The following is a 121,896-nucleotide window of genomic DNA, read 5'->3' as shown; positions in this document are numbered from 1 at the left end:
ACGTGCACGTGTCATCCCGGCACCAGGAACTCGGAGGCAGGAGGATCGACCAGAGTTCCAGATTAGCCTGGACTACAGTATTACAGTGCACCTGCAGAGGGCCGGGGTCGAGCTGCAGCGCCCACCGGGTAGCTCACAACCATCTCTAGTTCTAGGGGATCTGACCCCTTCTTCGCAGCGATTCCCAGGCTAGCCCGGTCTCCAGACCAAAGACAGCAGCAGGTATCTTCAGAGGCTTCCGGAGCGCAGGAGAAGCAGTGGCCGCCACTGCCTTGGGCCCCGGGCACTCGCTTCTCCTTTATTCAACCGATGAGCACCGAGGACGGGGCAACCGGGGCTCAGGGAGCGGAGGTGCACGGTCCCCGCGCACCAGCCTGCGCCCCGAGACGCCCCCGCCAGCAGCTCGGGCACAGCCAGCCCTGCGGCCGGGCGGCTGGGACGTCGGCGCCGCGCATGCGCACCGCCAGGCAGCGGTTGGGGCGGGGCCAAGTTCGCGAGCCCCGGCCCTCAAGGCGGTTGAAGTCCCGCCCATACGCGCAGGCGCACGGCGAGTTCTGGCCTCCCGCTCGGCTTCTAGTGCCCGGGCGCGGTTGGCTGCTTTCCGGGGGGAGCGCGCGCGACTGCGCCGGCGTCGGGCTCGCGCACGCGCACCTGTGCCGGCGTCGGGCTCGCGCACGCGCACCGCGGCAGCGGCGGCAGCGGCGGCGGTTCCTGTCCGGGGGCCTGAGAGCGGCGGTGGGCTTTGAGGCGAGCGGCTGCGCGGAGGGGCACGGCGGCGGCGGCGACTCAGCGCTTGGAGCCGGCGGCTCGGCTCTGCTCTCGGAGGCCGGCTCGGAGTCTTCCCGGCTCGAGGAGCGGCGGCGGCGGCTGCTCCGGGTTACGGCCTAGGCCTAGACGAAGCCTCGGGCTCGAGTGCGGCGAGGCGCCGACGAAGGGCGCGGCCCGGGCGGCAGGATGAGCGTGGAGGCGTACGGCCCCAGCTCGCAGACGCTCACCTTCTTGGACACCGAGGAAGCCGAGCTGCTCGGCGCCGACACCCAGGGTTCCGAGTTCGAGTTCACCGACTTCACCCTCCCCAGCCAGACGCAGACGCCCCCCGGCGGCCCCGGAGGCGCGGGAGGCCCGGGCGGAGCGGGCGCAGGCGGCGCGGCGGGCCAGCTCGACGCGCAAGTGAGCGGAGCGGCGCATGGCGGCGCCGGAAGCCGGGCGGGCGGGCGGGCAGGCGGGCGGGCTCGGGAGCTGCGGTGCCAGGTCTCGGTTAACCTGCCCCAGGGCCAGTTAACAAGCCCCGGGTGTCTGCTTCACACTCCGGCTCCCTAAAGTCCCTGCTAACTGGCCCTAGATCCCCACTCTGGATACCTGTTTAGCTGCCCAGGTACCCTCCACCTGCCTCGAGTCCTTGGAGCCTGCCCTAGATCTTTGGTGCCATACCCTGGTTCCTGTTTGCTTCTCCTTCCCTCGATCTCTGCTTCCACCCTCAGCTGCTTGTCCTAACTACCCATCCCAGGTCCCGGCTACCTGCCAGTCCCTGCCGCCCGCTCTAGTTTCTTGGTGCTCTGGCCCAGCCACCTGCCATCTCCTCTGATTCCTCACCTCTGTCCCAGCCACCTGCCCTGTTTCCTCCACCCATCCCGGCTGGGCAGTGACCTGCAAAAATGTCCTTCTTCCTATAGCGCGGGATCTGCTCTGGCCCAAGCCTCAAGCCGGAGCTGCCCTCACTCCGCTTTTGGGTGTGTCTGTGGTAACCTACCTGTCTCTCAGGCCTGAGGTGACCTGGCCACAGTTGCTATCCTTTGGGCCCAAAGTGCCCTCCGGGGTCACCTCTTTAGCCAGTCCAGCCACCCCATCCCACCCTCTGGCCTTTTCCACCCACCACCCCTCCAGTCAGGCTACTCCAGTTCAAGTTTGGGGGTCCCTGGAGCAGAGCAGAGCCAGGGTTTTGGCGCCTCTGGTGGAAGCAGCGCACTCGGTGGCTGGTTGGGGTGGCTAGAGAGGCGGTTGCCGGTTTGTTTTTCCTCTTCGGTTTGCCTGTTGCTGAAACCAGTGTTATGTAACTCCCAGGCTCTGCTTGGAAAAGTTGGGTTTGAGTTTTGCTCCTCAGAGGCATCGACAGTGGGTATCACATGGGTGACTGTGCCTCTGGGAGGGGCTTTTGTTTTGAATGACAGGTGGCATAGGCATTTCAGCTTGGGCTGGGAACTGGCCACCACCTCATCAGATGGCTCTCACTATGGCTGGCTTGGTGTTGGGCACCTCTCAGCTTTGTTTTCCTGTATTCTCAGGGAGGAGCTACAGGCTGGAGCCACAGGTGTCCCTGTGCTTGGGCCTAGGGAGACACCGCGAGTTCTCATCAGTGATCTCAGACCTTGTTGTTGGGGGAGGGCCTTTGAGCTGGCTGGTTGAGTCATGCCTGTGGGTAGACCACCCACTTGGGCTCATTTTCAGCCCTAATAGAAGGAGAGGGTTGACTCAGCCCCACAGCGGCGTGTGCATTGGAACAGGTGTATGTTGTTTCTCACTGTTTACCTGCGGTGTGGGGAGGTGGGGAGAGAACAGGTGGCCTAGAGGAGTGAGGGGGCCCTGAGGCCAGGCCTCCTGTCATTCCCCCGCTGGGTGGCAGGGTAGATGGACCTTCCTTTCAGCCTCATCTGTCTGGAGAGGGGAGATCTGTGTGGGGTCACCCACCATGCCGCAGGCTGTGATGGCGCAGCTGGAAGACCAGGAGTGGGAGGCCTGCCTCATCTCCAGGTCTTTGAGCTGCCGCTGAAGTGCAGCCGCTGAAGTGCAGCCGCTGAAGTGCAGCAGCAGACTGGTGCCTGTGCTCACATGGATGTGCCCGCTCTGCCCGTTGAAACTGGAGATTGAGCCATGAGCTTCCACCCACCTGTGGCCTCTCTCAACATCAAATCGGTGTCTGGGAAGGGAGGGAGCGAGCGCCTTTCCTCTCGGTTTAGGAGGCCCTGCATCTGTGGACAGAAAGTGAACAGAACTGGAAAGTGGAGAAAGTCCTCCCTTGCACACCCAGTGGCCTTCGCCACCAGAAACATTGCTTTATTTTCCCTTACTCATCTTTCAGGGTGGGTTTGGGGCTTTGGGCAGGGGCTTCTAGGAGGCTGGGCCGCCCACCCAGTAGGTTGAGCTTTTCCTGTTGGTCCACTGGTGGTTCTCCCCGGCTTTACTGAAGCAGGGTCACGGACCCTTTCTGTTGCTGTGTAGATGGCATGGTGTGGTTGTCCCGTGTCTGTCATTTTTGTGGCTTATTCCTTTGGAGTGCAGACTGAACCCGGGCCCTGTCTGTGCCGGGCAGACACTCAACTGTTGTTCACCAGCTCTGCCTGGCTCTTCACTGCTCTCCTGACCTCAGAGTGCATCCATGTGCTGGCATGTGCTGTGTCCTTTTTGTGACTGAGTGACTTCGCTGCACAGACCCATCCCTGCTGACTTCTGCTGAGGCTTAGCACCTGTGGGAGGTGTTCTGGGGAGGAGCTTGTCCTGGAGGGCCATGTCCCCACTGCTGCAGGGCTTGCAGGGCTGCTGCCCAGTATATGGCTCCGTATGCTGGCCCGGTGGGGAGTTGACTGAAGTCTAGAGGTAGAGGACTGTTGGGCCAATGTTAGAGAACCCCATTTTCTGTGTGAAAGGCCCTAGTGTTGGACAGAACCCTGCAGGTCCAGATGAAATGGGCTGGCACTGTCCTGCAGAGTCTCTGAGATAGGCCAGGCTTCTTCTTTTCTGGTTCTTGACCCATCCAGGTCCTTCTTTCCTCTGTGAGGACCAAAGGTAATTTCAGGTATCTGTCGTTTGTCTGCTGGCTTGTGGGGAAGACTCCTGGGCTGCTCACCTCCTGAGCAGCACTGTCTATCGCCTTTCTTTCTCACAGTGAAATCTGGTGGGAACAGGGCCAGTGGAGGGTCAGGGGTGTGGGCACCTGTCCGCATAAGGACTAGCATGGAGGAGCTGCCGGAGGAGGGTGAGTGGGCTGCGCTGCTGTTGTTGTGATGTGGTGGGTCTTTGGGGACCTGTCCCCACTGTCGCATTAGCACACAGACCTTCCGTCCTAAGTGAAAGGGTGAACATGAAAATGCTAGGAGACAGATGCCACTGTTCCCTGGGGGTGACCTGGGGTTAGTGGCTCCGGGTGCCACCCGCGGCTCTGGTGTGCTGCTGTGGCCCCTCCAGGGCCTACCACCTCCTGGTGAACCAGCAGGGTGCAGGTGTCTTGTCTACACGGGTCTGAGAGATGACAACGGGCAGAGAAAAGTGGCCTACAGGCCGCTGGCTCCATGTCCTCAGCTGTCCTTGAAGTGGGATCTGTTCAGGGAGGGACATCACTGTCTGGGGACAGTGCTGCTCCAGCTCTGGGACTCTTGCACTTCATCCAGGCCTGGTCACAGGACACAGGGCCAGCTTGCTTGTCCTCTTCTCAGGGACCTTCCGTCCTGCCCAGCTTCACCGTCCATGGTGGCTCTTTAGCCTAGTGGGCCACACCACACCTGCTGCTGCCAGGGCTAGACTTGAGTCAGCCTCCGCAGTGTCCCACTGTGGGGTGGGAACCTGTCACACTTGCTTCTTTACCTAGCTCTGTCTGTGGGGATGTGAGCAAAGCCAGACAGCCTCTTTGTGCCTCTGAGAGGGAGGCCCTTGGATGCAGGAGCCTGCTGCTGGGGCAGCAGTCTTAAGGGTCTGCAGCCACCGTGGCTCTCAGTGCTGTAGTTCTCCTCTAGAAGACACCTGCACCACAGTGCCCACCAGCCAGTAGTCACACGTGAGGCAGATGGGAGCCCTGAGGCCCTCGCCATGCTCCTGCCTGGGACTGGCACCCCCTCTGCACCTCAGGTGTTCTTTTGTGCACCACATGACCTCGGGACAGCCCGTGGCCTGGCTTCTACCCTCAGCCCCACGGCGCCTTCCTTCCCTCCTGTATGGAGGACTGACTGGTGGAGGATGGCCCGGCCAGCTGCTCATGGTGCCCACTCAGCACTGTGAGGATGGTGGCAGTCAGGGTGACCTGAGTGCTTGTGGAAGCCTTTGGGGGCACTGGCCTCTAAGTTGGGTGAGAGAGCATGGCCTAGAGGTGGTAGGGGCTGTGGGCACTTTGATCTATCTGCCCTTGGCAGAAGGTGAGGCAGGGGATGCCATGGCCGTGCTGTGTGCATGCCTCTGGACCGTGGACGTGGTCTGTGAATGACCGAGGAACCCTGTCCTTTGGTCGAGTGAGAGAAGAGGCCCCTAGAGTCTCGTGTGGATTGGTGGCCCACGGTGTGAAGTTTGGTAACTGAGGTGGATGTGTTATGGTCTGGGACAGTCTGCTCCAGCTCTGCCCAGCCTCGTCCTGGTGGGCAGCATGCCCGCAGCACTGGTGCTTCCTCAGGACTCAGGGTGCTTTGAGAGAGGTGTGCTGCTCCCCAGGGTGCCAGCCGCACCTGTCACCAGGACGGGCTCTTCTGCTACCTGTGTGGTCCCATCCTTGTGTGCCTGTGAGGGACAGGTGAGCTTATACCACACAGAATAAAGGTCAAAGGCCACAGGATGGAGAAGGGGGGCTTCTTGCTGAGCTGGACCCAGCCAGGTCACCCTCTTTGTAGGTCAAAATAGCTACGACTCAGCTTGGGTCCAAACTAAGGTTAAGGAAGTTGAGAGCTTCACAGGTCAGGAGCAGGCCCAGCTGGGTCTTGACCCAGACACTAACTGAGCCCTGTCCTGAGGCTGGAAAGGCCAGCTGGAGGGATGTGGCTGTTCTGGAGGTTTGGGGGAGGGGTACCCTGCCTATGTAGCTCCCACTCATCTCCCGCTTAGGGCCTGGAGGAACAAGAGATGACTCACTTTACATCCCAGCATTTGTGTTTTGGAGGGCAGGCATGGATTTGGCTAAGACTCTTGGGGCCTCCTGGAGGGCAGGCTCTCTTCAGGGGTGGGGCCTCTGCGAGGAGCGGGCCAGACAGCAGCCCTGGGGCCAGATAGGGATTCCAGGCTGCCCTGGCAGGGGCTGTGCACCTCGAGGCATTTAGCCGGATTAACTGAGGCTGAGGGCAGTATATGCCAACCAAGGTCCTGGGGCACCAGCCAGCAGACTTAAGTGGGGTGATGCCCATGAGACCTGCAGTACACCTCTAGTCTGAGGTCACAGCACCACACAGTGGAGACTTTCTACAAGTTTCTTCTGGAAGCAGAGTTCCCTTTCTGCACTGCTCTGATCCAAGGTCTGAGTTCTGTGTGTCCTGTAGGAATCAGTCTTCAGGAAGGTGACCCTTGTGGTTTAATTCACTTGACAGCTTCAGGGTGAGCCTAAGTGTTGTGTTAGAGCAGACTTTCCCCTGGAGCGCGGCCTGAGACACCCAGTGGTCCTGCCTGGGGCCTTGAGTTGGCTGGGGAGCCTGCGGCATGCCTTTGGGTCTGGTGAGGTGGCAATGTGCCCTGGACCTCCTCATGGGGCAAGGGCTTCAGCCCTGTGCTGGCCAAGCCTTATTGTGTTGCCTGCTGTGGGGTCTGGCCCTGCTCTGCGCCAGGTGCCATCCCTTGCTCTTAGCTCATTCTGTTGCTGTCTGGGGCCAGATGCACCTCTGAGAGTGTGAGATGCTTGTCCTCAACAATCACAGAATGTGTAGAGGTGGTCAGTCCGTTGCTAGGCTGTGCAGCGAGTCTGGAGTCTTCTTTTCAGCCTGGCCTTTGTGGGAGTGCTGGAGAATGTTCCTTGTATTTGTCTTGTATTGCCTCTCGGGATGACCAGGGCTTCCTGTCAGTAGCTTGCATGGGGACCTGAGCACAGTGCTGTTAGGACCTCGGTACCCTAGTGGTGTCCCACAACTGGTGTTCCACATGCAGAGAAGATAGTTCCCCCTTTCCTTTTGAACACTTTATTTTTGAGATAGGATCTCTGACTAGCAGGCTGGCCTTGGCCTTGAAGAGATCTGCTTCTCTCTGCTGCCTATACCACTACAGTTGGCCTGGAAAAGCTGTTTTTTTGACGTGAATCTGTGGCTGCCACGCAGCTCAGCAGTGTGTGCCCACCCAGAAGTCTCAGTGCTCCATCCATCCCAGCACCACTGGAGCAAGAAGACCCAGCGCCCCTGGGTCTGCAGATGTCATTAGACAGAGGCCGTGTGGGGCTGGGGAGAGGGCTCTGCAGCTGAGGGCACCGGCTGCTCTCCCGGCACTCGTGTGGCAGCTCACACCTGTCTGTGCCTCCAGGACCTGACACCCCACACAGACAAGCAAAAAAAAAAATCTAAAAAGCTGAGTCAGGACCACTGAGACACCACCCTCCTTCCCATCCCTGTGATGATGCAGCCCAGCCTCTGTGCACAGTGGGGACCATCTGTCAAATTTCCAGGCCAGGCACCACATGGGGTGGGGACTGGGGGCTGAGACACATGGGAAAGGGGACAGATTGCAACAGCTCATGCATGGTCACAACAGGCATCAGCTGCATGGTCACAGGGATGGTGGCTCAAGACCACCCTAGAATTCCATCTCAGCTCCGTTTGCATGGCTAGAGGACACCGTTCATGGCAGAGACAGGCAGAAATCGGAGCTCTTGTGCTCGTGGGGGGAATGGAAAATGATGTGACCTGGGGAGAATTGGTGGCTCCTCGGAGCAGCAGGTATGATGGTGTGTGGGCAGGAGAATTGAGACATAGCCTTGGACCCTGTAGTAGCCACAGTCACAGCGGTCAGGACAGACTCCTAGTCTTGCTTCACTGCTTTTCAGGCCTGTGCCACCACCAGAGTCACCCAGGGCCTGCCCCATTAGAGCTCAGGTCCCAGGGAGGCTCTGAGCTCTCTTCTGTGTTGAGGTGCAAGCCCCTGCCAAAGAGTGTGAGCAGATCTGTCGCCTGCCTGTGCTTCAGCACGGCCAGCCTCCCGGAAGCTGATGTGGCACTGGGTCACTCTGCTCTTCAGTTTTGCCAGCCTGGAGCTCAGAGACAGGTGACAATGAACTGCATGTTGTCTAGCATGGCTGGGTTTTGAGTAAGGTGAGGGTCCCAAGCTGGTGACTCACAGGACGTGGCTCAGGGAAGTGAGCCAGGCAGGTTCTGTAAGAGCCCCCACTTACAGGCGCTCCCTAGTATTCTAGCACACAAAGTTCTTACTGGCTGTGGCTCTGGAGAAGGGAGTGTTGAGTGGCCATCGTGGGACAGGCATGTCCCAGGGTGAGAATGCTACTGACATGCTCACTTAAAAGCAACCCTGACGGCCCGGCGGTGGTGGCGCACGCCTTTAATCCCAGCACTCGGGAGGCAGAGGCAGGTGGATCTCTGTGAGTTCAAGGCCAGCCTGGGCTACAGAGCGAGATCCAGGACAGCCAGGGCTACACAGAGAAATCCTGTCTCAAAAAAACAAAAACAAAAAAAAAAAAAAAAGCAGCCCTGATCCTGGAACCTGTGGTAATCCCGCCTCCACACCTGGCCTGCTCTGGGTTTTTGTCATGGTTTTAAAGGGTTTCTTTGTAATGACGTACATTATAAAGGGCCTGGGGCTGGAGAGAGCACTGGGAGAGCTGAGGAAGATGAGTCTAGAGGTTACTCTGGGTCCTCTTTGTCTAAGAATTCGTGTAGACTGCAGAGCACACTCGCACGCCTACCCCTGGAATTAGTATAGACTGCGGCCTGGCTGAGCACGCATGGACACATGCTCCGGCCATATAAGTGCATCTTGCCGGTGTTGGGAATGCCCCCGGGGTTCCTGGCCTCTCATGGGCACCTGTCTTTAGGGTCTGAGAAGTGACTCGTAAATATCTGCATGTGGCTTCATCCATAAGCATCAGCTGGGTGGGAGGTGTCTGAAGGTGGGAACCTGGTGCTGAACCACTTGACTGATGGGTTGATCAGGAGGTGTCTGTTTCTACCTCTTGGGTCTGAGTCCTGGTGCTTGGCCCGGTGGCTTTGCTACTTCTGGGCCTTTGGAGAGAGAGAGACAGAGAGAGACAGACAGACAGACAGACAGACAGGGACAGAGACAGAGACACCCAGCTGCCTGGCCACCTGGTGGCCAATTGCTGGGGAAAGGGGCTGGTGCTCTGGGGTGATGATGGAGCTATGCTCCCCTCAGGCCAGCCAAGGCAGCGCGGCCTCAGTGGTGGGATTTTAGTGCAGACGTCCTGTGCCGTGACCTGGAGGCCCTCCCTGGTGGTGTGGCCCTCTCCATAAGGCACAAACTGGGCATGGAAGTCTGGCTTCTGCCTTCATGCTACACAGCGATTCCCAGGGTGTGTGTCATGGGTTGGAAAGGTTCGTTTTCTTACTCCTGCGCACTTCAGCTGTGCCCTCCATGGCCCCCCCTCCATGGTGGGGTCAGACTCAGTGGGACACCGCGCTGTCAGCCAGCTCTGGCACCCTGGGGCTGCCTTGGTGACCCCTGTGTTCTGCTGTAGGTTGGACCAGAGGGCATCTTGCAGAATGGGGCTGTGGATGACAGTGTGGCCAAGACCAGCCAACTGCTGGCTGAGCTGAACTTTGAAGAAGATGAAGAAGACACATACTACACCAAGGACCTCCCAGTCCACGCCTGCAGGTAGGCCAGGAGGTGGCTCCAAAGTCTCTGCTGCTTGTCAGGACCCTGGGCTCAGTACCTGACACCCTGAATTCATTTAGCTCTGTGGGTTCCCCTGCACTACCCCTACTCCTTGGTTGTTAGGAGCTAGAGAGGAGCCACAGGGAACCTGAAGAGCCACTCTGAAAGGTGGGGCATGGACAGTTTGTGGGTCTACTACGGTTGTCAGCCCCATCAGAGGCACAAGAGGAATTAAGGCTTCAAGAGTTGGAATGTCTTTGCTGCATACACCCAGCTCAGCTTGTCCGTCCCGAGGCCAGAGCTGGTGTCTCCATTGGGGCGTTTGCAGCCACCTGCTGCCCTCTGCAGGACAAGTTTGGCCTCTCTGCTCCACAGACCTAGCACCTTCATTACCATGGCTTTCCTGATTGACAAGTGCTTTCCAGAGCCACAGGCAGGCTGAGCTGGGCGCCCTAGTCCTCCTTGCTACCACGTTAGACCAGGACCAGTGATAGCATGTTCTGGTTTGACGGTTCCTGCCCCTACCTGCCCAGCGCACAGCAGAGCTATGGAGAGTTATGGAAAACCGGTGATTTAGGGTGCATAGGGCACCTCAGCACCACCAGCCTCTGAGCTGGGCCTGGGGGTTCGCTGGGCACACAGTGCCTTCTGCCGAAGTCAGGTGTCTCCTGACCACAGCCTTGCTCCTAACCTGCAGGCCGAGGAGGGGGCCGGGGCCGCCTTGGCCTGTGCTGCCTGGTGTCTGCGTTGCCCTCGCTCTGCCCTGTTAGTCGAGGTGACTTTGTTACTTGACTTGCTGGGGTTGAGTTTGTGTTTAATGGAAACCAGAAGCTCTGTAAGAGGCAGGATTTATCCCAGAGGCTGTGGGCCAGCACTGACTGTGGGGTTTGGACTTTCCAGTTACTGTGGAATCCATGATCCTGCCTGCGTGGTTTACTGCAATACCAGCAAGAAGTGGTTCTGCAACGGCCGAGGAAATACTTCTGGCAGGTAGCTGACAGCCATGCATGTGTGTTTAATCAGTGGTGCTTGCGTGCTGGGAGCTAGGATGTGACGTTGGAGTGAGGCGTGGAGGGAAATGGCGCGGGTGAACCTGGGCTCCCCTCTGCCTGGGTAACTTGAAACAGATGGTGGCGTGTGAACGCCTCGGCATGTTTACCCTTGGTTGATTCTCTGGCTTGCTCATTATGCGAGGAGTTTGGCTTAATTTCGTTCTCGGTCTGCGCCTGTCTCTCGTGAGATGAGGCTGGCACGGCCTGCTTGTCCTCGTTCCTGGGAGGCCACGGGCATCCAGCTGGCCCACCTCACTTGATTGTCTTGGGCAAATGGTTCCAGACCCCAAGTCACATCGTTACATCCTGGTGCTGCTGCTGAACCCCACTTCGTGCTGGCTCTCCGCGATGGTGTCAGGGCCCCCCACTGCCAGCAGTGGTCTGTATCTCAGGACGCTTTTTAGAAAGAATGCCACAGGAAAAAAAAAAATAGTAGTATTTGAAAAAAAAAAAATTGAAAAAAAAAAGATTGGAGATTGGAAGATTGGAAGATTGAAGATTGAAGATTGAAGGTCTGCAGCAGGGTCAGGAGCAGTGAGGCAGGGGCCAGCGTTTTTAAACGGTCTCGGTCACCTTCAGGGGTCAGCACGTCCCATTCTCAGAAGGTTCTAGACAGCCGAAGTGCTGTTCAGTTGGCATCAGCTCCTTCCGTGCAGAAGAAGCAGTAGAGTAAAGCTCACCGTGGGCGGGAGGAAGGCCTGTCCTGGGTTGGGATGGGGAATTGGCCACTTGAGGCAAGGCATCCAGTGACCACTGTTTAGGAGGAGTCAGGCCTGCAAAGCTGGATGACCACCGGGGGACTGGTGAAGGCTGTCATGGGGTCAAGTTAGTGTCTCCTGTGACAGTCAGGAAGAGCTGGCAGAGCCCATGGGCCTCGGGTGAGGTGGCCAGGCTGACATGGCCACCCTTGAGGGAGGCTACGTCCTCCTACGCGGCAGCGTAGAAGCTGTGCCCCTCAGAGCAGCCTCTTGCTGCAGAGACTGCACGGGGGAGAAAGGCCTGGGGGGGGGGGCATGCGGGGCCCGCCTGCCCGGCTCTTAGAGGGGTAGTTAGGACCGTGAACTGGGGCTAAGAAAATGGGAGTGGGGGACGTGGCGGGGCTGTGTGAGAGACAGCGAACGGGTTCTGCAGGCAGTGGGGTGAGGCAGGCTGGGCTCCTGGGTGCGTAGGCCTGAGTGAGGGAAGACCAGGACCAGGACCAGGGCCTTCCACGGGCTGCAGACCTGGACGCGGCGGAGCCAGGCTTGGGTGTTGACTGCCAATGGTTTCCTGGTCCCAGCCACATTGTGAATCACCTGGTGAGGGCCAAGTGCAAGGAGGTGACGCTGCACAAGGACGGGCCGCTGGGCGAGACGGTGCTGGAGTGCTACAACTGCGGCTGCCGCAACGTCTTCCTGCTGGGCTTCATCCCTGCCAAGGCCGACTCGGTGGTGGTGCTGCTGTGCAGGTGAGCTGCCCACGGGCGGGGTGGGCGGGGCCCTGTGTGTATTCTGGTCAAACTGGAAAAATCCCAGCACTGGGGAGGCAGAGGCAGGAGGATCTTGAATTCAAGGCCAGCCTGGGCTACATAGAGGACAGCCAGGGCTACGTAGATGAGACACTGTCTCCAAACACCGAAAAAAGGAAGGAAGCAAGCAAGTCTGCTGTGAGCGGGGCCAGAGCCGAAGTGTGCGGCTGCTGCTGGCTGCGGGCTAGTCAGAGGTTCCTGGCCGGTCCCAACCCGCTCTCCTGCCTGCCCCACCCCTGCGCAGGCAGCCCTGTGCCAGCCAGAGCAGCCTGAAGGACATCAACTGGGACAGCTCCCAGTGGCAGCCCCTGATCCAGGACCGGTGCTTCCTGTCATGGCTGGTCAAGATTCCCTCGGAGCAGGAGCAGCTTCGGGCACGGCAGATCACGGCACAGCAGATCAACAAGCTGGAGGAGCTGTGGAAGGTGAGCCGTCCAGAGACAAGCACACAGCCAGCCGGACGCGGGGGGTCTTTGTATGCTGGCTGAAGGGGACAGAGCAGAGGGTCTGAGGAGTTGGTTTAGGTTGTCATGAGATTCCTGTTTCAGAGAGCACCTGTCCCTGTCTCAGGACGAGTCAGGCCTCCAGGTCAGGTATGGGGCTCTGGCCCCTGCCTTCCCTAGGCCCTGCTGGGAAGGGGGTCTGGCTTCAGGCTCTGACCTTGTTCACATCTTGTTAGGGATGTCAGTGGAGCACCCTTTGACCAGGAATCCTAAGTAGTGTGGGACAACAATGTTGTAAGCCCTGTCCAGCTTAGTCTCTCTGCACCTGGCGGTCAGGTTCCAGTTATCTTGGTGTGCCCAGATGGTGTCCTGTCTCAACAGTGGGGATTATTGAAGGCAGTGGCTCCCAGGGGAGGCAGGAGGGTGCAGGATGCAGGAGATGGACCCAGCTCACTGGAGGAAGTCCAGGACTCTGCGAGCCCTTGGTTGTGGGCCTGAGTGTTGTGCTGGGCCCGGGTGCTCTCTCCAGGTTTCCTGCGGTCAGAATGCTGTCAGGCATGCCCACAGCCATCGGGACAGTAGGTTTAAGCACAGGCTCACAGCACAGTGGCCACACTCTGCCCACGAGGGTTTGTGCCAAGAGGCCATGCAAGCCTCGGGTTCCTTCCGAGCTCTTGATCGCTGGCTGTGGGTTAAGCAGGGTGAGCACAGTGCTATTCTCGGCCATAGGAAAACCCTTCGGCTACCCTGGAGGACCTGGAGAAGCCAGGTGTGGATGAGGAGCCACAGCACGTGCTCTTGCGGTATGAGGATGCTTACCAGTACCAGAACATCTTCGGGCCCTTGGTCAAGCTAGAGGCTGACTACGACAAGAAGCTGAAGGAGTCACAGGTGACGTGGAGCGGCATGTGGGCTGGGTCTCTAGCAAAGCCTCTCCTGAGGGTTCGAACCTGGATGGAACCAGGCACGTAAACGGCGTTAGGCCGGGGCTCTGGGCATTTTGAAAGAAGGCCTAAAGTGTTTCTTGGTTTTAAAATCAGAGAGAACCCCTTGTGTCTGGTTAACAGCTTTGTCTGCAGCTCCAACAACATTTCTGGGAGGTGGGCCCCATGCCCCCGGCCCCCCAAGCACCTTCTCGGGTCTGCTGAGGCTTCTCTGCAAAACCTGCTGCTGGGACTGGCCTAGGCAGCGGGTGTCGGGGATCCTTGTTGCTTCTTTCCCAGATGTTGGCGTTCCTGGCTGTGGGTGCTGTGCACTGCACTCCAAAGGCTGCACAGCACAGCCATGCATGGCCTTCCTAGAGGCCCCTGCCTGTGGGAGCCCAGCCCGTGAGTGGGTGGAGGGCTAACCAGGCCCCTGTTTCTCGTATGTTCAGACTCAAGATAACATCACGGTCAGGTGGGACCTGGGCCTTAACAAGAAGAGAATCGCCTTCTTCACTTTGCCCAAGACTGACTCTGGTAATGAGGATTTAGTCATAATTTGGTTAAGAGGTGATTTTAAGTTTTAAAATATTTGTGACCATAAGTAGCATAAAATTCCTAGTCCCCGTATCATGTCCTTATGTGAACTCTGTATGGTGGAGGCCATGGCCCTCTGGAAATGCTAACTCTGCTGCTCCTTCCTGCAAGACATGCGGCTCATGCAGGGTGACGAGATCTGTCTGCGGTACAAAGGGGACCTAGCACCCCTGTGGAAGGGGATTGGCCACGTCATCAAGGTCCCTGACAGTATCCTTTGCCACATCAGTTGGGAGGACGGGTGCCATAACAGGACCCTGGCTGTTCTGTCCCTCCTGTCTTCCCTGTGGGCACATGCACACGTTGGCACCGTGTGTGTCTTGGCTGGGAGCTGCCCCGCCCCATCGCCTGCTGGTTGCCTGCTCGTGCACATGTCTGTGTGTAGTGGCCTGGGGTCGGACTACAGCAGTCCCCTTGGTGGACACCACTCAGGAAGCCCGTGGCCCTGTAGGGGGTAGCGGCTTTGAGCAGGAAGCAGACTTAACTCAGCGGCCAGATTACGGTGATGAGATTGCCATCGAGCTCCGCAGCAGCGTGGGCGCACCCGTGGAGGTGACCCACAACTTCCAGGTGGATTTCGTGTGGAAGTCGACCTCCTTTGATAGGTTCGTCTGCCTGTGCCCCAGGGTGCTGGGGCCATGGGGACCCCTCCACCTCCAGTCCCTGTGGCCCACATGGGTCCTACACCGGCTCTCCTTACAGGATGCAAAGTGCGCTGAAGACCTTCGCTGTGGACGAGACTTCTGTGTCAGGATACATCTACCATAAGCTGCTGGGCCACGAGGTGGAGGATGTGGTCATCAAGTGCCAGCTGCCAAAGCGGTTCACAGCTCAGGGGCTCCCCGACCTCAACCACTCTCAGGTGCCGCGGGGACCCTAGGGGCAGGGCCTGTCTGGGGAGCTGTAGTGATCACAGCTTTGCTGACGCAGCCTCCTTGTAGGTGTATGCTGTGAAGACCGTGCTGCAGAGACCACTCAGCCTCATCCAGGGCCCTCCAGGCACAGGCAAGACGGTGACGTCGGCCACTATTGTCTACCACCTTGCTCGGCAGGGTAACGGGTAGGTGCTCAACAGCCATGGCCGTGTGAGTGTGAGTGGCAGTGTACAGGTGCCCTGTGTGCCCCACAGCCCACAGGCCTGCCTCACATGCAGGAGAGGGTGCTGGCGCCTGGGTAGGGGTGGGAACCTTTGCTTGTTCTGCCTTGGCATGGCTGTGCATGCTGGCATCAGAGCTGTGCAGCTCTGCTGAGGGCCCTTGCTGAGCCTCCCTGGGCAACGCTGACGTTCCACTCCGCTCTCCCAGGCCTGTGCTGGTCTGCGCCCCAAGTAACATCGCTGTGGACCAGCTCACAGAGAAGATCCACCAGACAGGCCTGAAGGTCGTACGTCTCTGTGCCAAGAGCCGCGAGGCCATTGACTCCCCAGTGTCCTTCCTGGCTCTCCACAACCAGATCAGGAACATGGACAGGTGAGTGTCTGCTTCTGGGGCCTCCGTACAGGCTGCACTCTGCCACTGGCGCTGACTCTGCCATGTGTTCTGTAGCATGCCCGAGCTGCAGAAGCTGCAGCAGCTGAAGGACGAGACGGGTGAGCTGTCGTCTGCAGACGAGAAGCGGTACCGGGCGCTCAAGCGCACAGCGGAGAGAGAGCTGCTCATGGTGAGTGTGGTGCCAGCCCAGGGACGTGGGGCCTTTTCTGGGGGCAGGGGGGACGGGGGGACGGGGGGGGGGGGCTCGAGAGACTTGTCCGAGTCAGGAGCCTGGGAGCACTTGGAGGCCCACAGTCAGGGACACCCAGCTGCCACTTGTCAGCCTCCCAGTTCTGGCAAACCTGGCTTCCAAAACGGGAGTCTCAGCCTTGGGGTTCTACCAGCTCGGCACTGTCCTGGAGACTGTTGGCAGACACAGAGCTGGGGACTGTGCCCAGAAGGCTGTACCACCTTGAACCCCGGTGCTCTTCGTAGCCTGTGGTGCTGATGCTTGGGTGGCAGAAGGAACGGCTTGTCCAGTTGTTGGGGAACTGTGCATAGAAAGCCAGCCTGGGGCCGCGCAGCACAGACCCTGGCAGGAAGCGTGCACACAGGTGTGCCTACACACGTGCCCTTGCTGAGCGGGTGTAGAGCAGGGCACTCCAGGTCTCGTCCTAAGCCAACTGGCATGGTGAGGTAGACTGTGTCTGTGCCCTGATGCCCGTGCCTTCCCCAGAACGCAGATGTCATCTGCTGCACTTGTGTGGGTGCTGGTGACCCAAGACTGGCCAAGATGCAGTTCCGTTCCATCCTCATCGATGAGAGCACACAGGCCACCGAGCCTGAGTGCATGGTGCCCGTAGTCCTTGGGGCCAAGCAGGTGGGTACCTGCCACTCGAGGGGCCCCGTATGCATGCCCTGTAGTGGTGCTGGGTGATACAGGACCTGGAAGAGGTCTTTGAAGGGGGCTCAGCCCCGTGTGGTCCACTGGCGCCCACGCCTCCTGGTGTGCGGGCACAGTGAGCATTGGGCAGTTTTTCCCCCACCCAGGGGCACTCATAGTCTTGCTTTTAGATGGTGGAGGTGAACCTCTGTCCCTTGTGGGGGGCACTTAGGCTGCCTGGAGCCTGAGGTGTTGACTTGAGGGACTTCTTGCTACAGCTGATCCTCGTGGGTGACCACTGTCAGCTGGGACCAGTGGTGATGTGCAAGAAGGCAGCCAAGGCCGGACTGTCACAGTCGCTCTTTGAGCGCCTGGTGGTGCTGGGCATCCGGCCCATCCGCCTGCAGGTGCAGTACCGCATGCACCCCGCCCTCAGCGCCTTCCCGTCCAACATCTTCTACGAGGGCTCACTGCAGAATGGCGTCACTGCAGGTAACAGTTGGGCTGCGGCTTGGCCCCTCCCTAAGGCCGACTGTTCACCCCAGCACCTTGGGCACAGTGTTGCTGGGCCATGTGCTCTGAGTATGTGGTGGCTCCACAGTGGCCATGCTGGTCTGTAAATGGTCCCCCCCGTGGCTGTTACTTCACAGAGGCCCGGGACAGTCAGCCCCAGGCTGTGGCATCCCTGTGGTTAGAACTGAACTGCCCCGACAACAGCTGCCCAGCCCTTTCCTTTGGGGTAGTGGCTGAAGTGTCAACGAATCACGTGCTCAGGTGCCCAGAGGAGGGCGGGGTTTAGTTTGATACACAGTATGAGGAGACCTGGCAGGTGGCAATGCCCTCAAGGGTCATCACAGCATGACAGGGCAGGTGAGCTGTGTGAACCTGACTCCTGAGGTCAGAAGCTGGTCACCTGTCACCTGGAGTGCGGTTCTGGCCCTGCCCTGATACTCTCCGTGATGGTGACCCCTTCAGGGTCTTTGCAGTGGGAGGGCCCGGGGTGCTGGGTAGCGGACACAGCAGCCTGTGGCTTGCTGTGGTATCAGATGAGCCATAGTGACCCAGAAAGGCTTGGACACTGTGTCCACCCCGTCCTGCCCACCCCCAAGCTGCTTGGGAGTGGAAGCTGACTCCCTTGTGACCGGAACCTGTGACGGGAGGCTGGTGCAGAAAGCACCCTGGACCCAGGCGTCCTCCACTAAGTCGGACAGACAGTAAAGTGGAGCGGTTTGGCCACAAGGAAGAAAAGGCCGCTCTCTCGTTTTTTGCAGCGTAGAGTTATTTTTCATAAAATTTTATAACATCAGCCTGTGGTGGTGGTGCATGCATATCTTTAATCCCATCACTCGGGAAGCAGAGGCAGGCGGATCTCTGTGAGTTCAAGGCCAACCTGGGCTAGAGTGAGATCCAGGACAGCCAGGGCTACACAGAGAAACCCTGTCTCAAAAACAAACACATTCTAACATCTTGGCATGGTGGTTCACAGCTTTAATCCCAGCACTCAGGAAGCAGACAAAGACAGGACCTCTGTGACCTCTGTGAGGTCAAGGCCAGCCAGGGCTACCTAGTGAGATCCCATCTCAAACACACACACACACACACACACACACACACCCCTTCAGCAGTGGGTCTATTTCTCAGTCAGTGTGGATTTGAATGCCTGTGTTTGATGAACTCTGGACAGGGAAGGAGCTGCTCAGAGCTGCGCTGTGTGGCCTGGCATGTGGATTCCAGCAGCCAGAGGCGGGGATAGATGATGCCCCTGCTCTGCTGGCCAGGCTGTACCTGCTCTGCTGGCCTGTGTGGCTGCCCAGTGTGGGAGGGTCCCGGGTGGTTGCTGTTGCCTGCTGCTCTTAACCACTCGGGGACCACAGGTGAAATGCCGGGACAGGCCTGCACATCCCTCGCTAAGCTGTGCCGGGACAGACCCTGCCTGGTGGATCCACACCAGAGCTCCTGTGGTCCCATGGCCTGCCCCCACTAGGCTACTGTGCCTCCATGGGTGGCTGTTCGCCCCAGACCCCACTGACCACGCTGTGCTTCCTTGGTGCACTGGAGGCCCAGGGCAAGGGGCCCTCCAGGGCCAGCTTCCTTCACTAGTGATCGGCTGTGACACGTGTGACCCTCGGGAGGAAGCTTCCCAGAGTGGGATAAGCTGATGTGAGTGGATTTAGCATCTAGAGTGTGAGGATCCACACAGTGAGCAGCCTGAAAAAAACTAGAATGGTGGCAGCCAAGCAGGAGGGTGCAGTGTGGTACTCGGCCAGCGGCGGGTACCGACAGGCCCCGGTCTGAGGATGAGCAGAGGTTCCTGTCCACAGACACTCGATTGTGACATGTGCAGCTCCCTGGCCCCACAGTCCTGGGGGCTCTGGGTCCACGGAGGTGCTGTGGGCAGCCCCTAGGGGCCTGAGAGTGTGTCTCATGTTCCCCGGGGTGCCTTCGACAGTGCTGGCCCGGCCCCTTGGCGGCCCTGCTCTGTCCCAGGCCTGTCGGGCTCAGGAGCCCTGAGACTCACTGGCTCAGTGACCTCACTGCTCTCAGTGTGTGTGCACTTGGAGCCCCTGGGCCTTCTCAGCAGCGACGCTTCTGTCTTCCCTGACACAGCGGATCGTGTCAAGAAGGGCTTTGACTTCCAGTGGCCACAGCCTGACAAGCCCATGTTCTTCTACGTGACACAGGGCCAGGAGGAGATTGCCAGCTCGGGCACGTCCTACCTCAACAGGTGCGCAGCAGCGGCCCATGAGTGGGGCCGCCACGGCATCTCACTCCCTGGGCTGCGGTGCATGTCGCAGCATGTGAGGGGCCTCAGGAAAGGGCAGGGTGGGGGACTGTCATGCGGCCTCCAGTGCCGCCTGGGTCGCTGGAGATCTGTCGGGCTGGGGACAGGCTGTGGGGATCCTGTCACTGACAGCCAGATGTTCTCAGGACGGAGGCAGCCAACGTGGAGAAGATAACTACAAAGCTGCTGAAGGCGGGCGCCAAGCCTGACCAGATTGGCATCATCACACCGTACGAGGGCCAGCGCTCTTACCTGGTGCAGTACATGCAGTTCAGTGGCTCCCTGCACACCAAGCTCTACCAGGTACTCCCCAGGCCCTGCTCCTGACTTGAGCCTGTCAGAAGTGCCCCGAGGGCCAGGGCTGAGGGCAGCCTCCCTGGTGACCAGAGCTCACTCCTCGGGACCCACACAGTGGGAGAAGGGGACTGCTGTAAGGCCTCGGGTGCCACATGCATGCTGTGGGGTGTATGCAAGGGCACACACAAATAATGCATCTTAAATGTGCCTTGAAGTGGTGCGCAGTGAGGAGAGCACCTGACCACACATTGCTAGCCAGCATCGTGTTGAAGGCGCCTGATAGGCTGCAGGTTGGCTCCCTGAGCCACAGGAGGTGCATCCGAGTAGCTTCTGGACTGTGCTGAAGGCAGAAGGGGACAGCATGTGGTGGGGAGTCGTGCCTTCAGTGTCAGCACTCTGGAGGCACGAGTGGTGTCAGGACAGCCAGGGCCACACAGTAAGAGAGCGGTCCAGGATCAAACGGGCAGGACGGTGCCACCTGGGGGACATGGTACTTGCCCCCTAATGGAAGCTCAGCACAGTGTCCTGGGCATGTGGCAGATGTGGAGCTCTGGTGGTTTTGTGCTGGGGAGTACCAGCGCCCAGAGTTGGCATCATGCAGCCCACACGGTCTGAGCTTCCCTGTGATGGGCGTGTGGTGTCCCCGTCACTGGGCACTTGTAGCATCTGGCCGTGCTGGCCCCAGGGATGCAGCTGAAGGAGGGGCTGTGGCTTATGGGACACTGTCTCCTTCAGGAAGTGGAGATTGCCAGTGTGGACGCCTTCCAGGGCCGGGAGAAGGACTTCATTATCCTGTCCTGTGTGCGTGCCAACGAGCACCAGGGCATCGGGTTCCTGAATGACCCTCGGCGTCTCAATGTGGCCCTCACCAGAGCGAGGTAGGCATCTGCCCATTCCCACCTTCCACCCTCCAGCCCGTGACTAGAAGCTCCCCATGTCTGTCCTAGAAGGGCACTCAGACCTGACATGTCCCTGTGTCTGCCCCTGTCCAAGGGCTGGTCACTACGGCCTGCCTCGCTGGGTCAGGAGTACCGACACAACTCCATGACCCTACAGACGGCCCGCTGCAGACATTTGGAGACTGGCCGCCGCCTCTAATTGGTTTCGGTGGCTCGGCTTTTTAAGGTGCCACCTCACTTGTTGACCAGTGTTGTCTGGTTCTTGGCGACATTCAGGGCGCTGATCCTGGACACTGGAGCCTTGGGTGTGGCCCTGAGCTCTCGGCATGTCTGTCTGTCGCCCCGCAGATACGGCGTGATCATCGTGGGAAACCCGAAGGCGCTGTCGAAGCAGCCGCTGTGGAACCACCTGCTGAGCTACTATAAGGAGCAGAAGGCGCTGGTGGAGGGGCCGCTGAACAACCTGCGGGAGAGTCTCATGCAGTTCAGCAAGCCCCGCAAGCTCGTCAACACCGTCAACCCGGTGGGCAGCGGCAGGCCGGCCCAGGGCCGGGGAAGCTGGGAGTCCCAGCCCCTCCTTCTGTTGACTGACACATTCCTCGCTCTTGTGCCACCCTGCAGGGGGCCCGCTTCATGACGACAGCCATGTATGATGCCCGGGAGGCCATCATCCCTGGATCCGTCTATGACCGCAGCAGCCAGGGTGAGTCTTCCTGGCAACCACCAGTGTGTTGACCTTCCCACGTCTCAGTCTGGTCCTGTCACCCCATGGGTGGCCTCCCAGGCTCAGTTCTTGGCCTCCATCTGGAGCTTGCCCAGTGGGTCTTTGTGGCTTCCCCAGCCAGGCCCTGGGCCCCCTTCTAGGCATCCAGGGCTGCTGTGGCCTTTGCTAGTGGTTTGTACCCTGGTCCCTCCGGGCTGCCTGGGCCTCCTGACTACTGCTGCCCTTGTGTACCCCGAGGCAGGCCAGTGTCCACCGCAGCCAGGCTGGCCTCTGCTTTCTGGAAGCTTCTGAGTTGCCCAGAAAGCTCCCTCATGGCCAGAGCCTCACCTACCTTCCTGTCAATCCTTACCCTCTAAAGACATCCTGCGTGGCAGACTCCTGTTGGTCGGCCTCCTCCTGTTGGTCGGCCTCCTCCTGTTGGTCGGCCTGGCTGGCCCAGCAGCTAGTTCCCTGCAACATTGTCCGCTGGGGCCCCGCCTCTGACTCCAGGTGTCTTGCAGGCCGGCCCTCAAACATGTACTTCCAGACCCACGACCAGATTGGCATGATCAGCGCAGGTCCCAGCCACGTGGCCGCCATGAACATCCCCATTCCCTTCAACCTGGTCATGCCTCCCATGCCGCCACCGGGCTACTTTGGACAGGCCAACGGGCCGGCTGCTGGTGAGTGGTTTGTCATCACCGTCCTGGTCCTCATTGAACTCCAGGCTGAGGGGAGCCTGCAGTCTTCACTGCTGTCTTCCAGGCCGGGGCACCCCAAAAAGCAAGACTGGCCGTGGAGGCCGCCAGAAGAACCGCTTCGGGCTTCCTGGGCCCAGCCAGACCACCCTTCCCAACAGCCAGGCCAGCCAGGACGTGGCCTCGCAGCCCTTCTCGCAGGGGGCCCTCACGCAGGGCTACGTGTCCATGAGCCAGCCCTCCCAGATGAGCCAGCCCGGCCTCTCCCAGCCCGAACTGTCCCAGGTGGGCCCTCGGCCTGGCAGAGGGGGTGGGGGGCACACAGGAGGCCACCGCGGCGCCTCTCTGAAGGGTGGGGGACCCTGTCTGGACTGTCACTCGGCCACCAAGGCTGTGTCCACTGTGGGTTTGGTCCGTCCTTGGGGATCGGGGACTGGGCGGTGTCCCGGCTTGCTTACTCTGCCTTTGCCCTCCAGGACAGCTACCTCGGTGATGAGTTTAAGTCACAGATCGACGTGGCCCTCTCGCAAGACTCCACGTACCAGGGAGAGCGGGCATACCAGCACGGCGGGGTCACCGGGCTGTCCCAGTACTAGAAGGCAAGTGCCCAGTGGGCTCTGCACCGTCCACCCGGGTGCAGATGGAGGTGGGGTGCGGGGAGGCGCTGCTTCCGCTCGGCCCTGACCCCTCACCCTGTCCCTGTCACAGGTGGCGGCGGAAGCGCTAAGCTATGTGGCTTAGTCTATCAGCATCTTATTCTGGGTAATAAAAAATAAAAATAAATGGATACCTGTTTTCCACTGCTAAAACTGAAGCACCACTGTGTGAGCAGCCGAGGAGAGGAGAGAGGAGCGAGAGCGAGCGGAAGCGGCCAGGGAGGACGACGGAACGGAGCGCCGAGGAGCGGGCGCCCCCTGCGGGCGGCGAGAGGAGAGAGGCCCGCAGCGCTGCAAGGCCGGCCCGGCGCCGCGCCCGCCAGAGGGAGAGGCCTCGCCAGCACCGGCCCGCTGTGCTTTTTCTTTGTTTCTCGTGATTGAGGGGCTACGTTTTAGCAGGACGAACTTCGCGGCGTTTCTGTGCCCGAGCGGGCGGCCAGGAGCGTCATCGCGCGGTCCCAGCGCTGAGGGGTTTCATTTAAAGAAAACACGGTGTTTAGGGTTTTGGTTTTTTTTGTTGTTGCTTTTTGTTTTTTGTTTTGTTTTTTTTTTTTTCTCAAAGATTCTTTCAAAGGAGTATGGCAAGTACTTTGATCAGTTTGTCTCTAAGACCTTAGTGGTGGACCTGGGAGATGCAAGAAGCTTCCAGAGAGGCAACGCCGAGAAGCCTGAGCCCCGCAGCCTGGGATCATCGCCTGCACCGCGCGGCCAGAGGATTGGTTTGAATTGGAGCTTCAGAGGCCCCAGGCGGATCCTGAGCCTCCTGAGCCTGACCAATGCGTGACAGCCCACAGGTTCTTCCCCAGCGTGGGTGGAGGCCTCAGTGCTGGGCGCCCCGCCCCGGCCCCCCAACCTCTACCCCGCGGCGGCCACCCGACCCCTACCCAGGCACACCTGCGCCAACGCAATGGAACTTAATTTTTGGTCAAATTTGTTTTAAGCTTTTTGTCACCAATAAAACATGAACAAATGGTCCTTGCTTTCGCGTGGGGCTGTCCCTGCAAGGGTGTCCCGGGTGGTCAGCGGCAGCCACACTCATCCACCACCATGTCCTCGTAGTGTCGCAGCACCACATTATCACTGTTGTCGAAGAAGAGCACGGAGATGGGTGACAGGCGCGCGGGCACGCAGCAGGGCGGGCCTGCACCCGCCGTCGGGGCGGCCGCGTGCATGAGCGCCCGCAGGACGGCGTGGTTGAGGGCGGGGGGCCCGCCGGGTCCTGGCAGCGCTTCGGGCAGCGTGCACGCGCCCTGGCAGAAGTTGGCCAGGAAGCCACGCGGTGCGATCACCCAGCGATGCCAGCCCACCTCGCGGAAGCTCACGTGCAACCGTCGCGTGCGACACGTGCCCCCCGGACCACCGCCCACCCCAGGCTCGGTGTGGCGCCGCGACCGTGGCGGGGGACACAGGCGCGGGTCCAGCGTCACCAGCAGCAGCGAGGCCTCGGCCAGACGCGGGCAGGCGGTGGCGGCTCCACCGTGCAGCGCCAGCGCCAGGCGCAGCGTGCGCGGCACCGACGCGTTGGCGGCCACCGCGGCCCCCAGGAGGTCGGCGCGCAGTGGCAGCCCGGGTGGCACAGGCACACGCAGCAGCTCAGGCCCGGGATGCTCGGCCTCTGCCCACAGTGCCACGCTTAGCTCCCACCCGCGCGTGTCCTCGTTCGCAGCCTCCAGCCGCAACTCCAGACGCGCGCGTGTCGGGCGCTCCGCAGGCTCCACGCCAGACAGGTCGAAGGCGACGGTCCACTTGGGGCACGGTCCCGAGGTCCTGGCGGGCTCTAGGGGCCTGGACAACACACCTAGAAGGGTGAGGAGAGAGCGGACATGGCGCGGCGTCCCGGCAAATGGGCTGGGACGGGCCGAGGAGGGAGGGGGGCGCAGAGGCAGGAGCGCATCTGCGGGGCACTGCGGCCGGCCGGTGGGGGCAGGGCGCTAGATGCAAGGAAGAGGCGCTGTGGGGCGCCGTGCCTGCCCTGGGAGACCTGGGCAGACGGAGATGGGCCAGCCAGCACCTGGGCCCCGGAAAATGACCGACGGAAGGCATCAAAGGGTGTGAGGTGGTGGGGCTGGAGGCAGGGCTGAGGTTGGGTCTGGTCTTGGGAAGCCCCGGAACGTGTTCTTGAGTTCAGAGGACTAAAAGCAGTGTCCCAACTTGCTAGCAGGCTGGACTAGGCGCGCGGAGGACCCTCGGCCTCATGGGCCCTTGTCCCACCACAAACCCCTACTCACCGCTGTCCGGGATGTGGCGCACGATGTTTCCGGCGACCCCAAGTTCCTCCACGTGGCACGGTCGCAGAGGGTACCCCGCTCTGGCCTCTTGGGGGTCGCGGCGACGGAACAGGCGCCACATGACAGGAGGCACAGGCCGGAGCGTGGGGACGCCCTGGGGCGCTTCGTGCAGCCCTAGAGCCTGGAGCAGGGCGGAGGCGGGGTCCGAGGGTGCTGGTGCGCGGGCGGGGGGCGTTGAGGGGAGCAGGAGCAGGAGCAGAAAGAGGAGGTGGCCACCAGAATGGTGGCGGACAGGGAGCATTTTCCTCCCAGGCGGTGTCCAAGAGTCAGCGGGATCCACTGTGTCCGGGACCAGCAGGCTGGAGGCCACAGGTCCGGGGGGCTTTGAGGTCCTAGAGGGGGCGTGTCCGGGCCCCACTGATCTGGAGGGCAGGACTGGGCGGCGGCCCCAAGGTGGGTGGTCTCGAGTTGACCTGGAAGGCGGAGCTGCTGGCAGCCGGGGTCCCTGGGGAAGAGTGGCGTCCCCGGCGTCCTGGGGGCGAGGCCATGCCTCCAGAGGCGGGGCCAGGTCCCCAGGGGAGGGAGCCGACCTCCAGGAACTGGGTCGGGTCTCCGGGGGCGGGGCCAGTCTCCCAGGTAGGAAGGAGGAGTCCGGGAGGGCCGAGCTGAGGACGGGGACTCAGAAGAGCTTGTCCTTCACCAGCCCGTTCCTCAGCGGCTTCCTGGGGACCAGAAGTCGGGGCAGGTCAGTCTGGGAACCACACGCTTCCCTCCCCCTGCTGAACCTCGCCCTTCCCTGCTTCCACCTTGGCAGGGGCCAGGCAGGTAGAATCAGTCCGGCTCCCTCCCCGACTCCCACCCAGACCATGCCTGCTGTGGCTCCTGAGCCGCCCTACCCCCAAGCTCCCTCCAGAATATTCAGAGTCTCCACCAGTGCTGGGAATGGAAGGCAGACTTCGGCGACGCTGGGCAGTGCTGTACAGCCGAGCTGTACCCCAAAACTCCCCACTTAGAGGGAGCCTTAGACTTTCTCTTTTGACATAGGGGCCTCTCTGTGGCCCCCCAGCCTGGAACTCCCTTTGTAGAGCAGGTTGGCCGCAGACTCACCGAGATCCACCTGTCTCTGCCTCTGCTCCCCTCCCCCACCCCCGTGCTGGGATGATTAAAGGCGGCCCACCAAGCCAGGCGCTAGTTTCTGATTCATACGGTAAATTTCATTCTCTCTGACTCTGACCCCCTGATGGCCGACTGAGGGTTCCTCAAGAAGGGGCAGCCCAGCGGGTTCTGCCCCTCCCCTCCTGCCCCTCCCCTCCGGCCTTCAGCAGTCAGCCCCTGAGGGAAGGCACCCGAGTTGTGGCTGGCGGGGTGTGGCTAGTGTCCCCTCTCTGCAGTTGGTGTTCTTGGGCATACCGCGGACTTCCTCAAACGAGGCAGCGCAGGTCCTCGGGGATGCAGCTTTTGGAGCCCTGGTGCGGCATCTCCAAACATTTCTCTATGGAGCTCTGCAGCAAGGGGCCCTGCTTGGTTCCAGATTTGTCTGAGTCTCCCTACCCTCTGGAATGTTCTAGAAGCTTCCTCAATATGCCCTCCATGTCTTCACAGATCTCACGGCCCACATTAAAGGTACCACTTCAATCCAACACATCCCACATGAGACTCCCACTGGGCCCCGATGTCTCAGCACATGCAACCCTACCCTGAACCCCAACTACACAATCGGCAGTTTCAGCCATAAGCCTGAAGCTGATTGGTTCTCGTCTAACAAAGTGGCTGTTCCACTTTGGGCTCAGTCAGACCTCATCCTCTGGCTGAGCTCATAGCCCTGGGAGAGGCTTCACACACCAGTCCCAGGCCCCTCCATGTGGCGCTTGGAATGAGAGTGTGCCCCGTAGGCTCATTTGAACACGCATTTTAGGAGGAAGTATGTTCCTGGGAGTGGTCTTTGGGGTCTGTAGGCCTCATCCCATGTGAAGTATGTTCTCTATGCATACTGCTTGCGGGTTAGGATGTGAACCCCAGCTTTCTGCTCTGGCTACCATGGCGCTTGCTGACATCACTCCCGCCATGACGGACACTTAGGAAGCAACGAGTCTGTCAGGGCTGTAAATGAAATCTTTTGAACTATGGCTATGTGGCTTTGTGAGGGCTAAAGTTATGTCTTAAGTTGTAATTACTGTGCTCAAGAGATAAATAAAACAAACGCCTCTAGCCTGTGAGCCCCACTTGTCCAAGGACAGGTAACTTCCTGGAATGCTGGGTCTGCTCATGGAAGACAACAAGCCATGTGTTTTCACCTCAGCAAACAAGACTGGTTGCCCCAACTGCACAGGATGTGCTTGATCATACGGGCAGGAAGTACGTCAGGATGTAATCTTGCTCCCATTGGACAAGGGCAGGAAGTACAAATATGTAGCCTTGTGGGTTTCGCCTTTATAAGCATCTGATTAAAGTGATTTGTGGCCATTCTCTGGGAACCACCAGTATGGACCTGGCCAGTGTCCATCATCTTGGCCAGTACTGAATAAAATTTGCTTCAAATTTGGCCCCAAAGTTGTGATAGTGGTCTTATTCTTGCTCAGTGGGATTAGCGGTGTTTGGTCAGCTGTGACTGAGCCCAGCATCATGCTGTGAAGTCTTCCTGCAAGTGTTTCCTCAGGGTCACACACAAGCTGTGGTCCAGAGGGGCCACCTTCCTTGTGAGGTGTAAGACTCCTGTGTGGGACCAGTTTCAAGGCATGAAGGGGTCATGGAGAGCAGCTGAGGCTTGGCACTGTGAGAGGCCACAGATGAAGGCAGAGAGGCTGTCATGTTTGAGATTCGAGGGCCAGGGGAGCGCAGCAGCGGAGAGCAGCCAACGTGAGCTGAGACAATCCCAGAAGATCTTGAGTGAACCCCAGATGTGAGACACTGAGGTACAGATTTAATTGACACTTTGATCGTGTCTAGAGTAGGGAATGTTTAATTTGTTTTTAGTTTTACAGGAGCCACAATTAAGAAACTTTGGATAATTTATTTAATTTTATTTTATGTGCATTGGTGTGAGGGCACCAGATCCCCTGGAACTGGAGTCACAGACAGTTAGTTGTGAGCTGATATGTGGGTGCTGGGAATTGAACCCGAGTCTTCTGGAAGTCTCCAACCCCAGAGTGGTTGATTTTTTTTTTTCCTGAACTTTTAAGTGATGGAATTTTTGTTTGTTTTCTGAGACAGGGTCTTACTATATAGACTTATCAGACCTGGAACTCAATGTGTAGGTCAGGCTGGATTCAGACTCACAAAGATCTGCCTGCCTCTGCCTCTCAAGTGCTAGGATTAAAGTGTGTGCCACCATGCTTAGCAAGTGACGGGATTTCTAAAGACTGTGGGACTTGTAAAAGTTGGACTGTGTTTTATAGTGTAACATTAACATGGGATCTTGGGGAGAAAAATAAAGGAGAGGTTATGGTTTAATACTAATGTGTTCGTGCGTCAGGCTGACAAGGGGTCAACTGTACTAGTTTTTTATCGTTAACACAAACTGGGGTCATTGGGAAGAGAGAGAGAGCTTCAACAGAGAACAGAGGCCTCCAGCGGATTAACCTGAGGGCCAGTCTGTGGGGCATTTTCTGGATTAATGATTGATGCTCCGGAGAGCTCTCGGCCACTGTGAGTGGTTCCACCCCCTAAGGAGTGGTCCTGGTGCTGTAAGAAAGCAGGCTGAGTGAGCAATGGGGAGCAGGCCAGGGAGGTCTGCACTTCCTGCCTGACTTCTCTGTGCTCAGGGGGAGCGGTCATCAGGGCGACAGAAGAGACACCCAGTCTCTGCAGTTGAAGCTGTCCTGGGACTCAAGGGGATCCTCCTGCCTCAGCCTCCTGAGTGCTAGCATCAGTAGCAACTGGCCCAACTCCAAGAATTTAGGTTCGCGCCATGGTTAAGAGCACTGGCTGCTCTTCCAGAGGACCCAGGCTTGAGTCCCAGCACCCATTTGGCATCTCACAACTGTCTGTAACTCCAACTCCAGGGGATTGGGTGCCCTCTTCTCACCTCTGTGGGAGTCAGGTGTGCAGGTAGTGAACCGATACACAGGCAGAGAACTATCCATCCAAACAAAATAAATGCACAGATAATTTTTAAAAAGAACAACTTAGGGCCAGGGTCTAGAGAAGCAACTCTCAATCTGTGGGTCATGACTCCTTTGGGTTAAAAGACCCTTTCACAGGGGCCATATATCAGATATTTACTTTATGATTCATAACAGTAGCAAAGTTACAGTTATGAAGTAGCAACGAAAATAATTTTATGAGCCGGGCAGTGGTGACACACGCCTTTGATCCCAGCACTCAGGAGGCAAAGGCAGGCAGATATTTGTGAGTTCGAGGCCAGCCTGGTCTACAGAGCGAGAGCCAGGACAGACAGCCAAGACTGTTATATAAAGAAACCTTGTCTCTTAGGAAAAAAAAAAAAAAAGAAAGAAAATAATTTTATGGTTGGGGGTCACCACAACATGAGGAGCTGTATTAAAGATTCACAGCATCAGGAAGGGTGAGAACCACTGGAGAGGGATAGCTTAGTGATTAGTTAAGAGCATTGATTGCCCTTCCAAAGGACCTGGGTTCAGTTCCCAGCAACCACATTAAGGGTCACATCTATCTTTACCGCCTTCCAGGGGATCTAGCACCCTCTTCTGGCCTTCTTGGGCACTGCACACACATGGTTCACACACACACACACACACACACACACACACACACACACATATATGCAGGCAAAACACCCACACGTAAAATAACAATAATTAAAAAAGTTAAAAGCAAAACAAAAGAACTTAGGGCCAACACATGGCTCAGTGGGGAAAGGTGCTTGTAGCCAATCCTGATGACCTGAGGTCCATCCCTGGGACCCACATGTGGAAAGATAGACTTGATGTCACAAAGTTGTCCTCTGACCTCCACACTCCCACTGTGGCACATGCCCCGACCCCACCGTAAGAATAAATTATTAAAAAAAGATGTCCTCCTCCTCCATTCCTTAAAAAACAAAAATTATTAAATCCTATTTCTTCCTCATTCACCTCCTGCCTCATGGGGTCTGAGCTGACACCTCCACCATATCCCAGGGCTCGGCTGGTTTACACCTTCTGGAACCTTCTACAGCCTCCCACTCTCGCTCAATGTCCTCCACATTGTCTCAGGGGTGCCGCATGTCCTGAACCCTGCTTGTCTACCCAGCCGAGGGGCTGGTGAGGGCCCCAGAGGTCCACCGAGACTCCAGCATCATTCCAGCCTCTGCCTGGCTGCTGAGCCGACCCTGGACTCCCAGGCCAACAGGGCAGGTGGAGGAGGCCTAGCTCCCCCTGGGCTGCAGGTCACAGTCCCAACGCAAGCTCTTGGTCATTCCTGCCGCCCAGCTAGCAGCTCCCGGCCCTGGAAGGCCTATCACCACCCTATGACCACTTTCACCCCAGATGTTGCATCACCAGCTACATATCCACGCCTCTGCCTCAGGCAGTTTCTCTGTGGGTCCCTGCCTTCTCTGGGCCCACATCTGTTCCTAAAGGAAGGAGCCGGGGCCTGAGACCCAGCCTCACTCACTCAGCTTTGCAGGGCTTGGTGGTCTGAGCTTCCAAAGTGTCGTATTCCCTCAGGTCCTCCAGTTCACGCATCTGGCCAGTTAGCACCTTGGCAGCGAAAGCCACGATGTACTGTGGGAGGAGAAGGCCCCGGTGAGACCCCAGTGAGAAGGCCAGTCCCTTCCTGCCTGCGCGCGGCAGGCCCCGTGGGGCCGACTCACCAGGAACCAGTAGATGTTCATGACGGCGAGGAGCAGCAGGAGGACGTTGAAGAAGAAGTAGTACGGAATGTCGGGCACCGACCGCAGGCTGGTGTGGCAGGTGGCGTACAGAACCTTCAGCGGGAACCAGTAGAGGCGGAACCAGAACCTGGAGGAGGCCCGGGAAGGAAGGTCAGGCTCTCCTCTTGCACTCTCCTTCCCCGTCCGCCAACCCCGCCCTCGCTCCTGATTTATCTACCCGTCACTCATCCACCAGGATCCACTCGGTCTGACAGCCCCGCCCCTTCCCTGCTGGCACCCTTCCATTTCTCCCCAGGCCACACCCTCCTGGTCCCACCCACCCCACCAAGCATCAGCCCCTCTCCAGCCTGGCCTGGCCCTGGGCTGGACGCAATTCTAGGCCCCAATCTACCATCCTGCTAACCGGGCCCAACCACAGGCCTCACCCATGCATGTCTCCACCCCAGTCAGCCACACCCCTTCCTGGCCCTGCCCACAACCCAACAAGCCACGCCCCTCCTCCTGCCCGGCCCCACCCACCCGCTGAGCCACACCCCTCTGTCCGGGCCCCACCCACCCGCTGAGCCACACCCTCCTCCTGCCTGGCCCCACCCACCACAGCTGCCCCACCCCTCACCAGCAGAAGCAGAAGCTGAGGCAGCCCAGGTTGGCCACCAGCCCGTGCAAACGGTGGTAGGCGCCGCCCCTGGCCTTGAAGTAGATGTTGAGCTTGGTGAACTCCAGCTGCACATCGCTAACATCGTGCAGGAAGAACACGAGGAGGCCCACGTTGTGGTACCTGTGGGGTGGGGACAATCACACGGGGACTGCGGAGCCGGGCCATCCGCCCCGGCCACACGGTGGGCTTGTAGGACTGTGTGTGAGTGTGTGCCTGTGTGCAGAGCCTGCGGACCCCAGGCCGGGGCGTCGGATCCCCTGGAAGCATGAGCAGCCTGATGCAGGGCCGGGAACTGAACCCGGGTCGGCTGCGAGCGCAGCACGGACGCTGATGCTCGAAGGACGGCTCCGAGGTCAAGAGCCCTGGCTGCTCTTGCAGGAGACTCGAGTTCGGGTCTCAGCGCCCGCACGGTGGCTCACAACCACCCGTCACTCCAGCTCCAGAGCATCCCCTTCTGTACAAAGTGCCCACACACATAAAAACCTCGAAACCCAACAAGAACAGTTCAGATGCTGTTAACCCTGAGCCGTGGCTTCAGCTGCTGGTTACCGTGTGACCTGTCTCTACGTGGTGGAGGTCGGTGACCGGGTGCCCTGAGGGAGACTTGTGTCCTGGGGGGGGGAGGGCAGTTGTGCACCCTTTCTCTGCTCCCCTTTATTTCATTGAGTCGGGTCTCATGTTTATAGCTCTTGCTGGCCTGCAGCTCACAGAAATCCTCCTGCCTCAGCCTCTGGAGCCTAGCTTCGTTTCTATTCTGATAGAGATAGTGTCCTGCTGTAGCCCCCTGAGAAGGTGGGAACACGTGTGGGCTTTCGAACACCAGATCTGTTTCTGCATCTCCTGCTGTGTCTGGGTCAAGGGTGTCACACAGGGTCAGCAGGATGGCTCAGTGGGTAGAGGCACCCACCTCCCAGAACCCACATGGTAGGAGGAGAACCAGTTCCTGGAAGCTGTCCTCCCACCCCACACAAGGTGCGACACCCATGCCAGCCTTTGAAATCAATAAAGGTTAAAAAGGGGGGGGGGTCATGCAGCCATAGGCCCAAGGCAGGGGACAGTGGGTGAGGGGAGGGTCTCTGGGTCCTTCCCCAGGCCTCACACACCCCTGCTCCGTGACCCGTCCTTGCTCCGGCCCCACCCAGCCCCAGGCCTTTGCACATATCGCCTGCCCACTCTCCCGAGGACCTCACCGGAAGGCGTAGGAAGAGGCGATGAGGAGCAGCGTGACCACGTGGTGCACCAGCATGACCACAGAGTCCTTGCGCCAGGTGTCCATGTACACGGTGGCGTAGATGGCGTGGCAGTAGAAACTGCCCTGCAGCAGGTAGGCGGTGGCTATGTCCCAGGGCACCGCCATGCCCGACCTCCAGTCTGGGAAGAACCATGGTCACGGTCACGGTCAGGGCCTGTCCCCCGCCCGACACCTCCCAACACAGCCTCACAACATGTATCCTCTGTCTTGTTTTTTAAGATTGTTTATTTATGTGTGAATGGATGTGGGCACCTGCCTGTCTCGGGTCCCTGTGCAGGTCAGAGAACAATTTCTAGAAGTCAGTCTGCTCCTCCCACTCTGTGGTCCCAAGGATCAACCCAGGTCACCAGGCTTGGCCGCAAGCACCTTTATTGAGTCAGGGTCTCAGTAGGCCAGGCTCACCCCAAAATCTCTCTGTAGCAAATGACGACCTTGAACTCACCATCGGCCCCCATCCCGCTCCCTAAGTGCTGGGAGGCCCAGCATGGAGATGCCATGCCTGGTTAAAACCGACGGAACTGAGGGCCGCCTGCTTAAAACCGACGGAACTGAGGGCCGCCTGCTTCTGGGCAGGCTCCCCACCAACTCCTCCCCTGCTTCTGGGCAAGCTCCCCTCCACCAACACCCCTGCTTCTGGGCAAGCTCCCCACCAACCCCCCTGCTTCTGGGCAAGCTCCCCACCAACCCCCCTGCTTCTGGGCAAGCTCCCCACCAACCCCCCTGCTTCTGGGCAAGCTCCCCACCAACTCCCCAGCCCCATTCTGCTTGCTTGGTTTTTGTTTGCTTGTTTTGTTTTTGAGAGCCTCTTTCTTACGTTACCCAGGCTGGCCAGAGAACTCACAGCAATGCTCCTGCCTCACCTCCTCAGTGCTGAAATAACAAGTATGCACCATCATGCCTGGGCCCACCCTCCAGACGGATGGCCCCGGACATTTGCACAGGTAGGTCTCCCGTGGAGGACTCCACCCGACGCCTGTGTTCTCCCTCCAGCCTTCCCATGCCTCCAGGCATGTCTGTCCTCACTCAGACAGCCGTCTGTCCCCCAGGTGAGCCCCCACTGCCCACTGCCCCTCACTTGTGCTTCTTACACTCCCCTGCCTCCCGATGCTGAGTTCAAGGCTCCTCGATGCTCTTTCTCCCAAGTCTGACTCTGTCTAAGCCTCAGTGACGCCGTTTCCCCAGCTGCATCAGCCCCAGCTTAGAGGCAGCAGCCACTCAACGGAAAGCTAGAGGAACTTGTGGGCCGGTGAGGCGGCTCCTGGCAGAGATGCTGGCCACGAATGCCTGGCCACCCGATCTCCACCCCCAGAACCCACATAAAGGTGGGCAGAAGTAACCCCAGTTTTGTCCCCCGACCTCCACCCAGCATTCTGGAGGCTGAGGCAGGAGGATGCTTAGTTTGAGACCCTGTACAAAATCCCAAAGACCCAGCAGGAAGGCTTGGTGGGTAAAGGGCCTTGCCGCCAAGCCTGATGACCTGAGTTTGATCCCCAGGCCCCACGTGAGGAGGAGAGGACTGACCCCCAGAAGTTGTTCTCGGACCTCCACAGATGTGCAAACTGTGGCACGCGGGGGTCCCCTCCCACAATGAGAGAAAACAGACAGAAGAACCCTTCCCCATTCACACATTTCTCCTCATCCTCTAGCAAGCTACTGATCCTCACAGTGTGTCTATCTGCACTGCCCCACGTGGGCACGAGTCAGCCAGTCACCTCCAGGAAGGTCCGTGTCCTAGGCAGGAGCCCCCCCCCCCCCCCCCGCCTTGAACCGCCCAATGAATGGCGGTGGGCGTGGCTCAGGGGTGGAGCCCCCGCCTAGAACCGCCCAATGAATGGCGGTGGGCGTGGCTCAGGAGTAAAGAGTATTGTGCGGAATGGGGCAGTAGTGGTGCACGCCTTTAATCCCAGCACTGGGGAGGCAGAGCCAGGCGGATCTCTGTGAGTTCGAGGCCAGCCTGGTCTACAGAGTGAGTTCCAGGAGAGGCTCCAAAACTGCACAGAGAAACCCTGTCTCGAACCCCTCCCCCTCAAAAAACGTATATCGCCAGCCTAGAGCCCCCTGGTGAGGGGAGGGTGTGCTCATCTGCTGCACACTGTCTCACATGCAGGAACTGCTTTGCTTCCATCTCCAGGAAAAAAAAAAACACAAAAAACCCTGTGGGTGCTCAATAATGCGGAGCACTCTGGCTCAAACACGAATCTAATTCAGTCCTGGGCTGTCAGCTGCGCATGGCAGTGCACGCCTTTGATCCCAAAAAACAAAACAAAAACAAACAAACAAACAAAAGGAAACCATTGAGTTATCTACATGAACGACAGCTAACATCACTCCTTTTGAAATTCAAAACCGGTGTGGCTCATGGGAGTGGCGATACACACCTGGGTCCTAGCACTCGGGAAGCTGAGCAGTGGCATCCCCAATTTTAGGCCAGCCTGGGCTACATTGGAAAAAATGTGTGGTGCTTTCCACGTGGGGAAAGAAAGCTCTCAGCTGTGTCCCTGCCGGGGTCCTCTCACCCTGTCCCCCAGGGAAGCATACATCTCTGCAGCTCTGCCCTCATGAATCCTCATCCGATCCATCGCCTATGAAAGAGTTGAGTCTTCATGGCACTATCTTGTGATGCCCCAGGGCCTTTGCGCATGTCCCTGCAGCACCAAGTCTAGTAGGAGCCCTCTTCTGACCACCCCACTCCCAGGGTTCCATGGCTACCCTTTGTTGGGGCTGGCTTGATATCAAGACTTCCATAGCAGCATCTCATTAGGCTCATTCCAGAACTTGTGCGTGCGCACGCACACACACAACAGTGTACATGCCACAGTGTACAACTTTTTTGTTTGTTTTTAGAGACAGGGTTTCTCTGTGTAGTTTTGGAGCCTGTCCTGGGTCTCCCTCTGTAGACCAGGCTGGCCTCAAACTCACAGAGATCCGCCTGCTTCGGCCTCCCGAGTGCTGGGACTAAAGGTGTGCACCACCACTGCCCGGCCAAAGGACAACTTTTAAGAGTCAGTTCTCGCTTTCCATCATGTGGGCCCCAAGGACAGAACTCAGGTGCTCAGGCTTGGCTGCAAGCTCCCTTACCCGCTGAGCCCCCTTCCCGGCCCCCTTCCCGTTACTTTTAGTTCTTTATGCTGGTCCCGCAGGGTTCCTACCACGGAAGACGGAGGGCGGGTCGTGGAAGAAGGGGTAGCGGGTACCCAGGAGCAGGTAGGCACAATAGCTCCAACAGCCCAGGTAGAAGAGAAGCTTCCAGGCGCTCTCGGGTAACCTGGCAGCATCTCTGGGCTGCAGACGACACCGCTTGGCCAGGGGCTGTGGGGATACGGTGGGGAATGGTTATCACTGGGGAGCCCAGTGCTCCTCTGGGGGGAAAGCAAGGCCCAGGGACTGGCCAGGCTGGGTGGCATCATCTGGGGTAACCAGAGCCCATGTGTGCGGCCATGAAGGTCTAAACTTAGCACCCAGCTGTCCTGTGTGGCCTGGGGGAGGGAATGGGGGGGAGTGTCATGACACATGCAGGTTTAAAGCAACGGAGCCCAGGGAAGCCAGGTGGGGGGGAGGCTCAGGTTCTAGCAGGAAGTGAGGGTGTCTCGGGAAGGGAGGAAGGGGGAATGACTACTGAAGGAAAACACCTTGGGGGGAGGGAACTCGAAAACAGTGACTCCCCCACACTGGGAGGGAGAGCTGGGGACCAAAGGCTGTGATGTTGGAGAGAGAAGGGGGTGGTGTTAGAGGGAGCAGGTGGGCAAAGGTGAAAGGGGGTCATGTGATGGCGGGGGCAAGCTGATCTGGTGACAAGGAGACATCACAGGATAGTGTGCCCTGAGTTAGAAGATCAGTGTATGCCTATCATCCCAGCGCTTGGGAAGCTGAGGCAGGTGGATTGCCATAAATTTGACCAGCCTGGGCTTCAGAGTGAGACACTATCTCAAAAACTACAAAAAATGGGTTGGAATGGGCAGACTAGAGTCCGGGGAGGCTCCAGCACCCTGGGGCGGAGCTCCAGAGCTGTGGGCCAAGCCCAGCCCCCTTCCTACCAAGGCTGAGGGGGCCAGAGGAGCCCAGAGCACCCCAGCAGTTGTCATGGAGACAGCCAGAGCCCAGCTCCCGTAACCCCTAGCAACCAGGCTGCTGCCAAGTTGAGCTTGGGAATGGGGCAGCCCCTCCGCCTGTTTCCAGGGGAGGGGAGGGGTGGAAGTGGGTGGCGTCAGGCTGCCTCAAGGGCCTCCAGCATCCCAGCTGGGCACCGGGAGGGCGCGCTGGCCAAGGCAGATGGGGACCAGGGCTGCCCTCCTCACTCTTGCCTCCCCCTCTCTCCAGCAGTTGGGGGCTGTCGCTCCCTCCCGTGGGTGACAACAGACTGGGTGGGCTCTGGAGCTGGACAACACCCTATCTTGACCTAACAAGGAGCAGCCTCTTCCCATCAGCAGAGAAAGGCCCCTTTGTTGGCACAACGCTCTCTGTCCCCACACCCTCTGCTACTTCCAGTCAGATGGGGGCAGGATGTCCCTAGCTAGTCCCCTAGGGGGTATCCACCATGGTACTAGACCCGTTCCCCCAGGAGAGGTGAAGAATAGGGTCAGGTGCCAATGTCATCACTACCAGGGTCACTCTTCAGACCTGGGCGGTGGCCTCCTCAGTCTCCAGAAACAGAGCATTTTGACCATCGCCCCCTGGGGGCGGCAGAATCCAACCCTGAAGACACAGATAGGGTCATTCCCAAGGTTGAGCCCCTCGGTGTGGCCCTTGACACGCAGGTCTGTGCCATCCCTGATTCAGGGGTGGTGGGGACCCCAGACGAGGGACAGGACCTCGACTGCACAGACTTGGTGTAGACACAGCAGCTCCTGGTGATGCAGGGCGCAGATGACCTCTGTGCACCTCGAGGCCTCCTGGTGCAGGACCTGGACTCCCTGGTCCCCAGAAGGGTGCCCCGGTCGGCCCTCTGGTCCGCAACAGCCTAGAGGCCGTACCGAGCGGATCGCCCTAGATTCTATTGAAACTACCCAGGATAGGGTGTGGATCTAGTTTTCTTGTACCCACAACACCCCACGCCACATGGGACCCCCAATCTGTCATAGCGTCACCCCACTTCAGCCACACCCCCGCACCCACCCGGTCTTGTTGCAAAGACTCGGGATAGTCTCTGAGATCCCAACATCCTGGGCATCTCCAGCCCCGGCCCCCCTCCCCCACTTTCCATCGGCCACCACGGACATAGGGATACGTGAGCAGTGACCCCACTCACTCTCCCGCATGCAGTTCATAGGGGCCCCCAGGTCACACTGACCCGAAAGAGGCGCGCGGTGGCCGCCGAGCGCAGCGCGGTCCAGCCCAGAGCGCACAGCGCGGCCAGCAGCAGCTCGGGCGCAGCCAGGTGCGCGTGCTCCGCCAGGCCGCGGCGTGCCAATCCCCAGCCGCAGTCCCCGCAGCCCCGCGCCGCCGCCAGCGCCGAGGCCCAGCTTCGCTGCAACATCTGCGCATAGCTCGGCATGGGCTCTGGCGCCTCGAGCTCAGTGGTCGTCGCCGCAGCCGCCATGCCACCCGCTCGCCCGCTGTCCCGCTGCTGCCCGCACGCTTCCGAGCCGCTGCGCGCCCCCGCGTCACGCGCTGCAGCCAGGCCGGGGGCGCGCAGGCCCCCGCCAGAGCAAAACCGGGGGCGTGGTCGGCCCAGGCCCCGCCCCCAGAATGCCGGGCTCCACCCTTCCAGGCCTCCTCCGGTGCTGCTGTGAGACTAAGTGGTCCCGGAGCTCTGGGTGGTCCTTTGCTCAGTCTGCGACTACCCTGGGGCTCTTCTGCAGTCGAGATAGCTCAGCAGGTGTGAGGAGCCTTGGCATCAAATTAACGTCCTGAAGGTGAGGACAGACTGACGCTAGGAAATTATCCTCTCACCTCTACCTATGGCCCCATTCAAATAAATAAATGCAATGAGCCCAAAAAAAGAGATTCTGCCCATGCTTGGGTCTGGACCCACACCCTCTGTCCACTGGGCTCCGGGAATACACAGAGCCTGTTCCTGTGGTTCCAGCCAGCTCCGGAGCCTGTGTGTGCCACTTGGAGGATCACTGATGGCCTGGGAGGGTGCAGCCGTTAGGGAGGGAGTTACCTGGAGGAGGGCTGGGGACAGCCTGGAGGGAAAGCCACCAAGCCTAGCCTGGTCAGTTTCCTCTACTCTACTGATTCCTCCAGCCACAAGGCCTCCTGCACTGATCTTCCACCTGGCCATGGCCTCAGGCCCTTTTTGGTTTTTGAGACAGGGTCTCTGTGCAGCTGACAATGGTCTCGAACTCCTGCTTCTGCCTACTGAGTACCTGGAGGGCAGTTATGCACCACCATGTATAGTCCATCCACTGGCGGTGACAGAGCTCGGGCTCTGTGCATGCCAGGTAAGCCTTACTCCTCCAAAGGAGTCGGAACCCCAGCCTCATACATGTGCACACCATGTGTGTGCACTTGGCATGCGTGCCAAGTGCCTGAGTGTGGAGGCCAGAGGTAGATGTCCACTATCTCGTCCACCTCTACTTAGAAACGTTGATGGGTATGTGTGTGCGCGCGCATCTGTCACGCGTCTAGGTGCCCACGGGGTCTAGAAGGTGTGGAGTACCCTGGGGATGAAGTTCCAGGCTGTTGTGGGCTGGATGGACATAGTTGTTGGGATCAGAACTCCAGTCCTCTGCAAGAGCAGTGTGTGCTCTTAACCACCAACCCATCTCTCCAGCCCCCACTATTATTGTTTCAAAAGATTTAGTCCTAGGGCTGGGCACTGGTGGTGCACACCCTTAATCCCAGCACTTGGGAGGCAGATCTCTGTGAGTTCAAGGCCAGCCTGGTCTACAGAGCAAGATCTAGTCCTTTTGTGTGTTCTGCCTGCCTGGTGCCCAGAGGCCAGAAGAGGGCATCAGATCCCCTGGAACATGTTGGGAACTGAACCTGGGTCCTCAGCAAGAGCAGCCAGTGCTCTTAACCACTGACCCACCTTTCCAGCCCCTGCTGTTTTTGGAAGCAGGGTCTCTCACTGACGTAGGGCTCATTGATCTAGCTAGACCAGGTGGCCAACGAGCCCTAAGGAGGGAACCTTCTCCCACTACAGACACCTCTGCTACTGGCCACAGGTGCTGGGGATCCAAACTCAGGCTCGCACGCTTTTGGGAAGGCACTTGACTGAGCCATCTCACAGCCCGTTGAGACAGTGCAGAGATACAGCTGAGGCTGGCCCTGAACTCCTGCTCCCGTCCCCCTAGGAGTGCCCAAATGACAGGGGACCACAGCACTCTGTTCTTGACCAGACCTATGTGGGACAGGGGTTCCTTCACTTGTCACGGAGTTGTCAGGTGACAGGCCAGGGCTGGGCCTTCCCAGTCCCTCCTGGCAATCTCTGGGCCATCTGGCGCACCCGGCGCCTATCTGTAAGGGAAGAAGCCTGCTCAGACTAAGTTTCTTCTTGGCCTGGGACCAGGGTTCCTGGGCACAGACAAGTGTGCCCAGGCTCAGTGCTAAGGCTGCTGGACCCTAATGGAGCCCATGCTGAGTCAATAATGATGCCCGGCCCCTCCTGTCACAGGGCCAGGTATCTGTGGATGCTTTTCAGTGGCATCTGAGGTGGTGTGTCAGGTGGCTACCTACCGCCAAGGCAGATGAGACACCAGACTGAAAACCAAGTATCTTACCTCCTCTCCAGCAGGTAAGCTGAGGTCACAAGGAGCCCAGGGCCAGCTCAGGGGTCTGTTTTTTGCCACTGGAATGTGTATCCTCTAGAGTCTAGCATGATGGCACACAGCCCAAGAGACCTGCCTGACCCCCAGCCCTAATTAGCCCTCCTCCTTCCTGTCCAGCTGGATCCTACCTGTCCAGGGGCTCCTCACTATAGGTAAGACTCTGGTAAGCAGGGCCCAGCATGGTTGGTCTCAATCTTGGTGACAACCATACCAGTGACCCTGTGTCCATCATGCTGTGCACAGTGGCAGGCCCGATAGGCCCTAAGAGCCTCAGTTTGATCCTCAACATCTGTCATGATGGGTGCCTGATGGGCCAGGGGAAGGCTAGGGACCACGGTGGGGTAAGTGCAGCCTGGAGTGAAGTGGGACCCTGGGACTCCTCCCTCCCAAGTCCTGGCCCCACACTCCTATCAAGAGTGGCGGAGTGAGTGCTGGGTAGGTATCAGGCAGAGAAGACGGACAGGCTTTACTGGAGTGAAGTGGGACCCCGGGACCCCTCCCTCCCAAGTCCTGGCCCCACACTCCTATCAAGAGTGGCGGAGTGAGTGCTGGGTAGGTATCAGGCAGAGAAGACGGACAGGCTTTACTGGCAGACAAGGAAGTGAGGTGACATCCAGAACAGCTGGGGTCACAGGGGTGACATCCAGAACAGCTGGGGTCACAGGGGTGACATCCAGAACAGCTGGGGTCACAGGGGTGACATCCAGAACAGCTGGGGTCACAGGGGTGACATCCAGAACAGCTGGGGTCACCAGGGGTGACATCCAGAACAGCTGGGGTCACAGGGGTGACATCCAGAACAGCTGGGGTCACAGGGGCATCTCCACCTCAGGCGCTGGGCGCATACTGCCGTGCAAGGCGATCGAAGTCGTTCTCCTGCGGTGGGAGATCAGATGCCACGCATGAGACCGCACAGCCTTCTCCCGTCAGGACGTTCCCCACCCCTAGGAGAGCCGCTCTGCTCACCTTGGCCTGGTACTCCTTGATGAAGGGGTGGGTCCTGTGCGCATCCTTCAGCTGCGACAGGTATCGGTTTGTCACCTGAGCAGTGTCGAGTGGGAGGAGTTAGCCAGATACGCAGAGCCAAAAGCCACTCTGCCCTGTAGAGCGGGGTAGGGGCAAGGGAGGCTCTGACTCCCACCCCCCAACCTAGACTGGGCTAGCCTCAGGTGTGGAGCAGAGCCCAGGGAGGGAGTGACCACGATGGGGTGGGTCCCACCGAGGAGACGGGCTCACGAGGCACTGAGCTAACGTGTCCTACATTCTAGAGCAGTGGTTCTCAACCCCCCTAATGCTGCCACCCCTTAATGTGCTCCTGCTATGGCGACCCCAATCCATTGCTACTTCGTAACTGTAATTTTGTTACTGTTATGAATCATAATGAAAATATCTGCTATGTGACCTGTGAAAGGGTTGTTCAGGGGGCTGGAGAGACGGCTCAGCGGTTAGAGCACTGCCTGCTCTTCCAGAGGTCCTGAGTTCAATTCCCAGCCATCACATGGTGGCTCCCAACCATCTCTAGTGGGTTCTGATGCCCTCTTCAGGCATTAAGTTGTACGTGCAGACAGAGCATGCATACATGAATAATAATTTTTTTTTCTTTTTTTAAAGAAAAGAAAGGGTTGTTTAGCCACTAAGGGGTCACGACCCATAGGGTGAGAACCAACACTCTAGGCTATAGACCCAAGATGGCTCTAGTCCAGCCCTGACCACTCAGCCCTGAGACAGGACAGCTGTCTATCCTCAGCTGGGACAGCAAACAGATGCAGATGGCTCTATGCAGAAAGCTGGTGCAACCTCCTCTTTCCCCTCAGATGAGGCCGCTGGACGGTGCCTCCCTGGTCTCTCCTGTCCTGCTGCTGTCCCCACCGCCACCCTGAAGGGGCTGAGGCCTGTCGTGCTACAGCCTACCTCAGGAGGCTTGCCTAGGTGCTGGGACAGTACAATGAGGTTGATGAGGGTCTCGGGGTGGCCGCTGTCCTGTAAACAGATGGGGGACAGGCAGTCAGCAAACCCAGCCCTGAATCCACAGACCAACATCTGTCTGGCGCCAGAGAGCAGTCAGCCCAAGCCACTATGGGGAAGACGGGGTGGGGCCGAGCTGTCCCAGAGTCCTTCCCACGCACTCCGGCTCGGCCTAGCCCGAGTCTACTCTCCCAGCTTTGGGGGCACCAAGTTTACTTGCACCCCATGAGGCTGCTGGTTAACTGTCCTCCCCAACAATTATATCACCAGCCTTCTCCATCTGGGCAGGGATGGGAGGCCAGCTCAGGGGAGGGACTGGGGCGGGGGGAAACAGACAGGATCTAACCAGATGCCAAGTTCTCCAACAGTGCACCTGTGCCTAAAAATCCCCAAAGCCAGCCGGGCACGGTGGCACATGTCTTCAATCCCAGCACTCGGAAGGCAGAGGCAGGTGGATCTCTGTGAGCTTGAGACCAGCCATCCTTGTGTGCACAAGGCCCTGGAGTCCAACTTAAACAATGTGTGGAACAAACCAAAGACAAACAATCCCTGAGGACACACACCCATGGCTAGAAACCCAGTTCTGTCTCCAGAGCCAGGGGGAGAGTCTGGGTCCCCAAGAAGCTGAGTTTGCAAAATGCCATCAGCTAGAGGAGGACTGGAAACACTGCTGCTCTGGACACAGAGGCAGAGGCTTCCCTAGCGAGGGCCAGGACCACAAAACAGGACAAGAGCAGAAGCGCTCCTGTTCTGTACTCCAGGCAGGAGATGGAGTGCCCGGAGGGCTGACTATGGAGACACTGCCCTGTAAGGAGTGTTATAGTAACAGTCACACACTGTCTGGGCTCACTGACTATGGAGACACTGCCGTGTAAGGAGTGTTATAGTAACAGTCACACTGTCTGGGCTCACTGACTATGGAGACACTGCCGTGTAAGGAGTGTTATAGTAACAGTCACACTGTCTGGGCTCACTGACTATGGAGACACTGCCCTGTAAGGAGTGTTATAGGAACAGGCACACACTGTCTGGGCTCACTGACTATGGAGACACTGCCATGTGAGGAGTGTTATAGGAACAGTCACACACTGTCTGGGCTCACTGACTATGGAGACACTGCCGTGTGAGGAGTGTTATAGGAACAGTCACACACTGTCTGGGCTCACTGACTATGGAGACACTGCCGTGTGAGGAGTGTTATAGGAACAGTCACACACTGTCTGGGCTCACTGACTATGGAGACACTGCCCTGTAAGGAGTGTTATAGGAACAGGCACACACTGTCTGGGCTCACTGACTATGGAGACACTGCCGTGTAAGGAGTGTTATAGGAACAGGCACACACTGTCTGGGCTCACTGACTATGGAGACACTGCCGTGTAAGGAGTGTTATAGGAACAGGCACACACTGTCTGGGCTCACTGACTATGGAGACACTGCCATGTGAGGAGTGTTATAGGAACAGTCACACACTGTCTGGGCTCACTGAGAAGCTGGCTCCAGGAGTGGGACCGTCCTTTACCTCCACTTTAGACCCACAGATGTTTGTGATGTGTCCTCTGAGAACTCTCGTCTGAGCATGGCCAGTCCCCCAACTCTGTGACAGGAGAGAAAGCAGCCCGAGAATAAAAACGCTGTGTCCTGTGACCACCACTTCTAACAGCTGCCGTTAGTGAGGTCCCGGACAGCCAGGACTGCTCAGTGAAATCTTGTCTCAACAAAACCAAACCAAACCAACCAAACCCAGCCTGGTCTACAGAGTGAGATCCAGGACAGGCTCCAAAGCTACAGAGAAACGCTGTCTTGAACTCCCGCCCCCACACACACAAAAAAAAGCTACCCAAAGCCTGTGGCCACAAAGGCACCTGCTGACCTCAGGTGAGGCAGGAGCCCAGCACCCACACTGTCTTAACGGGAGATCTGGATCTGGTACAGCCAGTCTGTGAGCAGACCCCCTGTGGGTGCTCACTCTACACATGACCTTCTTGGTTTTAGTTTCTAGCCATGTGAAACAGAATCTTAGTATGTAGCCCAGGCTGGCCTCCAACTGACAATCCTCCTGTTGCAGACCGCTGAGTGCGGTGCTGACAGGACGTCCTCCACACCCAGTCCTTCCTCTCCCATCTCAGAACCTCGTGCGTAAGAGGCTCTGACAGCCGTGTCCTACCGAGGACGGCCCAGCGGTGCCTGAGCCCAAACCCCTGGGCCCTCAATCTACTGTGAGGAGGTCTCTTTTAATTTTGTTTTGTTTGTTTTCCAAGACAGGTTTCTGTGTGCAGTCCTGGCTGTCCTGGCACTCACTTTGTAGACCACACTAGCCTCAAACTCAGAGATCCACCTGCCGCTACTTTCTGAGTGCTAGAATTAAAGGCGTGCGCCACCACCGCCCAGCTCTGCCTCTTTAATTTCAAGTAAGGCACGTCACCCCAGCACCTGGACGCCGAGGAACAAGGATTGCCAGGGTTGGAAAAGCTCCCACGTGAGCTAGGTGAAGCATCACCCTGCAGACCCCCAGCAGGCAGCAGAGGGCAGTGGGTCTGGAGAGCGTGTTGTGGAACCCACGGCTGATTCAGTCTCATGAGCAGCTGTGACTGGTTCTCACTTGTCTGGGTACAGGAGTGACGGTGTGGGATGACCTAGGCAGTCCTGGCACGCCCCACCCACCTTGTCCAGGGCCTCCTGCAGCACGCCCTCCGCGGTCTCCCAGCGGCCCTGGGCCGAGTGGCAGGCTGCCTGGCCATTGAGCAGCAGCAGCGTGGGCGAGCACTTGTCGGCCAGCTCCTGGAAGATGTAGTAAGCTTCCTGCAGCTTCTCTCCACCCTGTGGGGACAACGGTGTCACTGCTGGTCATCTGCATGCTCCCTCCCTGTATAGAGGGGAGTGCACACGCTTACACACTGCCCAGCTCCAACCACTGCTGGAGGCTGTGCCAAGGGTTTCCAGGGGTGTGGTGTACGTGCTGGGACCACAGGGACACAAGACCTGTGACAATCAGGCCAGAGCTGTCCCTGCTCATCACAGTCTAACACTAGGGGAGGGGGATGTGAAACTGGAACTCAGCCGGGTGTGCAGACAGATCCTCAGGAAGCTGAAGTGAGGGTTCAAGGGTGACCTAGGATGCAGGGACACGGGCCTGTCACTCCAGCTCCCGAGGCCAGTCGTAGGCCAGACTTCCAGCCCGGGGCTGGTGAGACGGTTCAGCAGGTGAAGGTGCTGCTGCCACACCTAAAGACCAGGATTTCATCTCCCTGTGCACATGCGCCACCACAAACACACGTAAGTGAACACAGCCCAAGCCCTGCCTGCCTACAGGGTAAACTCAGGGCCATCATGAGCAACCCACCCTTATGAAGCCCTGTCTCAAAGCAAAAGTGCAAATTTTTGTTCTTTTTTCAAGACAGTGTTTCTCTCTGTGGTTCTGGCTGTCCTGAACTCACTCTGTAGACCAGGCTGGCCTCAAACTCACAGGGATCCACCTGCCTCTGCCTCTGCTGAGATTAAAGGCGTGTGCCACCACCGCCTAGCGCTTGCTACTCTTTAAAAGGACCCAACCCAGCACCCACTGGGTGCCTTACTACTACTACCTGTACTACTATCCCTCTTAACTGTGAGGGATCTGACACCCTCATGTGGCCTCTTCGGGCACTGCAAATGTATGCACACACATGGACATAGCTAAGAACAAATCTACTTTTTAAAAGGGACAGGGAGGCTGCAGAGATGGCTCAGAGGTTAAAAGTACTGGCTGCTCTTCCAGAGGTCCTGAGTTCAATTCCCAGCAACCACATGGTGCCCTCTTCTGGCCTGCAAGCATACATGCAGACAGAACATTGTATACAAATAAATAAATTTTTGGCCAGGTGCACACCTTTAATCCCAGCCACTCGGGATCTCTGTGAGTTTGAGGCCAGCCTAATCTAGAGAACAAGTTCCAGGATAGGCTCTAAAGCTACACAACAAAACCCTGCCTTGAAAAACCTAAACAAACAAACAAACAAACAAACAAACAAATGAGATGGATCAGGCATGGGAAGTGTGCCTGTATCTCAGTTCAAAACCATCCCCAACTACAAAGCCAATTTGATGCTAGCCTGGGCTGGGCTATGTGAAACTTGTGTTTAAAACACAGCAAAAACACAAAATCCCTCAAAGCTAAATTTAATTAAAAATAAATACAATACAGCTGGGGTGGAGCACAGTGGCAGAGTACTCGCCAAGCCCGAGTAAGGCCCCGGGTTTCATGCCAGGTCCAGAAAAAAAGAAAAAGACAAACAAACAAACCAACAAAACAAAACCTCCAAACTGAAAATAAATAAGCCAACTTCCAGAAAGCTAGACTGGGGTCTTCTCCACCCAGGAGGAGGGCTGTGTGGGGCCCGAGGCCTGGGTCCCCTTGTAAAGGCTTATGGACAAAAGAGCTCAGGAAAGGAGGTCAAAGCCAGGAACCGGAACAGGGCAGCTGCCAGGAGGCGGGCAGTGTGGGCTGAGGATGCCCAGCCTGTCACCGTTCAGTTCAAGGAGCCCCGAGAGCAGAGCAAAGCTGCCCCAAACTCAGGACCTGGAGGGCAGGCCAGCTGCCCAGCCTGGACCACTTCCTCCAGTGTCCACAGGCTCGGCCACCAGGCTGCGGGTGGGGCAGGGCGAACGGAGACGTAGCCCCACGAGTGACGCTTCAGTCCCCAGCCCCCAACGCCTGTGGAGCTTACCAGAGCCAGGTTGACCCAGGCCGTGGCTAGCTGGGTGAGGGTGGCATCCTCATCTTGGTCCTGCATTCTCTTCAGCTCCTTCCTAGGGCACAGGAGACAAGGGGCTGAGTGGCCTGGGGACAGACCCTCCACACTCCTCCTCTGTATCTGGCTGACATGAGTAGACATGGCTGGCCCACCTGCTGCCCACATGGTGAGGAATCTAGAGAGATGCTCAGCTGTGCAGCGCCAGGGTAAGCTCCACATTTCCTGCATGCTCGAGAGCTGATACTCCACCCCCAGACACCATCAAGAGCTGTGACAGGGCAGCCTCCACCCACAGCTCAGCTTTACAGAGGAAACAGGCAGAGCTACCCATTCCCTCGTCCCCAGCACAGGACTCGGGAGAGGCTAGGTAAAGGGCAGTGTGTCACTTGTGTGGAACAGAAATAAGGAGCCGCCTCAGGGAAGCTGAGGCTGAGGTCCGGGCACTGTGGTCCCAGCTGTGACTCACCGGGCTAGGTCCAGCCTGTCCAGCTTGAGGAGGATCTGAATTGTCATGGCCGTGCTGCGGACAGGGCAGAGACAGAGTGGTCAGCTGGCGTCTGGGCTTGCCAAGAGGAACACCCCCACTTTGCCAGGGAGCTCACAGGGACCTGGGGTCTCCCTGGGGCTCTGTAGGGGCCAGACTTGTGGGTAGAAAACCTGCTAGCTGCACTTCCAGGGTGAGCAGAGGGTCCGGACCTGCCCCTGTGTCTGTGTGGGGTGACTGCATGAGGCACCGCCGACGCCAGCCCTAGGACACCTTCCCCAGCCCCTCATCAGCCTCCCTCCCAGTGACCCGTGGCCACTTGCCCCTTGTTTTCCCTCTAGCCAGGAGTCAGCTCCAGGCCCAGCAGTTGCCAGCTCCGTCCTTTTCTCCTATTTCCTTTTTCTCCATTTCCAGGATGGACCCTTTGGTCATTTGCCCTTGTCTTTCCGACAGGACTCCATGGAGCCTAAGCTAGACTCGAATTTGAGAAGAGCTGGGGATGCCCTTGAACTTCAGATCCTCCTCCTTCTACCTCCCAGGGCGGGGAGGACAGGCAAATGCCCTCGCCTCCTCACCCAGCTAGGGACAAGCTCTCTCACTGTTGCCCAGGCTAGCCTCAAACCCTTGATGCATCCGAGAGATGGTTCAGAGGGTGAGCACTTGTTACTGAGCCCAGTGACCTGAGTTTGGTCCCCAGGACCCATACGGTGAAAAAAACCAACTCCCACAAGTTGTCCACTGGTCTACAACACACACATGCACTGTGGTACATGTAACTTGTCCCCAAATAAATATATGTAGAGACAAAAAGCCTTGATCCAGCTCCCTCAGCTTTCTAGGAGCTGGGATTTTAGGTCTATACCTGGCCTGCTTGTCTTTATTTCTTGTTTTTGTTTTCACAATCATACCTGTATATAACATGTTTTGACTGTTCCCCCTACCCTCCCTGTGGGCTCCTTCAGCTCAGCCCCGCCTCGCTCTTTTCTCTGTATTTTATCTGTGTGTGTGTGTGTGTGTGTGTGTGTGTGTGTGTGTGTGTGTATGCGTGTGTGCGTGTAGCGATCAGAAAACAACTTATGGGAGTCAAGGCTAGCCTGGGCTCCAGGCACTCACCACTCGAGGCTGTCACCCTGGTGCAGGGTGCGCAGGGCTGCATCCGGATTCTGGTCATGGAAGTAGACAGAGGCAGCCATCAGCAGGAAGGTGGTATTAGTCACATCCACACTCCTGCTCATCTCACGGTCCAGCTCCACCACGATGGCATCCCTGTGAGATGTGGCTGCTCAGTGAGGCTAAGGCAGGAATCGGCCTTAGCCCTGTGACTGTGAGGGATCCCATTCTTCAGGAGCACAGAGAAGGTATGTCAGCCCAGGGGTGCATGCCAACGAGCAGCAGAGTGCCAGGCCCATCTCTGCAGAGTGCCAGGCCACCCTAACCTGCCACACCAGTGTCCAGCCTTCGATGTCTGAGCCATGCATTCTCATGTAGATGGCAAAACCGGTTGAGAGAAGTGGGCGTGGGCACCCCAGGCCTGCTGGGGAGGCTGCATATGACAGCTGAGAAACTGAATCACTGTTGTCAACTCTGGGGACTGGGAATCCCAAAGGCCTCTGTGCCAGGAACTTGCCAACATGGGTAGGCCTGGGTGCTGGTGAAGCAGGCAGGGCAGACTCCGCCTTGGGTGTGGCCAGCATGGCTGTAGGAAGGGACAGTACTCTTGGGGCGTCTGAGGCCCGGGACAGGGCTTAGTGAACTGTTCTCAGGGTCCCCATGCCCTTCTCCATGCTAGGAATGCAAGCCAAGGCCACGGGCAGCTCAGCATTCCACATGCAGTCAAGCCCCCGCCCTGCAAAGGGCTCTACAGCAGGTGAGGGGAGTGGAGACGCCAGGAAGTGAAGGGTGGGGAGAAGGGGTCCTCCCTCTGTGGCTGGAGCAGACCCTGGACCTGCCCCAGCCAGGCTCACCTCCGGTTCTCTGTGGCAAGGTAGTCAGCAAACATGCGCACAGCCTGGAGCTCTGGGGCCGAGGAGGGCTTGATCTCGTCCAGGACCACGCCATACTTCCTCTACAGGCACAAGTGCACATCAGTCCTTCCCACCCGCCACCAGCACTGCCAACCCACTGCCCACACCAGGACACGGTCACAAGTGCACATCAGTCCCTCCCACCCGCCACCAGCACTGCCAACCCACTGCCCACACCAGGACACGGTCACAAGTGCACATCAGTCCCTCCCACCCGCCACCAGCACTGCCAACACACTGCCCACACCAGGACACGGTCACAAGTGCACATCAGTCCTTCCCACCCGCCCCCAGCATGGCCAACACACTGCCCACACCAGGACACGGTCACAAGTGCACATCAGTCCTTCCCACCCGCCCCAGCACTGACAACCCACTGCCCACACCGGGACACGGTCACCTGCTCCAACAGCAGGAAGCAAGGTTGCCAGGTGTGCCTTCCCTGTCACCCCACGTCCACTGTAGCTGGGTGATGATGCTGGCAGTGTGGGGACAGCAGTGCCCTGCCTCCCTCACCTCCTGGATTCCTCCTGACGCCTAGGCCTTCTGGAGCCACCCTGTCCCTTGCTGTGGTATTTCTCACCCAGGCTGCTCTCAGACTTGCAGAAATCCCCCTGCCTCAGCCTTCCAAGTACCAGAGATATGTCACCACACCCTGCTGGAGTCACACCCAGCTTTTCCTTGACATACACAGGAGTGTGGGATAGGATCATGTGCTGAGGCAGGGGGATTTCTGTCTGCCAAGTACCACTCTTGGGCACCTGAGCCCCGCCCTGGGCCAGAGTGAAGAAGAGCTTTTCAGAGATGAGTAGAAATATGTATTTTTGAGCAGGGTCTTGCTGTGTAGCCCAGGCTAACCTCAAACCTGAGCTCCTGCCTCTGCCTCCAAAGTGCTGGGGTGACAGGTCTGTGCCACCCTACATAGCTCGGGGTTGCTTTTAGAATGTGAAAACACACCTCACTGGGTTCTTTGTTTGTTTGTTTTTTTTCCAAGACAGGGTTTCTCTATGTAGTTTTGGTGCCTTTCCTGGACCTCGCTCTGTAGACCAGGCTGGCCTCGAACTCACAGAGATCCTCCTGCCTCTGCCTCCCCAGTGCTGGGATTAAAGATGTGCGCCACCACCGCCTGGCCTACACCTCACTGTTTTATGGGGGTAATGACGAAGCCAAGCATAGTGGCACACGGGAGGAGGAGAGAGGAGGAGCAAGGTCATCCTGGGCTACAGAGTGAGTTCAAGGCCAGCCTGGGCTATGTGAGATGACCGCCAAGCCTGTGACCTGAGTTCAATTCTTGGGACCCACACAAAGGAAGGAGAGAATGGAGTGCATCAGACCGTCCCCGACCACACACACCATCCCTCCCCATGACTAAGAACCCTGACAGGCCCCTGGCCTGGCTGCCCACAGCAGCTTTCCTGCCGAGTGTTTTGTGCCCACACTGACCTGTGCAATGTACGCTCTGTACAGGAAGACATCCCTCTCGACTTCTCTCTCGGGACTGGACAGCTGTGGGGAGATGGGCAGAGTGAGGTGGACGGGCTGCTGGGCAGCTTCAGGGTGCACCCAGTCTAAATAGCTCTGGGCCTCAGCTGGAATCCAGGAGACCCAGAATCCCACGAGAGCCTCCAGAGGGCTCACAGTATGAAAAACCCGCTGTCTCAAAAACTGTGAGCTGGAGGCTGGACCACCATACCAAGTGTCACGGAGCGCAGTACCCTACAGCGGCATCAGCACTGTGGGCTCCAGCCCCGCTGGGTGCTGACAAGCCCTGCTCACAGCTCAGACGGGCTTTGATTTTACCACTGGGGGAGGTTTTTGGTATCAAATGTAGCTGAGAACAATCTTGAATGTTGGCTCTTCCTGCTTCTGCCTCCTGCATACCGGGATGACAGGTGTGCAGCACCATGCCTGTTAAATGAACGACTCTCAAAGGACCCTCAGAGAAGGGCGCCGTCAAAGATGGCCAGCCTGGGGCCCTGAGTCATCCTCGGTAAGACACCAATGCTGGCTCTTGGTGTCTTCAAGGTGGCGGACCTGTGGCCACCCTCCAGTGTCTGCTGCCCAGCTTCACTGCCTTTCAGGGACAAGGCCCCCAGGACCCCGAAGCAGGAAGTGTGAGGACAGGATGGCCTGCAGACCTGGCTGGTAGGAGATGCCAAGCGGGAGGATTTCCATTATCTCAAGATCAGCCTGGACTCTGAACACAGTGAGACTTTGCTGGGAACAGAGTTCAGGCCTGGGCTGGAGATGGCTCAGCAGTTAAGAGCACTGGCCGCTCTTCCAGAGGACTGGGGTTCAACTCCCAGCACCCACTTGGCAGTTAACAACTGTCTCTAACTCCAAGATCTAACACCCTAACACAGACATACCAATTCAAATGAAATAAGAGTAAATATATATATATTTTAAGAAGAGTTCAGGCCTTCCCAGCATCCCTCAAAGCCTGCAGAGCGGACTGTGAAGGAGACAGAGGCTTTGGAAGGAGTGAGGCAGTTGAGAGCTGCTGCTCATCTGAAGCTCAAGGCCTGTGTGTTCTACAGCAAGGGGGTGGCTGAATGAACCCCAGAGGAATGGGCTGAGGAGCCTCAAAATGACAGAGATGTTGAGTGTGTGCAGGCCTTGGATTCTATCCCCAGCACTTCAAGAGATGGAGGAAGACAGACAGACAGAAACAAAGACACAGGCAGGGAGACTAGACCCACCTACGATTTTGGCACACAGGCCAGGCCATTCCATGGTGAGTGGATACATACATTTATTTTAGACAAAGCCCAGGATGGCTTCTACTGATCCTCCTGCCTCAGCCTCTGGAGTAGCTGGGTCCACATACCCTGAGGGGTCCTAACTACAGTGCCCAGCAGCTCTCATGGGGCCTGAAGCTGACACAGGGAGAGCCTGCCTCGAGCCACCTACGATCCTAGTGCCTCCTGCTAGGAAGGAGCAGATGTGTGACGGGCCGCCTGTGGCCTGAGGTTCTGGAAGGGCTGCTGAAGGTGTCCTGAGAACTTAGAAAGGATGTGGCTGAACCACGAGACACCCTGAGGTCCCAGGTGGGACCTGGGATGGCTGGTGTCTAAGGCAGGGCTGTGGAGGGGACTGTGGTAGGTATGAAGAGGGAAGAGGTGACAGTGGTTAACATGAGCTATAGCAGTACCAGACAAGGACACACACAGAAGAAAAGAGCATCGGACAGGTCCATGAGAGCTGGGTGTCATCCAAAAACCCAAAGAGATAAGGACAGGAAGGAAGGAGTTCAGTATTCAGAGTGTCACTGAGGTAGCTTGCTGGCCAGTGACTGGTGACTTAACACACTAAACACTTATTGTCCCGAATTCCTAGAGTTCAGAGTCCAGAATCAGGAACGTAACCACACAAGTCCTCAAGAGCAGCAACACAGAGGGAAGTGATAGGAGAGGAAACAAAGGGGTTCTAAGGATGAGAGGACCCCACATCTGCTGTTCTGAGATGGAAGAAAGCCAGGGACTGGAGAGAACGTTCTAGAAGCTTAGGAAGTCAGCCAATGCATAATCACCGGGAAAGCTAGGAAGTAGAGAACCCCAACACGGCGGAGCCAACCAAGTCTGAGACATTAGCCTGGTAAGAATAACGCTGCAAGCGCTCTACCGGAGCCAGGCCCCCAGGCCTCACTGCCCCGAACCTGGAATGCCAGGCTGTTTTCACACTCAGAACAGCCAAGCCTAAGACCACCACTGTCCATAACACATCCTCCTGTCATTTCCTGACTGCCTGCTCTGCCCGTCACCAAGGCATTCTGTCAACTCTGCCTCCCAGAGCCCAGTGGAGCGGGCTGTGAAGGAATGAGTGACAGAGTGGCCGGGTCAAGAACAGCCCAGCTGTGCTCCTCTTTCATGAAAAGACAAGCCGGGCACGGTGAAAAAGGCCGGTCATCCCTGCATCTGGGAGGCCGAAGCAAGACTGCTGTTTTACAAACAATCAGGGCTGGGACTCGGTTGATGGAGCACTTGCCTCAGTGCTGTGGCTTCCATGTCCAGTACTGCATGACTGGGCACGGCTGGGTACAACTCTGATACCAGCGCTCTGGAGTGGAGGCAGGAGCATCAGGAATTCAGTGTTCTTCAGCAACATGGGGAGTTTGAGGACAGCCCTGGGCTAAAGGAGATCCTTTCTTCCTTTTATAACTCTATGGCATTTTTTTTTTCTTTTTGACGACGGGGTTGGGGGTGGGGAGGGGCACTTCAAGACAGGTTTCTCTGTGTACCCCTGGCTATCCTGGAACTCACTATGTAGACCAGGCAGACTTCAAACTCAGAGATCAGCTTGCCTCTGCGTCCTAAGGGTTGGGATTAAAGGTGTGTGCCACCATACCTGGCCTATTATTGCTTAAGATAGGGTTGCCATAGTACCCATGACTGGCCTAGAACCCCCTATGTAGATCAGGCTGGCCCTGAACTCACAAGTGCTGGGAGAGAAGATGTGCCTGGCTTTAGACATAAAAAAAACGAGGCAGTGGTGGCGCGCGCCTTTAATCCCAGCACTCGGGAAGCAGAGGGAGGCGGATCTTTGTGTTCGAGGCCAGCCTGGTCTACAGTGAGTTCCAGCCAGACATAAACAAAAAGAAACCCTGTGTCGGAAAAAAAAGGGGGGGGGGGGACACGAAACAGTAAAAGTTTTCAGGTGGAAGCAGTGGCGCGCACCGCCACCTGACTTAGGTCGGCCTAGGCTACAGAGTGAGGCCCTGTCAACCAACCGATACAGTTTTGGGAACTGGAAGCAGGGGTGCACGCCTGTCTGAAGGAGCAGGACTTCAAGGTCAGCCTCCGCTACACAGAATGTTCACAACAAGCCTCTGCTACTAGAGAAACCGCGGCCGCCCAGACGAGCGCAGCGCCGCCCAGACGAGCGCAGCGCCGCCGGAAGCAGCCTTGTCCGCCGCCCACCTTCACTCGCTGCGCCTCGTTGATGCACTGCTGGTAGCTGCCGATGTAGAAAGCGTTCTTCACGTCGAACAGCTCGTCTACCTCTCCGGAGCCGCCAGAAGCCGCGCCGGGCGCCGGGGGAGCCATGTCGCCACACCTACACCCAGCCCGCTTCCGGGGAGACACGTAGGCCGGAAGCAGGACTCCGCCGCCAGGAACTGTGGGAAACAGAGTCCTACCGGACCAATCGGCGGCATTGAAACTGGAGCCGCGTGATGCAAAGCCTCCTGGGAATTGTAGTTCGTATCTAGTCAACGAACACGACGGTTTCAGGCAGAAAACGCCAGAAAAGCTGTCGAGGCTGGGATTGGCTGAGGAACCAGGATAGGTGCACGTGACGCAATATTAGCGCGCCGGACGTGTCCATCAGTTGCTCCCAGCGCCAGTCCGGAGCATGGCGGGGTTCGCTGAGCTCGGGCTGTCCTCGTGGCTCGTGGAGCAATGTCGGCAGCTGGGGTTGAAGCAGCCCACGCCGGTGCAACTCGGCTGCATCCCGGCAATCCTGGAGGGTGAGTCCTCTCCGCTCTGCTCGCGCCGTTCTCTGTCCCCTCTTCGTTAGTCTAACTTGGGTCCCACGAGTCAGGCTCGGCTTCGGCTGCTTCCGGGACCCTGACCCGCAGTGTTGACTTTCAGGCTGCGACGGACTCGTGTGCATCGTCACACAGGCAACGGCACCTCCGAAATTTTCCTAGTGCCGAGCATAGGGAGAGTTTGGTGAATGAATCCGTGGCACAGCAAAAATAGGGTAGAGCTGGCGGTCATTCTGACTTAGCGAACAGAAACAGGAGCCGTCAAACTACAGGTGAACATCAGGGCTCCGCGTTTGCGCCAGTGCTCTTCGTCCCAGTTCACCTTTGCCGTCCCTGGGCCGGGCGGTCGCGGCGGTGGCGGCACACGCCTTTAATCCCAGCACTCGGGAGGCAGAGGCGAGTTCAGGACAGGCTCCAAAGCTACACAGAAAAACCTGTCTCGAAAAAAACAAAACAAAACAAAACAAAAAAGAGACATCCTCGGGGCCAGGCGTGGTGGCTCTCAGTCCTCCCAATATACAGCAGGTGGAAGCAGGAGAGTCAAGGGTTCAGCATAGTCCTCAGCTATGTAGCAAGTTCCAGACCAGCCTGGGCTACTTGAAACTTTGTTTCAAAGAAGCAATCATAATGATTGGGGAGATTAGATAGTAATAACAAATTCAAGGAACTAGTGAAAAGTGAGTTTTTAATATTCCGTTCTGTGGAAAAGGTGCCAGCACAGAGAAAAGGCAAAAATGTCTGGCGTGCCGATTTCCAGCAAGCTTGGAAGCCTTTTCCCAAATCTGGAAAAGTTCATGACGTTTTCTTCCGTAGACCAGCAGGGCTTGTCCCCTTCCCAGATCCCCCATCCCATTGGTTTAGGACCCCCAAGCCTTATCTAATGAATAGTTTGGAGATTGAGGCTGCCCTCCTTTTCTGATCATGGGCTCAGTCACATAGCAGACACCTGTAATTCTCCAACCCTTAGAATTATTTTTTGTTTTGTTTGTTTTGTTTTTCGAGACAGGGTTTCTCTGTGTAGCTTTGTGCATGTCCTGGAACTCACTCTGTAGACCAGGCTGGCCTCGAACTCACCGAGATCCACTTGTCTCTGCCTCCCAAGTGCTGGGACTAAAGGCGTGTGCCACCACCGCCCAGCCAAGCCTTAGAATTCTAAGACAAGTAGCCACCAACTAGGGGAAAGGGGCCCAGCACCTCCTGCTCATCTGTAACCTTGATGAACTCTAAGTGCACCTCATACTGAAAACAGACTATAAACATCTGTTTCTTACAATAATGAGTGAATGCCCAAACGGAGCGGTTGTGGCCCCTGCTTCATGTACCTGCTTTGCCGTCTACCCAGGTCGAGATTGCTTGGGCTGCGCAAAGACAGGAAGTGGCAAGACAGCCGCCTTTGTGCTTCCTGTCTTGCAGAAGCTGTGTGAGGACCCTTACGGCATCTTCTGCCTGGTCCTGACACCTACCAGGTGAGCCTCCACACACCCCTTGCATGTGACTAATCTGGCTGTGCTTTCGAAGCGAGCGCCTTGACCCTGAGTCTTCTCTCTCCCACCAGCCTGCTCCCAAATAATGACATGGAGACTTATTACTCATTTATGAAAGCTCAGCCTATAGCTTAGGCTTGTTCCCAACTAGCTCTTATAACTTAAATTAACTGATTTATATTAATCTGTTTTATCATGTGACATTACCTCTCTTCTCTGTCTTGCACCTCGCCTCCTGTTTCTTCTCTGTGTCTCCTGGCATCTCCTGCATGCCAAGATTCTCCTCCTCTTCCTTTCTCTCCCTGAAATCCCACCTATACCTCCTGCCCAGCTATTGTCTGTTCAGCTTTTTATTACAGTGATATATCTTCACACAGTGTACAGTCTCCCACAACATTTCCTCTTGTATAAAATAGGATAAGAATCACTCCTTTTTGTAGGAATGCAGAATCAAGCAGGTCTCATGGTATGTGTGATAAGTTCCTAGGACTCAGGAAAGGCTGGCCAGGAGGGAGCTACAAGCAGTCTCACAGCTAGGGAAACAAAAAGATATTCTTGGGTCAGCAAGATTTCCTAGCAGGGAAAGGGTGTCTACAATCCTGATGACCTGGGTTCAACCCCAGGGACACACACGGTAGGAGAGAACTGACTCCGGTGAATTGGCCTCTGACCACCACAGTAGCGCCATGGCATACACATACACACTACTCAAGGATATTGTAGGCCTATAGCTTCCTGTGTACAGAGGTTGAGAGGACCGAAAACAGAAGGGATGCTGGAGCACTATTAGTGTACCTTGAATGTGGGTCTCAAGTGTCACACCGAAGGTTAGATTGTGTAGAGGCCAGAGGGTAATGTCAGGCATGTTCCTTAATTGCCCTCCATCTTATTTGCTTTTTAAAAAAAGATTTATGTTAATGATACATAGGTTTGTGTGTGGTTATATGCATGTGAGTGCAGTACCCACAGTGGCCAGGAGAGGGTGTCAGGTCTCCTGGAATTACATGCTGTCTAATGTGGGTACTGGGAACTGAACTCAGGTCTCTGACCCATTGGGTCCTCTTCTGAACTCCTTTCCACCCCCACACCACAGGGTCTCACTTTGTAGCCCTGGCTGTCCTGGAACTCACTGTATAGGCCAGGTTTTGTTTTGTTTTGTTTTGTTTTTTGAGACAGCATTTCTCTGTATAGCTTTGGAACCTTTCCTGGAACTCACTCTGTAGCCCAGGCTGGCCTTGAACTCACAGAGATTCACTGTCTCTGCCTCCCGAGTGCTGGGACTAAAGGCGTGCGCCACCACCTCCTGGCTAGATTTATTGTTTCATGTGCCTTGTCTGCACACTAGAAGAGGGCATCAAAATCCAGACAGGGTTCCTCACTGAAACGGGGGCGCATGAATTGGCGAGGTTGGGTGGCCAGTGAGCCCCAGCCACCCTGCTGTCCCATTGCCCTTCCTCACCCCCCCACTGAGGTGAGAGGTAACAGCAGCACCCGAGCCTTTGCAAGGATGCTGCAGATCTGAACTTAGGTCCTCACACTTGAGCAGTGAACACTTTGCTCTTATGTTGATTTGCTGTTTGTATGTGCATGCCATGACCTCATGTGGAGGTCAGAGGTGGTCCACCTGCAGGAATCTTTTATCTCCTTATGTGTTGATTTACTGTTTGTATGTGCATGCCATGACCTCATGTGGAGGTCAGAGGTCCACCTGTAGGAATCAGTTCTCCTTATATGTTGATTTACTGTTTGTATGTGCATGGCATGTGCACATGTGGAGGTCAGAGGTCCACCTGTAGGAATCAGTTCTCCTTATGTGTTGATTTACTGTTTGTATGTGCATGGCATGTGCACATGTGGAGGTCAGAGGTCCACCTGCAGGAATCAGTTCTCCTTATATGTTGATTTACTGTTTGTATGTGCATGCCATGACCTCATGTGGAGGTCAGAGGACCACCTGCACGAGTCAGCTCTTCCTTCCACCAGGTGGGTCCTGGGGATGGAACTCAGGGTGGCAGCTTGTACCTTACCTCCTGAGCCACGTTGCCAGTCCCGTTAGAATTGATTTTGAGGAGGCCATCAACATTAGGGAGGTGGAGGCCACAAGAAGCCCGGGGAAGGAGAAAGGACAGGAGACAGGCACAGGTACTCACTGACCCAGCTGGCCCTTCTCACCCACAGGGAGCTGGCCTACCAGATTGCTGAGCAGTTCCGGGTGCTGGGAAAGCCCCTGGGCCTGAAGGACTGCATTATCGTTGGCGGCATGGGTATGAGGGCTGAGAGGCTGGGGTGGGCCATGGGGTCCCTGCTGATCCCACCCACCCGGCCTCACCTCTCCCTCCACTCCAGACATGGTGGCGCAGGCGCTAGAGCTCTCTCGGAAGCCGCATGTGGTGATTGCCACCCCTGGGCGCCTGGCCGACCACCTGCGCAGCTCCAACACTTTCAACATGAAGAAGATCCAGTTCCTGGTGAGCCAGCCGCCTGGACTCTCCCTAGGGCCTGGAGCCAGACGCCAGGATCCCTGTCCTTCCTTTCCTTTCCTTTCCTTTCCTTTCCTTTCCTTTCCTTTCCTTTCCTTTCCTCTTTCCTCTTTCCTCTTTCCTCTTTCCCCTTTCCCCTTTCCCCTTTCCCCTTTCCCCTTTCCCCTTTCCCCTTTCCCCTTTCCCCTTTCCCCTTTCCCCTTTCCCCTTTCCCCTTTCCCCTTTCCCCTTTCCCCTTTCCCCTTTCCCCTTTCCCCTTTTTCCCCTTTCCCCTTTCCCCTTTCCCCTTTCCCCTTTCCTTTCCTTTCCTTTCCTTTCCTTTCCTTTCCTTTCCTTTCCTTTCCTTTCCTTTCCTTTCCTTTCCTTTCCTTTCCCCTTTCCTTTTTCCTTTCCCCTCTTTCCCCTCTTTCCCCTCCTCTTTCCCCTCTTTCCCCTCTTTCCCCTTTCCTTTCCCCTTTCCTGTCCTGTCTGAGGCAGGGTCTTTCCATGCAGCCCTGCTGTTCTGGAACTCTGTGTTGATGTGAGCCACTGCTCGTCTGGCATCCATTCTTGACACTGGTCTCATAGATCCCTGGGCAAAGGGCTAGAGATAAAGACAAGTGCCATCTGGGCGTGGTGGCACTCACCTTCCATCCCAGCACTTGGGAGGTGGAGTCAGAGGGTCTCTGAGTTTGAGGCTAGCCTGGTCTACATTGTGAGTTCTGGGACAGTCGGGACCCTGCCTCATACAAACAAAAAGCCCAGTAGAGACACAGCAAATAGAGGGGCTCCCTAGAGGGCCTGCAGAGCAGGTGACACTGCCTGGGGCTGGGGACGGTGTCGGGGAGCCCATTGCATAGTCCCTGAAAAGCAGGCGTGCGGAGCTCGGGCTGGCCCTGCCTTGTGTTTTCTGCTCTTGCGCTGGCCCAGCCCCCCGTCCCACCCCTCTGCTGCAGGTGATGGACGAGGCGGACCGGCTCCTGGAGCAGGGGTGCACCGACTTCACCGCAGACCTGGAGACAATCCTGGCCTCCGTTCCGGCACGCAGGCAAACGCTGCTGTTCAGTGCCACGCTGACCGACACCCTCAAGGAGCTGCAGGGCCTGGCCACCAACCAGCCCTTCTTCTGGGAGGCCCAGGCCCCGTGAGTTCCAAAGCTGTGGGTGAGGGTCGGACCAGAGGGTTCAGGCAGAAGGAGAAACTGAGGCTGTGCCGCTCTGCCCTCCACCGCCAGGGTGCGCACGGTGGAGCAGCTTGACCAGCACTACCTGCTGGTGCCGGAGAAGGTGAAGGACGCCTACCTGGTGCACTTGGTCCAGACCTTCCAAGACCAGCTGGAGGACTGCTCCATTATCATCTTCACCAGCACCTGCAGGTGAGTGAGAGGCCCCGCCACCTGGGCTAGAATTCCCGCGGGGCCAGCTTCCCCCATGGGAGGGTGAGCTGCCAGGCCTGGCCTGCTGGTGCACCCAGGAGGCAGGCAGATCTGTGAATTTGAGGCTAGCCTGGTCTATATAGGAAGTTCTAGGCCAGCCAGAGCTACATAGTGAGACCCTGACTCAAACCAAACCAGAGTCTCATAACAGCTGTTGGCTGTGCCAGAGGGCAGAGACAGGGTGGGGGTCTGTCCGCAGAAGAGGAGAGTTGGCTGTGGAGTGGCATGGCGGTCAGGCATGGCAGCGCCCAGGACTTGAGAGACTAGTCTGGAAGTCAGTACCAGGTCAGGGCCGGTCCTTGTTGGTTCAGGCTTTGAGAAGCACAGCATCATCAGCCTTTCTACAGCTCTAGGTCACTTGTGTGACGTCCTGGTGGCTTGGGCAGGACACCCACAACCACCCTTTCCCACCAGGACCTGCCAAATCCTTTGCATGATGCTTCGGAAGTTCAACTTCCCCGCGGTGTCGCTGCACTCCATGATGAAGCAGGTGATGGGCCGTGGCCACAGCCTCCAGCCTCACATGCCGCCGCTCAGGCTGGACACGGGGCGCACTTGGTAGAGTGCTTGCCCGGCATGGATGGGGCCCTGGGTTCCATCCTCAGCCATATAGACTGGGTAGTTTGTATGCCTGTTCTGTATATGTCTACCTGGATGCGTAGTTTATATGCCTGTTTGTGTGTGTGTGTGTGTGTGTGTGTGTGTGTGTGTGTGTGTGTGTGTGTGTACACACCCCTAGACACAGCACTCGGGAGGTGGGGCAGGAAGATCTGGAGGTCAAAGCCAGCCTACTCTGTCTTTTTTTTTTTGGTATTTTGAGACAAGGTCTCTCTATGTAGCCCTGTCTTGGAACTCTGTTTAGACTAGGCTGGCCTCAAACTCTCAGAGATCCTCCTGGTTCTGCAACTGCCTCCTCCCTGGTCTCTGCCCCATCCCCATCCCCCTCCGTCTGCTCACCAACTTTCCCCCACCTGTGGTACAGAAAGAGCGCTTTGCAGCCCTGGCCAAGTTCAAGTCCAGCGTCTACCGGATTCTTATTGCCACTGATGTGGCCTCGAGGTGAGTAGGCCCAGGGCAGGATGCTTTTCCTCCGGTGGCCTGAGCCACCATGAGACCAGGAAGCTGGACTTGGGCATGCGGATGGCCGAATGTCAGCTTTGGTCTCCCAGCATGGACTCCCCAGCTGAGTGCTCTGTTCCTCCAGGGGCCTGGACATCCCCACTGTGCAGGTGGTCATCAACCACAACACCCCTGGGCTCCCCAAGATCTACATCCACCGAGTTGGTCGAACAGCCCGTGCAGGTGAGCCGAGCCAGGTGTAGGAGGTTCCAGCTGCAGTGAGAGACCCCGGGGAGCTCAGGTCTTCAGAATCAAAGATTCAGTGGAGACGCCTTCCCAGTGCGCTCTTGGCCTGGCATCCACCCCCAGCCTGGCACCTCACTGGGGTGCTGACCCAGGAACCAGGGGGACATGTGCTTTGATACTCCCTCGTGCCTATAAGCAGGAGAGACAGGGTTGCTGGGATGGACGGGGCTGGCAGTCTGATCCTGTGGCTTTAGGGAATTCTGAGGGGCCCTGCCCTAAATAATAAGCACCGAGCGAGAAGCCTGTCTGCGGCTGCCGTGGGTCCCGTGGGTCATAGGCCCCGTCAGCCCATGGTGCTTCAGCTTGTTCACTCCCTGTCAAGGGCAGCAGAGCAGGGCTGAGCCCTGGCTTCCTGGCAGCCCAGCTGAAGAGGGAAAGCAGCGTGCTGCCCGCCCTCACAGAAGGCCGGCTTAGCAGAGCTGCCCCCCCCCACCCTCCAGCTCCCACACCCAGCCCTACCCTGGGTAGAGCCTGGTCCTCTGAGCTGAGCAGCTGAGATGAGCCACTGGTGGGCCCGGGTCCTAACAGTTGTGTCCCCACAGGGCGGCAGGGACGGGCCATCACACTGGTGACGCAGTATGACATCCACCTGCTGCATGCCATCGAGGAGCAGATCAGTAAGTGGGTAGGGTCCATGGGTGGGACCTGCGCAAGGCTGGGGGGTGGCTTTCCCTGCCTGGGTCATCCTAGGACTGCAGAGTGCTGCGTCCCTGGTGCCCAGCCACCACTACAGAGAAGCCACCAGCCCGGAGGGGCGTCTGGGGGGGGGGGCAGGACTTGAGCTGCGGCATGGCTTGTAGCCCGCCCCATCTTAAACAGCCCGAGACACCATCCGGACCCTGCAGCTCTTTCCTGAGCTTTCTCAGCTTAGCCACAGTGGTCCAGAAGTCCTGGGATCACAGGCACCTGGATCTCACCTCATTCACTCCTTCATTTATTCATTCATTTATTTGAGAGATCCTTGCTCTACAGAGCTGGCCTGGAACTCACAGTGATCCCCCTGCCTCTGCCTTCCCAGTGTTGTGATAACAGGCACAATTTTGCATTTTTTGAATGTCATCAGTCCACATATGGCTGGATGCAGACATCCAGAAGTGGGGCGCAGAGGGCCAGTGGCATTCAGCCCCACTCAGTGCTGCTGTCTGGGTCCCCCACCCGCTCCGCAGAGAAGCAGCTGGAGGAGCTGGCGGTGGAGGAGGCCGAGGTCCTGAACATCCTCACGCAGGTCAACGTGGTGCGCAGAGAATGCGAGATCGTGAGTGGCCTCGGCTGTGGGGTGTGGGGGGGGCTCCCCGCGGGCCTGTCCTGACCTGTGCTCTCTCCTGCTAGAAACTGGAGGCCTCGCACTTCGATGAAAAGAAGGAGATCAACAAGCGGAAGCAGCTGATTCTGGAGGGGAAGGTGGACCGGGGGTGGGGAGGGCTCGAGGGGTGGGGAGGGTCAGGCATGGGGGTGTGGCCAGGCGTGGGGGTGTGGCCAGGCGTGGGGGTGTGGCCAGAAGGGGGCGCTGGGCTTGGGGAGAGCTGCCCTGGGAAGCCTCCCTCCTCCTTTCTCAGCCGCTCCCTTCCTCAGGACCCGGACCTGGAGGCCAAGCGCAAGGCGGAGCTGGCCAAGATCAAGCAGCAGAACCGCCGCTTCAAGGAGAAGGTGGGGCAGACGCTTCGGCAGCGACAGAAAGCAGGGAGCGCCCGCCGCGGGGTGGGCCTCAGAGGACCTCAGTAAACACTCCGAACCTGTCAGTCTGACTTGAGAATGAGGCGGGATGGGTGCAGGCTGCGGGTCTCTGGTCCCCAAAGCCTCTGTTGCCCCACGGGGATGACCACTGAGCCCCTCCTCCACATCCCTGGGACGCGGGTGGCAGCAGCGCCACGCACTTGTACAGCCACGTAGAAATGCAATCTGGGTATCAGCGCCACCCATGGATTCTAGAAAACTCTACACAGTGCAAAGCTCAGCGGCAGCCCTGGACCCCTGCCAGGGCACCTTGGGGTCACAGACCCCCGGGGCCAACTAGGGTGCCGCCTCTGCCAGGCGCGCCAGCCCCTCGCGCAGCTCGCTCAGCTCGAACAGCCGCACGTCCAGCAGTTGTGCGGCCCGGCCCACCTCTGCCCGCGCGCGCTCGCGTTCCGCCCGCGCCTCCTCCAGGCTGCACTCCATTGCCCGCAGCTGCTGCTCCAGGTCGGCGTTCCGTGTTTCCAGATCCTACAGGGGAGGAAGGAGCGTGGGGCGGGGCAAACTAGGAGGCTTCTGGTTGCCCTTCCTGCTGGGTGTGGTCCACGGCTCCCACAGGCTGGGACACAACAGCAGTAAAGTGTCCTAAGTCTGAGGTGCCCAATGTGAGTTCAGAGCCCAGCAGCCACAGAAGAAGCAGCTAAGCATCCCAGTGCTTGGGAGACAGGATTCCCTGGAGCACACTGGCCCGCCGAAGCCTTTCCCAGCTGTTTCTAAGAGCAAGATGAAGGGCTGGGCGGATGATTCAGTGCTTAAGAGAATGAACTTCTCCAGAGGACCTGGGTTCGCTTCCAAGCACCCACATGGGGCGACTCAACCATATGTGACTCCTTGGGGATCCAACACCTCGGAGGGAATCTGCACGAGTGTAGCTAACCCACACCCACACAATTAAATGTTAAAACCTGGGCCGAGTGTGGTGGCGCACAGCTTTGATCCCAGCACTGGGAGGTAGAGGCAGGTGGATCTCTGTGAGTTACTGACCAGCTACAGCTAAAAACACAGCATCACAAACAAAAATACCCAGGTGAAAGTTTAATCACCAGTGCCCACATGGTAGGAGAGACCTGACTCCTAAAGTTGCCAACTCAGGAAAACCACCAAAGACATAGAAACGTTTTTAACAGGTGAGTAGTCCATAGCTAAAGGGATTGTAAAGCGCCTGGCTCTAACCTGAGGGGCCTGAATTCCAATCCCTCCACCCATGTAAGACCCGGTGTCCCACATACTGCTAGCTGCTGTAACCCCGAGGGCGGGAGAGCAAATCCCTGCTGCTCAGCCTCGGCACCCAGCCTAGACAATCTGAGCTTCACCCTCAGTGACAGATTGTCTCAAAGGATGGGGTGGGGCAAAATGGAAGACTGGCCCCAGCCTCTGGCTGCCTCACGTACATGAGCCCGCATCCACATGGGAGCACCTGTGTGCGCACACACCATAAACCCACGGTGGACGCACAGAACCACCTTCCTGCAGATCCTCTCACTGTCCCCCGGGGCAGGACACCAATTCTGGGGTGTCCTGACCTCTAGACCTTTGCACAAGCTGCACCCATCCCCAAGGACAGCAGTCATTTCCCCAACTTCCTCCTCAGGAATCTTGGGGACACTCACTCTTGGGTGAGGTCTCTGAGAGCTCCCTGGGGCCTCAGACTGCTCAGGTGTGGGAGGACTAGGTATGAGGCTAGTATGTGCTTTACAACTCTGGGTAGGCATTACCATCCTGCTCACAGGCAGATGGAACCCATTGTACCTCGGGCCCGGTCACATCCCACAGCCAACCTGAACCTTCTGCGCTGTCTCCTCCCGCTCAGTGGTGTCAGGAGCTTCTCGTGTCCCCAAGCTCTGATTCTTCAAAGTCTGGATCTCCTAGAGAGAGAGGGCCCTGGGTCTGCTCAGAGGGCCCGAGTCCCAGGAAGACGTGGGCAAGGGCAAGACCCTGGAGCTTGCCCCGGCTCACCTGGTCCTTGGTCTGCACCTGAGCCTCAAGTTGCTCCACGGACTGGCTGGTTGCCTCCTTCTCGCCCGCCGCCGCCGCCGGGACTGGCTCTGCAGCCGCCTGGGCCTCCAGCTCCGCCACCTGCACACACACAGCTCAGCGGTCCTGGGACATGAGGGCCTGATGACCCTGGGAGGCTCTTATGGTCTCACGTTTTTACACTAAGATGACTCTCTGGAGACCGACATGGGGCAGAAGGTGTGGGGGTCCTCACCCGCTGCCGCAGGCGCTCAGCCTCTGCACGCTGGGCCTCCAGCTGCTGCCTCCATTGCGCGGCGGCCGCGTTGGCCTCGCGAAGGGCCCCTGCCAGCCTCTGGTTGCTGTCCTGGAGTGCGAAGAACTCGGCCTCCCACTGGACCTCACCCACGGAGCTGCGGGGAAGACGCGGGGCCAGGGGTGTGCGTGGTCAGAGCGGGTGGCATTTGGTGCAGGGCCTCCTGGGCTGGGAGCAGGGTCAAAACAACGCTAAGCTGGGGAAGGGAGCCCATGGTACGTGGAGTAGGGAGCTGTGGCTCATGAGCTGAGACAGGAGGATCCTCTTAAGTTCGATGTCCGTCTAGGCTACATAAAGAGTTCCAGGCCAGAATGGGATACACAGCAAGAGCCTACTTCCAAAAATTTTTGGAAACCCATTCCTGCCTCCCCCAGATTGCCATCCAAGGCCTCATCCCACCACCCGTGCCCTTAATCCCAGTCACGACCCTGACCCCAGCAACACCAAGTCCCTTGCATCCCAAAGGTCCGTCCTGGGGATTCCCTGGCACACCCGTGCTGCCAGCCGTGCCCCTTAGTGCCAGTCAAGGCCCTGCCCCAGCAACACCAAGCCTGCCACCCTAAAGCTCAGTCGGTTACAATGCACCCCTTGGGCCCCAGCCACGCCCATCACCCCTCCCCGGAAGCCCCGCCCCTCACCCTTCTGACAGCATCTTCTTCAGCCGCTCCCGCTCCGTGGGGCCAGGGGCATCTGCACTCTGGCTGCGGAACAGCTTCTCCTCTCCCGGGCCGTTGGTGCTGACCAAGGGGCTCGGGGGAACCTGTGTATGGGAGCCAGGACTGGGTCACGGTGGGCGCTTGCCTCAGTCAAGGTCGCAGTGGGAGCTAAGGTTGATTGAGTGGAGGGCCGGGGTCACTGGGTGTTAGATCAGGGAGTCTGAACTGACCCGTGAAGCCCAGTGTGTGTCTCCCTCCTCACCCTCCATAGTTCCCTAGGCTCCTGGATGGGGAGCCCCCCTCCCCCAGTCTTCACTAAACCCTCAAGACCCGAACAACCTACAGAAACGGGGATCTGAACACTTCAACTGTTCTCCACTAACGGTTTCCCCCTGGGTGCAGAGGCGTCAAACATCACACTCAAAACAGGCATGGGCTGTGGAGATGGCTCAGTAGGTAAAGGAGCTGGTCACCAAGCCTGATGCCCTGCTGAAAGGACAGCACTGACTCCCACAAATTGTCCGTGGACCCCCACATGTGCATCCAGGCACATGCACATGTGTGCACACACATGCATAAATGTAGTAAAGCCATCAGCTAGCCTTACACACCAGCACAATGCCATGACCCTGACATGAGAAGCTTATTACAGCTGCCTCGGGAGTGTGGCAGGCATGGGGTCCAGTAGACAGGGAGTGCAGTCTTACCTGGTGGGAGGCAAGGGCCAGGGCGGAACTAGTGAATTCTCCACCATCTTGAGATTTCTCCCGAGCCAGCCTGGCAGCTTCCTTCACCTCCTGAAACTTCTCAGCAAACTGGAGGTGAGGCAGGGGGACAGTCAGGAGGCATCCTGTCCTGTCAGCCTGGAGCCCTCGGGGGAGGTTGTAAAAGGTTAACCCTGTGACCACACATGGAGGGGGTGTGGTGTACCACAGAGGTGACATTAAGGTTGTGAGCCACATGGAAAGGGACTCCCTGTTCCTGTCAGGCTGGCTTGGAATGGACAGCCGGAGGCTGGCGCCCATCTGTCCTTCACACTTGCCAGTATGACAGCACAGTGAGGGTGGGGGCCTCCTGTCACTCCTCCTAAATGGGTCACCTGACAACTAACACTGGTTCTGTGGCTGTGATAATGCATTTTCTTTTCACTTTAAAATACTTTCCATAGGGGCTGGAGAGATGGCTCAATGGTTAAGATCACTGGCTGTTCTTCCAGAGGACACAGCATTCAATTCCCAGCAAACACACGACAGCCCACAACTGTCTGTGACTCCAGTTGCAGGAGATCTGACAGCTTCACACAGACATGAATGCAAATAAAACACCAATGCACATAAAATTAAATTAATTTTCATGTATCAGAAATAATCTGTGCAGACCTGAGCAATGACTCGGCGTCTAGGAGGGAAGGCGTCTGTCACAGAGAAACTGCTACAGGCTCCACACTGCCTCAGGCAAGGAACTCACAACTGCTAACTCCAGGGGACCCAGTGCCCCCTGCTGGCCTCTTGGGGGCATCCACACACATGCATAAACACAAATACACATACATTCTTAAAAAATAAAAAGCCAGGCTGTGGTGGTGCACGCCTTTAATCCCAGCACTCAGAGGCAGAGGCAGGCGGATTTCTGTGAGCTCCAGGCCAGCCTGGTCTACAGAGTAAGTTCTAGGACAGCCAGGGCTACACAGAGACAGAGAAATCTGTCTCAAAAAGAAAAGATAATTAATTAATTAATTAATTATAAAAAGTTTGGTTTTTTTTGAGACAGGGTTTCTCTGTGTAGTTCTGGCTGTCCTGGATCTCACTCTATAGACCAGGCTGGCTTTGAACTCACAGAGTGCCATCTGGCTCTGCCTCCTGAGTACTGGGATTAAAGACGTGTGCTGCCACCACCACCCGGCAATTATAAAAAATACGAGGCTAGTGATCTGGCTCCCTAAGCTTGTTGTCAAGCCTGATGACCTAAGTTTGGTCTGAGGGCCATGCACAGCAGGAGGGAACTGACTCCCACCGGCTGCCCTTGATTTCCACAGCACACATGCACACACATACAGTCACACAACACAGAAATAATAAATACATGTAATAAAAAAAACCTTTAAAAGAAAACTTTGTTTTAATTTATTTTTATTACTTTTAATTATATGTACATATGTTTAAGTGCCCCCCAAAACTAGAGGCCTCAAATTACCCTCCATGGAGTTACAGAAGGTCATGAGCGGCCATGTGGGTGCTGAGTAAGAGCAGCCCATGCTCTTAACCACTGAGGCATCTCCCACCCCAATAACGTTTAAACTGCACTCTGTGGTGCATTTCTGTCATCTAAGCAAGTGAGAGGTGCCAGCAGGCAGATTAGGAGTTCAAGGTTAGCCTTAGCTATAATGTAGACCAGCTTTGTCTACTTAGCAAGTTCCAGACCAGCCAGGGTTACATACATATAGTGAGACCCTACTACCCACAAAAAATAAAAATAAAGGAAGAAAATAATTTTTTAAAAACATATTTATTTTATTTTATGTGTATCAGTGTTTTTCCTGCATGTATATCTGGGCACCACATGTGTGCCTGGTGCCCCGAAGGCCAACTATCAGATTCTCTGGAACTGGAGTTACAGATGGCTGTGGGCTGCCACGTGGCTGCTGCAAACTGGACCTGGGTCCTCTGCAAGGGCAGCCAGTGGTTTGAAACACAAAGCCATCTCTCCATGCCCAGAATTTTTTTTGTTTTAAACCAGGCTCCAGGACTAATCCTTACCACTAGGAAGGCTGAGGAAGGATTGCTGGAGACCAGAGAGCCGCTAAACAAAAAGCCCGGTGTGGTGGTACACAGCCCGGGGTGGCGGCACACAGCCCGGGGTGGCGGTACACAGCCCGGGGTGGCGGCACACAGCCCGGGGTGGCGGCACACAGCCCGGGGTGGCGGCACACAGCCCGGTGTGGCGGTACACAGCCCGGGGTGGCGGTACACAGCCCGGGGTGGCGGTACACAGCCCGGGGTGGCGGTACACAGCCCGGTGTGGTGTACACACCCATGATCCCAGCACTCTAGAGGCAGAAAGATGGCTGAGAGTTTAAAGACAGCTTGGGCTACAACGTGAGACTTTGCCTTAAAACTTAAAAAAAAAAAAAAAGTCTAGGCATGGTGGCAAACACCTTTAATCTCAGCTTTCGAGGCAGAGGCAGGTGGATCTCTGAGTTCAAGGCCAGCCTGGTCTACAGAGCGAGTTCCAGGACAGCCAGGGCTGTTGCATCTCAAAAAAAAAAAAAAAAAAAAACAAAAAAAACAAAACACAAACAAAAAAATCAATGTGGTTCAATGACCGCAAAGGTGCTTGCTGCCAAGTCTGAAGATGGTTCCAGAACCTGCACAGTGGACAAAGGGAACTGATACCTGGTAATTTCCCTCTGCCCTCTGTAGGTGTGCCCACACATTCACACCCAACTGTAGGTGTACCCACACACATTCACACCCAACTGTAGGTGTACCCACACACATTCACACCCAACTGTAGGTGTGCCTACACACATTCACACCCAACTGTAGGTGTGCCCACACATTCACACCCAAAGCAAATAAAAAAGCAATAATTTGGGCTGGAGAGATGGCTCAATGGTTCAGAGCACTGGCTGCTCTTCCAGAGGTCCTGAGTTCAATTCCCAGCCATCACATGGTGGCTCCCAACCATCTGTAATGAGATCTGGTGCCCTCTTCTGGCCTGCAGATATGCATGCAGACAGAACACTGTATACATAATAAATAAATCTTTTTAAAAAAAAATAACTTTTTTCTTAAAAAAATTGAGGTGGGGCTGGGTGGTGGTGGTGGCGCACACCTTTAATCCCAGCACTCGGGAGGCAGAGACAGGCGCATCTCTGTGAGTTCGAGGCCAGCCTGGTCTACAGAGTGAGTTCCAGGACAGGCACCAAAACAACACAGAGAACCCTGTCTCGGAAAACAAAACAAAAAACCAAACAAAAATTGAGGGGGTTAAAGATGGCTCAGCAGTTAAGAGTGCTTCCAAAAGATGAGTTCAGTCCCCATCACCGGTATCGGGCGCCTCAACAACTTCCTGTAAGTCCAGCTCCAGGGAATCTAATGCCATCTTCTTACCTCTTGCAGGCACCGGCACACACAAATACACACAGACACATGAACAAAAATAAGTCTGGAAAAAGCAATGGACCCATGGCAGAACTGGAGAGAGGCGCTGCTGGGCGGGGTACCCAGTCCAGGCTTCCATTTGGCACAAGGAGTGTGCAAAGTTGGAGCAAGGTGGCAAAGGACCACACTACCCAGGGCACTCAAGGGGTCTTACTGTCTGTGAACCCACCCCAAGGACCGCAGATGCCGATCACTGCCCGTGCCCCTGCCCACCTGGGTCAGCTGCTGTTCCGAGGCAAAGCCGAGGCCATACACAGTGTTGGCACGACTGTCTGCCCACTGCCCGAACTTCTGAGAGGTCTTGGTGAAGGTCATGTTGGGGGTGACTGTGCTGTTGATGATAGCCTGGGGGTGGGGAGAGCAAGATTTAAGATCGGCAGGAATGACAATGATCACCATGAGCCCAGCAGTCCGTCAGGGTGCCAGCGTGCCAGCCTGAGGAGGAGTATTAAAGTTTAGGGCCAGCCTTAGACTACACCGTGGATTAAAAAATAATCCTAGGCACCTGTCTAGTAGTGGACCCCTACCCAGAACCCCCCGAGGCACGGCTTACGAGTGGAGCCCCTGCCTAGGATATCCCAGTGAGAGGCTAGTGTGGCGTTCTTGGCCCACTGAGGTCCCGTATCCCCATCTTGACAATAATGATGAAAGTCTGAACAGATTAGCTCCTCTCTGAGATCCCAGCCTAAGCTATTTCTGGAAGAAGCCAGGTCCCAGAGAGACTCACTGATCCCCATTTCACAAGTCACCCAGCATGGCCTGTGGCTTCACATCCTGGTGCCAACCTCTGCCCCCAGGTCCCCGCCCAGACCTTGGCACCCCCGATGCTGATGATGCGGTACACATTTCGGGTGGCATCGTAGAAGTAGGACACCGTAAGCGCGTGCTTGCCGGCTGGGATCCAGTTCCTCTTGGTGGTGGGGTCGATCTGGAACACGTGCGCACGGGTGCTGAAGATGGGCTGTTCCCTGCAGGGCGGACAGAAGCTCTGCAGGAGGCCGGCCACCCGAGGGCTGGACCTGACCAGAGTGGGCGGGCGCTCACCTGGCTGTGGACATTGGTCAGGCTGGGCGGGGTGGCCTCTAAGGGGTACCCAGAGAGGTGACAGGAACCACTCGTTTGGTCTCTGGGGAGAGAAAGGGCTTGAGAGCAAGGATCCAGGGGTGCTCAAGCCAAGTGGGTCATCCAGGCGACTTCCTCCACAAGAGCAGCTAGGAGGGAAGGGACAGCAGCACCTGCAGCCACACCCGTCCCCGCCCAGGCCGGCCTTGAAATCACTGTGTAGCCAAGAATGAACTTGAACTCCTGATCCTCTGGCTGCTGCTTCCCAAGTGCTGGGGTGACAGGCTGGCACCATCATACTCAGTTCACATGGTGCTGGGGTGGAGCTCAGAGCTCCCTGTGTGCCAGGAGAGCCCTCTACCAAGGAGCTGGACCCCGGCCCACAGACCCTGCTCTTCCATTTGAGGAGAAGCCCCCACACCTGGGGTCTCTAGGGCTCTAGTGTCATCAGAGAGGTGACAGAGCGCTACCAAACTGCCTGGGTAGGAGACAGCTCCACGAACAGCCAAGTGGTCCTTGGCATGCCAAAGTCACACTCACACTCCAGGTTACCAGCCACGGAAAGTGTCCTCCCACACGAACTGGGCAAGAGGCCAACGTCAAGGGAGTGGGGCACCTCGTTCACCCTCCCACCCAGCAGCCCCGCAGAAGGCCTTGCATCCAAAAGTGGGACAAAGCTGGGTCAGTGGTGAGAGCCAGGGCCCCATCTACTCAGAAGGCCAAGGCCGTTAGATCGTGCATCCCAGGAGTTCAAGGCCACCTGGGGTGTCTTCGCCAGATCCCCATGTCAGAGAATAAAAGTGGAATGTTTCCTGGGCCTAACAGGGAACTCAGGACTCTGCTCCTGCGAAAGGACCAAGGACCGCTTAGCACACACCCCGAGGACAGGGAACTCAGGACCTCTCTGCTCCCACAAAAGGACCGCTGAGCACACACCCCGAGGGCAAGGCTACACCTTGGAGTCCAAGTCGAGTCTCCAGGGAGCCCTCGCCTATTTAAAAGGACAAAACGAGGAGCTGGAGAGATAGCTCAGTGGTTAAGAGCACTGGCTGCTCTTCCTGAGGTCCCGAGTTCAATTCCCAGCAACCACATGCTCACAACCATCTATCATGGGATCTGATTCCCTCTTCTGGTGTCCCTGAAGACAGGCCACTCATATATGTTAAATAAACTATGTTTTATAAAAAGGACAAAACGAAAGTATGGCATGGTGGCACATGCCTGTCATCCCAGCACTGGGGAGGATGAGGCCAGATTGTTGAGACTTTGAGGCCAAACTGGGCTACAGAATGGGACCTTAACACGCACACGAGTGTGCACGCGCGCGCGTGTGCACACACACACACACACACACACACACACACACACACACACAAGCACGCACACACGCACGCGCACCCCCACAGTTGACAAGCGGCTCATCCCAGTTCCCAGTTCCCACCATGTGAGCAGAGAACAAGACTTGGAGAAGGGGACTCCCCAGCCTCCTGTGGGTGCCTGTACCCATCACCCGGGAGTTTTGGGTACCCTCCTGAATCCCCACATCTGCATCCGGAGGGACTGGAGGAGGGTACTGCGGATGCGGGAGAACAGGACCAGGCTCCTGAGGTCAGCCCCCCCCCCCCCATGCTGTCCTGGGCAGCTGCTGTCGCGGTCATCGGGTCTGAAACCGGAGCCCCCACGCGGGGGAGGGGCGACTCCACTCGAGTCGGGGACGCGATTAGGACTGGCGGAGATCGGGGAAAAGGGGTCCCCGAACCCAGGCCCTTCCGGTCCGGCCTCTCCTGCCCGGACTTGCTGAGATCGGGAAAAGTTACTCACCAAGTAGTCACGCGCCTCGGAGCGGCGGCGCAGGGCAGGGGCTCACGATCGCGCGCGGCGGGGCTCCTTCCAGAAGCCCCGCACCCGAATCCCACTTGGGACAGGTCCCCACCCGCGCCGGGACAGCCCGTGCGCCCCAACTCCGGGAGCCGCCGATCAGCAACTTTCCAAGCAGCGGAGCCTCGCGATTCGGCACCTCCAACACCCGGACCCGGGGCTGGGGGACCCAGTGCAGCTGCGCTCCGCGCCCCAGGACCCCAGCCCTCACCCCAGGACCCCAGCCCTCAGCCTGCAACCCACAGCACCCCGCCCCGGCCGCACAGTCTGCAACTTTGGAAACCGTCTGTGCCCCCCAAAGCCCCCAGCGCCCCGATCGCGTCTCGGGAGCTGGGGTCCCCTCTCCCGGCTCACCCCGTGTCGCCGCCGCCGCCGCCGCCTTCGGCCCGCGCCCTCCGCGCGCCCCGCGCCGCCCGCGCCTTTGTCTGCGCCGCCTCCGGTCCCATCGCGGCCAGTCCCCGCGCCGCCCCGCCTCTGCCCAGCGCCCCCTGCCGGCTAGCGAGTGAGGGCGGGGAGGAGGGAGGCGACCCGGAGAAGGAAGAAGGGGAGGGCGGACTTGGGGGGAGGGGGAGCTCCAGCGGGAGTCTGCGGAGGGGCTGGGGGAGGGGACGAGAACAGCTGGGGGATAGAGCAGAGGGGAAAGAGGGGGAGTGGGGCGGGGTGAAGGGGCAGAGGAAGGGGAGGGCACCAGGAGGTCAGGAGGAGGGACTCCTGGGGAGGGGGAGAGGGAGGAAAGAAGGAAGAAGTAGGCGGGTGAGATGGTCAGGGGAGGGAGGGCGGGTTGGGAAGGAGCCGGGGAAGGGTGGACAGAAGCGGGGAAGCCCTGTGGGAGGGAGCAGAAGTCATAGGGAGGGCTGGGCCTTTGAACGAGGGGGAGGGACCCGTGGAGTCAGGGGGTTGGAACCGAAGGGATTAGAGGCAGGGGCCCAAGATAAGGCGGAGCTTCTGGGATACCAGGGAAGAGGCAGAAGGTAGCAGGGGTCAAGACCGCAGGGTGGGGAAGGGGTGGAGGCAGGGGCACCGGAGAGTCTGTCCGGAAGGGCCGTGGACCCGAGCCCAGGGGGATGGGCTGAAGGCTGAGAAGACAGGGTGGGCGTTGGTGTAGTGGGCCCGGGGTGGGGACAGAAGCAGACATCCTGGATGAGCCAGAGACACAGAAAATGGGTGGACAGTGACCCCTGCCTTCCTGCCTCGTGCCAAGGGTGGCCCTGAGCCTTCAGGTGACTTCCTGGCTGGCTGGAGACTGGCCACTGCCGCTGTGGGGCTGGGAGGTGAGGCTGAGGAGGAGAGCGTGTGGATGTTCGTGGGCTGCATACAGTAGGGGCTCAATTGCCAGAGTCTGGAAGCAGGGTCTAGGCCTAGCTGGATGTCTCCTTGTGACACTCCAGCACCCGGGGCCTGGGGCAGGACTGCCTTACTGAGACCAGGCTGCGTCACACAGTGAGACCTTGTCCCTCAAAACGGAGAGATAAAAGTGTCCCGGACCCTTAGCAACTGAGGCAGGACAATAACCTGCACCCAGCTCCCCAAGTGCAGGTGGGTGGTGGGGCTGCAACTCAGGGAGCAGATCCCTTGCCAAGCTTGCATGGAGCCGTGGCCTCCATCCCAGCACCACCGGTTGGCCAGAGTGGCGCACACCTTTGATCCCAGCATTTGAGAGGAACAGGCAGGCGGATCTCTGTGAATTCCAGGCTCACCTGGTCTATATAGTGAGTTCTAGGCCACCCAGGGCTGCACAGTGAGACCTTGACTTTCAAAAAAAATGCTGAGAGTAACTGGGTTTGTAATCGTTTTAGGGTCTCAGTATCCAAGTGTTGGGGACGTTAATGTCCTCTTCCCGTGGAATGGGCCAGTCCCCTGCAGTGTCCTGCCACTTGGCCCTGGGAGCCTGGCTGCCCACAGCGGCCAGCCAAGGATCCTTTAGGGAACCCTATCTGCCTGTAGGTCCCCAGCCCTGTGAAGGTCCCCCTTGCAAGTCACCTTCTGCCCTTTTCTAGAAAGTTCTGCAAGGGCTTCAGTGCTCTGGGGACAAGTGGACAGACAGCTTGTGCTTCCCTGGGGCTCTCAGCTTTGAGATTCCTGTCAGGCATTCTTCCTTGTCTCAAGCCCTCTGTGTCTGCTCCCTGCTACGGGCATCTGAGCATGTCTCAGTGGAGACATTCTCTGGCCAGAAGGTGGGTTTCCTTCTCTGTCCTCCCAGGAATGCCCTCTCCAGGGGCCTCTGTCATTCTTTGCCCTCCCCAAAGCGTCAACAGCCCAAACTGGGAGTGTATGGGGCTTCTGGCCTCTCCCTGGCCTGCTGGCCACTGATGCTCTGGATATATTTAGTATATGTGGATATATTTCCATTTATTTCTGAGTCACAGGCAGATGTGGTGACCCCTCCCTGAGCCCCCAGACTCCTTGACACACAACTCTTACTCCCAGCTGGAGGAAACAGGGCCTCCGACTGCTCTCACATCGAGAGGCATATGTATAGGCAAAGGATTTGGCTCCATTCTCAGGCCCGGAGCCACAGAACGTGTGAACACTGGGAACAAAGAAAATACCGTCTGCTGTGTTCAGAGTGACTTTTTCCTTATTACCAACGCCTTTTTTTTTTTTTTTTTTTTTTTTTTTTTTTTTTTAAGGATCTGAGTTTGGGGCAACAGGCTGCATGCAAGTCCCTCCTGGTCTGTCAGGCACTGGCTGGCTGGTTGCAGAACTGCGACACGTGGTTATTCAGCAGAGGGGGTGGGGTACAGTGGCTGAGGGCCCAGGCAGGCTTTGTACTATGTGTGGGTACAAGAAAGAATTTGAGAGTTGAGAGTTCTCCCGAAACCAGGCATGGTAGGCGTCTGTCTTCCCCGGAGGAATGTGGAGATGGGAGGAGATCAAGATCATCCTCAGCTACAATGTGAGTTCAAAGCCAGCCTGGGCTACATAAGATACTTCTCAAAAACAGAGATGGACAATCAGGAAGCAGAGGCAGGTGGATCTCTGTTTGTTCAAGGCCAGCGTGGTCTACACAGCAAGTTCCAGGTCTGCAAAGAGACCCTGTCTCAAAAACAAACAAGGGTTCCTCACCTGAACCTGGTATTGGCCTCTTTGCTGGGGCTAGAACAGGGCTAGCCTGGAGCAAGCCCAGGGGTGTGGCTTCCTCCATGTGGCAGGGTTTTCTTTTTCACCTGGACAATGGACTGAGGCAAGGCGAGGGTATGGAGAACCCAGGCAGCACCCACAGCCTTCTGTCCCCTGAGTGACAGGTGAGTGGCTGCAGGGACCCCTAAGGACTCTCTTTGAAGGATCTCAGATGTCCTCACTTGCCTGAGTGTGGCTCCTGTCCTGTGGCTGAGGAACAGTGAAGGAATGAGCCTCCTGTCCACAGCAGAAACCAAGCAGGCGCCAGGTCAGCTCACTGAGCACTGAGGTAACCTGTGAGCAGTGGCTTCCCGGCACGCTCTCTCAGTTCAGTTATGTCTAACCCAACCACTGGGCAGAGCAAAACTGTCTCTTCTGGGGGTTCAGTCCCTCTCCCCAGCTCCTGTCCAGACTCCAGCACATGTCATGTGTGCCTTGGTCACCGTTCCCTCTTACCAGGCATGTCCCAGCACCTAGAACAACCCAACCAGGGCACAGATCCCTTCCCAGAAAACAGGTCTCCTGACCCCAGACTTGCTCTGTAGACCAGGCTGGCCTCGAACTGGCCACCTGCCTCTGCTCCCTAGTGCTGAGATTAAAGGCACCACTGCCTGGTCTTAATTAATTTTTTAAATAAAAATAATTTCTTAGCTGGGTGGCAGTGGCGTATACCTTTAATCTCAGCACTCGGGAGGCATCTCTGTGAGTTTGAGGCCAGCCTGGACTACATGGTTCCAGAATAGTCAAAACTGCATAGTGAGACTCTGTATCACATTAAAAAAAAAAAAAAAAAAAAAGGGTCCAACGTGGTGCGATCCTCCCAAACTCCCCTCCCCTCAGGCAGCCCCGTACCTCTAGCTGTCCTCAGGGGCCCCTATCCATCCCTCAGCAGCCTACCTCCAACCCCCTCTTTTCCAAGGAGCCCTTTCTCATCTGTCTCAGGTCTGACCCCAGGAGACTGAACGCGTCTGTGTCCAGTTCTTGACTCCCTCGGTCTGAGTGTGCCCAGTAGCACAGGGTGGGGCCGTGGGGCATGGAGAAGGTGGAGCCTGTTGGTGATTTTGCAGACCTGGGTTTCTCTCCCAGGAAAATTTTGGTTGGTGAGAGAATCCTGGAAGCAGTGGAGCTCAGGTCGCTAGCTCGCTCACGAGCTGGCACAAGGGGCTGCCCTGCTGTGCCGCGGAGCCGAGCTGGGGCTGGGGGCTGGATGGCAGTGAGCTCCCACAGATCTAATTACCCTCATTTACCACGTGCGCTAATTGCCTCCTGGGTGCCAGGTGGCCGGGTGGGGCCGGCCCATTTTCAGGAGGTAGGTCGAAGGATTATTTTTGGCTAATACTCCTTGTAGGCTTCAGCATCCAGGCCTGTGAAGGGCAGAAAGTGGGCCGAGGAATCGTGGCCACGTTGGGAGGGACTCTAGGGAGCAGGAATGTGAGGAGGAGCCTGGGAAGGAGGGACCCCAAGGGTCTTTGGCACCTAAGGCAAGGCAACTTCAGAGTTTGGGGGTCAGCCAGCTTCATTGAGCAGTGGACCTGAAAGAGAACGTCAAACGTGGCTTTGTTCACAACCCTCTTCCTAGCACTCAGGAGGCTGAGGCAGGGGGATTTCTGTGAATTCAGGGCCAGCCTGAGCTTCATAGAGATACCCTAAAAATAAATAGCTGGGCAGTGGAGGCACAAGTCTTTAATCCCAGGACTCGGGAGGCAGAGGCAGCAGATCTCTGAGTTCCAGGCCAGCCTGGGCTACAGAGTGAGATCCAGCACAGGCTCCAAAGCTACACAGAGAAACCCTGTCTTGAAACCCACCCCAAAAATAAAAATAATAAAATAATTAAACCAAACCCAAACTCTGACATCACCTTGCAGGGTACTTTGGAAAGGTAGGAGTCTCAGATGGACCTCGCTTCAAACCCTGACTCCCAGGTAGTTCTCTGCACGACCATCCGTGATTTCTAAAACTGTCACTTTGAGAGGTGGACCAGGAGCAGAGGGAACGCAGCAAGTGCAAAGGTCCTGGGGAAGGGGCGGACTGGTTTTACTAAAAGACCAACGTGGAAGCTGGGGTGGCCCGAGGTGAATAAGCCAGAGAACCACGAGGTGGGGGTGAACCCTCATGTGAAGTTGCAGGAGCTGAGCAGGGCCTTGGGGAACACGGGGAGGTGTGTGGGTTTGTTCTGAGGGTGCTGGGGAGCCATGGGAGACTTTAGAGCAGAGAAAGAGGGAGGCAGGATTTCACCTCTGGATGTGGAGAATGAGAACAGACCCTGCCTTTCCCAGAGCCTCAGTTTCTCCATTCTGGACAGAGTCTGCAGATACAGAGGCTGCACCTTGCTGGAAACCCGGGGCTGCTGGCCTTGCCTCTGCTCTCGCCTGCCCCCCACCTCCCACGATCCTTCTGCGGAGCAGCTGTGGGAACGGCGAGTGGGGGAGGCGGCTTGGAGGGGCTCCGGGCTGCGTTCCTTTGCGTGGCAGCCCACGCGGGGCCTCTGGGCGCGGAATGTTCCCCCAGCAGCCTGGTGACTCAGCGGCGCAGCCTCCTGCTCCAGTGGGGGGGGGGGGCAGCTCCTGCTTGCCCCCAAGCAGGGCTGGTGACCCGGCAGTCGGCACAGGCTTCCTCAGACCAGCCCCTCCAAGGGGACCCCTCTTCCAGTTCTCCTCCTCCAGAACTTTCCAAGGCTTCCCGGGCCTCAGAGAGGTGACCAAGATGTTTGTGGTCCAAGCAAGACTAGAAGGCTGCCCTAAGCCACGTCCCCCACGGGGCGTCCCCAGCGCCCCAGAGCGGCCCTCAGCCACCTCTCCTGACCATTTGTTGTTGTGGTTGCTTTTTAAAAAGATTTAAAAATATTAATTGGATTTGAGGGTGGGGTGTGCACTGTCGATGGGCACAGGGTCTGTGGAGGGCAAAGGACAATGGGCGCGGGGCAGGTCTCTCAAGGGTCCTGGTTGTCGGGCTGGGCAGCAAGCACCGTTACCGCTGGACACCCCCGGCTCCCATGGTTGGTGTTTGTGAAGTCTCAGTCTGCAGCCCGGGCCGCCTGCAACTTGTGATCCTCCTGTCTCAGCCTCCTGTGACACGGATGACAGTGTGCGCCACCGGCATGGCTGAAGTTGGCCACCAAGGCAGAAGGAGGAAGAAGGAAAATGGAGAGGAGGGAAAGAAAGAAGGCGGAGGAGCGTGTGTGTGGAGTGTGTGTGGGAAGACTGTGTGTGTGTGTGTGTGTGTGTGTGTGTGTGGGAAGACTGTGTGGGATGTGTGGGATGTGTGTGTGTGTGTGTGTGTGTGCATCTGTATAGTGTGTGTGTGTGTGTGTGTGTGTGTGTGGTGTGTGTGTGTGTGTGTAGGTGTCTGTATTATGTGTGTGTCTGTATGGTGTGTGTGTGTGTGTGTGTGTGTGTGTGTGTGTGTGTGTGTGTGCAGGCCAGTGCAAGGGCCACAGTCCTGAGGTGGGAAGTGCTCAGATGCAGGAGCTGAGGACATTGTTCGGCCACACCAGAGTGAGAACCATATGGTCTAGGAGGCCCTGGGGGAGCCCTTGAAGGCCCCTGAGCAGAAGAGGAGTCCCATCTACCTTTCCATGTTCAGCCCGGAATCCTCAGGCACAGCACATGCCCAAGGAAGACACTTCACGCCCCTTTCTTCGGAGATGGTTTGGAGACAGGGTCTCATGGAGCCCAGGCTGGCTGAGGACTGATTGTCCGGCCTCCACCGTCCCTGAGTGGGGTGACAGCGCCCACCACACCCCTGCTTCCTTCCTTTTTTGTTCCCACAGCTGGGGATGGAGCAGCCCACGGCCAGAGGCAGAAGACAAGGGCTGACCCTCTGTGCTTTCTCCTTCAGGGACGAACCCTGAGCTCACTTCCCTCCCACCCGGGGAAGGAAGCCCATCCCCGGAGCCCTCTTCCTGTCCCCTGTCTTCTCTCTCCGAGAGACCCTTGGGTCTTATCACTCAGTCCCAGGCACGGTAGCAGGAAGAACACCTGTTTCCGGGAGCAGAAGGGCACTCCAGCCTGAGGGTGCCAGTTCCCGCATGGCGGCAGCGGGGCTACTGAAGGGAGGAGAAAAAACGATTCCCACATTAGGTGCCTACTGTTTGCACAAGGGGACACCGTCATCGCCAGGGGCCTGGGTTTGACTCATCCTCTGCGATCTGGCTAGGGGCTTGGCGGGGGTGGGGTGGGGGAGCGTATGTCCTCCCAGCCCGAGAGCTTCCTGGGAGGGGGCTCCAGGGGCCTCGGGTTTGGTGACAGGTAGATACTCAAATGGCTGTTTTAGAAGCAGGGTGCAGGTGCAGGGGCACACATCTGTCATTCTAGCACCCAGGAGACTGTGCAGGAGGGTCAGGAGTTCAAGGGCCAGCCTTGGGTACTTACCAAGTTTGAGGTCAGCCTGGAGTACATGAAACTTTGTCTTAAATTAAATAACTAGGCCCTTTAATCCCAGCACTTGGGACACAGTGGAGGGCGGGTCTATGTGGTGATACACTGTGTACCCTAATGAACTTGCCTGAAGATCAGAGGCAGAGCCAGCCTCTAGATTAGACACAGAGGGCAGGCAGTGGTGGCACACACCCTTAATCCCAGCACTTGAGATCTCATGCCTTTGCTTGGGAAGCACACACACACACACACACACACACACACACACACACACACACACACACACGCCTTTAATCCCAGGAAGTAATGTGGCAGGGCAGAGAAAGGTCCATAAGGCGTGAGGAAACAGGAACTCTCTCTTTAGGCTGAGGATTTCGTAGAGGTTGAACTAGTGGCTGGCTGTTCTGCTTCTCTGATCTTTCAGCTTTCGCCCTGATATCTGGCTCTGGGTTTTGATTAAAAGACCATCTAGATTCGAACAACAGGTCTGTACTAGTTTGAGGTACAGTGAATTTCAGGCCCTCCAGAGCTACATAATGAGACCCCGTCTCAATAAATGAATGAATGAATATTGACCCGAGGTGTGACTCAGAGTCGTAGCGCTTGCTGAGCATGTGTGGGCCTAGGTTCCCTCCCAACACCAAACAGAAAAGGGTAAATTGTCAGCTGGATGGTGGTGCCTTTAATCCCAGCACTTAGGAAGCAGAGGTAGGTGGGTCTCTGAGTTCGAGGCCAGCCTGGTCTACAGAGCAAGCCTGGGGTCAGGAGACCTGTTTTCTGGGAAGGGATCTGTGCCTGGTTGGCTTGTTCTAGGTGCTGGGACAAGCCTGGTAAGAGGGAACGGTGACCAAGGCACATATGACATGTGCTGGAGTCCGGACAGGAGCTGGGGAGAGGGACTGAACCCCCAGAAGAGACAGTTTTGTTCTGTCCAGTGGTTGGATTAGACATAACTGAACTGAGAGAGCGTGCCGGGAAGCCACTGCTCACAGGTTACCTCTTCAGGACAGCCAGGGCTACACAGAGAAACCCCGTCTCAAAAACAAAACAAACAAACAAACAAAACAAAAAAACAACCCAAAACGAAACAAAACCCAAACGAAACGAAACCAAGACAGAGTAAATTTCCATCCTAGTAAGCGCAAGGCCCTGGGTTCGGTCCTCAGCTCCAAAAAGAAAAAAGAAAGAAAGAAAAACTAAGAGTAAGTTCAGAATCCTGTCATGAGATGGGATGCCTCTTACAGCTGGGGAAACTGAGGCTGGCTATGAGGTGTAGGTCTGCCCAGCAGCAGAGGGACTCATGGGAATCTCCAGGTCGTGGGCTGACAGAGGGTAGAGTTGGGATGGAAGCTGTTAAAACTCAGGCTACCTGTCATCCCCTGAAGACTCCAGAAATTAGGGTTTCAGGGCTGGAGAGACAGGTCAGTGGTTAGGAGCACTGGCTGCTCCTGCAGAGACGCCAAGCTCCGTTCTCAGCCACGCAGCAGCTTCCAACCATCAGAACTCCAGTCGCAGGGAGACCCAACGCCCTCTTCTGGCTGCTGTGGGCACTGCATGCATGTGCTGTACAGATACACACGCAGGTAAAAACATCTACAGACATAAAATAAAAATAAAGGGAAAAAATAAACAAAAACAAGGTGGAAAGTGATTGATTGATGAAGACAGCTGATGTGCTTCTGACCTCTGCACACACCTACACACTTGCACACCCATGTAAATTAAAATAAAACAGGAGAGTTCGCATGGTCTGTTAGAGAAGGAAGTGAGTGTAGCTGGCCGGAAGTACTCGGGTGGGGAGCTACTGTGTCTGGCATGGGCATGGGCACTGGAGTGACATTTGAGCTGAGAGCTGGCAGACGAAAAGCCAGGTACACAGCAACCAAGCACTCTCCAGGTGGAGGTCAGGGCATGTGCAAAGGTCCTGATGCAGGAAGTCGCTTTGTGTGCTCAAGAATATTGAGGAGATGGAGTTGGAGCCCAGATGAGGGTCCTGGGGTTGCTGCCTGAAGGAGACTGCCAGCTCTGTTCTGGAAGCCACGGGTGAGTTTGGAGGGTGTGGCGTGTGAATGAGAACTGCCGCACAGGTTCGTGTTTGATCCTTGCTCTCTGTTTGGGAAGAATCAGGAGGTGTGACCGTGTTGGAGGAAGTGTGTCACTGGGGTGGGCTCTGAGGTCTCCCCAACCCCTGCCTCCAACTTGTAAGAGAATTGGGTGTGAGCTCTCGGCTGCCGCTCCAGCCGGTGCCTGCTACCTCACCAGGACGTGAAGCCGGCTCACGACGATGACATCTTTTATAAGAGTTGCTTTGGTCATGGTGTCTCTTCCCAGCGACAGAACAGTAACTAAGTCAGACAGGCTTGAAAATTCTGGAATGTTCCTCGCACCTGCCACAGAAAGAAGGGTACCATAGTGGGTGCTGTCAGGGGTGCCAAGGGTGAGCTGGCTCATGGGGCGGCGGGCATGGGAGGCTGGTCAAGTGGAAGAATGTTCTAGAGGCTGAGGGAGGGGTTTAGGGAGAGCTGGATTTTCTGAGCACTGATCTGGGAGATTTGGGGGTGGGAGCAGTTAGCCTGGGAACTTGGCTGTACTCCACAGCCCAGCTGACTCCTCTCTCCGGAACATTCCAGCTGGGCAAGGTGCTTGTGCCCCTGTCACAGTGCCAAGGTGGCCCTGAAGGCTGGGTCAGGGCTGCAGGAAGGAGGGGCAGCCAGCTCAGTTTTGTTGACTAAGCAAAGTCCCTCAGCCAGCCTTGAGGGTACTGAGGACCCGTGGAGGCCGGCGGAGTCCTGACCACGTGGGCTGAGTCGGGAAGACGTGGGCTGGCATCTGTGGAGGAAGGTTCTGGAAAGAGGCTCCGCCTGCCAGTGAACCTTCTGCAAGACTGCGGACCTGACTGGAACTGTTAGCGCCTAATCGCAGCCCAGTTTGAGCCGTTAAGTATCAGACGAACCCTTTGGAGTGAACTAACTCAGCAGACCACCAATTCCCACCCATGCGGTGAGATCATTGGACCTGCATCTCAGATCGCTCCCCGCCGTGACCCGCCTGCCGGGTGCTTCCACCGATGTGTTTGAAAAGTGTCTTGATTAATGATTGTCTCTGTCCTGTTACTATAAAAACTTCGCTGCTGTCCTCACGTTGGACATGGAATTCAAGGTGGCCCATATCTGTGTTCCTGGGTCATGGTCACACATTTGGCTCCAGAACAAACTTCCTTAACCCCTTTGAAGTGAGAGTTGTATTTTTGTGTTAACAAATATTGGCTGTGTGATATGGGGGGGGGGGGGGAGGACCGTGTTCCAGATCAACTGGGCACCACCTGGGACCCAGTGACCTTGGACTGGGTCCTTACCTCTCCCTGTACACACCCAGACCCACTGAGATATCCCTGGGAAATGCTCCCTGGGTCACGCTGAGGAGGTTTGCTCCAGGTGAGATGGAACCCAGGGCCTAGTGTGCGAGCACAGCGCTCTGCCAGCCGGGCCAGCCCTGGTTTTTGTGTTTCAAATCAAACACTGAAAAACTGGGTGAGGAGGTACAGCCAAGGCGCAGAAAGGATGGTATCCATCCAGGGTCCATCCCCGACATGGCTGGGGTATCAGAATATTATCATTTCCTTTTTTGGTCAGGGTTTCATGTAGCCCAGGCTGGCCTCCAACTAACTATGAGACAGGGTTTCTCTTGTGTAGCTTTGGAGCCTGTCCTGGAACTCTCTCTGTAGCCCAGGCTGGCCTCGAACTCACAAAGATCTGCTTGCCTTTGCCTCCCGAGTGCTGGGATTATAGCATGCGCCACCATTGCCCAACGGAAACTTTTATAAAGGAAAACATTTCATTGGGTGACTTATAGTTTCAGAGGTTCAGTCCATTATCATCATGGAAGGACATGGTGGCCTGGAGGCAGATACGGTGTTGGAGAAGTAGCTGAGTGTCCTTCATCTTGATCCCAAAGGCAACTGGAAGTGGTCTGTGTCACTGGGCATGGCTTGAGCATAAATGGGACCTTAAAGTCCACAGTGACACCTCCTCCAACAAGACCACACCTCCTCCAACAAGACCACACCTCCTCCAACAAGACCACACCTCCTCCAACAAGACCACACCTCCTCCAACAAGACCAAGGAGCCTTTTACCTTGGGAGCACAAGTCCACACGTCTCACAATCAACCTCCAAAGCTCTTGTTCTGGGGACCCTGGTTAGGCTCACCCACTCCGAGAAACTGAATGAAGCCATCTGGGCCGTTCTGCCCTGGGAAACACTGGGTGAAGATGGATGTTGGGTCCTACCCCTGAAGCAAGAGCCTCTAGCAGAAGCTGCAAAGCCCATTCAGAACCCTCCTGAAGTGGGAGCTCTGCCTCTGGCACGGGATGGGGCTGAGTGTGTCTGAGCCTGAGGGAGGGCCCGAGGGAGGGCCTGAGGGAGGGCCCGGGGGAGGGCCCGAGGGAGGGCCTGAGGGAGGGCCTGAGGGAGGGCCTCTGTGGTCCCTGACTGCCTCTGTGGTTCCCCTGCTTTCAGCTTCTGTTCTCTGAATCCAACCAACTCCTATTCATCCTTCAACAACCAGTGTCCTTATCCTCTCACTATAGCCTCGCATCCACAGGTCTGGGCTGTCTGTTTGGTTTTGATTCCAGCCAGTCAGGGCTTTGGACTGCGGGTTCTCAAAGCATCTGGAGTTTTCCAGAATTTGGGAAGTGTCCACATGAGTCAACAGATGAGGATATTGAGGTCCTGGCTTCTGCCAGCCCATCGCTCATTCACTCACTCACCCACTCACCCATCACTCACTCACTCACCCATCACTCACTCACTCACCCATCACTCACTCACCCATCACTCACTCACTCACCCATCACTCATCACTCACCCATCACTCACTCACCCATCACTCACTCACACATCACTCACCATCACTCACTCACACATCACTCACTCACCCATCACTTTTTGCCTGAGAATTTCTAGCAGTAAGAACATGGCTGGCTTCTTTTTGCTTCCCCGATCTCTCAGTTTGGAGAGGTGGGAGAAGTGTTTGGGAGGAGAGAAGGGAGGGAAACTGAGGTCTGCATGTAATGTATGAGAGAAGTATAAAAAGGTTTTTCTATTATATAAAAAAGGATTTTCTGTAACCTGACAACAAGCCAAGGAAATTGTAAGGAAATGTCCTGCTGGTCCCTTTTATAACCAAGCCCCACTACCAGCAGGATGTAACCCAAAAGGTACTCAGAGGAATGAAATCTGGCAGATGGATGTGTTTCATTGTGCAGAATTTGGAAAATTAAAATATGTACACCACACCATTGATAACTATTCAGGATTTCAGTGGGCAACTGTCCTGAGTTTGGAAAAGGCTGATTCTGTAATCTCACATTTGCTAGAAGTTATGGCCATCAGGGGTATACCTGCACAAATCAAAACTGACAATGCTCCAGCATATGTCTCTGTTAAAATGAAACAGTTTTTTGCTTATTACAATATAAAGCATATTACAGGTATACCACATAATCCTACAGGCCAAGTAGACATAGAAAGATCAAACAGAACTCTAAAGGATATGCTAAATAAACAGAAAAGGGTACCTCCCCTCCCCGAAATAGGTTACATAATGTTCTATTAAATTTGAATTTTCTCAGTGCTAATGAGAAAGGGACAACAGCTGCAGAGAGACATTGGATAATAGATAAAACTACCAAATTAAATCAGCCTATATACTGTAAAGATGTGCTGACCTCGGAATGGAAACCAGGATATGTGTTATGTTGGGGACAAGGTTTTGCTTTTGTTTCTTTTTTTTTTACTTCTTTTTTTTTTTGGTTTTTTGAGACAGGGTTTCTCTGTGTAGCTTTGCGCCTTTCCTGGAGCTCACTTGGTAGCCCAGGCTGGCCTCGAACTCACAGAGATCCGCCTGGCTCTGCCTCCCGAGTGCTGGGATTAAAGGCGTGCGCCACCACTGCCCAGCTTGCTTTTGTTTCTACAGAAAAGCTGTGGATACCATCAAAATGGATAAAGGTTCGATTTGAACAAGAGAGACTTCTTAATTAGAAGAGGTGAGAGTTCATTGCCTGGCATGACATCCAATTTAAACTAACTTATACCACTAAGAAATGCTTTTCACTTAATCAGATATAACTTACCAAAAGGGAACCTCCCCAGAGTTAGGGTTGGGGAAGGGTTTTTGTTTTTGTCTTTCAGGAAAATGAAGGCTAAAGAATCTGAAGAACACTGGACAAATGAGACATCTGAAGATAAAGGACAAATCATCCAGAAATATTTGTCCCAAGAAAAAGAGTAAATTGGCCTATTGGTATATCACATATAAAATTTCATATGTCTTCCTAAATGTTTGCTTCTGCTCTTCTCTACAGACACAACACAAATGGTCTTTATGTAGTCCCAGTTCTATTAAAAATTAAAGCTGGCTTTGGAGTTGGAGAATGGCTCTCTCCTTCTCTAAATGCAAGCATGTTTGTTAAAAGGAAAATGCGAAATCTCTGTATCATGTCAGAAAAAAGAGCCATCTTCTGATATGGGACAAAAGAAAACCAAAAAATTAAGAGACCATTCTATTGCCATTAACCTCAATTCTTTGGTTCTATTTTGATTCTTTAAAACTTTTAAGGTATGAATTTTATATCAAAATTTATAAGATTTATATGTATATATTTTTAAACTTTTGTCATAATATTAATGGTCATATAGAGTACTAACTTATTCTAGAAAAAAGGCTTCATCTAGCTGCCTCTACATGTTCTTGTGTTTGAGTCTCTATCAGTTTTCTGCAGGGAATCATGACCAGGCCTAACAGCAAATGAAGTCTCCAAAAAGATGAGGGGGCCCCCACAATGACGATTCCATCAGGACAATGATAAAACCACTAAGCTGACAAACACCACCCAAAGACTGGCTTTGGACTACAAACTGCTCAGGACAATTTTGAGATGGATAGCTGAGATGACCCAGCCTCACAGACTACTCTGGCAAGAACTTGAGACAAGCTCTGCACTTTCATATTATGTAGAGACTGGACAAATGATACAGCTACCTCTCCCAGAACTTGACAATTAATCAAAAAATTTTTCTTTTCAGGATCCCTTAAAGATGCCTTCACCCCCAGACAGCAGGAAGTAATTTTAAGAACACAATGCCCATATTCCCAAGAGGTGGGGTGGGTGGTTCTTGGTCTTTCAATGGGTTTCAGATAATTGTCATTGTTTAAGATGGTTTAAGTTGTTAATTGTTAATGGTCAGGAAAAATTTAAACAAAAGAAATTAGATTCAGGGTTCTTGTTTGAAAAAAGAGGAGGATATAGATAAGAGGTAGATTATTGAATCTTACTCTGAAAAAAAAAAGACATAGAAATGATAGAATAAAGGGTAGATTATTGAATCTATTCTGAAAAGAAAAAAGGATATGGATATGATAAGATATAAAGCTAGATTATTGAATTTACTTTTAGAAGGCAACTACTAGTATTAAATGTCTTACATTGGATTGGATTTTTGTATATTGTATACAAATTTTGCATATTGATACAAATTTGAGATTGGTTTTATTTGAAAATACTGTACATATATTTCTAATCTTGTTCAAGGTATTGTACCTATACAGTTCATTTAACAATGTAATGCAATTTGTCAGCCCTTGAAAGTTATTATTACCAACTAATTAGAATATAAAGAAATGAAAGTAGTCATTACAATTGAACTTGTAGTCATATTAGGTATGTTTCCAAGGTCAAACAGAGATATATTTTAGACAGATCATCTTCAAACACTTCAGAGATCTGTAGAATATGACATTTAAGATGTTGTAATAACATAGATTCTTTTTTTTATGACTATGAGACATGTCTACTCCTGGCAGCACCAATCTACTTCAAAGAAGGTGGTGGGTGTTAGACCCCAAAGTTTAGGGTCTCGAGTGGGCACCCCAAGAACCCAGACTCCAGTCCAGTTGATGCAACAGCAAGAGGTGTTTATTAATGCGGCTGTACAGTCAGGCTAACTCAGCTCCAGAGAGCAAGAGTTGCGCCTATTGCATTCACATGGGTGCTTTTAAAGGAAAAACCCACAAAAAGCCATAAGACTACAATTCCCATACAATTTCGTTTCATAAGATCATGGTCTGATCACAGAGTGGGTACAGTCACATCTGCGTGTACATTCTTCCTGAAACCTCAAGGGGGGTATCAGGGTGGGAGTGGAGTGTACACAAAGGTCACAGTGGTCCTTCCTGGAACACTTGCAACTATCCCAGTCACAGTTGAGCGCATCTCTTAACAGAGATCTCTTTACATTGTTACATTGTGGCAGGGGTGGTTGAATAATGGCTAAGTCAGGTTGCCCTTGGAACTAGTTTTCTTTTTAGTTCCTTATTCTCCTGGGGCTTGGGGGGTGTAAGCCTGAAGGGTTAGGGTCTTTCATTCCCCCATTTTCTTTTTGCAAATTTTAATCTTAAAATTATGGTATTACATTTTCTGGTTTCTGGAATTTAGTAACTCATGGCCTATTCTAGTAACTCATGGCCTGTAATGGCCATGCATAGTCCATGTATAGTTAGCCATCTTGTCTCTATGCCAGGGAGTTTTCTTTTTTTTGACCCAGCATTTCAACCTTTTCTGAATAGGGAACATGGGACAATGTATTCTCTTCTGGAACTGCTTTGAGCTGGCATTGGGGCGCCGTTGTCAGGGCCCCTCTCCCCCAGAAGGCTGAAAAGCTGGTCAAAGACTGGGCAGGGTGCATTTGTCAGTAGCATGTAGCTGCCTGACCCCCTAGGGACAGAGAAGAATCATGTTAGCTGGGCTGGTTCACGTTAGCCTTTAGCAAGTCCGGAGCCCACAGTCGTCTGGAGCAGTGGAGTCAGCAACTGAAACTTGAAGGTGTCTGCCAGCCAAGTAGAAATCTGTTGAGACAAATTTAAACTAGGAACAGAAGTTAAAATTTATGAACTTATTTGGAACCCTTACTAAGGTCCATACTCTTAGTAATGGGAAAAGCAGTGGTCCCAAGACTAGGAGACAGGAAAAACACCATCTTTAGGAATACTCATCTGGGGTCCTTTCGACCTCTGTGAAGTGGGTCTAGGTTTTTATGACTCTTTTGATCCTTTGAGGCCTACTTACAAAATGACGTAAAATTTTTAGATACGTTAGTATTACCAATCTGTACTGAAATCCATATTGTAGACAAAACAGGTAAAACAGCAGAAGTGGACTCATACCTTTGAGTCCCAACAAGAACTACAGATTTGGGTTTTTATTTTTTCTGTCCAGAAAGCCAGGTACAAGTTGGACAGAGATTTTTGGCCTGGTGAGAAGCACTTTTTTAGGTTTATATTTAGACATATTTAGATGACATCTAAAACAAATCTAAAATGTTGAGCTTGTGACTGAACAGTAAGTAGTCATTGCTCTACCAGCTCGTCAGGACTCCTAAATGTTAAGCTCTGAACCATAGAAGAGGAGAGTAATCTGAAACATATCTCATTTTAGACTCATATCTGAACCTTTATGACTTATTTAAACTTTTATATCTTAGAACTTTTTTTTTTAAAGCGAGCTATCAAGCTAAAAAGCTAACAAGCTAGCTATGGCCTTGCAGGAGGATCTGGTTGTCTGATGCTGCCATGCTGACAAAGTGAGAGCTAGCCTAGTCATCAGTACTGTCAGAGATCTGAGAAGGATAAACTATATCTGAGTGCAGACCAAGAAACATCCAATCCTATAAATTACAGGGATCAATCCCTATCCAGGTCTCAATAGCGTTGGAGGCACCAGTCAGAACAGCATCAATCTTCTTCCGCCATCAGGCCCATAAGGCAGAGTATTTTTCCTGTGGAATAGGGACACGGAAGACTGACCTTGACCAGGCAAAGGGTGTAATCAATTTCAGTGTTCTACTGCTTGTTCATAGTCTGGGCCGGGTCCTGGTGGCAGGCATTGCATTGGGGCATCTTGCCCTGTGGTCAGCGTTGTCATAATCCCAGCAGAGACATTGTGGTGCCTCATACAGAATCTTCTTCGGAGACTTTGGGTCACTGCTAGGATCTAGAAGCCTGTCTGATATAATAAACTTTTAGATCAACATTTAAATGCCATAATTATTCTGCAGATCTCTGAAGTATGAAAGCTGTCCAGGTGTCTGAATAGACAAACTTTGTTTCTAACTACTTGTTTCAAGCTCAACCCTGAAAACATATGCAAGGAACTGAGTAAATGAGTAAACTTATCCCTGTAATATTATATCAGTACTTATTTACCCTGACTACAATTAAAAAGAAACTTGATTACTCTAGACTGACTATTAAAAACAATGTTTTAAGTTGAAGCTCTTCTAGCATCAAATACAGGTTCAGTAAAGAAGCCAAAACAAAATATCAATATAAGACATATATATGTATCAGTTTATCCAAATAACTTAAGTTTAACAAACTTAGGGAACACCAGGAGGCTAGACAACATTCTTAAGCCTGAGTGTACCTCGGGTAAGGAGAAACATTTTTTAAGTCATTGGTTTTTAACTATAAAAACTGTTCTTAAGGGATTAAGATCTCTCAAATGTCTTCTGTAATAACAATAAAGTACCCTTTTTTTATTTTTAAGGGGGGAGAAAACATGGCATCATCATAATCTGTATAAAGTAAAACCAAGCTCCAGAGTATAAACAATCCCAAAGTTCAATATCTGGGATTCATTTATAATCTTTCTGGTTTTTTTACTTAGAGGCTTGGATGATTTCTTTGACCCTACCTTTGGCAGCACATATATATCATTTTACATGGGTAAATCTTAAATTACAAAGTTTAGCTGCCAGAGCAAGGTATATTCCTGTGTATAAAAGCATTGATGTATAGCTTTAATATTTATCAAATATCTTATTTATTAAACATATGTTGTTATCTATTTAAATTTTAAGTACTTAGGTGTTACATATATATTTTTTTAAAAACAATAATTACTTACACACATACACACAGTTGGATCCAAGTTACATACATACATACAGTTAAAGCTTGCTTACACTTCCAAGTCATATACCTGTCCATATACACACATAAGCAGTTTGCAGAATCATTAGCCATTTTTAAGATGAAAACCAACAAGAATTAACTTTCAAATTCAGTATTTACAGGTATAAGAAACCATAACAGTTTACTGACCTTTTACAACCTTTCATACCAAAGTCTTTCTTGTGATTCCCCTCAGTAATCTAGAATATACTGTAAAGTTACAATATTTTAAACAAGAGCAGAAATACATGCATATACCATAACAAGAATAACTCTAAATTTGCATCAGCACTGTACTGCAGACAAGAAACTGTTGGTGACATTCCATTCTTGGAGCCAGACCCTGATCAGGTTTTAGGCCCAGGGTAGGTCTTGGGAGCCCCATCCAACAGCATGGAAGAGGAAGAGGACAGGAAGGCATGCACCATGGGGACAAAAGATTGCTGTTAATCTCAGATTTTCAAGTACACGAGAGTGGCAAACTGAACGTGACTCCATGCCCTGGCTGGGTCCACAGACCTGTAGGCCACTCCTCAGCTGTGACCCTGGAAGGGCAGTTAGTTCTCCACCAGCCCCCACACTCTGAGCTCCTGGAGGCTCCAACTGGCTCCCGCCAGCTCTGCCCGGATGCTCACAGGCCACCCAGCCCTCTCACAGGCCGCCCAGCCCTCTCAGCGGCGCCCTGGGTCCCCGAAGCAGCAGCTGTGCAGCCGCTGCCTGCAGGACCCATTGCAGAGCTTTCTGCTGCCTGCTGCCTGCGCTCTGGTCAGAGAGGGAGCAAGGAAGCAATGGGGGAATTCGGTTAGTGCCTCCCCCAGTGGAGGGGAAAGACCTGTGACGCCCCAGTGTGAAAATCTTTTTACCTTAGCCAAATTGGTGGGGCATCTACCTGCCCCTTGAGACCCGCCAGGAGAATCTGACAGGGCGGGTCAAGGGCACCCTGAGAAGGGCCAGTGGGAGGGCAAATCCTGCCCGCCAGCGGGAGTGTGAATCCCGTCACAGCGGGCGCCAGGCGGCCAGGGCAGCGGCAGCGGCAGTGCAGAGAACAAGGGCCCGGGCACAGGCGAACAGCAGCTCCAGGAGCGTGGCACTCAGGAGGCAACCACTGCTGGGGGACATGGCCAGCAAGGTGGGGAGGGGGAGTGTGCGGATAAAGGGGAAGTGGGGTCGGGGCCCCATGGAGAGGGAATTAAGAGGTAGAGACAGACAAAGACAGATAAAACATAAAACAAAACATAAAATGGACAGACACAGTCTGCGTGGTGGTTGATTTGGCTACAAAACTGAAAGCACAGATTCAGATGGGAGTAACCTCGAACAGCCTGCAGCCTCCCTCCAGGAAGGAGAGACACTATGTCTGCCTCCTTCCTCCAGACCACTCTGGAGAAACCTCCAGAGGGGGGACCCGGGGATGTCTGAGCACGTCTGCTCCCCTCACAGGTCCCACATACAGGTCGTGCATGCACCTCCTGCGCAGGCACAGAATACAGATGCCAAATCAACCAAAGGACAAGGACACAATAACATAAAACATAGATCGAGCTTGTTTTTACCTCCAACTGGCAGAGTGGGGGTCCGGGGGCACCCCAAAAAATCTCGGTGGAACCTCCAATGTTAGACCCCCAAAGTTTAGGGTCTCAAGTGGGCGCCCCAAGAACCCAGACTCCGACCCAGTTGCTGCAACAGCAAGAGGTGTTTATTAATGCGGCTGTACAGTTGGGCAAACTCTGCTCCAAAGAGCAAGAGTTGCGCCTATTGCATTCACATGGGTGCTTTTAAAGGAAAAACCCACAAAAGCCATAAGACTACAATTCCCATACAATTTCGTTTCCATTGATTTATGTCTAGAGGCTAATTCTATAAGATCATGGCCTGATCACAGGGTGGGTACAGTCATGTCCGCATGCACATTCTTCCTGAAACCTCAAGGGGGTATCAGGGCAGGAGTAGAGTTTACACAAAGGTCACAGAGGTCCTTCCTGGAACACTTGCAATTATCCCAGAGATCTCTTTACATTGTTACATTGTGGCAGGGGTGGTTGAATAATGGCTGAGTCAGGTTACCCTTGAAACTAGTTTTCTTTTTAGTTCCTTATTCTCCTGGGGCTTGGGGGGGTGTAAGCCTGAAGGGTTAGAGCTTTCAAATTTCCTGCACTCATGCCTATATGCCTTTCTGTCCCTGCCCTTTACTTCCTCTCTCCACCCAGCTACATCACTTCTGTCTGTCTGTACAGACATCCAGACTTCCATGGCTAGTGCTGGGATTAAAGGCATGTGCCACCACACCTGGCTCTGTTTGCAGTGTGGCCTTGAACTCACAGAGATCCGGATGGATATCTACCTCCCAAATGCTAGGATTAAAGGTGTATGCTACCATTGCATGACTTCTGTGTTTATACAGTGGCTGGCTTTTCCCTTTGATCTTCAGCTAAACTTTTTGTGGTGCACAAATAAAATAAAATAAAATGTGGTGCACCACATTTCCCCTTTTTTTTTTGTCTAAAATAAAAAAGTTATAAGAAAAACTATATACAATAAGTACAATAACTATATACAATATATACAGGCAATAAATACATCAACAATGTCTAGTTCATTTGCATTTGACAAATTCAGCAAAAACATTCCATTATCTATCCTATTTTAGTGAGTACAAAATGTACCTAATTCACTTTCTAGCCTAACTTGTATTACCAACTGAAAACTACCTTTTGATGTCTTTCAAACTTAAACACTTTACACCTATTTAGTGAGTTTCTTTTCTGAAATTGTTACCAAGGAAAACTATATCTAATCTTCAACTCCCTCAGAGACCTGAGAAAGAAATAATATTACCTAGTAAAACAGGAAGTGCAAACAAGCAACTTCCAACAAATGTGAGTTATGACAGAAACAGCCAGCTTCCTGGACAGTCACCCAAGGTTTCTCTACAAAATTGGGGCATCCATTCTTCAACCTAGGGGCTTAGCATATCTGACAGACTCATCTGTGAAGCAGGATTTTCTAAAAGGCTGTCCTACCTTGTCTTGGCAAGGTTTGGCACTCCTTTCTTTCTTTTCTCTCTCTTTGGCTGATGATTTCTAGCGGTAAGAACATGGCTGGCTTCTTTCTGCTTCCCTGATCTCTCAGTTTTTTACCCCAATATCTGGCTCCAGGTTTTTTGTTTTTGTTTTTTGTTAATAAGACTGTTTAGCAATTCGTCTTACAGGCAGTCGGCTAGGCTGCAGCACACTTCATGTGAATGAATACTGCAACTACCATGTGAAAAAGCAAGCAGCTAGACATACAGACTAACCTGGTTGTGTCATCCTTTTTAGTTTTATCTAGCTGATGTCTCACTGGACCTCCTGTGCTAATCTTCTACTCTGACACCTGCAGTGAGCTTGGCTTTGTGCCCTTTGCTCTCAGGCTTGACTACCACAGAGAAAGAAGATAGACGTCTATAGATAAAAAAGCTGTTCTAGGTGACATTCTGTGTGAGGGAGGCTCCCATGAAGCTTCCCCACCCCAGGGCCTATGAATTCACTTAGGATAAATTATTTCCAGTGGGAACTCAGATATCAGGAGTTAGCTCAGTGGTCTACTCTGCTGACTGACTGGTGATGGATTTCTTTATTTCTTTTAATTATTAAGAAATTTTCTATTCACTTTACATACCAACCACAGATTCCCCCTTCTTCCTTCTTCCCACCCCCCCAGCTTCCCCCCAACCAAGTCCCCCATCCCCACATTTTCCAAGTCAAGGTCTCCCACAGGGAGTCAGCAGAGCCTGGCACACTCAGCTGAGGCAGGTCCAAGCCCCTCCTCACTGCACCAAGGCTGTGCAAGGTGTCACACCCTAGACACTGGCTCCAAAAAGCCTGCCCATGCCCCAGGGACAGATCCCAATCCCCTTGTCTGGGGACCCCCAAACAGATTAAGCTAAACACCTGTCTCCCGTATCCAGAGGGCCAAGTCCAGTCCTATGGGGGCTCCACAGCTATTAGTCCACAGTTCATGGGTTTCCACTAGTGTGGCCGGTCATCTCTGCACATTTCCCGTTATGATCCCTCCTTTCTCTCATTGATTGGATTCCGAGAGCTCAGCCTGGTGCCCAGCCATGGATCTCTGCATCCGCTTCCATCAGTCACTGGATGAAGGCTCTATAATGACAGTTAGAGTATTCACTAGCCAGGTCACCAGAGTAGACCAGTTCAGGCACCTTCTCGACCATTGCCAGTAGTCCAAGGTGGGGTCTTCCTTGTGGATTCCTGGGAACTTTCCTGGCACCCTGCCTCTTTCTATTCCTATGATGTCTTCATTTATCATGGTATGTCTTTCCTTGCTTTCCCACTCTGTCCCTGTTCCAGTTCGAACCTCCCATTTCCTCATGTTCTCATCCCCCATTCTTTGCCCTCCATTACCCTCCCACCCCCAGTTTGCTCATCTAGATCTCATCTATTTTTCTTTCGCTGGGCTATCTATGTGTTCCTCTTAGGGTCCTTGTTAGCTAGCTTTTCTGGAGCTGTGAGTTGTAGTCTGGTTATCCTTTGCTTTACATCTAGTATCTACTTATAAGTGAGTACAAACCATGTTTGTCCTGAGTCTGGGTTACCTCACTCAGGATAATATTTTCTAGTTCCATTCATTTGCCTGCAAATTTCATGCTGTTATTGTTTTTACTGCTGAGTAGTACTCCATTGTGTATATATGCCATACTTTCTTTATCCATTCTTCAGTAGAGGGGCATCTAGGTTGTTTCCATGTTCTGGCTATTACGAATAATGCTGCTATGAACATAGTTGAGCATGTGTCCTTGTGGTAAGATTGAGCATTCCTTGGGTGTATGCTCAAGAGTGATAAAGCTAGGTCCTGAGGTAGAATGATTCCCAATTTTCTGAGAAACCTCCATGCTGATTTCCAGATTGGCTGTACAAGTTTGCATTCCCACCAGCAGTGGAGGAGTGTTCCCGTTGCTCCACATCCTCTCCAACATAAGCTGTTATCAGTGTTTTTGATCTTAGGCATTCTGACAGGTGTAAGATTGTGTCTCAGAGTTGTTTTGATTGGCATCTCCCTGACGACTAAGGATGTTGAGCAATTCCTTAAATGTCTTTCAGCCATTTGAGATTCTTCTTTTGAGAATTCTCTGTTTAGCTCTGTAGCCCATTTTTAAATTGGATTGTTCAGTGTTTTGATGTTTAACTTTTTGAGTTCTTTATATATTTTGGAGATCAGCCCTCTGTCAGATGTGGGGTTGGTGAAGATCTTTTCCCATTCTGTAGGCTGTCATTTTGTCTTGTTGACCATGTCCTTTGCCCTACAAAAGCTTCTCATTTTCAGGAGGTCCCATTTATTAATTGTTGTTCTCAGTGTCTGTGCTACTGGTGTTATATTTAGGAAGTGGTCTCCTGTGCTAATGTGTTCAAGAGTACCTCCTACTTTCTCTTCTATCAAGTGCAGTGTAACTGGATTTATGTTGAGGTCTTTGATCTACTTGGACTTGAGTTTGGTGCATGGTGACAGATATGGATCTATTTGCAATCTTCTACATGTTGACATCCAGTTATGCCAGCACCATTTGTTGAAGACACTTTCTTTTTTTCCATGGTACAGTTTTGACTTTGTCGAAAATCAGATGATCATAGGTGTGTGGATTAATGTCAGGGTCTTCAATTTGATTCTATTGATCCACATGTCAGTTTTTAGGCCAGTACCAAGCTGTTTTTATTACTATAGCTCTATAGTAGAGCTTGAGGTCAGAGATGGTGATGCCTCCAGAGGTTGCTTTATTATCCAGGATTCTTTTAGCTATCCTGGGTTTTTTGTTTTTCCATATAAAATTAAGTATTGTTCTTTCCAAGTCTGTGAAGAATTGTGTTGGGATTTTGATGGGGATTGCATTGAATCTGTAGATTGCTTTGGTAAGATTGCCATTTTTACTATCCATGAGCATGGGAGATCTTTCCATTTTCTGATATCTTCTTTGATTTCTTTCTTCAGACTTAAAGTTTTTAATCATATAGGTCTTTCACTTGCTTAGTTAGAGTTACCCCGAGGTGTTTTTATATTATTTGTGGCTATTGTAAAGGGTGATGTTTCTCTGATTTCTTTCTCAGCCCATTTATCATTTGTATATAGGAGGGCTACTGATTTTTTTGAGTTAATCTTGTATTCTGCCACATTACTGAAGGAGTTTATCAGCTGTAGGAGTTCCCTTGTAGAGTTTTTGGGGTCACTAATATATACTATCATATTGTCTGCAAACAGTGAAAGTTTGACTTCTTCCTTTCCAATTTGTATCCCCTTGATTTCCTTTTGTTGTCTTATTGCCCTAGCTAGAACTTCAAGTACTATGTTGAATAAGTATGGAGAGAGTGGACAGCCTTGTCTTGTTCCTGATTTTAGTGGAATCGCTTGGAGTTTCTCTCCATTTAACTTGATGTTGGCTGTTGGCTTGCTGTAAATTGCCTTTATTATGTTTAGGAATGTTCCTTGTATTATTGATCTCTCTATAACCTTTATCATGAAGGGGTGTTGGATTTTGTCAAAGGCTTTTTCAGCATCCAATGAGATGATTATATTTTTTGATGTGTTCCTGGATTTGGTTAGCCAGTATCTTATTGAGTATTTTTGCATCAATGTTCATGAGGGAGATCTTTAAAAAGGAAATGAAAAATTCCCTTAAAGAATTAGAGAAAAGTCAAACAAAAATGGGAAGAAATAAGTAAATTTTTGAAAGCCAAGAGAAAGCAATTAAACAAATGAAGGAAACAGTTCAAGATTTGAAATCTGAAATTGAGACAATAAAGAAGACACAAACTGAGGAAATGCTGGAAGTGGAAAATCTGAGTAAACGAACAGGAACTACAGATGCAAGCATAACCAACAGAATGCAAGAGATGGGAGAGCAGATCTCTGGTGTTGAAGATACGATAGAGGAAATAGATTCATCAGTTAAAGAAAACACTAAAGCCACCAAAGTCATGACCCAAAATGTCCAGGAAATTTGAGACACCATGAAAAGACCAAACCTAAGAATAATAGAGATAGAAGAAGGAGAAGAATACCAACTCAAAGGCACAGAAAATATATTCAACAAAATCATAGAAGAAAACTTTCCCAACCTAAAGAAGGAAATGCCTATAAAGATACAAGAAGATTACAGAACACCAAATAGACTGGATCTCCCCCCCCAAAAAAAAAAAACCACCACCCCTCACCACATAATAATCAAACCGCTAAATATACAGAATAAAGAAAAAATATTAAGAGCTGCAAAGGAAAAAGGCCAAGCTACATATAAAGGCAGACCCATGAGAATAACACCTGACTTCTCAATGGAGAATCTAAAAGCCAGAAGGTCCTGAACAAATCTTATGCAGACACTAAGAGACCATGGATACCAACCCAGATTATTATACCCAGCAAAACTCTCAATCAACATAGATGGAGTAAACAAAACATTCCATGATAAAACCAGATTTAAACAATATCTGTCCACAAATCCAGCCCTACAGAAAGCACTTGAAGGAAAAATCCAACCTAAGGAAGTTAGATATACCCATGAAAACACAGGCAAGAGATAGTCCCACACCATCAAATACCAAAGAAGGGAAACACACAACACTACCACCAAAAAATAACAGGAATTAACAATCACTAGTCATTAATATCCATTGATATCAATGGTCTCAATCACCTATAAAAAGACACAGGCTAACAGAATGGATACAAAAACAAGATCCATCCATTTGCTGCATACAAGAAACACACCTCAACTTCAAAGACAGACACTACCTCAGAATAAAAGGCTGGGAAAAGGCTTTCCAAGGAAATGGATTTAAGAAGCAAGCTGGTGTAGCTATCCTAATATCCAACAAAGTAGATTTCAAACTAAAATTAATTGAAAGAGATCAGGGAGGACATTACATATTTATCACAGGGAAAATCCGACAAGAAGTTTCAGTTCTGAATATTCATGCCCCAAAATACAAGGGCACCCACATTCATAAAAGAAACATCACTAAAGCTTAAATTGCACACAAAATCTCACACACTAGTAGGGGAGACTACAACACCCCACTCTCACCAATGGACTGGTCTGCCAGACAAAACCTTAACAGAGAAATAAGGGAACTAAGAGACATTATGACTCAAATGGACTTAATAGATATTTGCAGAACATTCCACCCTAACACAAAAGAATATACCTTCTTCTCAGCACCCTATGGAACCTTCTCCAAAACTGACCACATGCTTGGCCACAAAGCAAATCTCAACAGATACAATAAAAAAAAAGTGAAATAACCTCCTGTATCTTATTGGACCACCATGGCTTAAAGTTAGATTTCAACAACAACAAAAATTACAGAAAGCCTACAGTCTCATGGAAACTAAATAATGCCCAATTCAATCACCAATGGGTCAAGGAAGAATTAAAGAAAGAAATTAAAGATTTCCTAGAATTCAATGAAAAAGAATGTACAACATACCGAAACTTATGGGAAACTATGAAAGCAGTGCTAAGAGGAAAATTCATAGCTCTAAATGCCCACATAAAGAAGTTGGAGATATCTCACACCAATGACTTAACAGCACAACTGAAAGCTCTAGAACAAGAAGAAGCAAACTCACCCAGGAAAAACAGATGCCAGGAAATAATCAAATTGAGGGTTGAAATCAATAAAACAGAAACAAAGAGAACAATACAAAGAATCAATGAAACAAAGAGTTGGTTCTTTGAGAAAATCAACAAGATAGACAAGCCCTTATCCAGAATAACAAAGATCATAGAGAGCATCCAAATTAACAAAATCAGAAATGAAAAGGGGGACATAACAACAAACAATGAGGAAATCCAGAGAATCATCAGGTCATACTTCAAAAACCTGAACTCCACAAAATTGGAAAATCTGAAAGAAATGGATGATTTTCTGGATAGATACCACATACCAAAGTTATGTCAAGACCAGATAAAATGTTTAAATAGACCAATAACCCCTAAGGAAATAGAAAAGGTCATTAAAAGTCTCCCAACCAAAAAAAAAAAAAAAAAAAAAGCCCAGGACCAGATGATTTTAGTGCAGAATTCTACCAGATTTTCAAAGTAGAGCTAATACCAATACTCTTCAAATTGTTCCACATAATAGAAACAGAAGGAACACTACCAAATTCCTTTTATGAGGCTACAGTTACCCTGATACCCAAACCACACAAAGATGCAACAAAGAAAGAGAATTACAGATTCAGAGTTTTCAATACCTTCTTTCATCTTCTCCTTTAATCTTTCCCTGAGGTACTGGTTAAGAAATGAATACTGTGTTGCAACTAGCCGCACCCATTTTTCTTCATTTGAGTCCTCAGAGGGAGGCTGAAGATGGACACTTTTATATTCACTGTCACACTTACTTTTTCTTGGTCTTGAGTTACTTTCTGCATATAGGAAAGATGGAATATACATTTGCTCATATTTTTTTGTTTTGAGATGTATGTCTTCAAACAACTCTTTTTCTCTTAGTAGTCATCAGATATTGACACAGAAAAAAATAGACACTACTAATTATTTAATAATTGCATGTCCTTATAAATGCTTAGCTACTCACAATTACTGGCCTATCATTAAGAAGTGAAAATAGTCACATCCACCCACACAGCTGCCATCTCAGCACCCAAAGACCTACCCTGGACCCTCAGGCTCTGATTTAATTTGGTAAATCCACCTCCTCCTCTGCCATAGGCACATCCACAGCTGTCATCTCAGCACCCAAAGACCTACTCTGGACCCTCAGACTCTGACTTTAGCTGGTGAGTACCTCCCTTACTCCCACCTCCCACCTCTACCATATCCACACTCATAGGCATAGCTCCAGACCATGGCTCACATTAACTTTGCCTGATGAAGGTCCAGTCAAGTAGATTATGCACCAGCTGTGTCTGGCCTAACTCTGGCCACACAGCTCTGGCATTGGCCTTATCTAAGGCAGGCTAAAATCTGACATCAGACAGACAATCAAAGAAGGAAGTCCATCTGGCCATAGATTAATAGAATAGAAGCAAATAAAACCATAGAAAGAAGCAATGAATCTAAGAGCTGGTTCTTTAAGAAGAGAAATCAACAGACCTTTGCCCAACAAACTGAAAGAAGGAAAGAGGTGAACAGGGAGTCATTGCAACAGACACCAAGAAATTCAGAACATAATAAAGGAATACTTTCACAGCCTTTGTTCTGAAAATAGAGAAGTGGCTCAGAAGTTAAGAGCACCTATTGCTATTCCAGAAGTTCTGGGGTTCAATTCCCAGCACCTGCATGGTGGCTCACAGCAGTCCATGACTCCAGTCCCAGGGGCTTTAGTGTCCTCTTCTGGCCTCCATGGGTACTGTAAGGACATAGTGCACAGACACATACAGGCAAAAGACCCATACACATAAAAACACTAAGAAATGAGGTGGTCAAAATTATTTTAAAAACCTGTCCTCTATAAAAATGGAAATTCTAAAAGAAATGCACCAATTTCCAGGTTCATCCAAATCACCAAAAATATTAATTCAAAGTGAGATCAACAACCTAAACAGACCCATAACAAATGAGAAAATTAAAAGAGTAATAAAAATTCTTCTGACTAAAAAAAAAAAAAAAAAAAAGCTCAGACCCAGATGGATTCACATCATAATCCCACCACACTTTCAAAGATTTACAGTCAACCCTTCTTAAATTATTAAAAAAAAAAAAAAAACAGAAACAGAAGAAACTCTTCCCAATTCCTGTGAAGCCAGTAGTATTTGAAAGACCCTAACCCTTCAGGCTTACACCCCCCAAGCCCCAGGAGAATAAGGAACTAAAAAGAAAACTAGTTCCAAGGGCCACCTGACTCAGCCATTGTTCAACCACCCCTGTAACAATGTAACAATGTAAAGAGATTTCTGTTAAGAGATGTGCTCAACTGTGACTGGGATAGTTGCAGGTGGTCCAGGAAGGACCACTGTGACCTTTGTGTAAACTCCACTCCCGTCCTGATACCCCCCTTGAGGTTTCAGGAAGAATGTACATGTGGACGTGACTGTACCCACCCTGTGATCAGACCATGATCTTGTGAAATGAAATTGTATAGGAATTGTAATCTTATGGCTTTTGTGGGTTTTTCCTTTAAAAGCCCCCATGCGGCTGCAGTAAGATGCGACTCTTGCTCTTAGGAGCAGATTCTTAGGTTCAATTCACAGCATCCACACAGTAGCTAACAACCATCTGTAAATCCTGTTCCAAGGGACCAAATGCCCTCTTTTGACCTCCATGGGCAACACACACACACACACACACACACACACACACACACACACACACACACACACACAGTGCACAGACAGAATGCTGGCAAAAACATTCATACACATAAAATAAACAAATCTAAAGCACACAAACATGCTGGTTGCTTTCATACTGACTGTAACCAATCCAGGAGTCTTTATTATTTATTCTCTGTATTTTGATGAGTTCTCCTGACTTGTGTTAAAAGTATGTTCCCTTTCTGATTTTTTATTTCCGTAGTCTAACTTATTGTCACTTATACCTTAGAAGGTGACTGGCATGGTGTTTCTGGGAGTGAGGATGTGAAGGAAGTGCAGAACATGTTGGAGGCTAGGCTCCTCTTTTCTGACACCATCTGCGAAACTGCAGACATAGCACACTGATGCATCTTTCCCCTGACAAGCAAATATTTTACTTTTCAAATGAGTGGGAATTACCTTTATGGGTATTTGTCCTTCAGAGGTATTATCTAGTGGCTCTCCCTGAGAACAAACAACTTCACATCTTCCTAAAAGTTTCCGAATGCTCTTCTTTACACTTCTTCTGGCTTGCTTGCTCTGATATAAAAACTGTGATGAAGTTTCCTCGTGGATATAGTCTATGTCATTTATCATCATTTCTGCATCTTTACATATTTTCTGCCATAGAAAGGTAGAGGATTAACTTCTTGGTTTGGTTCTGAAATTAACTTTTGTTGTTTTAAGGGGCATGTTTTCAAAACTGCTTTATTCTTTAGTACTCATGGAGTATTGACTTGACACATAAAGAACAGAAACTAATATTTAACAATGAAATATCTTCAAATACATTTACCTCCTCACAAATTACTAGGACATCATTATCAAGTAAAAATATTTATGCTAGCCTGGATTATGAGAAAATCATGAACTAAGAATCTTGTCCTTTCCATTATGGGTTTTTGCTTTTTTTTTTTTTTTTTTGTTTGTTTTTTTGAGACAGTGTTTCTCTGTGTAGTTTTGGTGCCTGTCCTGGATCTCACTCTGTAGCCCAGGCTGGCCTCGAACTCACAGAGATCCGCATGGCTCTGCCTGCCGAGTGCTGGGATTAAAGGTGTGCGGCGCCGCCGCCGCCGCCGCCGCCGCCGCCGCCGCCGCCGCCGCCGCCGCCGCCGCCACCCTGCTTTTTTTTTTTTTTTTTGTCCATTGTGGTTTTAACTAAACTTAATTCACTGTTTTCAAAACTTCTAAATTCTGTATAAGATGATTGATTATTAATATTAATCATTCTATTTTCATCAATCTCTCTCTTCTTTGATGGTTGGGAGGTGAAAAATGTAATTATTTTCCATTTATATTTTTCTTTAGAAGTAAACACTGATTTAATTACTAGTGTAATCCTTATCAAGGTACCTGTGAAATGCTTTAGAAACCCGTTTGTCCATTATTCACACTCAGAATCATTAAAATGCAACTTATGATTCACACAAACCCTCACTCTAGGGCTCCAGGTTACACACACCTCTAGGAGTTCATGGTTATAAAGTAGTTTTAACATGAATATTATATATTTAAATAAAAGCCTTCTTCTATTTCAAATCCTAGAATGTAAGCACATATTATTTTAAAATGAAAAACAAAAAATCAAAACTTAAAATGTTATTATATAGTATGAATCATTATTTCCAAAACTGGTAGCTAATTGGAGAATATCACATATTTTTTAACTAGATGAAGAGTTTTAAATATATTCTTAATGGAATCAAATGAAAACACGGTGCAAACTCTTCATAATGCAAATTTTGATGAACAGATTACACATGTCTAAATTTCCACAATTTCTTGTTAGTCTGAATACAGAAGCAAAAACAGAAATATAGGAGATGCTCTCATATATGGTCATAAAATAGGAGCATAGAACCTACTGGCATTTATGCTAAAAGTAAAGGCAACTGTAAAGTAAAAGTAAAGACTCCCAGATCACTGAAATTACTAACTGGAACCATTATGTATTTAGGTGTATTGCCAGAGGTGTGTTTTAAAATCAATGTGCATTTATTTCTGCAAACAATCCTCGGGCAAACATCAAACTATTGTGGGAGACCAGCACTCAATCTTCTACCACTATGTGTTTCCAGGTCATTCTCTTCATTGGCCACTGCTCCCTGAAGGGACTTGTTGCTTACTTTTACATAAAATGCTGCTGTATTTTAACAAAAATAATAAAAAAGTAAATTTCACTAAGGTGCCCTTTACCTTAATAACAGAGGTACTGTCATTGTCTTCTATTGTAGTCCCAGGGACATCAGGATCAGGTTTGTCAGAGAGCCTTTAGGGAAAAAACATGCAATAATGGCAGGATTAGGTCATCTGAGCAACTCTGGAGAAAAGATCCAGTACTAATGTATTAAGTGACATTTCTGCATTTATGTAATTCAAAGTCATCCTATGTTTTAAAACTTTTGGTTGATTTTGTGAGCTTTAACTTATTTCAATTTATAAACCGTTCAACAAAGACTCACTGATAGTCCCAATCTTTCAAAAAAGTCAGCAGCTTAGGAGATGGCTCAGAAATTAAGAGTGCTTGGTGCCTACACACAAGGACCTGGATTTAATCTGCATCATACATGTAAAAAAACTGGGCATGCACTTGCAGCCCCAGGACTGTGGGTGGCAGAGACAGGGCATCATGGGGGCTTGCTGGCTGCAAGTCTAGTTCCAAGTTCTTGAGAGACCTTATATCAAGTGGATAAGATAGAGAATGATAGCGCAAGATACCAATATCCTCCTCTTACCTCCAAGCCTGCACACAGACACACACAGACACACACAGACACACACACAGACACACACACACACACACACACACACACGCACACACACACACACACACAGAGTCAATCACCAATGTATTGACTTTTGCCTGTACAAATTGCCTCTCTTAAAGTTGGAGCTGACAATTCCCCTAACGAGTACATACATTTGCTACCTGAACTGAACTGAATCCACTGCTAAAACAAGACAGGAGGTGGTCTGCATCTTCCCCAGCGGCTGACTCTGGTTGAAGACTAAGCACTCTGCCCTGTCCATTGTCTACACCTGGGTGAAGACTAATTATTTATGTAAACTGATAAAGAGTATTGGGTACCGAAGCATATCTGCTACAGAGACCTCTTTAAGGGGTTCAAATCACATTCACATCTGTGTGTGTGTGTGTGTCTGCACATGTGTATACATACATGTGCCAGTGTGTGTGTTTGCACATGTGTGTAGACACATGTGCCAGTGTGTTGTGTGTTTGCACATGTGTATAGACACATGTGCCAGTGTGTGTGTTTGCACATGTGTATAGACACATGTGCCAGTGTGTGTGTGTGTTTGCACATGTGTATAGACACATGTGCCAGTGTATGTGTGTGTTTGCACATGTGTCTACACACATGTGCCAGTGTGTGTGTGTGTAGGACAGTGGACATCAGTGTGCTTCCTCCTCGGGTGCCATCCATCGTACACAGTTGTCTCACTGCACCAGGGAACAAATCCATTATTCCATTCGGTTTTCAGCAATCGATAGGAATACCTGAAAGTCTGCCTCCCCAGTGATGGATGGACAGGCGTGTGCAATCACGCCTGGGCCTTTGCTTGTGTGCTTGAATCCAAGTGTCTCACATTTACAGAAGATGCACTTCATTAACAGGGCTGTCTCCCCAGCCCCAAACCGGGACCTTTCAACAGACAGCTCGACATCTTCAGGTCCTCCAACTAGGCAGTCGGGACAGCAACAGCATTTTCAGGACTCGCTTCAATTCCCGGTTTTAATGGCCTTTGTGATCATTTTAGTCTCTAAACTTGAGTTTTCCTGTCACCATTGTCACTCCTGCCACACGCCCCATTGTTTTCACCACTTTTCTAGAACCCTCGCTGCTACCCAAACCAATGTTCTTCAGGCTCCACCTTCCACTGTAAACTCAGCCCGTCTCCTACAGGGGGTTAACCTGCTAAGTCCACACTTTCCTCCTCCATGGGTTTTACTTCCTGTGCTCTCCATTTTATTACTAAACACTCACATACCTGTAGGTAAATGAGGAGGCTGCCAGCTGGGTTTTTAGACTACCAGCTTTACAACTCAGAAGCTAGAGTAAAATTTCATTTGTGACATGTGCTGTGTCGACAAAAATTACTCTCATGTTTGAACTTCAGGCCTCCCCAGTGGAAGCATCACTTGGGAAGGAAATGAAACACAAGAAATACTAACATGTATTTTACTACATCTCTAAGAGTCCTTAAAATCCTGAAATTCTAGATGTTTTTGATCTGTGAACTGATGAAAATGAATATTTAATTCTCAAAAATGAAAAAATAGAAGAAAAGAAAGAAAAAATGCTTTTTTTAAAAATCAAGAAAGGGTGTGGTTCTAGCAACAGAAATCTACAACATTAGTAAGTAATCAATTACAAATATCCTTTAAGTCAAAAGTTAGTATTTCTATGATTTTTGAGTCCATCCTTGGTTACAAAGTGAGTTCTAGGCCATCTAGGGATATTTAGAGGACCTTCCTCTTAAAAACAAAAACAACTCCTCTAAGCTAATGCTAACTAGTATTCATAGGCCATGATCTACATGGCCTATGTAGGTCTACATATAATCTACATATTGATGCTCTTCATTCATCTACAAAGTAATGAATTCCCCCAAGTGCTACCTTGAGATTTCTATCAGGGTCCAGAACAGATGCTACAAGCGGCTAAGGATGCTAATCTGAGGGATACCAAATGAATCTAAGCACACGGAGTTCTCTAGTCCATTCACTTCATTCTTCTAAGTCAGTTCTTTCTATACAGCTTTCTCTAGTCCATTCACTTTATTCTTCTAAGCCAATCCTATCTATGCAGTTTTACTCACCACTCACGAGGTATGAAAATACCTGGGTCTGTATCACCTTAGATCCGCAAAGTAGCTAAAACCCTGGTCCTATGAGTATCCTGTTTAGGTGCCAGATATTGAGGACTAGGGGGGTCTGGTCCCTTGATAGTCCCCTCCCAGGGTCTGGGAAGAATTCTACAACCAGCTGATAATTTAATCTTTGATGAATGAATGTACAGGAAAAGAAATGAATCTATGTACACGAATCTCCTTAGTCCACACACTTCATTATTCTGTGTCAGTTCTCTCTATATACAGTTTCTGCTCTGTTCTCGTGCCTAGCTCCTTTCTTGCCTGATTTCTCTCTACCTTTATCTGCTGTCCCCTCTCAGTTCTAACTTAATTCTCTCATCTTAGTTCTGCCCCATCTAGGTTCTCATCCATCTAGTTCTTTTCCATCTTAGCTCCTCTCCCATCTCCTTCTTTCTCATCTTGTTCTTCCCCACCTGACTCTTCCTCATCTTCCATCTCGTTCCTCTAGTATTCTATTTTAGCCCTTCAATCCAGTTCTTCCCATCTTTTCCATCCCTCTCCAGTTCTTACCCATCTAGTTTTTCCATTCTCTTTCCCCACTCTCTCTCCTCCTCTTTCTCTCCTTATTCTCTCCATTCTAAGTCTCTCAGGAATCCAGTTATGAACCCAAGCAATAGCAATCCTCTGGCAGAGCAAGGTCACTAGGCTTGAACTCTTACGAGGTCATAAAGGCAGGTAAGAATTTTCCTTAAGCAGCAACCACCAGGCTTTCTTTTACAACCCAAAAAGGGAGTGGTAAAGGAGGAGGTCAACTGAGAGCCAATGATCAGTTAGTATATCAAGAAGGGGATCTGTGTGCTCAGTCTACATTCCTAGAAGTGGTTAGGTAAGGAGTTAGGGGTCTATTAGTAAGGTTGTATAAGAAAGGTGGGTCTCACCCTAAATTGCACAAGAAATAAAGCTATCTGCCTGACCTAGGAGACAGGTGTTGTTTTGTTTGGTCTTGGATGCTTATAGGTATTTTAGGTAAATACACTGTTAGGAGTTCTTGGAAGCACACATATTACAAGAAAATCACTGCAGGAACCAGCTAATATACATACAAAAGCTAAAATATCACCAAGACTCTTTGAGCCACGGCTTGACCTTCGGAAAAGTCCTTGACTTTTCCAAGTAGTAGCTTTTGTGATAGTAGCTGAATTCCATTGTTTTCCTGCGGTTTGCAGCAACAAAGGTCACCTGATTCTTCCCATGTAAAAGCTATGGATGTCTGCCACATCTGAGATCTGCCTTTAAAACTTCAGTGATAAATCATAAGGTGTGAGATCCAACTGCAGTTGTCAAAATTATTCACACAGGCTGTCAGCCTATATAACCCAGCTTCTGAGGATAGGCCACAGCCAAGTCATACAACTTAACTTTCTGAATTGATATGAGGTAGTTCTGCACTTTGATCTGTACAGAAGGGCAAGAGATGCATTGCAGAGCCAGGACCATAGGCCAAATAATCAGGGCAGCAGATGTCTAAGCAGTTCTAAAGAGTTTTTAGTAACATAGATACTTTGCAAACTGCCTGTGGTTACTATAAGACACAGCAAGCATTGAACACATAGTATTGTGTCTATCTTAAGGTACACTCAAAAATAATACTTCCTTATCTTTGGACTCACCAATTACTCCATGTATTTCTAATTTATATAGTCTTACCTGGATAAAGACTTCTGTTCAATATTGTTATCCATACCCACTTTTAAATATAAAAGAAAACTACATTTTATAATGACAGGGTAGGCCACCTGCAGACCTTTTCTGATCTCTTTGTTCCCCCAGACCAAATCCTTCAGTCTCATCCTTAGTGATACAAGAGAACCAGCTCCAGTCTCTCATCCTCCCACCCCACCCATCTACATCTTCTGTGGATCCCATAGACTATCCACTCCTAACGTCCCTCCCCCACTCATTGTACCCCAGCCCTCAACTTAAACAGGTACCTCCTGTTGAGATACAGGCCACACCTGCCAGAAAACTAGGTAGGCTGCCCACAGACCTTCTCAGCTCTCTCTCTCTCTCTCTCTCTCTCTCTCTCTCTCTCTCTCTCTCTCTCTCTCTCTCTCTTTCAATCTCTATCTCTCCCTCTCCCTCTAGACCTAATCGCTCAGTCTCTTCTTCAGAGCATCAACAGATCACCAACTATAGCCTCCTTTCCTCCCAGCCCACCTCTCCTGTAGAACCCACCTCTCCTCCCAACCTCACTCCCCACAACTCATCATTGCACTCCAGGCTCCAGCACCAGAAGCCATTGCCTGTGAACACACCAGCTGAGCAGGCCAGTATAACGGGCAATACACAGCTATCACACCATAGGAAAACCCAGAAAAGAAACAAAAAACAAACAACGTAACACCCACCCAACTGACAAACCCAGAAATCAACAACTAGACCTCTAATCATCCCAAACCCAGATGCCTAGATGTTAGCATTAGAACATGTTCAATAACAGCCAGGGCAATATCCCCACGAGAGCTCAGCTATCCCACCACAGTGGGCACTGAATAGTCCAACGTAACTGAAGCACAAGATAAAGACCTTGCAAGCAACCATATGAAGATGACAGAGGTCCTGAAAGAGTAAATGAATGAAGCCTTTAAAGAAATCTAGGAAAATGCAAACAATTGGAAGACAAGAATAAATCCCTTAAAGAAAACCAGGGGAAAAAAAATCAGTTAAAGGAAAAAAATATAAAACTGTTCAAGACCTGAAAATGAAAATAGAAGCAATAAAGAAAACACAAACTGAGTGAATTCTAGAAATGAAATTTTTAGGAATTTGAACAGGAACTACCAACAGAATACAAGAGATGGAAGAGGGAATCTCAAGCATTGAAGATACAATATAAGAAATGGATAGATCAATCAAAGAAAATGTTAAACCTAACATATTCCTGACACAAAACATCCAGGAAATATGGAACACTATGAAAAGACCAAACCAAAGAACAATAGGAATAGAGGATAGAGAAGAATCCCAGGTCAAAGGCCTAGAAAATATTTTTTTAAAAAATCATAGAAGAAAATTTTCCTAATGTAAAGAAGGAGATGCTTATAAGGGTACAAACAGCATATAGAACACCATATAGATTGCCATACAATAATCAAAACACTAAATATACCAAGCAAAGAATATTACAAGTTACAAGGGAAGAAACCAAGTACCATATAAGGGAAGACTTATTAGAATTGTACCTGAATTCTCAATGGAGTCTCTAAAAGCCAAAAGGGCCTGGACAGATGTCCTGCAGATCTTAAGAGACAAAAGATGCCAGCCCAGACAAATATTCTTAGCAAGAATTTCATTAGATGGAGAAAATAAGATTTTTTTAAAATGCCAAATGCTGTTTATTGAAGGAGGGAAGAGGTTTTAAATACAGGCTTACAACACAATGGGAGAACCCCGGAGGGCAGAAGTTCGCTACTGATGTTTTACAATCTTGCATCTAAGCTGTTAATGCCCATTATGCAGGATACACAGACAAGGAACTTCCCTTAAGCATTCAGGAGGGTGGAACCCGGCAGGGAATTAGCATAGGGAGGATATCAAGGTCAAGGTCAGCAAGAAAGCAACAGTTACCCAAAACGGGGGCCAGGGCCCTACAGGTCCCCCTTTTACTAAAAAATGAGCTTCTGACTTAGGTTGCGTGGGACGTCAGCAGGTCACCTTACCCATCATGGAGACGCCTGCCCAGGCCACACAGGTGCTCTGTCTTAGGTTGGTGAGCGCCCCCCAGGCATTACCCGTCTCTGAATACTCATTATCATATAGGCTCAATCATGTGTGAGGTGCAGAGTTAACTGCTGCCAAAGATCTCAAAGTGGCACTGGGCTTGCAATCTGAGTGTTCGACACAGAAAAGACCAACAGAGGTCCTATCTCATCCATAGCCAGTAGGCTAAAGGCAACTGAGCCATTCCCTTCCTTAACGAGCCTTACTACAAATTAGAGTCCTTGTAAGATGGTATCCCAGAAGCAAATGGAACTTGAGTTTATAAATTTATAATTTTCAAAGCCTATCGAAATGTATATAACTATTGGATTAAATTAATCATGCCCAGTAGAATGAAAGATTAACTAACTGTGGTAGCTACTTTTGTTGCCAGGGTCTCCACTGTGCTAGCTGTAGTAAACTATTTTGAAATGGTAATCCCAGAAACAGTAGCAGCAGTGGCCTCCATTGCTATAACAGCAACAACGGCAGCAGCAATGTCAAATTCTCTTCTTGAACGTGTGGACATCCGCTGGCATGGATACAACTCCAGTAACACAAATCACCAAGGCCCATTTTTCATGATCCCAGCACTACTTTAGCTGGCAGCTCTTCTGGAGAATCCAATCTCATGGCTACAGTTCCTAGGCTTACATTAATGCTTGCCAAAGCTGGCCATATTGGGCTCTCAATCCCCATTGGAATTAAAAGGGTAGAGTTTTTCATGAAGATCCATTAGGTCTCTGTCATGTTGGGCTTCAGCAGCAGCCACAGGGCTCGTTCAGTGCTCAGGAATCCAAAGAGGAGCCTCATTGTCCTGAGGAAAGACATAAACAGAACTCCAGGCCCACACCAACACTAGATTGGGTCTCCTTCAAGTGCTAATAGAAAGATCCTTCCATCGCTCCAGAGGGTGATTTGCAACAAGAGCCCTCCAGTGCTTATCTGCAGCAGATACTCCAACAGAATCAACAGTTAAAAAATTTAAAACAAGGGAAAAAATAGAATGTGGAGAGGAATGATGAGTCCCTAGTTCCCCCTTTTTTTACTTGAGTAAAATATTTGTTTGTTTGTTTGTTTTAATAGTTCAAATTTTTTTCTTTTTCTTTTAAAAAATTAATTAATTAATTTATTTATTTTTCTTTTATCAGTTTGATACAGTATGTATTCTTATCTTAATAGTGAAATGTTTCATTGAGGCTTGCTCAGTAATTGACTAAAACCAAAATTTATTATAAGCCACAGTCGTCTAGGGACTTCCATGATATATATATATATATATATATATATATATATATATATATATATATATATATATATATATATATATATCCTCCATGGTTCTGTGGGTTGTAGTCTGATTGTTCTTTATTTTATATCTAGAATCCACTTATGAGTGAGTACATACCATGTTTGTCCTTCTGGGTTTGGGTTACCTCACTCAGGATGATTTTTCTAGTTCCATCCATTTGCCTGCAAATTTCATGCTTTCATTGTTTTTCTCTGCTGAGTAGTACTCCATTGTATATATGTACCACATTTTTTTCATCCATTCCTCCATTGACGGGCATCTAGGTTGTTTCCAGGTTCAGGCTATTACAAATAGTGCTGCTATGAACATAGCTGAGCATGTATCTTTATGGTATGAATCAGCATTCCTTGGGTATATGCCCAAGAGTGGGATGGCTGGGTCTCGAGGTAGTTCGATTCCTAATTTTCTGAGAAACCACCATACTGATTTCCACAGTGGTTGTACAAGTTTGCATTCCCACCAACAGTGGAGGAGTGTTCACTTTACTCCACATCCTCTCCAACATTGGCTGTCATTAGTGGGTTTTTTCCTTTTATTTTGTTTTACAATAGCATTCAGTTCTACATATCAGCCACGGGTTCCCTTGTTCTCCCCCCTCCTGTCCCCCTCCTCTTCCCCCCAGTGCCCCCTTCGATTCCATTGGTCCGTATGTCGGTTTTTATACCAGTACCAAGCTGTTTTTATTACTATAGCTCTATAGTAGAGCTTGAGGTCAGAGATGGTGATGCCTCCAAAAGTTGCTTTATCATATAGGATTTTTTTTAGCTATCCTGGGTCTTTTGTTTTTCCATATGAAGTTGAGTATTTTTCTTTCCAAGTCTGTGAAGAATTGTGTTGGGATTTTGATGGGGATTGCACTGAATCTGTAGATTGCTTTTGGTAAGATTGCCATTTTTACTATGTTAATCCTACCTATCCATGAGCATGGGAGATCCTTCCATTTTCTGATATCTTCTTCAATTTCTTTCTTTAGAGATTTAAAGTTCTTATCAAAAAGGTCCTTCACTTGTTTAGTTAGTGTTAACCCAAGGTATTTTATATTATTTGTGGCTATTGTAAAAGGTGATGTTTCTCTGACTTCTTTCTCAGCCCTTTTATCATTTGTGTATAGGAGGGCTACTGATTTTTTTTGAGTTGATCTTGTATCCTGCCACTTTACTGAAGGAGTTTATCAGCTGTAGGAGTTCCCTGGTAGAATTTTTGGGGTCACTTATGTATGCTATCATATCATCTGCAAATAGTGAAAGTCTGACTTATTCCTTTCCAATTTGTATCCCTTTGATCTCCTTTTTTAAAAAAATATTTATTTATTTATTTATTTATTTATTTATTTATTTATTTATTTATTTATTTATTTATTATGTATACAGTGTTCTGCTTGCATGTATCCCTTCAGGACAGAAGAGGGCACCAGATCTCATTATGGGTGGTTGTGAGACACCATGCGGTTGCTGGGAATTGAACTCAGGACCTCTGGAAGAATAGACAGTGCTCTTAACCTCTGAGCCATCTCTCCGGCCCTTGATCTCCTTTTGTTGTCTTATTGCTCTAGCTAGAACTTCTAGCACTATATTGAATAAATATGGGGAGAGTGGACAGCCTTGTCTTGTTCCTGATTTTAGTGGTATTGCTTTGAGTTTTTCTCTGTTTAATTTGATGTTGGCTGTTGGCTTGCTATAAATTGCCTTTATTATGTTTAGGAATGTTCCTTGTATTCCTGATCTCTCTAAGACCTTTATCATGAAGAGGTGTTGGATTTTGTCAAAAGCTTTTTCAGCATCTAATGAGATGATCATGTGTTTTTTCTTTCAATTTGTTTATATGATGTATTACATTGACAGATTTCCATATGTTGAACCATCCTTGCATCCCTGGGATGAATCCTACTTGGTCATGATGGATAATTTTTTTGATATATTCTTGGATTCGGTTTGCCAATATTTTGTTGAGTATTTTTGCATCAATGTTCATGAGGGAGATTGGTCTGTAATTCTCTTTCTTTGTTGCATCTTTGTGGGGTTTGGGTATCAGGGTAATTGTAGCCTCATAAAAAGAGTTTGGTAGTGTTCCTTCTGCTTCTATTGTGTGGAACACTTTGAAGAGTATTGGTATTAGTTCTTCTCTGAAAGTCTGGTAGAATTCTGCACTGAAACCATCTGGTCCTGGACTTTTTGTGGTTGGTAGACTTTTGATGACTGTTTCTATTTCTTTAGGGGTTATTGGTCTATTTAAATAGTTTATCTGGTCTTGGTTTAATTTTGGTATGTGGTATCTATCCAGAAAATTGTCCATTTCTTCCTGGTTTTCCATTTTTTGTGGAGTACAGGTTTTTGAAGTATGATCTGATGATTCTCTGGATTTCCTCATTGTCTATTGTTTTATCTCCCATTTCATTTCTGATTTTGTTAATTTGGGTGCTCTCTCTTTGCCTTTTGGTTAATTTAGCTAGGGGTTTGTCTATCTTGTTGATATTTTCAAAGAACCAACTCTTTGTTTCATTGATTTTTTGTATTGTTCTCTTGTTTTCGTTGATTTCAGCCCTCAATTTTATTATTTCCTGGTGTCTATTTCTCCTGGGTCAGTTTGTTTCTTTTTGTTCTAGAGCTTTCAGTTATGCTGTTAATTCATTGGTATGGGATTGCTCCATCTTCTTTATGTGTGCATTTAGAGCTATGAATTTTCCTCTTAGCACTGCTTTCATAGTGTCCCATAAGGTTGGGTATGTTGTACTTTCATTTTCATTGAATTCTAGGAAATCTTTAATTTCTTTCTTTATTTCTTCCTTGACCCATTGATGTTTCAGGTGGACATTAATCAGTTTCCATGAGATTGTATGCTTTCTATTATTTTTGTTGTTGTTTAAGTCTAACTTTAAGTCATGGTGGTCCAATAAGATACAGGAGGTTATTCCAAATTTTTCTATCTGTTGAGATTTGCTTTGTGACTGAGCATGCGGTCAATTTTTGAGAAGGTTCCATGGGGTGCTGAGAAGAAGTTATATTCTTTTGTGTTAGGATTGAATGTTCTATAGATATCTATTAAGTTCATTTGAGTCATAACTTCTGCTAGGTCCTTTATTTCTTTGCTAGGTTTCAGTCTGGTAGATCTGTCTTTTGGTGAGAGTGGTGTGTTGAAATTTCCCACTACTAATGTGTGGGGTTTGATGTACGTCTTAAACTTTAGTAGTGTTTCTTTTATGAATGTGGGTGCTTTCGTATTTGGGACATAAATGTTCAAAATCGAGACTTCATCTTGGTGGATTTTTCCTGTGATAAATATGTAATGTCCATCCTGATCTAGGGTCTAGAGACCTGATCTGTTGGTCAGGAGATGGGAGCTTACATGTTCTCAGTCGGTGAAGTATATACTTATGATTCTGGTGATCTGGTTCGGTGGCTGGGTGGTGCTTTCTTCTGTGTTCTCCTGTGTTCTCAGGTCACGTTTTGCTCATTTGTCAACTGAACTTGTTTCTTCAGACTTCAAACTGTAGGGATCTGAATCCTCTCCTGGATGGATTTCAGCTGAGCAGGGTAGTCTCACCAACACCTCCAAGTTGTTGGGTTTCGCAGGATCAGCAGCTGTACCCTGGGTTGGCCTCAGACAGTGTGTTCAGATCCGTTTTGGTTCCATCCCACAGAGATGGCTCCTTCCCCGGGTGTTGGGATTAAAGGCATCCCTGTTCCAAGCTCTTGATTAACAGCTTGTTTTCACTAACTCTTCAGTGGGTAATAGCCCAGTTTCTGGTCTTTATTACAACTGTGTTTCAGCAGCCGCCTGCGCCTGCCTGCCTGCCTCTAAATAAGATATTTTTTTTTTTTTTGGTTTTTCGAGACAGGGTTTCTCTGTGTAGCTTTGCGCCTTTCCTGGAACTCACTTGGTAGCCCAGGCTGGCCTCGAACTCACAGAGATCCACCTGGCTCTGCCTCCCAAGTGCTGGGATTAAAGGCGTGCGCCACCACCGCCCGGCTCTAAATAAGATATTTTATGATAAAGACAATATCTATCTATAAATTCTGCCCTACAGAAGGTGCTAGAAGGAAAACCCAAACCTAAGGAGGTTAACTATACCCATGAAAACACAGGGAATAAATAATCTCACACCAGCAAAACCAAAAGACATTTTTATACACTCAAACACATACACACCACCAACTACAACAACAAAGGAGAGAAATCAACAATCACTGGTCATTGATATATCCCAATATTAATGATCTCAATTCCCTAAAAAAAAAAGATGTAGATTAGCAGAATGGATACAAAAACAGGATCCATACTTCTGTTGCACCCAAGAAACACACCTCAACATTAAGGATAGACATTGCCTCAGGGTAAAAGGTTGGAAAAAGATATTCCAAGCAAATGGACCTAAGAAGGTAGCTGGTGTAACCACTTTAATATCTAAAAAATAGACTACAACCAAAATAATTTAAGAAGATGGAGAAGGAAACTACATACTAGGTGGTGAGGTAAGGTTGGTTGGTGGCTCTCACTATTTCCTTGATCTCTAAGGCTTTCACCCCTATATTTGGCTCCATGGTTTTTTATTTAATAAGACTGCTTAGAAATTCATCTATATTTGGAGTCCAACTATGGGGCAGGAATTCATAAAAAAAAAGTCACTTGGCTGTGGCCTTGCAGGGCCCCAGCTTGGCCGGAGCACATGCCTAGAGCTGCACTCAGCTGGAGCTGCAAGGGGCCATATGGTAGCTGCAAGCAGCCATAGTGGCAAGCGGCTGGACTGCTTGTGGGTGTACAGAGCCCCTGGCTCAGGCCTGAGCATGTGGCTGTACTTACTTTAGCTTTTAGCTTTTTTTTTCTCTTGGTACATAGAAATGCTCTCCCCTCCCCCCCACTCAGGATTCCCAGTTCAGACTGCTACCACACTAGACAGCTGTTTTGAAATTCCCTCAAACTTCTACTGTTCTATGCAGACTTAGTAAGTCAATTAAGATATCTTAAAGGGAGAAACTAGTTAAAAGAGATTTTTTCCCCACATTAAAAAATGGGAAACATTTTTGCAATGGAAGGAAATTACATAAGAGGATAATTAATGTAGATGGGATGTATGTAACATCAATTATGAAACAGTTATTCTTGAAGAGTAACTAAGCTCACACCTCTCAATAGTAGAATGACATTTAATAGAGGCATGTGGAGAAGAATGGGATGCTGAGATGAACACACACACACACACACACACACACACACACACACACACACACACATACACATAGCCAAGAAGAATGGATAGCTGAAAACAACATCAAAAAACATCAACAATTTCCAGAATTTAAAATCCTGAATCATAGGCCGGGCGGTGGTGGCACACGCCTTTAATCCCAGCACTCGGGAGGCAGAGCCAGGCGGATCTCTGTGAGTTCGAGGCCAGCCTGGGCTACCAAGTGAGTTCCAGGAAAGGCGCAAAGCTATACAGAGAAACCCTGTCTCGAAAAACCAAAAAAAAAAAAAAAAAAAAAAAAAAAAATCCTGAATCATGACAGGACACCAGTGGAATTCAGGTGTTTCTCGTACATGGACTGCTCTCACCCAACATGAGTTTGAACTGTTGACCTTGTGTACATCCTACTTCACAAATGAGTCTGTCAGATACGCTAAGCCTATAGGCTGAAGATGATGCCCCAACACTGCGGAGAAACCTCAGATGACTGTCCAGGCAGATGGCTGTTTCTGTCAACTCACAAATTTTTTAGAAGTTGCTTGCATGTACTTCCTGTTTTTATTTTTGTTAGGTAATATTATTTCCTTCTTGGGTCTCTGACGGAGTTGAAGATTAGTTAGTTATAGCTGAAGATTAATTAGGATAGAAAGTGAATTAGATACATTTTGGACTTACCAAAATAGGATAGATAATGGAATTATTTTCTCTAAATTTGTCAAATACAAATGGACTAGACATTGTTTAGGTATTTATTACTTGCATGTATTGTATATAGTTATTGTACTTTTGTATATAGTTTTTCTTATGTTAGTTATAACCTTTTTCCTTTTTTTCTTCTTATTAAAATAGAAAAGGGGAAATATGATGACATTTTATTTTGTACTAAAGTGTTATTTGTATGTTAATAAATAAAGTTGCCCGGAGGTCAGGGTTATTAGCAAGCCATAGGAAAGCTGGGCGGTGGTGGTGCACACCTTTAATCCCAGCACTTGGTAGGCAGAGCTAGGTAAGTCTCTGTGTGTTTAGGGATACAGCCAGGATTGGATACAGATGCCTTTAATCTCAATACCAATCATAGAAGACCTGGAGGTCTGTACAGACAGGCAGTGATGAGGCAGTCATGTGGTTGGGTTTAAAACCAAGGAGAAGGCAGAACCCAAAGTCTTTATAAAGACTTTAACACAGGAAGTAGCTCTCTTTTGGACAGGTGGGACCACTGCAGGAGGAAGGGTAAGGTTTTAGCTCTTAGCTCTGACCTCTTGGCTTTCTTCTTTGCATTGGATCTGTGTTTCTTATTTAATAAGATGGTTGGTTACATCTACAAATGTTTATTCGAGGAACAATGGAAACAGAATGCCCCTCCCTTCTGGATTATGCAGAAGGTGTGGTAAGGGCAAATATCAGGCCAAACGAATGTAGATCAACAAGGGACAGACAAAGTAATCCTAGGCTTCTGCCCTTGGGAAACTCCCAGAGGGGTCTCATGCAGGTCCCCACAGTAAATTCAGCTCAGACCTTTCCTGCCATTATAGAATAAACCCCTCTTGGGACAATTAAATAACCAAATGCCTATTATAATAAACCAGGCTGCTCGGGGAGATAGAACAGCTGTAGCAGAGAGAATAGAAAATTCAGGACAAACCATAAAGCAAATTTTTGGCAAACTTCTATAAATGAACAAAGACCAAAATTAAAAATACAAAAAAATTGCCGGGCGTGGTGGCGCACGCCTTTAATCCCAGCACTCGGGAGGCAGAGGCAGGCGGATCTCTGTGAGTTCGAGGCCAGCCTGGACTACCAAGTGAGTCCCAGGAAAGGCGCAAAGCTACACAGAGAAACCCTGTCTCGAAAAAACCAAAAAAAAAAAAAAAAATACAAAAAAATTAAATTTTCTTGGAAGGTTTAGTAGACACAGGAGCGGATGTGATAATAATTGTACCAGAATTTTGGCATCCAAATTGGTCTCTTTAGGAGGTAAATGGTCAGCTGTTAGGGACTGGAACATTATCTCAAGTGAAACAGAGTGCAAGATTGCTCAAATGTATAGGTCCAGAAGGACAGAGAGGAAAATTAAAGCCATATGTGGCTAATATAGCTATGAATTTATGGGGCCATGATCTATTACAACAATGAAATACTCAGATTAACATCCCTCCAACCTCAGAAACAAATCATAAACTAACACATGTTTTTGAGAGAACTATTAGGGGGTAGTATTATAAAGAGCAGTCGCCAGCCATCCAGATTGTACAAGAACAGCACATAACAACTGCTGATCTTTCAAAGACACCAGCAGCTTTACCTTTAAAATAGTTAACAGAAAAGCCTTTATGGGTTCAGCAATGGCTTTAACAACAGAGAAACTGCAGGCCTTGGAACAGCTGGTACAAGAGCAGTTAAATGCTCAGCATATTGAAGAATCAACCAGCCCTTGGAATTCTCTTGTATTTGTTATTAAAAAGAAATCTGGTAAGTGGAGAATGGTAACAGACCTAAGAACAATTAACAAAGAAATTCAGCCATTTCTTATCTATCAACTGTTGTTGGGGTAAAAAATGATGAATGGAGTGATTTGTTTAAAACCTTAGAGAGTGACAAGGACTTAAATAGTCCAAGAGAATTTTCAGGTGAACCTGAGAGAGAATTGGCCTTGGTGGAAAAGAAAGTACAGGAACAACATGTGGATTGTGTGGATCCAAAGCTTGTTGCATTTTGGTTATTTTATTCTCTAAGCATTCTCCTACAGGAATTTTAATGCAGAGGGAAGATATTATATTAGAATGGATATTTCTACCAAATAAACAAAGTAAAAAATTAAAAACCTTTTTTTTCTGAGACAGGGTTTCTCTGTGTAGCTTTGTGCCTTTCCTGGAACTCACTCTGTAGTCCAGGCTGGCCTCAAACTCACAGAGATCCACCTGCCTCTGCCTCCCAAGTGCCGGGATTAAAGGCATACACCACTGCCTGGGTAAAAATTAAAAACTTTTGTGGAAAAGATCCTGAGTTTATTTTAAAAGGAAAATTGAGACTTCGTTAATTAGCAGGAATAGACCCATCAGAAATTGTCCTACCTTTAACAAAGGAGGGCATTGACAAATTATGGGCAGAAAGTGAACCATGGCAAAGAGCTTGCAGTAATTTTTTTTGGAGAGATTAAGAGCAAATATCCCAAAAGCAATAGAATTGAATTTATAAAGAGAGCTGATTGGATTTTTGTCTCATATTGTATGGAAAACACCAATATCTGGAGCTCATACATTTTATACAGATGCAAACAAATAAGGAAAGGCAGGTTACAAGTCAGAAAATTTAAGTAAGGTGGTTCAAAGTCCTTATAATTCAGTTCAAAAATCAGAATTGTATGCTTTTCTGTTGGTATTAATGGATTTTTTTGAACCTTTCAGCATAGTTACTGACTCTCAGTATGCTGAGTGATCTTACATATTGAGACTGCAAAGTTTATACCTGACGAGTCAGAATTAACTTCACTATTTATAACTTCACAAGATATAATCAGGAATAGGAAGCATCCCTTATATATAACTGACATCTGATCCCATATGGGTCTTCCAGGCCCTCTAGCACAAGGTAATGTTGAGATTGATAAATTATTGATAGGAAATATGCTGGAGACCTCAGAATTTCAGAAAAACATCATGTTAATAGTAAAGATTTAAAAAGGGATTTTTCCATAACCTGGCAACAAGCCAAGGAAATTGTAAGAAAATGTCCTACTTGTTCTT

The 121,896-nt window shown here is 52.1% G+C and overlaps 6 protein-coding genes and 1 long non-coding RNA gene across 12 annotated transcripts; 3 read left to right on the top strand and 4 right to left on the bottom strand.

Annotated features, from left to right (window-relative positions):
- Positions 1 to 819: 819 nt before the first annotated feature.
- On the top strand, positions 820 to 23,392 carry Upf1 (UPF1 RNA helicase and ATPase). Of its 4 annotated transcripts, none has more exons than XM_076553075.1 (24): positions 820 to 1,170; positions 9,371 to 9,510; positions 10,411 to 10,500; positions 11,842 to 12,009; positions 12,314 to 12,494; positions 13,242 to 13,403; positions 13,888 to 13,972; positions 14,144 to 14,242; positions 14,529 to 14,637; positions 14,735 to 14,894; positions 14,974 to 15,092; positions 15,337 to 15,501; positions 15,577 to 15,691; positions 16,238 to 16,381; positions 16,663 to 16,876; positions 18,992 to 19,109; positions 19,313 to 19,469; positions 20,199 to 20,341; positions 20,711 to 20,885; positions 20,984 to 21,065; positions 21,587 to 21,748; positions 21,831 to 22,048; positions 22,240 to 22,362; positions 22,472 to 23,392. In XM_076553075.1, exons 1-23 carry the CDS (start codon positions 955 to 957, stop codon positions 22,357 to 22,359), a joined length of 3,342 nt encoding a protein of 1,113 aa, XP_076409190.1. In that variant the 5' UTR covers positions 820 to 954; the 3' UTR covers positions 22,360 to 22,362; positions 22,472 to 23,392. The 4 variants fall into 4 exon arrangements, with proteins under 4 accessions (XP_076409190.1, XP_076409189.1, XP_076409188.1 ...); XM_076553074.1 differs by having other exon boundaries at positions 14,511 to 14,637; XM_076553073.1 differs by having other exon boundaries at positions 13,888 to 14,005.
- Positions 23,334 to 24,948, bottom strand: Gdf1 (growth differentiation factor 1). Its single transcript, XM_042263033.2, has 2 exons — positions 24,648 to 24,948; positions 23,334 to 24,217 (listed from the first exon to the last, which is right to left on the bottom strand). The coding sequence occupies exons 1-2, from the start codon at positions 24,946 to 24,948 to the stop codon at positions 23,439 to 23,441; spliced, it is 1,080 nt and encodes a 359-aa protein (XP_042118967.1). The 3' UTR covers positions 23,334 to 23,438.
- Positions 24,949 to 25,232: 284 nt separating this feature from the next.
- Cers1 (ceramide synthase 1) lies at positions 25,233 to 37,980 on the bottom strand. Its single transcript, XM_016007516.3, has 7 exons — positions 37,636 to 37,980; positions 35,498 to 35,657; positions 32,287 to 32,467; positions 31,055 to 31,216; positions 30,418 to 30,565; positions 30,219 to 30,328; positions 25,233 to 25,369 (listed from the first exon to the last, which is right to left on the bottom strand). Exons 1-7 carry the CDS (start codon positions 37,882 to 37,884, stop codon positions 25,327 to 25,329), a joined length of 1,053 nt encoding a protein of 350 aa, XP_015863002.1. The 5' UTR covers positions 37,885 to 37,980; the 3' UTR covers positions 25,233 to 25,326.
- Positions 37,981 to 40,619: 2,639 nt separating this feature from the next.
- Positions 40,620 to 54,481, bottom strand: Cope (coat protein complex I subunit epsilon). Of its 2 annotated transcripts, XR_013045258.1 has the most exons (11): positions 54,186 to 54,359; positions 50,710 to 50,772; positions 49,207 to 49,307; positions 48,356 to 48,508; positions 47,225 to 47,278; positions 46,732 to 46,813; positions 44,690 to 44,845; positions 41,972 to 42,040; positions 41,027 to 41,101; positions 40,814 to 40,936; positions 40,620 to 40,662 (listed from the first exon to the last, which is right to left on the bottom strand). XR_013045258.1 is itself a non-coding variant. In XM_076553077.1 (10 exons), exons 1-10 carry the CDS (start codon positions 54,309 to 54,311, stop codon positions 40,889 to 40,891), a joined length of 927 nt encoding a protein of 308 aa, XP_076409192.1. In that variant the 5' UTR covers positions 54,312 to 54,481; the 3' UTR covers positions 40,620 to 40,888. The 2 variants fall into 2 exon arrangements, 1 of the variants encoding a protein (XP_076409192.1); XM_076553077.1 differs by having other exon boundaries at positions 40,620 to 40,936; positions 54,186 to 54,481.
- A 117-nt stretch (positions 54,482 to 54,598) lies between these two features.
- Positions 54,599 to 64,137, top strand: Ddx49 (DEAD-box helicase 49). The gene is made up of 13 exons (XM_006989173.4): positions 54,599 to 54,733; positions 56,097 to 56,220; positions 58,417 to 58,502; positions 58,585 to 58,706; positions 59,654 to 59,841; positions 59,932 to 60,072; positions 60,547 to 60,622; positions 61,115 to 61,191; positions 61,337 to 61,434; positions 62,040 to 62,114; positions 62,664 to 62,752; positions 62,827 to 62,898; positions 63,070 to 64,137. Exons 1-13 carry the CDS (start codon positions 54,619 to 54,621, stop codon positions 63,217 to 63,219), a joined length of 1,413 nt encoding a protein of 470 aa, XP_006989235.1. The 5' UTR covers positions 54,599 to 54,618; the 3' UTR covers positions 63,220 to 64,137.
- On the bottom strand, positions 62,427 to 73,749 carry Homer3 (homer scaffold protein 3). Of its 2 annotated transcripts, none has more exons than XM_076553076.1 (10): positions 73,611 to 73,749; positions 71,361 to 71,442; positions 71,128 to 71,284; positions 70,530 to 70,661; positions 66,861 to 66,968; positions 66,136 to 66,257; positions 65,438 to 65,594; positions 65,185 to 65,304; positions 65,007 to 65,093; positions 62,427 to 63,699 (listed from the first exon to the last, which is right to left on the bottom strand). In XM_076553076.1, exons 2-10 carry the CDS (start codon positions 71,372 to 71,374, stop codon positions 63,508 to 63,510), a joined length of 1,089 nt encoding a protein of 362 aa, XP_076409191.1. In that variant the 5' UTR covers positions 71,375 to 71,442; positions 73,611 to 73,749; the 3' UTR covers positions 62,427 to 63,507. The 2 variants fall into 2 exon arrangements, with proteins under 2 accessions (XP_076409191.1, XP_006989237.1); XM_006989175.4 differs by lacking the exon at positions 73,611 to 73,749 and adding an exon at positions 73,200 to 73,328.
- An 8,797-nt stretch (positions 73,750 to 82,546) lies between these two features.
- LOC143269002 (uncharacterized) lies at positions 82,547 to 91,358 on the top strand. The gene is made up of 2 exons (XR_013045257.1): positions 82,547 to 82,795; positions 87,535 to 91,358. It is a non-coding gene; the product is annotated as an uncharacterized LOC143269002 (long non-coding RNA).
- Positions 91,359 to 121,896: the final 30,538 nt, after the last annotated feature.

Source organism: Peromyscus maniculatus, chromosome 17 (assembly GCF_049852395.1).
Source record: "Peromyscus maniculatus bairdii isolate BWxNUB_F1_BW_parent chromosome 17, HU_Pman_BW_mat_3.1, whole genome shotgun sequence".
In the NCBI taxonomy this organism is placed as follows: domain Eukaryota; kingdom Metazoa; phylum Chordata; class Mammalia; order Rodentia; family Cricetidae; genus Peromyscus; species Peromyscus maniculatus.
This window is presented reverse-complemented; position numbering and strand designations above follow the sequence as displayed.

What these genes read in the sequence shown, in the direction of transcription:
- Upf1 (XM_076553072.1), top strand. Translation starts at nt 955, where the DNA reads ATGAGCGTGGAGGCGTACGGCCCCAGCTCGCAGACGCTCACCTTCTTG. An exon ending in CGGAGAGAGAGCTGCTCATG is followed by an intron (nt 15,692 to 16,237) that starts GTGAGTGTGGTG and finishes TGCCTTCCCCAG; the next exon opens with AACGCAGATGTCATCTGCTG. An exon ending in GCAGAATGGCGTCACTGCAG is followed by an intron (nt 16,877 to 18,991) that starts GTAACAGTTGGG and finishes TCCCTGACACAG; the next exon opens with CGGATCGTGTCAAGAAGGGC.
- Gdf1 (XM_042263033.2), bottom strand. Translation starts at nt 24,948, where the DNA reads ATGCTCCCTGTCCGCCACCATTCTGGTGGCCACCTCCTCTTTCTGCTC. An exon ending in GCGCCACATCCCGGACAGCG is followed by an intron (nt 24,218 to 24,647) that starts GTGAGTAGGGGT and finishes TCACCCTTCTAG; the next exon opens with GTGTGTTGTCCAGGCCCCTA.
- Cers1 (XM_016007516.3), bottom strand. Translation starts at nt 37,884, where the DNA reads ATGGCGGCTGCGGCGACGACCACTGAGCTCGAGGCGCCAGAGCCCATG. An exon ending in GCCTCTTCCTACGCCTTCCG is followed by an intron (nt 31,217 to 32,286) that starts GTGAGGTCCTCG and finishes CCCACCCCACAG; the next exon opens with GTACCACAACGTGGGCCTCC. An exon ending in ACCAAGCCCTGCAAAGCTGA is followed by an intron (nt 25,370 to 30,218) that starts GTGAGTGAGGCT and finishes TCTGGTCCCCAG; the next exon opens with GAAGCCGCTGAGGAACGGGC.
- Cope (XM_076553077.1), bottom strand. Translation starts at nt 54,311, where the DNA reads ATGGCTCCCCCGGCGCCCGGCGCGGCTTCTGGCGGCTCCGGAGAGGTA. An exon ending in ACGAGGCGCAGCGAGTGAAG is followed by an intron (nt 50,773 to 54,185) that starts GTGGGCGGCGGA and finishes ATCTCCCCACAG; the next exon opens with CTGTCCAGTCCCGAGAGAGA. An exon ending in ACAGAGCGTACATTGCACAG is followed by an intron (nt 49,308 to 50,709) that starts GTCAGTGTGGGC and finishes TTGTGCCTGTAG; the next exon opens with AGGAAGTATGGCGTGGTCCT.
- Ddx49 (XM_006989173.4), top strand. Translation starts at nt 54,619, where the DNA reads ATGGCGGGGTTCGCTGAGCTCGGGCTGTCCTCGTGGCTCGTGGAGCAA. An exon ending in GCCACTGATGTGGCCTCGAG is followed by an intron (nt 61,192 to 61,336) that starts GTGAGTAGGCCC and finishes CTGTTCCTCCAG; the next exon opens with GGGCCTGGACATCCCCACTG. An exon ending in TGCCATCGAGGAGCAGATCA is followed by an intron (nt 62,115 to 62,663) that starts GTAAGTGGGTAG and finishes CCCGCTCCGCAG; the next exon opens with AGAAGCAGCTGGAGGAGCTG.
- Homer3 (XM_076553076.1), bottom strand. An exon ending in CTGAGCGCCTGCGGCAGCGG is followed by an intron (nt 65,305 to 65,437) that starts GTGAGGACCCCC and finishes GTGTGTGTGCAG; the next exon opens with GTGGCGGAGCTGGAGGCCCA. An exon ending in AGGTGCAGACCAAGGACCAG is followed by an intron (nt 65,094 to 65,184) that starts GTGAGCCGGGGC and finishes CTCTCTCTCTAG; the next exon opens with GAGATCCAGACTTTGAAGAA.